The sequence below is a fragment of the Salvelinus namaycush genome, chromosome 9 (assembly GCF_016432855.1).
Source record: "Salvelinus namaycush isolate Seneca chromosome 9, SaNama_1.0, whole genome shotgun sequence".
NCBI lineage: Eukaryota > Metazoa > Chordata > Actinopteri > Salmoniformes > Salmonidae > Salvelinus > Salvelinus namaycush.
This window is the reverse complement of record NC_052315.1, coordinates 49331197-49475375: the sequence shown is the minus strand read 5'-3', so window position 1 is coordinate 49475375 and position 144179 is coordinate 49331197. Positions and strand designations below refer to the sequence as shown.

The window sequence follows — 144179 nt, the reverse complement described above, 5'->3', positions numbered from 1 at the left end:
TTTTCACTGTCTTTTTACTGTTGTTTTTATTTCTTTACTTACCTATTGTTCCATAATACCTTTTTTTGCACTATTGGTTACAGCCTGTAAGTAAACCTGTTCTATTCGGCGCATTTGACAAATAAACTTTGATTTGACTTGATCACAAGGGCCAAGCTTCCTGCCATCCAGGACCTCTATACCAGGCAGTGTCAGAGGAAGGCCCTAAAAATTGTCAAAGACTCCAGTCACCCTAGTCATAGACTGTACTCTCTGCTATCACAGGGCAAGCGGCACCGCAGCGCGAAGTCTCGGTCCAAGAGGCTTCTAAACAGCTTCTACCCCCTTAGCCATAAGACTACTGAACAGCTAATCATACTGCTACTCAGACTATTTGTATTGCCCCCCCCCCCCCTCTTCTACGCTGCTGCTACTCTCTGTTATTATCTATGCATAGTCACTTTTAACAACTCTACCTACAGTTGAGTCGTAAGTTTACATATACCACAGCCAAATACATTTAAACTCAGTTTTCCACAATTCCTGACATTTAATCCTAGTAAAAATTCCCTGTTTTAGGTCAGTTAGGATCACCACTTTATTTTAAGAATGTGAAATGTCAGAATAATAGTTGAGAGGGATTTATTTCAGCTTTAATTTCTTTCATCACAATCTCAGTGGGTCAAAAGTTTACTCAATTAATATTTGGTAGCATTGCCTTTATGTTTTGGTAGCCTTCCACAAGCTTCCACCAATAAGTTGGGTGAATTTTGTCCCATTCCTCCTGACAGAGCTAGTGTAACTGAGTCAGGTTTGTAGGCCTCCTTGCTCGCACACACTTTTTCAGTTCTGCCCACACATTTTCCATAGGATTGCGGTCAGGGCTTTGTGATGGCCACTCCAATACTTTGACTTTGTTGTCTTTAAGCCATTGTGCCACAACTTTGGAAGTGTGCTTGGGGTCATTGTCCATTTGGAAGACCCATTTGCGACCAAGCTTTAACTTCCTGACGGATGTCTTGAGATGTTGCTTCAATCTATCCACATCATTTCCCTTCCTCAGGGTGCCATCTATTTTGTGAAGTGCCCCAGTCCCTCCTGCAGCAAAGCACCCCAACAACATGATGCTGCCACCCACGTGCTTCACGGTTGGGATGATGTTCTTCGGCTTGTAAGCGTCCGCCTTTTTCCTCCAAACATAACGATGGTCATTATGGCAAAACAGTTCTGTTTTTGTTTCACCAGACCAGAGGACATTTCTCCAAAAAGTACGATCTTTGTCCCCATGTGCAGTTGCAAACCGTAGTCTGGCTTTTTTATGGCGGTTTTGGAGCAGTGGTTTCTTCCTTGCTGAGCGGCCTTTCAGCTTATCTCGATATAGGACTCGTTTTACTGTGGATGAAGATACTTTTGTATCTGTTTCCTCCAGCATCTTCACAAGGTCCTTTGCTGCTGTTCTGGGATTGATTTGCACTTTTCGCACCAAAGTACATTCATCTCTAGGAGACAGAACACGTCTCCTTCCTGAGCGGTATGACGGCTGCGTGATCTCATGGTGTTTATACTTGCGTACTATTGTTTGTACAGATGAACGTGGTACCTTCAGGCATTTGGAAATTGCTCCCAAAGATGAACCAGACTTGTGGAGGTCTACAAATATCTTTCTGAGGTCTTGGCTGATTTCTTTGGATTTTCTCATGATATCAATCAAGCAAAGAGGCAGGCCTTGAAATACATCCACAAAATATATTTTCCCATGATGTCAAGAGTTTGAAGGTAGGCCTTGAAATACATCCACAGGTACACCTCCAATTGACTCAAATTATGTAAATTAGCCTATCAGAAGCTTCTAAAGCCAATACATAATTTTCTGGAATTTGTCAAGCTGTTGAAAGGCACAGTCAACTTACTGTATGTAAACTTTTGACCCACTGAAATTGTGATACAGTGAATTATAAGTGAAACAATCTGTCTGTAAACAATTGTGGGAAATATTACTTGTGTCATGCACAAAGTAGATGTCCTAACCGACTTTCCAAAACTATAGTTTGTTAACAAGAAATTGGTGGAGTGGTTGAAAAACGAGTTTTAATGACTCCAACCTAAGTGTATGTAAACTTCCGACTTCAACTGTACATGTACATTTTACCTCAACACCGGTGCCCCCGCACATTGACTCTGTACCGCTTCCCCCTGTATATAGCCCCGCTGTTGATATTTACTGCTGCTCTTTTTAATTATTTGTTATTCTTATTCCTTACTTTTTATGGTGGGAGGGTATTTTCTTAACTTCATTGTTTGTTAAGGGGTTGTAAGTAAGCATTTCACTAATGTCTACACCTGTTGTATTCAGCGCATGTGACATAAAATTTGATGTGATTTACTACGCCAGGCACAATTACACTGCTCATTACTTCAGAGTGAGGATATGCAGTGTTTTACCTGGCCTCCATATTTTTTTATTTAACTAGGCAAGTCAGTTAAGAACAAATTCTTATTTACAATGAAGGCCTACCAAAAGGCCTCCTGTGGGGATGGGGGCTGGGATGAATTTAAAAAATAATATAAATATAGGACAAAACACGCATCACGACAAGAGTGATCTACCCCTTTAAATAAAGGACGAACCGTGGCTGCTTACCAAGCAATGGGAACCTCCCCAGAAAGTAGAGACAGGTTAAAAGGTCAGAGATAGGCTTGGCGATGATAGGGGCAGCAACCTTAAAGAAGAAAGGGTCTAAACCATCTGACCCAGATGTTTTTTCGGGGTCAAGTTTAAGGAGTTCCTTTAGCACTTCGGACTCAGTGACTGCCTGCAGGAGGAACCTTTGTAGCAGGGCAGGGGAAAAAGAGGGCGAAGCATCGGGGATAGTCGCATTATAAGGGGTGGGAGATGAGGAAATGTTGGATGGGCAAGGAGGCATGATTGAGTCAAATAGGAATCCTGACTTAATGAAGTGGTGATTAAAGAGCTCAGCCATGTGTTTCTTGTCAGTAACAACCACATCATCAACATTAAGGGACATGGGCAGCTGTGAGGAGGAGGGTTTATTCTTCAGATCTTTAAACGTTTTCCAGAACTTCTTAGGGTTAGAGCCACAGAGAGAGAACTGCACCTTAAAGTAACTAACTTTGGCCTTCCCGGAAAGCCTGAGTGCATTTATTTCTCATTTGCCTGAACGAGAGCCAGTCAGCCTGAGTATGAGTGTACCGAGCCTTTCGCCAAATGCAATTCTTGAGCTGGAGTAACTCCGCAAGATCACGGTCGGACCAGGGGCTGAAACCTGTTTTTAATTCTCATTTTCTTTATTGTTAACAATAACACTGAAAATATAAAACAAGAATGTCCAGCGTCTTCGACGGAGGGGATCAAGCTGATTCTATACCATTTGACAGAGGCCAGTTTATAAAGGAAGGCTTGCTCATTAAAGTTTTTTGGCAAGCGTCTATGACAGATCAGGACAGGTCGTTTCACTGAGCAGCCATTATGAACACAGGCTGTAAAACAGTGATCACGAAGGTCATTACAGAAAACACCAGACTGACACCTAGCAGGATTATTTGTGAGGATAACATCGAGGAGAGTAGCCTTTTCTGGGTGTTTGGAGTCATACCTTGTGGGATTAGTAATAATCTGAGAAATATTTAGGGAGTCCCATTTCTTTAGGACTTGGTCAGGTGGTTTAAGCACGTCCCAGTTTAGGTCACCAAGCAGGACAAATTCAGACTTAGTGTAAGGGGCCAGGAGAGAGCTAAGGACAGGTAGGTGGTGATGGAGGACAATATCACCCAGAAACAGTCAACAAAGAGCTATTTGAAAGTGTAATGCCTAAAACCAGCAAATCAAATTGTTTGGGGACAGACTTGCTGGAGACAACTGAGCACTGAATGTGATCCTTGCTAAAGATTGCCACTCCCCCATCTTTGGAAGATCTGTCTTGTTAACATCAGTATTCAAAACACTCTTCCTTAACCACGTCTCAGTAATGACCAACACATCTGGATTGGAGCTGTGAACCCACCCTCTCCATTTTAGGCAATACGCTTCTAGTGTTAACATGTAGAAAACCCAGGCTTTTATGAGAGCAGAAATCAGTGAAGCAGATATCAGAGCACAAGTTAGAATTGGGGCTAGCAACTGTAGATGGGCCAGGGTGTACATGCATATTTCCAGATATCATCAACAGTAATACAATTAAGGCACAGCATAGGACAGGGAGAGCTCTGCAGTGCTGATTTATGACATCTGAATGTGCATCAGATGGCAACAAGATCATATTGTACAGCAATTTCATCAGGTAAGATGAATACAAAGCCAGCGAGAGGTGGTTAGAATAGGATGAGAGGCCAAAAGTCTTTGTAACCAACAGAGAGTCCGAGTCCCGAGTGTGGGAACAAATATTGTCTGTCCCAAGGTTGGGGAAAGGAACATTTGTTGTAAACAAAGCATGCATGAGTCATGAGACAAAATAGCAAAATGCACAAGAAAAAAAATAATATATATAACGACTTGGAGCTATCCATTGTAAGTTCAGAGTCACTTGCCCCAATAGTGTGTGTGTGCTGGAGGCGAGCGAAAGCTTGGGAGAGAGGGGGGAGTGTGGTGGGGGTACCTGTACCAGACAGGGGGAGACAGGCCAGGGCAGACGGTGAACAGATTGTCAGATAGAATTCAAGCAGTAGTGCAGCAGGCAACGGGAGCAGGAGTCACACCTACTTGGGAGAAGCTTTTATTTCTGGAGGCAGATTTATTGTAGAAAATGCCAGTGAGTGGTCTTTGAACAGCAGGAGGGGGCTTCAAAGACTCCTGCCACTTGTTGGGCCAAAAGGCCTCGACACCTTTTACAATTTCAATTAGCACTGAGGTATGATGTATCTGGTTTGCCCTTGCAAGCCTGACAACTCAGCATTCAGTCCCCATAAAGTAAAATATATCATTGTAATGTACTTATTTTTTTTTTTCATTTTCTTATTTGCTTTCAAAATAGCATCAGACCAAACACTACTCACTCAGTTCCAGGTTGGATGGTGTCCTCATGTCTCTGCTGTTTGTTTGCTAGAGCACCCTCCGTATAGCTTGGAAAAATATAAACTTGGTAGCAGTAATTGCTCCTGTTTATTTTGATCAAAATTAGGTTGTAGGTTTGGAGTTTTGATCTGGAGCTTAAGGCCATGCTGTGGAGGGTAGCATCCTGCATATGTCCCTACCAAAAAATCCAAGTTTATCTAACTCCAAATCTATCCTTTTGTAAAAAAAACATGTTGAAAAATGCAAACTAAACTACACTATAGTGCTTGCAAATATGGTGACATTGCTAAAGTAGTCAAATATGTAGTAGGAAACAACTTTCGCAGCATGATCATGTTGTAAAATTTACTTTAGACAGATGGCAACGTCATCATCTAGCAAAGTTCAGCAAAAAAAGCTAGCAAAGCTAACGTTAGCTAATTACAATCCGGTTGCCTCCCCTGAACTAGATAGCTGACGTTATACTGCATCTAAAGTCTATCTGGTGACATCAAAATGATGAAAGGTTTTCCCAATAATTATTTGCCTCTTTTTGAATGTCATTGTATTTCCAAGCCACTGTAGTGCACTTTTGATGAAATCTTCATCAGCGCTCATTGACGATGCATTGAGTAGAATGCTCAGTCGGGCATCAGTCCAAACAAACGTTTTGTCATAATATTGTGATGAAACATGTAACCCATGCATATAGCTCGATCTGTCTTCCCTGACAATGGCTGTATTATTAGCCATAGCATTACAGTGTGCACACTGCCCAGCTAGCATATTTGGTTCCTTGGGAGTTGTGGGAACTTGTGTTTTTAGTTGTAGGAGGGAAGCCATAAGTTTCCTGATCACTAAAAGGGATCGTTTTTTAAAATGTTCTGAGAACAGAAGTGACATTTTTGAATGTTTATTTTTAGGTTGCAAGAAGATTCGGAGACCATTTTACTTTTATGTTCCTTCAACGTTTTCCAGGGAGGTTCTATTACCTCTCTGAGAAGGGAAATTAAAGGTTATTTTGAGGATTTATAATAACCTCTTTGAGATTTTAACCTATGCGCTTCTGTTCTCTATCCATTAAACTATGCGACCTGAATGGAGCTAGTTTACCATGTTTTTTTACACATAAAATGCTGTTAATTTTGTCAATTCAAACAGACCCCATTGCAAAGGAAACAAGCACTCATTAAGATCAGGTGTGGCCAATTAGTGGGTGAGGCTAACACACAAACACACTTCTTGTCAATAGGGGGAGCTGTTAGCACTATGTAATCTTGACGTTCCCAAATTAAACTGCCTCGTACTCAATTCTTGCTCGTACAATATGCATATTATTATTACTATTGGATAGAAAACACTCTCTAGTTTCTAAAACCGTTTGAATTATGTCTGTGAGTGAAACAGAACTGGACTTAGAGCAATTTCCCTATGTGGAGTTGAGAATGCAGAATTTTCCAACCTGTTCTCAGACCTGTGTATAACTCTGCCTGTCTTCTATTCGTTGAGATGCACTGCATACGCCTTCCCCTGGGTGTCAGCGAATAGAGGGCCTTGAAATGGAGTCTCTAGGCAGATCCGAAAGTCTATAAATTGATTGGAATCAAAGTGTCCCTTCTTTTGATTCTTCGCTCTGACGCAGGGAGGATCTTGGCATGTCGTTTTAGAAGCTTCTGTTTTAGCTCCTAGATATATCCGGCTCTGTTTTTATTCGATATAGGCTTTAAAGACATCATAATCTTGTTATTTTAAACCGAGTTATATCAGTTTATGTCAGTATATTGCAATTTTCGGGTATTTCATTTTCTGGCGTTGTAGGAAGTTGGGTATCTCTCTCTCGCATGCTATTGTTTACTGCTAATTGCAACGTGGAAGATGACTTTCTCCAACCCAGCAACGATTCTTTTGGACAAAGGACACCTATCCCAAGATTCTGATGAGAGGTCATCAAAAAGTAAGAACTATTTATGCTGATAATTAATTGTTCTGTTGAAAAAAGTCAAAGGCATAAGACGCCATTACTTGCAGTGTAGCCTTGCTTTATCGCACGCTGTATTGCGCAGTAACGTTAATTTTAAAAATGTAACCCAGCGATTGCATTAAGAACTAATTTGTCTTTCAATTGCTGTCCAACCTGTATTTTTTTAGTCAAGTTTATGAATAGTTTTCGATAAAAATAGGTGCCTTTCCAAGATGGCGCCGGACAGATTGCTTGAGGTTTTGGACACTATTCTCATTGTATAAGCACGATTTGTGCCGCTAAATATGCACATTTTCGAACAAACTCTATATGCATTGTGTAATATGATGTTATAGGACTGTCATCTGAAGAATTCTGAGAAGGTTAGTGAAAAAATTAATATCTTTTGGTGGTTTATACGTAATCGCTACGTTTGGCCAGAATCAATGCTGTTGTGATGTTTGCTATTGTGGTATGCTAATATAACGCTATATTGGGTTTTCGCTGTAAAACACTTAGAAAATCTGAAATATTGTCTGGATTCACAAGATCTGTGTCTTTCAATTGCTGTACGCTGTGTATTTTTAAGAAATGTTTTATGATGAGTAATTAGGTAATACACGTTGCTCTCTGTAGTTATTTTAGTCGCTTTGCTGAGAGTTGTGATGGTGGCTGCAATGGTAAACTATGATTTATACCTGAAATATGCACATTTTTCTAACAAAACATATGCTATACAATAAATATGTTATCAGACTGTCATCTGATGAAGTTGTTTCTTGGTTAGTGGCTATTTATATATTTATTTGGTCGAATTTGTGATAGCTACTGATGGAGTAAAAAACTGGTGGAGTAAAAAAAGTGGTGTCTTTTGCTAACGTGGTTAGCTAATAGATTTACATATTGTGTCTTCCCTGTAAAACATTTAAAAAATCAGAAATGATGGCTGGATTCACAAGATGTGTATCTTTCATCTGGTGTCTTGGACTTGTGATTTAATGATATTTAGATGCTAGTATTTACTTGTGACGCTATGCTAGGCTATGCTAGTAGCTTTTCTACTGATGGGGGTGCTCCCGGATCCGGGTTTGGGAGGTGTTAGAGGTTAATAAGATAGAGAATAGAGAGAGTTTTGTTGATGCTGAGAACATTGCAAAAAGTTTTCTTGTAGTTTTTATGGAAAGTTGTCTTAATGTTCTGAGAACATTCCCACAGAAGAACGTTGCTTCCCTCTTAAGGATCCGCCTAAAATGACATACCCAAATCTAACTGCCTGTAGCTCAGGCCCTGAGGTAAGGATATGCATATTCTTGGTGCCATTTGAAAAGAAACACGTTGAAGTTTGTGGAAATGTGAAAGGAATGTAGGAGAGTATAACACAGTAGATCTGGTAGAAGATAATTCAAAGAAAAAAACTACCGTTGTTTTTTTTTTTTTTTTTGTACCATCATCTTTGAAATGCAAGAGAAAGGCCATAATGTATTATTTCAGCACAGGTGCAATTCATATTTTGGCTACTAGATGGCAGTAGTGTATGTGCAAAGTTTTAGACTGATCCAATGAGCCGTTGCATTTCTGTTCAAAATGTTGTATCAAGACTACCCAAATGTGCCTAATTTTCTTTTTTAAAATATCTTTTCATGTTCAAAATTGTGCACTCTCCTCAATGGTATGGCATTCTTTCACTGTAATAGCTACTGTAAATTGGACAGTGCAGTTAGATTAACAAGAATGTAAGCTTTCCGCCAATATCAGATATGTCTATGTTATAGGAAATATTCTTGTTACTTATAATCTCATGCTAATCGCATTAGCCTACGTTAGCTAAACTGTCCTGTGGATGGGACTGATCCTGAAAAAGTTAATTAACGTCCTCTGAACCATTTGAAAACATTCCCAATGTCAAACTAGCTGGAGAACGTTCCTAGAACATTACTAAAATTTGAATTAATTGTAACCATGTTTGAACTTTTAGGAAAAGTTCTGTTAATGTAATCAAATACCAAGAAAATAATGTTTTTCGTCAAGTTCCTTCAATGTGCTGAGAATGTTCAAAAGCCAAGCAACATTCCTGCACAATTCCCAAAAAGTTGTGGGTTGTATGCATATGGTTTCCAGAACTTTGTGCTAGCTGGGCGAGGGGCGCAGATGGACAGTGTGCATGGAGCTGGGATTGTTTTAGCCTCAGTTACCAGTGGGCCGGATGAGAAAAATAACAGCTCTGCATGGGGAGCAACCATGGAGGACCTGGTGGTGGTGTGAGACTGATCTAGTGGCTCCGGGGTGGGTTGCTTTTCCTTGCTGATGATACCCAGCTAAGAACAAACGTTCCCACAACTTTAGAGAACGTTCCCTTATGAGTCTCACTAGGGCATCAGAGTTCCAGAGTGGTGCAAGGCACTGCATCTCAGTGAAAGAGGCATCACTACAGTCCCTGGTTAGAATCCAGGCTGTATCACGTCCGGCCGTGATTGGGAGTCCCATTGCCCAGGTTTGGCCGGGGTAGGCCGTCATTGTAAATAAGAATTTGTTCTTAACTGACTTGCCTAGTTAAATAAAGGTTAAATAAAAATAAAAAACATTAAAAAGGTCATTACCTAACATTTTCATAGGAATGTTCCAGTGACGTGCAAGGACTGTTTCCAAGAGACCATTCCCTTAATGTCAAACAGAACTTTTTCAGAATATTCAATATTAATGTTCTAGACATGGGAATGTTGCAAGAATATTCTTGTGTCCAGAATTTCTGAGCGTTAGGAGAATATTCCATCAACATCCCACCAAACTTACACAGAACGTTTGCCATGTTCTCAGAATATAAGATACATCTCATGGGAATGTTGCAAGAACATATTCCTACTGCATACTCTGAACATTTTCATCTGGATCTTCGCAACTAGCTAACCGCAATCCCAGATGACCACTCCTGGCTAGCGTTTCCAAGCACCAATTAGCCTGAAGCTAGCCCGGCCAGGGCTCCTGTGCTACCACCGAAGCCCACTCCTGGGCTACAATATCCGGACCCCTTCTACTGCCGGTACGGGGCACGGAATCCCGCCGATCCTCTACGACTGGAATACCGACATAATCTGCCCGAGGACTCAAACAGGCCCCTCAGGCGCGACACCCGCTAAAGGCCCATTCTGCTAACCTGCTAGGCCTGCTAGCTACCTAGAGCTACCTGGAACCCTACTAATTCCACGACTGGTCTATCGACGTCACCGCACAAAGAGGCAAAAACAGACTTACCCCCATCGCGACGTCCCCCAAAGGCTAACTTACTAGCCCCGGTCTGCTAACTGCTAGCTTGCCTGCCACGGTCTGCTAACTGCTAGCTTGCTAGCCCCTGCTAACTGCTTGCTTGCTAACCCGGTCTGCTAACTGCTAGTTTGCTAACCCGGTCTGCTAACTGCTAGCTTGCCCGGCCTACTAACTGTTAGCTTGTTAGCATCGGCCTGCTAACTGTCTGAATTGCTGTGTCTCCAGTCAGCCCAACCACTCACTGGACCCATATGTTCACTTGGCTACGCATGCCTCTCTCTAATATCAATATGCCTCATCCATTACTGTCCTGGTTAGTGATTACTGTCTTATTTCACTGTAGAGCCTCTAGCCCTGCTCAATATGCCTTAACCAACCATGTTGTTCCACCTCCTACATATGCGATGACATCACCTGGTTTAAACGTCTCTAGAGACTATCTCTCTCATCATTACTCAATGCCTAGGTTTACCTCCAATGTACTCACATCCTACCTTACCTTTGTCTGTACACTATGCCTTGAATCTATGCTATCGAGCCCAGAAACCTGCTCCTTTTACTCTATGTTCCGAACGTGCTAGACGGCCAGTTCGTATAGCATTTAGCCGTACCCTTATCCTACTTCTCCTTTGTTCCTCTGGTGATGTAGAGGTTAATCCAGGTCTTGCAGTGCCTAGCCCCACTCCCACTCCCCAGGTGCTCTCATTTGTTGACTTCTGTAACTGTAAAAGCCTTGGTTTCATGCATGTTAACATTAGAAGCCTACTCCCTAAGTTTGTTTTACTCACTGCTTTAGCACACTCTGCCAACCCAGATGTCTTAGCCGTGTCTGAATCCTGGCTAAGGAAAACCACCAAAAACCCTGAGATCTCCATCGCTAACTATAACATTTTCCGCCAAGATAGAACTGCCAAAGGGGGCGGTGTTGCAATCTACTGCAAAAATAGCCTGCAGAATTCTGTACCCAAACAATTCGAGCTTCTACTTCACCTTTCCAGAAACAAGTCTTTCACCTTTCCAGAAACAAGTCTCTCACTGTTGCCGCTTGCTATAGACCTCCCTCTGACCCCAGCTGTGCCCTTGATACCATATGTGAATTGATTGCCCCCCATCTATCTTCTGAGCTCGTGCTACTAGGTGACCTAAACTGGGACATGCTAAATACCCCGGCCATCCTACAATCTAAGCTTGATGCCCTCAATCTCACACAAATTATCAATGAATGAATGAATTATCAATTATCAATGAACCAACTCCAAATCCGTAAACACGGGCACCCTCATAGATGTCATCCTAACTAACTCGCCCTCCAAATACACCTCTGCTGTTTTCAATCAAGATCTCAGCGATCACTGCCTCATTACCTGCATCCGTAATGGGTCTGCGACCAAATGACCACCCCTCATCACTGTCAAACGCTCCCTAAAACACTTCTGCGAGCAGGCCTTTCTAATCGACCTGGCCAGGGTATCCTGGAATGACATTGACCTCATCTCAACAGTAGATGATGCCTGGCTATTCTTTAAAAGTGCCTTCCTGCCCCATTCCAAAAATATGGAACTAGGAATAGATATAGTCCTTGGTTCACTCCAGACCTGTCTGCCCTTGACTGCATTCTGCATTAGCATCGAATATCCCCCGTGATATGCAACTTTTCAGGGAAGATAGGAACAAATATACACAGGCAGTTAGGAAAGCTAAGGCTAGCTTTTTCAAACTGTGTTAACTAACTGTGTTAACTAACTCCAGACGAGCTTCAATGCCATACAACTCTCATTCCGTGGCCTCCAACTGCTCTTAAACGCAAGTAAAACTAAATGCATGCTATTCAACCGATCACTGCCCGCACCTGCTCGACGGTCCGAGCATCACTACTCTGGACGGCTCTGACTTAGAATACGTGGACAACTATAAATACCTAGGTGTCTGGTTAGACTGTAAACTCTCCTTCCAGACTCACATTAAGCATCTCCAATCCAAAATTAAATCTAGAATCGGCTTCCTATATCGCAACAATGCATCCTTCACTCATGCTGCCAAACATACCCTCGTAAAACTGACCATCCTACCGATCCTCGACTTCGGTGATGTCATCTATAAAATAGCCTCCAACACTCTACTCAACAAACTGGATGCAGTCTATCACAGTGCCATCCGTTTTGTCACCAAAGCCCCATACACTACCCACCATTGCGACCTGTACGCTCTCGTTGGTTGGCCCTCACTTCATACTCGTCCCCAAACCCATTGGCTACAGGTTATCTACAAGTCTCTGCTAGGTAAAGCCCCGCCTTATCTCAGCTCACTGGTCACCATAGCAGCACCCACTCGTAGCACGTGCTCCAGCAGGTATATCTCACTGGTCACCCCCAAAGCCAATTCCTCCTTTGGTCGTCTTTCCTTCCAGTTCTCTGCTGCCAATGACTGGAACGAACTGCAAAAATCTCTGAAGCTGGAAACACTTATCTCCCTCACTAGCTTTAAGCACCAGCTGTCAGAGCAGCTCACAGATTACTGCACCTGTACATAGCCCATCTATAATTTAGCCCAAACAAATACCTCTTCCCCTACTGTATTTATTTATTTATTTTGCTCCTTTGCACACCATTATTTATATTTCTACTTTGCACATTCTTCCAATGCAAATCTACCATTCCAGTGTTTTACTTGCTTTATTGTATTTACTTCGCCACCATGGCCTTTTTTTGGTTGCCATTACCTCCCTTATCTCACCTCATTTGCTCACATTGTATATAGACTATTTTTCTACTGTATTATTGACTGTATGTTTTGTTTATTCCATGTGTAACTCTGTGTTGTATGTGTCGAATTGCTATGCTTTATCTTGGCCAAGTCACAGTTGCAAATGAGAACTTGTTCTCAACTAGCCTACCTGGTTAAATAAAGGTGAAATATATATATTTTTTAAACATTCCTGTGTAGCAGTCGTCAGGACATCGCCTGATGGTCCCAAAGACACATTCTCCAAAGTCATTACACATCACTCGTTGTTACTGTGGCCAAACCAATCAAGGTTCTGATTGGTGAACTACTGATCCATTCACAGCTCTTTGTTTGTTGGCAAGGTTAGGAACACACTAATAAAAAGCATGAGCTGGCGCACACCCCAAAAAAATTTGCTAGAGGCGCTGACTAACGGAGGGTAAACTGTATGCTATAAAAATATAAAGACAGTCGCATACTCTATGTACAGTAATTTATTTAGTAAACCACCAATGTTTTGGCATCACTGTAGGCACCCCTGACTGATCTAAATAAAATCAGTTTTTCATTGAAAGACCCCTTGAAGACAAATTATGACCACATTTCCACTACGTCTCATAAATTCTCAGTATTTTTTTATATCAGTTCGGTACTATTTCCACAAGTATGTGGTTAATTTTCAAAACTCTTTGTACAAAACGCCAACCTGGTAACACTTATTATGCAGCCAGTCTTATACTCAAAACCTTTCATCGTGCATACATTGTTCAGCTCACAGCCATTGATCCAAAAGTTTACTGTGAAATATGAGTACATTGATTTGATCACAAAACACAAAATAATGATATATTTTCAATGTAGTTATTGTAACAACCAGTTCATCCAATAGCAAAACATTTAAAATACATATTTCAAACTTGCCCTTTGAATGTAGTTATTACAGTACATTACACTGTTTTCACATTAGACAATACATTTGCACATCAAATGTCCATAATCTCTATCATATCTGTGATCAAAGCACTGGCGTAATGCAGTTTCTCTGGAATTTATTGATAGCCCGCCCCCCATCAAAAAGATCCCAGCAACTGCCTTTTGGATACATGTTTACTCTGTTGGGGATGCACTTCTTTCTTGTCTTGGACTTTCTGGATTATTTTCGTATTGATATTGTATTGAATTTTTATTTAACTAGGCAAGTCAGTTAAGAAAAAAATCGTATTTACCATGATGGCCTACCCTGGCCAAACCTGGACTGGACTGTAGCGGCTAGAAACACAAGCATTTCGCTGCACCTGCTGGAACATCTACTAATCTTAGTACGCAAGCAATTAACTTTGATTTAATTTATCAATATCATTTTTTTTTTTACTTACTGTGAAGTTAAATCATAATAGTCATCATCATAGAAGTACATTTGAGCATAACGTGCATTTGGAAAGTATTCAGACCCCATTACTTTTTCCACATTGTTACATTACAGCCTTATTCTAAAATGGATTTAAAAATGTATAATCCTTATCAATCTACAAACAATACCCCATGATGACGATCGAAAAACAGGTTTTTAGAAATGTTTGCTAATTTATTAAAAACAAAAAACAGATACCTTATTTACATTAGAGTCTCATAGCAAAGGGTCTGTCTTCTTAAGTGAGCTCAGGTCCATCCTGTTTCCATTGATCCTCCTTGACATGTTTCTACAACTTGGAGTCCACCTGTCGTAAATTCAATTGATTGGACATGATTTGGAAAGTCACACACCTGTCTCTATAAGCTCCCACAGTTGACAGTGCATGTCCAAGCAAAAACCAAGCCATGAGGTCAAAAGGAATTGTCCGTAGAGCTCCGAGACAGGATTGTGTCGATCTGGGGAAGGGTACCCAAAAATGTCTCCCGCATTGAAGGTCCCCAAGAACACAGTAGCCTCCATCATTCTTAAGAAACAACGTTCTTCTGTGGCAATTTCAGTACTTCAGCATAATGCTTCCTACAGGTTTCCTCATTGTTCTATTTAAAGTCATGTCAAATTGTTCCGAGAACAATTTAATGAAAACGAAAGAAGAAAAAAAATAAGTTTAATGTTCAGAGAACATTCTAAGAATGTTATTTAAAGACATTTTCATTCCGTTCTCAGCATCAACAAAACTCTATCTTGTTGGGTGCTCACACTAATTGGCCACACCTGATCTTATCGAGTGCTTGTTTCCTTTGAAATGAGGTCTGTTTGAATAGTCAAAAATAAACAGCTTTGTATGCATAAAAAAACATAATGTAGCATGCTATCTTGGTCCTGCTGGACTAATTCCATGGATAGAAAACAGAAGATTATAGGTTAGAATCTCACTGACGCTGTGTCACAATAAAAAATAAAAAAATTGTTGCATGATTAATGCCTAAGGAAACAAATTACCATGTCTTATCTGAGTTCCAAAAAGTTTACAAAAATAAGCTAGCAGTGTTATTACGTCTTTTAAAACATTCTGTACAAGTTTTAAGGAAGTTATTCAAAAAATCTCCAAATAACCTATAATTTCAGTGTCACGGCCGTCAAAAGGAGGAGACCAAGGCGTAGCGTGGAATGCACACATTCTTCTTCATTCTAAGAATGAACACTGAACAAAACGAACCGTGAAGCTATACAAATGAGTTCTGAACAGGCAACTACACATAGACAAGAACCCACCAATACCCAAGGGAAAATGGCTACCTAAATATGGTCCCCAATCAGAGACAACGATAAACAGCTGCCTCTGATTGGGAACCATATCAGGCCACCATAGACATATATATACCTAGACCTACAAAACCCTAGATATACAAAAACCCTAGACAAGACAAAACTAGCATACCCACCCTAGTCACACCCGGACCTAACCAAAATAATAAAGAAAACATAGATAACTAAGGTCAGGGCGTGACATTCAGTTCTCAGAGCGTTAATAAAACCTTGCAGAAAAATGTTTAAGGATACAAATGAAATATTCTCAGAATCTCCCTGCAACCTAAAAATAAACGTTCTGTTCTCAGGTTAAAAAATGCTCTGTCTTACCAATCAGGAAACGTGTGGCTTTGTTCCCACAACCAACCTGAAACCAAAAACATACGTTCCCACAACTTCCAAGGAACCAAATGTGCTAGCTGTGTGTGGTCCTCAAGGACAAATTCGAAGCGGGCGATTGAATCAGAAGTTCAAAGGGTTTCTCAACATTAGCCAGACAAAAATTTTCACCAACGAAGAGGCCTTATCAGTGAAAATATTTGTTATTTTCCCAATCAAAATATCAGGTGCCTGAGATGATTAAAAAGAGTGGTGAATTCCTATTGCAGCCACTCAGGGACATATTTTGTTTATTACCGTTCTCCAAGTATGTGGAGCGGCTATAGCAGCAAGAGAGAAGAGGAAACTATTATAAATGCAAATTCCCAATAAGTGCCTGAAAGGTATGTTGAAAAGTCCTCCGTAGGAGATAATTACAGCCTGGCTTACATTTAAAAGGAGTCTGAAATATAAAATGTATATATTATTCAAGCAAACAAAAATAGCTTTGAACCAGAGACATATGTGTCTGTGAGGAATAACGCAGTACTAGGCTGAGGTGATTCTGGTTCTGACTTCACCGACGAGATTGACATCACACAGGACTGGATGTACAACTGTGTTGTGAGTTTGTTCGGTTAGATTCCCTGTAACTTGTTTTTCCCTTCAAAAAACAAGTTATTTTCAACAGACTCATATTCAAAGTTTATGAGAGGGATAATTAACATGAGGCCTGTTGTCAACAGTACTCATTAAAGAAATGATATGCCTCTATGTCATTGTCATGTATCTTTCCAATTAGAATTTGCTGTAGTGGAGGCTGCTGAGGGGAGGACATAATGATGGCTGGAATGGAGTAAATGGAATGGCATAAAACACATGGTTTTAATGTGTTTAATACCATTCCATTCACTCCATTTCAGCCTTAACTGTCACACCAGCCTTCGTTTTGGCACCCCCTCCTGTCCAGCTCAGGCGTTCGGCATCGCCAGTCTTCTAGCTGCTGGCAAATGCCCTTCACTCATCAACTCCGGATATGTCTCGTCATCAGTACACACATCTGGTTCTAATCCCCACTCTTTTACTGTATGTATACTCCCTCTGGTATTTGTCTTTGTCGCTTGTTTTACTGAGAGGAATCTCGCCTACATTTTCCTGAGTACTTTATTATTTTGCACTTTGTGTTTCGTCCTGCTTTTATATAATTAGCGCTTTAACAAACTCAGTAGTTCTAAACCTGCGACTGCCTCCTGCCTACTCCTCTCTACACTTGTGACAATTACACTCCATTACAGACATTATTATGAGCTTATTATGAGCAGCCTCCACTGATAGCATATTTTTATGGTGCACTGCACTCGCACTTTATACTTTGTATACCGTAATACTTGTAGCCAAAATGCCATGAGCAAAGTTTATTTTTGTTACCTCAGGGTTATCAGAAAGTTGTGTGAAACAAGGATAAGCTAGCCTTGGGCTATATCTAACCCAAGGTGAAAAGATAGCTCCAGGCTAAAAACAGCCAGTGTGACATCCCTCCTGTCTTGGGTTTGAATACCAGTCTGCCTGTTTCTCAGATCAGCCACACTCTGGTCCTCTACATAACAAGGTTTTCGTTCCTCCTTAGGTTTATCATATTTATCATAGCAACGAGGAGCTAGATAATTACATAACACTGTCCGTTCTCTATTACCCATCTGCTCTTGACACTATCATTGTTGTTGACAAAGGAATTAAAGCCCTGGGTTGAATAGGTTCCATCGCCCCTGAGAAATGTAATTACATAGAAAAAATGAACCATCTTCAAGTGATATTTGGGTGAGATAGTGGCTTATAATTGTCACACTTCACTGGTGCTCAACAAAAGGAGCCTCATTCACTGAGGATGAAGTGGAAAGATTAATCTCCTATTTAGTGACCCGCTGGAGTAGCATGTGTGACTGTAGAAATATGTGTGACCTTTAGCATAACCGCGGGTATAAAGATAATGATTCTACACCTGGAGCCTGGAGTGTGTATTAGGAGTGTCTCTCACTTTGTAATGGAAGATAATCAGCCTTCTGCGCCGATGCCACAGGACTGAAATCATCTGGAATAACGCTGCGAACTGTAAAGGACTGAGGTAATTGACAGGAGCTCTCTCATACAGATAAACTCCAATAGACACAAACACACACACATACACACAAACTGACAACAGGAACAGCCCTTGGTTCCACCTTCTGTAATGACTGCTCACTCTAACAGTATGTTGAGATGAGTTGTCCCTGTGTAGTGCCCATATCAGACTATACCCAGCAAACAATTCTAGGGAGAGAGAAAGTTGTAAGTTTCCCCAGATGTTTGAGTGTCCAGTTTTCTGTTAGTTAGGGGAATATTATGCATACTGTATGTTAGCATGTTTTGGCGTTATAGTTAGGAGAACATTCCCTAAATGTCAAACAGAACGTGGATACCATATTCTCAGAATATCCAAAATAATGTTCTAGACACGTTTTATTGGAACGTTGCAAGAACATTCCTGTGTCCAGTGTTTTGAGGTAGGACAATATTCCATCAACGTCCCACCAAACATATACAGAATGGTTGCCATGTTCTCAGAATATAAGATATTAATGGTCTAGACATGTTTCATGGGAATGTTGCAAGGACATTCCTGTGTGTCAGTTCCAAGGATGTCACCTGATGGTTCCAAAGAAATGTCCCCCCCCCCCCCCCCCCATTCCAATGGTTCTGCTACGCCATCATGTCTGTGTTAGTTATCAGTTAATCAGACGACTTACTCATCATTGATTTGATTTACTTCCCTTACAAACATGAATTTGTTGATGCAAACTCAGTCGTGTGCCACAACGTGTTGCCAGAAGTTTGCAAAACATCACTTTTGCAGATGGATACCCTTTCCCTAGCCATGTTGTTGGAAGAGGCTGAATTGGGAGAAGGACGCATCAACACCCTTGAATATGTTTGTGGTGCACTCACTCATAAGACTTTTTTTGAGTGATAAATTCATGTATTTTCTTCACGGTTGGTAAGGTCAGTAAATGCATGTATCATTCTCATAAATGTAGCCCATACATTAATTATTTGTAACAATTAGATCTTTCATTGCTTTAAACTAGTGGCAAGATCATCTTGATCATGTGTTAATCCTTCTTTCTTTCTAGAAGCAATCAGTTACAAGGCAAAAATACAATCCAACTGAGGACAGAGAAATATATGTGCACCAGACAGGTCAAGGCTTCTGGCATGCATGGCTTTGAGATGTAAATTACACTCAAAAAATGTTGGGTTGTTTGGATGACCCAATTGCTGGGTTGTAGGCATTGGGTCAATAGTTGGGTTGCTTTCTATAAATACAGCAGGGTTGGGTAATTTGTGCTGGGTTATTAAAGTTGGGCGATGGATATTTGACCCAGCAAGTGGGTTTATTCTCCCGACCACCAGTGCGGAAAGTCCACCAGAATACTTGCAAGTATTCTAGTTCTAGTGCGACTGAGTGACTGATGAGTGGAAAACAGTAAACGTTATTTTGACAGTGTTTTGGCTAACTGAAATCTGTGAAAATGCTAAATAACAAATGTTACGAATTATTAATTTGATAGTCATTCTGTCATAATTAGGTAGCTAGAATGTTATGTAGCTTGCTAATCTTAGCTTGAGCATTTTCTGTGCTAATATCTCTGACTGTGATAACGTTAGCTAGCTAGCCTACGTTAGCCTCACAATTATGCTCAGGTCGTTAGCTTACTGAACTGTTGTCACATATAATGTACGTTTTCTGTCTACATTTGGTTGTTGCAGAATATAAATAAATGTATATTTTTTTGCCAACTAGCTAACTATGTCAGTGTCTGTAACATCGGTTAGCTAGCTAGCTTAGTCAAATAAAATAAAACTTTGTCACGTGCCGAATACAAGTGTAGACCTTACCATGAAATGCTTACTTACAAGCCCTTAACCAACAGTGCAGTTCAAGAAGAGTTAAGAAAATATTTGCCAAATAAATTCAAGTAAAAAATAAGAAAAATGAACACAATAACAATAACGAGGCTATATACAGGGGTCAATGTGCGGGGGTACAGGTTAGTTGAGGTAATTTGTACATGTAGAAAGGGGTGAAGTGACTATGTATAGATAATAAACAACGAGTAGCAGTGTACAAAACAAATGGGGGGGGGGGGTCAATGTAAATAGTCCGGTGGCCATTTGATAAATTGTTCAGCAGTCTTATGGCTTGGGGGTAGAAGCTGTTAAGGAACCTTTTGGTCCTAGACTTGGTGCTCCGGTACCGCTTGAATGGTGATCCTACCTGACCTAAAACCGAGAATTTTTTACAAGGATTAAATGTCAGGAATTGTGAAACTGAGTTTAAATGTATTTGGCTAAGGTATATGGAAACTTTCGACTGTACATACACATATCCACATGTATACATATATACACATACATATACATTTTTTTTGTTAAATATATTTTCCTTTCTTATTCCCCGCAAACCCTACCACCCCTCCCCTAATTGGAGTGAACTAATAATCAATAACATTTTGGCTTCTACTTCCAGCTTAAACACTATATACATTTTATGGACACAATATATTTTACAATAGTTATATTTTGTCCTGGCCTTGCTCTATTTCTGATGTCCATCCAGTTTGATTTCTATTATATTTTTAACTGTGCTATTTTACAGACCCGTATGTTTTACATTTGTTATCTTATTGTTATTAGTCCCACCCTTCAGCTCCATTCAACCACTCCCATGACCGGCAGACAAGTTCCTTACTTTTGCCCCTTTCCACTTGCCTCTTCCATTTTTGAGATAATGCTGCAATTAGTTGGTTGTAATTTTGGGTGGAGCAGACATTTCCATATATCTGTGTTAGCTGCATGTGTGACATAACTCATCCAGTCCTGTTTATGATCTCATTTACAAAGATTATACCTTTTTTACAGGTTTTTATCAATTAGTATATTTGAGTTTAACCACAATATTTGTTGTATTATTTGTTCTGTCTTTTCAGGTGGATTAAACTGAAATTGCGACCAACTTTCTATGGCTTGTTTTGGAGATGATTTTGTTTTCAAATATCCTAAAGTGAGCAGTTGTAATCTGAAAAAAGGTCATTCTTAAGCATGAGGTGAGACAGTCTTACAAATTTGCTAGAGAACCAGTTTGGATTTAAGTACAACTTCTGTATGATTGATGCCTTTAGAAACAGTTCGCTAGGTATAGGCAAAACTATAAGCAAATAGGCAAACTGTGATATGACTAAAAATGTAATCAGGGTGATCTATTTTTTATAACTTTCTATAAAAATGTATTGGAGTGAGAATTAATTTTTTCCGGCATATGTATGACGATTATGTCCACGTTCCCGTCAGACCATTTTATTGGTAAACTACACAGTAATTTAAAAGTAATATTTTTTTGTGATCCAATACTATATCATAATTTGGTTCTAATCCAGAGAGGTTAGAAAAAGTATCTAGATCCTCTATGAGGCTATGGAAGGATTCTATTTGTGGATTTAAAAGAAAACATGAATCATCAGCGTACAATGACAACTTTGTTTTTAAGCCCTGGATTTCTAATCCCTTAATATTATTGTTGGATCTGATTTTAACATTTTTGATGGCAATAATAAATAGATATGCTGATAGTGGACAACCTTGTTTTACTACTCTTGACAGTTTAAATCGTTCTGCGATGTAGCCATTATTTACTATTATAAACTGTGTGGTTCCAGCCCTGAATACAGCCGTGGTATATCAGACCGTATACCACGGGTATGACAAAACATTTAGTTATACTGCACTAATTGCATTGGTAACCAGTTTATAATAGCAATAAGGCACCTCAGGGGTTTGTGGTATATGGCTAATATACCATGGCTTAGGGCTGTGGCCAGGCACTGCACGATGCATTGTGTGTAAGAACAGCCCGAGCCATATATTGGCCATATACCACACCCCCTCATACCATATTGCTTTATTTTACACCTAGGGTTACTATACATATCTTTAACACATTTCATAAGAGATTTTCCAAAATTGAAATATTCCAGGCATTTATATATAAACTCTAGTCGTACTTTATCAAAGGCCTTTTAAAAGTCAGCTATGAATACCAGGCCTGGCTTCCCAGATATTTCAGTGTTATATTGTTTCCAGTACTTGTCTTATATTATCTCCAATGTATCCTCCATTTAAAAAACCTGTCTGATTAGAATGAATGATATGACAAAACCTTTTAATTCTATGCTTTAAGAATTTAGCTCGAATTTTTGCATCACAACACTGAAGTGTAAGTGGACTGGATCTTTATAAATACCACTTGGATCCTGTTTCATTAATAATAATGAATACAGACCTTCTTGTTGAGTGTCCGATAAACTTCCATTTATATAGGAGTAGTTAAAACATGCTAATAACGGTCCTCTGAGTATATCAAAAAAGGTTTGGTATACCTCCACTTGTATGCCATCCAGCCCTGGTGTTTTCCCGGACTTAAAGGCTTTAATTGCATCAAAACGTTAATCCTCTGTAATTTGGCCTTCACATGAGTCTTTCTGTACAGGTATTAGTTTTACATTATTAATAGGAAAAAATCCATACAATTAGCTTCGGTTAGTGGAGATGGAGGAGACTGAAACGAAAACATATGCTTATTAAAGTACTTTACTTCCTCCGTTTTGTGAATCATTTATTTTTGATAGCAAAATTATTTTTGATAGCATTTCTATGTTGAAGATAAAAAATATATTTATATCCAGTTCGCTTTATTTTTATAATATATTACACTAGATCTTTCTTGAATAAGTTCCTCAATTTTATTTGTTTTTCCTCTAACTTACTCTGAGCCTCTATGGTACCGGTTTTATTGCTACAGTGCCTTGAAAAACTATTCATCCCTCTTGGCATTTTTCCTATAATGTTGCATTACAACTTGTAATTTCAATGGATTTTTATTAGGATTTAATGTAATGGACATACACAAAATAGTCTAAATAATTTTTTCTAAAAATTCTAAAAAAATGTAAATGGAAAAGTGGTGCGTGCATATGTATTCACCCCCTTTGCTATGAAGCCCCTAAATAGGATCTGGTGCAAACAATTACCTTCAGAAGTCACATAATTAGTGAAATAAAGTCCACCTGTGTGCAATCTAAGTGTCACATGATCTCAGTATATATACACACACCTGTTCTGAAAGGCTCCAGAGTCTGCAACACCACTAAGCAAGGGGCACAACCAAGCAAGTGGCACCATGAAGACCAAGAAGCTCTCCAAACAGGTCAGGGACAAAGTTGTGGACGTGTACAGATTAGAGTTGGGTTATAAAAAAATATCAGAAACTATGAACATTCCACGGAGCACCATTAAATCCATTATTAAAAAATGTAAAAGAATATGGCACCACAACAAACCTGCCAAGAGCGGGCCGCCCACCAAAACTCACAGACCAGGCAAGGACGGCATTAATCAGAGAGGCAACAAAGAGACCAAAGATAACCCTGAAGGAACTGCAAAGCGGAGATTGTATTATCTGTCCATAGGACCACTTTAAGCCATACACTCCACAGAGCTGGGCTTTACGGAAGAATGGATCGAAAAAAGCCATTACTTCTAGAAAAAAATAAGCAAACATGTTTGGTATTCGCCAAAAGGAATGTGGGAGACTCCCCAAACATATGGAAGAAGGTACTCCGATCAGATGAGACAGAAATTGAGCTTTTTGGCCATCAAGGAAAATGCTATGTCTGGCACAAACCCAACACCTCTCATCACCCCGAGAACAACATCCCCACAGTGAAGCAATGGTTGTGGCAGCATCATGCTGTTGGGATGTTTTTCATCGGCAGGGACTGGGAAAGTAGTCAGAATTGAAGGAATGATAGATGGAGCTAAATACAGGGAAAATCTTGATGGAAACCTGTTTCAGTCTTCCAGAGATTTGAGACTAGGACGGAGGTTCACGGACAATGACCCGAAGCATTCTGCTAAAGCAACACTTGAGTGGTTTAAGGGGAAACATTTAAATGTCTTGGAATGACCTAGTCAAAGCCCATACATCAATGCAATTGAGAATCTTTGGTTTGACTTAAAGATTGTGGTATACCAGCGTAACCCATCCAACTTGAAGGAGCTGGAGCAGTTTTGCCTTAAAGGGCAAAAATCCCAGTGGCTAGATGTGCCAAGCTTATAGAAAAAATGCCAAGGGGGGTGAATACTTTCACAAGCCACTGTATCTGTACTATTCGTCCTTCCATTTCCTTTGTTAATATGGACTCTTTTGACCTAAATTGCTTTTGTTTTACAGATTTGAGTATTGAAATGCATGGCCTCAAGACATTTTTAAAAGTGTCCCATACAATATGCTGTACCTATTTTATGTCTGAAAAGGCAGTTATAAAGTCTTCTGTCCTAGTTAAAAACAAGTTAACATCCAGTAGGCTTTGATAAAATTTCCAATATCCTCGCCCATGTGGAAATTCAGTAAGAGCAATATTTATGCCAATTAAGTGATGGTCTGAACACATTCTGTTCCCTATCAACACTTTTTTTTTGGTGCCAGAGAGAATGACATAAGAAAGTAATCAAGACGACTAGCTTGATTAAGCCTCCGCCATGTATATCTCACTAGGTCAGGGTATTTAATTTAAGCCTCCATATATCCACTGTCACGAATCCCACCGAAGGCGGTTCCTCTTCCTGTTCGGGCGGTGCTCGGCAGTCGTCGTCACCGGTCTACTAGCTGCCACCGATCCCTTTTTCCCTGTTCGGTTGGCTGAGTCTTATTGTTTTCACCTGTTCGGTTGTAATTAGTGCTATTTAAGCTGGCAATGCCCGCTTGCTGTTGTGCGGGCTTTTTCCTTCTTTTAGGTTGTGGTGGATTGTATTTTGTTGTATTTACGCCGTACTGTCGTGGGTCCTGGTTTGGGCCGGTCTGGGTTTTATGCGCCTAGTGTGTTTGCTTGACCGTGTCAGTACCAGTATTAAATACGTTTGTCCTAACCTTCTGCTCTCTGCGCCTGATTCCTGCACCCACGCGTTACATCCACGTCATTCATGATTTCCTTAAGTGCATGAGGGTGATAAACTCAGAAAAAAAGGAACGTCCTCTCACTGTCAATTGTGTTTTTCAGAAAACTTAACATGTGTAAATAGTTGTATGAACATAACAAGATTCAACAACAGACGTAAACTGAACAAGTTCCACAGACATGTGATTAACAGAAATTGAAAAATGTGTCCCTGAACAAACAGGGTTCAAAATCAAAAGTAACAGTCAGTATCTGGTGTGGCCACCAGCTGCATTAATTACTGCAGTGCATCTCCCCCTCATGGACTGCACCAGATTTGCCAGGTCTTGCTGTGAGATGTTACCCCACTCTTCCACCAAGGCACCTGCAAGTTCCCGGACATTTCTGGGGAGAATGGCCCTAGCCCTCACCCTCCGATCCAACAGGTCCCAGACATACTCAATGAGATTGAGATCCGGGCTCTTCGCTGGCATTGGCAGAACACTGACATTCCTGTCTTGCAGGAAATCGCACCCAGAACGAGCAGTATGGCTGGTGGCATTGTCATGCTGGAGGGTCATGTCAGGATGAGCCTGCAGGAAGGGTACCACATGAGGGAGGAGGATGTCTTCCCTGTAACGCACAGCGTTGAGATTTCCTGCAGTGACAACAAGCTCAGTCCGATGATGCCGTGACACATCGCCCCAGACCATTACGGACCCTCCACCTCCAAATCGATCCCGCTCCAGAGTACAGGCCTCGGTGTAACGCTCAGTCCTTCGACTATAAACGCAAATCCAACCATCACCCCTGGTGAGTAAAAAACGCAACTCATCAGTGAAGAGCACTTTTTGCCAGTCCTGTCTGGTCCAGCGACAGTGGGTTTGTGCCCATAGGCGACGTTGTTACCGGTGATGTCTGGTGAGTACCTGCCTTACAACAGGCCTACAAGCCCTCAGTCCAGCCTCTCTCAGCCTATTGCGGACAGTCTGAGCACTGATGGAGGGATTGTGCTTTCCTGGTGTAACTCGGGCAGTTATTGTTGCCATCCTGTACCTGTCCCGCTCAAAAGCGGCGACGAGTGGTAGCGGGTAGCAGTTCTTAAATGTGATGTCATTGAGGACCAGGTAGTCGATGCATGGGTTTTGTCCTTCTCCACAAAGAAGAACCCTGAGCCGGGCGGGGGAGGCAGAAGGATGGATACTCTGTTATTATCTATGCATAGCCACTTTAATAACTCTACCTACATGTACATAATAACTTCAATTATCTCAACCCCGGTGCCCCCGCACAATTGACTCTGTACCGGTACCCCCTGTATATAGCCCCGCTATTGTTATTTACTGCTGCTCTTTAATTATTTGTTATTTTTATCACTTACTTTATTTGGGTATTTTCTTAAAACTGCATTGTTGGTTAAGGGCTTGTAAGTAAGCATTTAACTGTGAGGTCTACACCTGTTGTATTCGGCGGATGTGACAAATAAAATGTGATTTGAGATACAGATAGTTCGAAATTACAAATGTTTATTTACGAAACAGGGGGGCAGGCAAACGACAGAGGTCAGTAATCCAAGACAGTCCGTAAGGTACAGAACGGCAGGTAGGCTCAGGTCAGACAGTATGGTCAAAAACCGAAGAGAACTAGAAAACAGGAGCACGGGGAAAAACGATGGTAGGCTTGAAGAGACAAGACGAACTGAAAACACAGGTATAAATGCACAGGGGGATAATGAGGTAAATGGGCGACACCTGGAGCGGGTGGAGACAAGCACAAGACAGGTGAAACAGATCAGGGTGTGAAACACACACATAATAACATATGCACTGTACACACATGTACACATGCATTTTGGCAGCAGCTAATGGGGATCCATAAGAAATACAAATACACGGATGTGACATAAGAAAGAAAGGTAAACGGACGATGTAAATGAATGACGTAGGCTACAAATTGAAGGAAACTAACAGTCCCTTCACTAAAGTGACAGTTATTATGTGGGTATTACTGACTCTGGCTACCGATAGTGGCAACTAGGTTGGTTTGGTGCTACTGTCAGTGCACACAGGTGTCCAGCTACAGCAACCTTTTCTAGCATGAGAGCTACTTAAAGAAAATGAAACATGTCGCAGGCTACTTGGTTTTTTTCATAGCTTTTAAATAGGCACATTCTTCTCTTCTCCTCTACCCAGTTGTTTACTCTCAATATTACAATTAATCATAGTGAAACAACGAAAATTGATGTTTTGAGTCCATGTCAATGCTTAAAATCACAACAGATTACCATTTTTGATGTCTACAAAAAAAGAAATTGGCAGGCTAGTGATGTTTCTGTAAGCCTACTGCTGCATCACGTCATGGTAAAGTTTGTAAAACAATGGTCACCCTATTGATACAAATAATCATGAAATAGTTCTTTCAGGTAAGCCTACTTTGCAGTTAACATTTAATTAAGTATTTTTCTATCCTCATTAGCATAGCTAACTGGCTACATAAGGAGTGATAAACAAACATGAGCACCAAACAGACATGTACAGGCAATAGTGGCTAACCAGGGGTGGGATAAGGTCAATGTGGATTTGTTTGGAAAGTAGCCGGGAACTTTATGTTCATGAAAAAATATGTACTTTCAGAATTGCTTGGCGAGCTACTCATAGGTGGGCTGCGAACTATTGGTAGCTTGCGATCTACCTGTTTGAGACCCCCTGGGCTACAGCCCCCACAAATTATAAAGCCATAGGCCTGCAAAATTCGGGAATAATGACAGTTATTTATACTTCACTGTGGAAAAGAGACCAAAATATCTCTTCTGTTGATATGCTTTTCAGTTTGCTGAAATACGACTGGTTTCAAATTTGTCTCCAGTGATCATACGGTAAAATAGATTTAAAACAATTAAACTCGGGTCTGAATTCCTCTCTATTAGACTGTTAGAGCACTTAAAAATCGAGGGGAAAAATCTAATCAAGAGTGATTCAATCGCTTCCACATGAAAAGCTCTACATTAAAAATAAGAAATGGGTATGTTCACACTGCTCTCCACCTTCAATTTAGGCATGAGTTTACGTCCATTTCCTTTCAGTTAAGTATGTGCTTGGAGACCATTTTGTGCAACTTTTGTGCATTTGGCACAATTTAACAGGCATTTTAACTAGCTTTTTTTACACCAGAAGGGGAGAATCATCTTTAAGAGGCAGAGAGTTCTGCTGTTGTCATTTTGTCAAGGCCACTTTAAAGTTGAAGCTTCTATATAAAAAAAAAACATCTGATGTTCTTTTGTCCTCTGAGGCTTCCTTTCAATTATTGTGGCAACATTCAAAGACGTCAACACTGATACTTTCTTTCAACACTTTCTTCGCCTGAACTGTCGGGACGTATAGATTTTTCTTATAACATGCTGTCAGAGAGCCACAATGGTGGTTTTGTATCTCAAAGCTGTTATTTTTCATGGGGAAAGTTTTCTTAAGTGACTTTCAGTTAGAAATAGTAACTTTTTGGGAAAATCTTCAAATATTCAGTGCTGTGCCTCTTCAGGTATTGATTAGCGAAGCCATGCATTTATTTTAAATCATTGTATTCGTTTTTTGTGGTGCTTTAAATGAGAAAGAGTACATTTAAAATTCAAAAGACAACACTGAAAATGTTTTGAAATGATTATACTTTATAAAGTGTATAGCTAAAGTTTGAATGTGCCAGTTACAACACTAGTATGGAACAAACAGGTCATTGGACACATCCAGGGTAAGGCCTCTACTCTGACATGTATGTCAGTGCATCTGGAACATCAATGTCTTCACGGGGGTGTCAGTTAGGAGATGGATCCGCCAGAGGTGAGTAGTGCTATAATTGGGATGTAGGTAGAAAGTACTCCCTGCCTATTTCTGCAACAGGCTATGAATTGATTTTCCATTTACTTATTCCCGCTGCTCATGCTTCTCAGCATAAAGGCTGCTGAGGCAAAAGTATCTCAACCCGTCCGTGAGGAACACACTGTGTCCAGAGCGGGTAATGAACCCCTGCTGTAAACAGGAAGTGAGGTTTGAGTCTTCAGGGTAATTGATGCGCCTCTCAAGCCCGATGCCTCCCGGCTGGCTGGGGGGCTCTGACTGATTTCATCAGCTGCTGCTGCCTTTTATTAGCCTGGTGAATCACCCTTCGGGAGGGGGTGAGGGACAAACACAGCATCAGGGAGACCAGGACTGTCTGCCATATGCGTCTGAATACTCACAAATTTTCTTCATAAAGAGGTAAAACGATTAATTCTGTTGATCTACTCACAGAAAGGTTGAGTAATATATTTGTCTGCCAACCCTCACTTCCTTGCCAGGCCCTAGTTTCCCTAAAGTATCTTTAGGCTAAGTTCATCTTAGAACCATGAATTTAGCCTTAAGATGCTTTTGAGAAACCGGGCCCTGGTCCGTGTCCCTACGCACTGTTATTCAGAGTGATGTAGGTACTTTCACAGGCCTCTCCCTTAGAGACCATCACTGAAGCCTTCCATCGTCTTCAGGCTCCTGCCGACGCCTTATACTGTCACAGTTACTGTGCGCTGTCTGAGGAAAGAATTGGAGCCGATACTTCATGATTTCCAGGGGTTAGAGATGTGTAACTTTATCTTAGACATGCTGTTACTTTACCTGTAGGTTCCTCCTGAGGCTTCACAGATCCACCTTTCCCCGAAAACCCGAGACCTAAATAATGTCACAGGTCTGGGTTGGATGTGATATTATTGTCACAGGTCTTGGGTATGTGTAATTTAAACTGACTTGTTTGGAAGGACCTGTACAGATCCGAACGTGACTGCTGCAGTAGAGAGAGATAGGATCATTTTATAATTCATGCTGCTGCTCTTGTGGTGCGTGTAGCTTGTTGTTGTTGCTGGCCAATCATAAGTCCTGAAAGCGGCAATAGGCTACAGTCATAAAGCCTCCGTGTGTGGCAAAAGTTAGGAGATAACTTTGAATTCCGTCATTTTCATTCCATCTTCCACTGATTATCCTAGATATCTCCTAGCTTTTGCCACACACGGAGGCTTTATGACTGTAGCCTATTTCCGCTTTCAGGACTTATGATTGGCCAGCAACAACAACAAGCTACACGAACCACAAGAGCAGCAGCATGAATTATAAAATGTAGGCTACAACGACCAAGAGCCAACAGGTAGACTGCTACTTAATATTCTGTATGGAGGTGTTGTTGTTCGCATGCAGCCTCAATTAGCCTAGCTTGGCCATGAATAGAGCATCACCTCTCTCTATCTTATCTCCCTTGCGTTTTACCAGCTCCGGTTTATAAAGTAACATAAAAATGCACTTTTCTGCTGCTTCCCTAACCCTAACCCAGACCAGGTCTACATATGGAATGGGTCTAGTTGTCCTCGGGTCCATTTGGAATGAGTCTCTATATTTAAAAAAATGTATACATATCGGGTCCAAAAGCCCCAGGTCCATTTCAGAACGGGTCCAACTTTTTGGACCCGTGAAGGCCTCTACCTTCTGCCATCTGGCCTCATCTGCATATAGAATCCCTGGCAGGCAATGAGAAGCTCTGGAGGAGCTCTTCTTGAATATTTCCATCTCCAGCGGACCAGCTCCGTAATTTCTCAGTTACCGTGGCGAGGGGAACTAAAGCGCTAATTTGCTGTCTTGAGATGCTTAGCGGTTCTTAGGAAATGCCGAAGAGTGCCGGGGACCAATGAACTTAGTCCGGCCCTATAGATTTTGGGACTTTATAATGGAGCAGATTAATGTTCTCCAATTTGTCTGAGGAGGAAATTCACTCCCTATTCCTTTTGTTAATCGTATCAGAACTCATTTTTGGGCATCCATGTGAATCTGGTGATGCGAGGATGCCTGCGAGCTCCATTCTCTGCTCATCTAGGTGTGTAAGCCATCCGAGAGGTGTGCCCTTGAGCCCTACTCACTCACCTGCTCTACTCGCATTATTGAATTTTGTGGGAATATGTAATGATTTCTTGGCTTGGCATGGACGTACACTGGTGTCTGTGTAATGTCCTGCTGTGATAAGCTTCTATCATTATGTTGGCAATTCTTGCATTTTGAGAAGAGAATATTCTCTAATAGGGTGCTTTTCTGAAACATGCCATACTGGTAGTGTAATATTTTTTTCTCAATGATTTTCTTCTGCTCCCAGTGTCCTGGTGAATTCCTACTTGAAAGATGTTCCTTCTATTCCACAGGAATAGCAAATAGTATGCATGATCACGATGGATATCACATCCACATGTTTTCACCATTCATGCACACATCGGTTATGATTACACACACCAGTGGTTTCCTTTTTGTTTCAATTATTTTGGCTGGGAACCCAGAAAAAGATATGTTGAATGCTAAAAGGATGGAGGTATGGTAAAGGGTGGAGATGGTGAGAAATTCTCTCAATGACTGAGTTGTTTCTGGCCTCCAGTGTTTTCTGCAGTTTTTCCTATCAGGCAGTGGACATACAAGACTGTATGATGCTACAGTATGTAAACTCAATTCATCATTATTATGTATGTTTCACATTTAAGGGAAGACCCAGATGCAGACAGTGTCCAAGTAACAAAAGTTTACTACTAGAACGGGGCTGGCAAAACGGCAGGTCAAGGGCAGACGGACGTCAGTAATCCAGATCAGAGTCCAAAAGGTACAGTATGGCAGTCAGTCTCAGGGTTAGGCAGAGGTCAATAATCCAGGGTGGTGGGACAAGGTACAAGACGGCAGGCAGGCTCAGGGTCAGGGTAGGCAGAATGGTCAAAACCAGGAAAACTAGAAAAAAGGAACTAGAAACAGACAGGAACAAGGGGAAAACCGCTGGTATGCTTGACGAACAAAACAAACTGGCAACAGAGAACACAGGTATAAATACACAGGGGATAATGAGGGGAGATGGGAGACGAGCACAAAGACAGGTGACACAGATCAGGGTGTGACAGTATGACCCTCCAGCCTTCTAGCCCCCTGAAGTGAGTGCTGATCTATTTGCAGGTTTATTTTAAAGGGGCAGCACATTTAAAAGCATGTTTTTCCTTGTTTTCTGATGTGATTTCAATACTATGATGTCAAAATAACACTCTGTTACTGTGAAAATAATGATAATGCCCTTTTTGTGTAAGAGCCGTTTAAAAAAATTGCCTGAATTTTCAGCCTGTTCGGGTGGGACGTAATTTTTGACCGCTGCATAACGTCACCTTGCCATCTGATTATAATAGACCAATTAAAGTGAATCATTTATTTACATATTCCATCAAAGTTTTGGTGCTGGCTCAAAAGCTAGAGATTGTGCAGTATGGCTGCCTTTGACTGTTTACCATCTGAACAATCACCTGTCAGAGAAGTTCAGTCGAACCTCCTGCACAGCAAATTTTGCATCAGAATACATTGCAAAATCAGGCTAGGTATGTATGGATTTCCCAGCAGCTCCACCAAGCATCGCATGGATCATGAAATCAAGTATGTGTCTAGATACACTGAACAAAAATATAAATACAATATACAATTTTTTATATTTGACTTAGTTACAGTTAATATAAGGAAATCAGTCAATTCATTAGGCCCTAATCTATGGATTTCACATAACTGGGAATACAGATATGCTTCTGCTGCTCACAAAATACCTTAAAAAAAGGTAAGGATGTGGATCAGAAAAGCAGTCAGTATCTGGTATGACCACCATTTGCCTCATGCAGTGCGACACATCGCCTTCACATAGAGTAGATCAGGCATGTTGTCCCACTCCTCTTCAATGGCTGTGCGAAGTTGCTGGATATTACACGTCGATCCAGAGCATCCCAAACACAACCAAATTCTCTAAAATGACATTGGAGGCGGCTTATAACTAGCCCAATTATTTAGACCTCACAATCTCTTTCAATAATGACAGGAATGTAGGAGGTCTTTATTCCAGTGAGATTGTTAAGGCGAACACCGCCATGTTTAGTTTTGCCCAACCTAGATCAAGGCACAGACATGGTCTCAATGGGGATAGCTGAGCTGACTACACTGACTGTGCTAGTTGCAGACTCCACTAAGCTGGCAGGCTGGCTATCTCATTGTGGAGCTAGGGGAGTTAGAGCCCTGTCATACAACTATCATACATACGGAGTTAGCAAGACAGCATAAACAGATCTGGGACCAGACTATAGCATTTTTTTTCAACCTGCACCCTGAGTTTAATATGTATAGCAGCCACCACCAGCATCAACATATGACAGTTCAGCTTCTTCTCTGCCAGTTTAATGTAACCTGTCTCTCCTGTCTGTGTGTATCTCATATTCTTCGTCCTAGTCTTCACCAAGTAGCTCCTCATCAAAAGCATCTTCCTCCAGGAAGTCCATGACCTCATTGTCCTCCTCATCCTGCAGCCCTTCCTCAGCGATGACCCTTCAGCACTTAAGGAGATCATGAATGGAAGGGAAATGTGTAGCAACAAGTTAGCAACCTGTTGGCAAGGTGACAAGTTACATTTTATATTCTTAAGGTTTTCTCTCTCACATTTGAGAACACATAAAATAATATAATATTTGATAGTCCATAACCGAAATAATATGATCATGTATGCCTGTAGCAAAGTCAAACCAGCTAGACCTTAAGCTGAGCTTTCCTAAGTCATATGATATATAATAATCCAACCTAATTGTATTTGTCACATGTGCCGAATACAGGTGTAGACATTACAGTGAAATGCTTACTTACAAACCAACAATGCAGTTAAGAAAATTAAGATGGTGAGGAAGGCACTTTAGAAGAACAACCAGGCATCCTCTACTGACGGGATGAGGTTAATATCCTTCCAGGATACCTGGGACAGGTCAATTAGAAAGGCCTGCTTGCAGAAGTGTTTTAGGGAGCGTTTGACAGTGATGAGGGGTGGTCGTTTGACCGCGGACCCATAACGGACGCAGGAAATAAGTCAGTGATCGCTGAGATCCTGGTTGAAAACAGCAGATGTAAATTTAGAGGGCAAGTTGGTCAGGATGATATAGGTAAACCTAGGCATTGAGTGACGATGATAGAGGCTGCAAAAACGGTATTTCTGATCAATTTGAAGTCATTTTAAAATTTACAAAAAATGTGCTTCTCTTTTAAAAGCAAGGACATTTTCTAAGTGACCGAAAACTTTTGAACGGTAGTGTGTGTGTGTTGTGGTAATTACATTGTTTGCTCTATAACCTGTTAGTTCACATGCCTTGACACGGTAATATATAGGCCTAAGTCCTATACAATAAGAAGAGACATATTAAATTTAATAAACATTTACATGATCTACAGCATGGTCAAGCAAGTACATTTTTCCCGACATTTTGATTTATTGATTTAGAACAGAGTTACCGCAAGTCGCCAAGAAAACCGCCCTGCCGCCACTATTCCAGCACCATTTCAACATCATCTAATCACCTATGCTTAGTCTAATACAGTGACAACTAAAAGATGCCAAACACTCTTTAGTCCAAAAAACATTAGCTAAATATTGTAGTATCTGGGATCTACATCTGTTTATATTAGTTACTATGCTGTTACTAAGCAGTGATTATTACGACAGTGTTACGTTACTACACCTAATAGGAAATGCACATGCGCACTAGTGTGCCCGAGAACTGTAGAGCAGGAGAGGTTTTGACTAGACGAAAACTAACTGTACTCCGTCTCCTGCCTGGTCATTTCTCCACAACACAAATATTACAGTGGCGACGAGGTGATTCAACTTCTTTAACGGACATTGCTTGAAGGGAAGAATGTTGCGTGAGTAATGAAACTCAAAATAATTATGTAATTCGTCAGTTATTTTTTATTTTCTTTCGCCAGTAAAAAACGGCTAAGCACTGCTAGCAGATACAGTGTTCAGGAGCTGCCAAGTAGCAAGACTATTGGAGTCCAGAATAGCGACACTGCCCTCTGGTGGTTAAATAAAATAAAATAAACTGTCATTGAACCCATTGAAATTAGGCGATCTCGGTGGAGAAATATTGTCAAGAAGGAAAAAAAAAAAAGGAAGAAGGAACGTAACACGGTGTGTACATTATTACAATGAGTGCAGTGAACGAAGTAATTGCAGAAACTTCTGAAGTGAAGAATTAGATGAAAATTAAAGAATACAAGGAATAAGGAAACTGAACAATTAACTGTGAAAATGGCAACCATTGGTCGAGTACCAGAGTTTGAGGCTACAAAAGAGGATTTTGATTCCTATTTGGAGCGTTTTGAGCGTTGGCTGGCTGCAAATGAAATCAAAGATGAAAAGAAAGCAGACGTATTTCTCAGTGTTTTGGGTCCAACTGAGTATGGATTGCTGAAAGGTCTCATTGAACCAATAAAAGCAGTGGAGTTGACCGATGCAGAACTGACTGATACTCTTTCAAGGCATTTCAAGCCTAAGCCAATTCTCATTGCAGAACGTTTCAGATTTTACCAACGTCACCAGAGTCAAGGGGAAACCGTGGCAGACTACATCCTTGCTTTGAAAAGGCTGGCAAGTACATGTGAGTTTGCACTATTTCTTGATGATGCTCTTCGAGACAAGTTTGTATGTGGTCTCACAGGTGAAGCATATCACAGAAGGCTTCTGTCAGAGAAGGACCTGACCTTTCGGAAAGCCTGTGATATCGCACTTGGACTCGAGCTTGCCCACAGGGATACTATTGAGCTATCGGGATATGCAGAACGTCAGAAAGGTGTTCATAAGGTCAGTGATGCACGTGGTGAAAAAGGCTCACAAAAGTCACACTTTTCTCAGTCCTGTCCTCAAGGTTACACAAGAACAAAGCAGCCCACATCTCAAAGGTCTAAGCCAAGTTGCTACAGATGTGGGGGAGATAATCATCAGCACAGTGAATGTCGATTCCAAAATGTAAAGTGCCACAATTGTGGAAAGGTTGGACATTTACAGAAAGTGTGTAAAGCCTCAAAACGCACAGCAAGAGCGCACAAAGTGTCAGACGCAGCACAAGAAGAGGAAGGTACTACTGAAACAGTATTGGAACTGTCCACAGTGTACACAGCTCAACAACAAAAAGATGGAATCTATCTCAACATGGAGTTAGCGGGAAAACCGGTAAAAATGCAGCTGGACACCGGAGCGTCTGTATCTCTGGTTCCAGAGAGACTCTACAAAGAAAAACTGAAAGAGTGCCCTTTTCAGCCAGCGTCCATCCGCCTTTCTTCATACACTGGTGACACTATTCCTGTGTTAGGGCAGATCCAGGTACCAGTCCGGTATGAGGGGAAGGAGTGGACGCTACCGCTTGTCATTGTTAAAGGAGAAAAATCAGCCTTGCTAGGCAGAAACTGGCTACAAAAGATCAAGTTGAACTGGGGAGAAATCTTCAGTCTGAGAAAGGACAAACCAGTGAGTCAGGCTACACTCACTAACATGCTGGAGAAGCACAAAGAACTTTTCAATGATGGCTACGGCGAAATACAAGACTTCACAGCAAAAGTCAGAGTGCAAGAAGGAACCAAGCCTATCTTTCACAAACCACGTCCAGTTCCCTATGCTCTTAAGGAAGCAGTAGAGAAGGAACTGGACCGCCTACAGAAGAATAACATAATCACGAAAGTAGCGAGGAGCGACTGGGCCGCTCCGATTGTTGTAGTCCCAAAGAAAGACAAGACCGTCAGAATGTGCGGTGACTACAAGGTCACAGTAAATCGCTGCATACTACCAGAGGAATATCCACTACCAAACGCTGAAGATCTGTTTGCCACTCTAGCTGGTGGGAAGGTTTTCAGTAAGCTGGACCTGGCATTCGCTTATCAGCAACTGAAGCTGGATCCGGAGTCAGAACAGTATCTGACCATCAATACACACAAGGGGCTATTCAGATTCAATCGCTTGGCCTATGGAATCTCGACAGCTCCAGCGATATTCCAACACACAATGGATCAGATCTTGGACGGTATAGACAACGTTGTGTGCTTCATGGACGACATCCTCGTGTCAGCACCAACCATTGGAGAGCACCTTGTAGTGCTGGACAAAGTGATGTCAAGACTGGAGAAATACGGAGTGAGAATGAAACGCAGCAAGTGTGAGTTCCTCCAGGACTCAGTGGAGTATCTCGGATACAAGATTGATGCACAAGGCCTGCACCCAACCAACAGCAAGGTGGAAGCAATCGTACACGCACCAGCACCCACAAATATCTCAGAGCTGAGGTCATTTTTGGGGCTCCTGAACTATTACGGAAAGTTTGTGGCAAACTTGTCCACATTGTTGCATCCGCTTCACCAACTGCTGCAGGCCGATACAAAGTGGAATTGGTCCCCACAATGCGAAGAAGCATTCAAGACTTGCAAACAGCGTCTGCTAAAGAGCAAGTGGCTTGCCCACTACAACACAGAGATGAAGCTGAGACTCGCGTGTGATGCATCTCCATACGGAGTAGGAGCCGTCATCTCACATGTTCTATCGTCAGGTGAAGAACACCCTATTGCATTTGCATCACGGACTCTGTCACCAAGTGAGAGAAATTATGCTCAAATTGAGAAGGAAGCCCTGAGCATAATATTCGGAGTGAAGAAGTTTCACAAATACCTGTACGGAAGGAAGTTCCAACTGCTGACAGATCACAAGCCTCTGTTGGCCATCCTTGGACCAAAATCAGCTATACCAACCCTTGCTGCACTTCGAATGCAACGTTGGGCTCTGATATTGTTAGCCTACGACTACGAGATTGAGTACAGACGATCCAGTGATCACGCAAATGCAGATGCACTATCAAGACTACCATGCAATAGTGACTCCGACAGTGAAGATGATAGAGCAGTCTTCCAGATCTCTCTCATTGACGAACTGCCCATATCTGCTTCAGACATAGCAGAGGAAACAAGGAAAGATCCAGTGCTTTCCAAAGTCTTGGACTTAACATTAGGAGGTTGGCCAAACTTCGTAAATGACGATAACCTTCGTCCATTCATCGACAAGAAAGACCAGTTGTCAAGCACTGTGGCAAAGCACCAGCTACAGCAGAAGAAAGCTCATGACAGACACTCAAAGACTGTCAGAGGATTCAAAGAGGGAGAGAGGGTGATGGTACGTGATTTCAGACACCCCAAGAGCCTGTGGAACTCAGGTGTGATCTTGCAACGCAAAGGACCTTTGACTTACCAAGTCCAAATTGGTCATCGCCAGGTCAACGTTCATGTGGATCATCTGCTACGGTCCAACGCCCCAGCAGAGACACGCCGAGAGAACAATAACGACCCCCAGGACTATTCTCCTGACTGTGGACGTACGGGAGAGACAGAGCCTGACCTTCCACCCGAACCTGGCCCACTACCGGAAGCCCAGGAGGAGCGGAGATATCCTATTCGACAGCGAAAGGCACCTCAAAAGTTTGACCTGTGAGTTGAGCTGTTTAAGGTAACAGACAGTAAAACAAACAAACACTTTAATATGTCCTAGATAAAAGGAAAGAAAACGGACATTACCTGGGTTAGTTATTAGGACACAAACTCCATCTTCGGGGCAGAATAATCCCCTGGATTTGTGCTGGGCTCTGAAAAGTCTGCTTCAACCCAGTAGTTGAAAAATGTTAAGAATGCATTGTTCAAATATTGCATTAGTAGTTCCCTAACATATTTACCTTGTTCTCTGGGAGTTAAAAACTATGGGGGGAGGAGTGTAGTATCTGGGATCTACATCTGTTTATATTAGTTACTATGCTGTTACTAAGCAGTGATTATTACGACAGTGTTACGTTACTACACCTAATAGGAAATGCACATGCGCACTAGTGTGCCCGAGAACTGTAGAGCAGGAGAGGTTTTGACTAAACGAAAACTAACTGTACTCCGTCTCCTGCCTGGTCATTTCTCCACAACACAAATATTACAAATATGATGTGGCTGTCCATGGTAGCCTATGTATTTCTGTGTGTGTGTGCGTGCGTGCAAGTAGAATTATTTTTTTGACTCACCCTACTTGTAGAGAAGCGTCAATGCCATTCTCTTTCATGTTGCCTAAACGGTCTATGACTCTGTCATACAGTATACACGTTTAGTTGTTGTCCTAGGCTACCTGGCTAAAATGCTTGCTTGTTAGCCTAACTTTCTTTCTTGGGCAACGATTCGCCAGGCCAGCTAGTTAACATTAGCCTACTACATCTAGCTTCATGTTGAACTTCCATCCTCTCATACCAGGGGCAACATTTCTTAATTTATGGTTGGATCAGATTACAATTATTATAATAACCACAAGTCCAGATCCCTATCCATGGCTAATTTAGGAAAGGAACGATTTTAGCTCGTTAGTTACCAGAGGACAACATGTCAAGCCCTGACCATAGACAGCTTTTTATTCTCTATGTTGGTTAGGTCGGGGTGTGACTAGGGTGGGTCATCTAGGTGATTTATATTTCTATGTTGGCCTGGTATGGTTCCCAATCAGAGGCAGCTGTTTATCGTTGTCTCTGATTGGGGATCATATTTAGGCAGCCATTTTCCCCTTTGTGCTTTGGTAGGATCTTGTCTAGGTATAGTTGCCTGCGAGCACTACATGAGCTTCACGTTTTGTTTTGCAATTTGTTTTCTTTGAGTTTCACTTAATAATAAAGAGGATGGAACCATACCATGTTGCATCTTGGTCCACTCATTATAATAATCGCGACACAACAAGATGCAACAATTCATTTTTTTTTCTATTAATGATGTTTGGCTTCTGATGTAATGTGAATGGTGTGAAGCCAAATCCAAACTGGATTACCTTTACACTTTTTTTGGTGTGCCAGGACCATTCACAGCTGAGCTCACTCAGTTTAGCTTAATGCTATATTTTATAAAAAAATTCAAGAGGCCAAATGTTCGCTGGCTTCCCTTGCATTCAATGCTAAGGGGGACAACAATGTAATACTCTTTGACCAGACAGAATAAGATAGATGGGCTACAAATACTGAGACAGAGGGGCGCTGTTTGGAGGCTTTCTCTGGTGAGATACATTCAGCCTCTTGTGAATTGAAGGACATTTATGAAACACAGAGAGATGAAAAATACATTATTTTGTATGTTTTTTTCCCCCTGTTTTCCTGGTAAATGTTTTGGGGAAGCCTGGCTTCCCTTAGCATCCAAGAATACATGTCATTGCTGATTACATTTTTTTTTTAATTAAGTACCATCAGTCACTAAAACAGGTGTTCCTTATTTTGTAAGGATCAGAGAATAAATAGATTTTACTGTTAAAGACTTACTGTGACTTTAGAAAGTATTCACAACCCTTGACTTTTTCCACATTTTGTTGTGTTACACCCTGCATTTAAAATGGGTTAAATTGAGATTGAGTCACTGGCCTACACACAATACCCCATAATGTCATAGTGGAATTATGTTTATCAATTCATTTAAAATGAAAAGCTGAAATGTTTTGAGACAATACGTTTTCAACCCCTTTGTTATGGCAAGCCTAAATGGGTTCAGGAGTAAAAATGTGCTGAACAAGTCACAAAAGTTGCATGGACTCACTCTGTGTGCAATAGTAGTGTTTAACATGATTTTTGAATGACTACCTCATCTCTGTACCCCACACATACAATTATCTGTAAGGTCTATCAGTCGAGCAGGGAATTTCAAATACAACCACAGAGACCAGGGAGGTTTTCCAATGTCTCACAAAGAAGGGCACCTATTGGTAGATGGGTAAAAATAAATAATAAAGCAGACATTGAATATCCCTTTGAGCATGGTGAAGTGATTAATTACATTTGGGATGGTTTCTCAATAGACACCAACTAACTCAGTTGCCGGAGTGTAAGGAAACCGCTCAGAGATTTAACCATGAGGTCAATGGTGACTTTAAAACAGTTAGAGTTAAATGGCTGTGATAGGGGAAAACTGAGGATTGATGTCATGCCTACTACCGCTCCCCCGCTCAACATCGCTGATCTACTGACCACCAGCCCTGGCAACCATCATTACACACACCTGGACATAATTATTTCCTTGATTTCTCTCCCCTTATTTAGCCCTCAGTAGCCATCAGTCACTGGGTAGTATTGCTTTGATTCACGTTCTGTACACTCTTGTTTTGTTTATCTGCATTTTTCATTATTAAACTCACCTTCTGCACCTGCTTCCTGACTCCCGGCGTATACGTAACAATGGATCAATGTCACGTTCTGACCTTAGTTCCTTTTTTATGTCTTTATTTTAGTTTGGTCAGGGCGTGAGTTGGGGTGGGCATTCTATGTTTTGTAGTCTAGTTTTTGTATTTCTGTGTTTGGCCTGGTATGGTTTTCAATCAAAGGCAGCTGTCGATCGTTGTCTCTGATTGAGAATCATACTTAGGTAGCCTGTTTTCCCACTATGGGTTGTAGGTAGTTGTTTTCTGTGTCTGTTTTTTCCTGTTTCAGTCTCGTTCATTCTCTTTTGTTGTTTTGTCATTCAGTGTTCATGTTCAGTTGGATTTCATTAAAATGGACACTTACCACGCTGCACATTGGTCCGATCTTTCATACTCGTCATCAGACGAGGACGAGTACCGTTACAATCAACAACATTGTAGTTACTCCACAATACTAACCTAATTGACATAGGGAAAAGAAGGTTGCCTGAACAAAAACATGCATCCGGTTTGCAACAAGGCACTAAAGTAATACTGCAAAAAATGTGGCAAAGCAATTCACTTTCTGTCCTGAATACAAAGTGTGATGTTTGGGGTAAGTCCAAAACAACACATTACTGAGTATCACTCCATATTCGCAAGCATAGTGATGGCTGCTTCAAGTTATGAGTATGCTTGTAATCGTTAAGGAGTTTTTCAGGATGAAATGGAAAGGAGCTAAGCACAGGCAAACACCTAGAGGAAAACCTGGTTCAGTCTGCTTTCCACAATACACTGAGTGATGAATTCACCTTTCAGCAGAACAATAACCTAAAAGGCTAAATCTACACTGGAGTTACTTACCAAGAAGACCGTGAGAGGCCGAGTTACAGTTTTGTCCTAAATCTACTTGACAATCTATAGCAAGACCTGAAAATAGTTGTCTAGCAATGATGAACAACCAATTTGACAGAGCTTATCATTTTTTTTAAAGAGTAATAGGCAAATATTGCACAATCCAGGTGTGGAAAGCTCTTAGAGACTTACCCAGAAAGACTCACAGCTAAAGGTGCTTCTACAAAGTAGTGACTCGGGTGTGAATACTTATGCAAAACATGTCTAAAAACATGTTTTCATTTCAGCATTATGGGCTATTGTGTGTAGATGGGTGAGAAAAATATATATTTAATCTATTTTGATTTCAGGCTGTAACACAACAAAACGTGGAATAAGTCAAAGGGTATTAAGACTTTCTGAAGGCAGTATACAGATGAAGTCAGAAGTTTACATACACCTTAGCCAAATACATTAACTCAGTTTCACAATTCCTGACATTTAATCCTAGTAAAAATCACTGTCTTAGGTCAGTTAGGATCACCACTTTATTTTAAGAATGTGAAATGTCTGAATAATAGTAGAGTGATTTATTTCAGCTTTTATTTATTTCATCACATTCCCAGTGGGTCAGAAGTTTACATACTGAATTAGTATTTGGTAGCATTGCCTTTAAAGTGTTTAACCTGAGTCAAACGTTTCGGGTAGCCTTCCACAAGCTTCCCAGTTCTGAGTTAACAGTTGTTTTGGGCGTGGGAAAAATCATGCTGGATTGACAGCATGGCCAATGTTGAATGTTTATAATTTAAGATTGGAAAAGGGATCCTTAAACCTTGAATTGGGACCACACACCCACTCCACTGAATAGCATATGAGCACCGATACGTTTTATGTAAAATTTGTCTTCATTATTTCTCTTCATATGACTAGGATTAAAAAGGATTTGCCAGTAGATTGCTAACTTGATTCATGATGATGACTGATAGCCTTCCACAATAAGTTGGGTGAATTTTGGCCCATTCTTCCTGACAGAGCAGGTGTAACTAAGTCAGGTTTGTAGGCCTCCTTGCTCGTACACGCTTTTTCAGTTCTGCCCACAAATTTTCTATAGGATGGAGGGCAGGGCTTTGTGATGGCCACTCCAATACCTTGACTTTGTTGTCCTTAAGCCATTTTGCCACAACTTTGGAAGTATGCTTGGGGTCATTGTCCATTTGGAAGACCCATTTGCAACCAAGCTTTAACTTCCTGACTGATGTCTTGATGTTGCTTCAATATAACCAAAATCATTTTCCTCCCTCATGATGCCATCTATTTTGTGAAGTGCACCAGTCCCTCCTGCAGCAAAGCACCCCCACAACATGATGCTGCCACCCCGTGCTTCACAGTTGGGATGGTGCACTTCGGCTTGCAAGCCTCGCCCTTTTTCCTCCAAACATAACGAGGGTCATTATGGCCAAACAGTTCTATTTTTGTTTCATCAGACCAGAGGACATTTCTCCAGAAAGTATGATCTTTGTCCCCATGTGCAGTTGCAAACTGTAGTCTGGCTTTTTTAATGGTGGTTTTGGAGCAGTGGCTTCTTCCTTGCTGAGCGGCATTTCAGGTTATGTCGATATAGGACTTGTTTTACTGTGGATAAAGATACTTGTGTACCTTTTTCCTCCAGCATCTTCACAAGGTCCTTTGCTGTTGTTCTGGGATTGATTTGCTCTTTTCGCACCGATGTACCTTCATCTCTAAGAGACAGAACGCGTCTCCTTCCTGTGTGGTATGACGGCTGCGTGGTCCTGCAGTGATTATACTTGCGTACTATTGTTGTACAGATATGTGATTCTTTCAGGCATTTGGGAATTCCTCCCAAGGATGAACCAGACTTGTGGAGGTCTACAATTATTTTTCTGAGGTCTTGGGTGATTTATTTTCCCATGATGTCAAGCAAAGAAGCACTGAGTTTGAAGGTAGGCCTTGAAATACATCTACAGGTACACCTCCAATTGACTCAAATGATGTCAATTAGCCTATCTGAAGTTTCTAAAGCCATGACATAATTTTCTGACATTTTCCAAGCTGTTTAAAGGCAGTCAACTTACTGTATGTAAACTTCTGACCCACTGGAATTGTGATACAGTTAATTATAAGTGAAATAACCTGTGTCATGCACAAAGTAGATGTCCTAACCGACTTGCCAAAACTATAGTTTGTTAAAAAGAAATGTGTGGAGTGGTTGAAAAACAAGTTATCGACTCCAACCTAAGTGTATGTAAACTTCCCACTTCAACTGTACCTTCCAGAGCTTGACTTTTACACCATGATTTTGACTTTCATTATAACCTTGTTTTCGATTTGAGAGATTTTATTTAAACAAATGCATGTGTCACAATATATCAGTTGAATTGCAGTGCATCTGTTTATTATGTTATGCAAATAACTGACGAGAATATATGAAGAATGACAACAACCCTTTATTGCAGTCTGGTATCTTTATTTACTTTTGAACAAAATTATTCAAGAGTGTTTACGCATTAGAAAAATGTTAATAAGTGAAATCTCCAGTATCATCAAAGTATTTTTTGCAAAATGATGAAATAAGACTGTGATAACGAAGATTATACTATGGGCCATTGCATCTGATACCTAACACAGCAAGTAATACTAAGAGTACTTAGTATTGCTTACTGTGTTTGGCTTTAGATGCAGAGGCCTATAGTCTACCCTGTAGATAATCATGGCATTCTGCAATGAATAGACAGCAGACAGGATGGCCCACCATGCAAATAGGCTGTTCTCGTCCATCTTCTGCATATTCTGGTGACCTATCGAAAACAGTACAACAACGATATAGTGAATTAAGATGCATTATGTGGGCTCCCGAGTGGCGCAAGACACTGCGTGTCACTGCAGTACATGGTTTGAATCCAGGCTGCATCACATCTGGCCGTGATTGGGAGTGCCATAGGTTGACCAGCGTCATCCGGGACAGGCAGTCATTGTAAATAAGAATTTGTTCTTAACTGACTTGCCTAGTTAAATAAAAATGATGTATGCCTTTTGTTTTGATGACAAAACAATGTAGCCTACACACCTGTGGAACTCCAGCTCACAGATTGAATAACATGTGCCTTTGTTGTAAGGGATAAGTGCTGGGCCCTAGACCATCCTATTAGCCGACCAGGCTGCGTATGTTAATATAAAGGGTAATAATGAATTTTGTTTCGTAACGCTCACACAGTTTGAGCACCTACTCATTCAAGGTTTTTCTTAATTTTTTACTATTTTCTACATTGTAGAATAATAGTGAAGACATCAAAACTACGAAATAACACATATGGAATCATGTGGTAACCAAAATATATTTTATATTTCAAATTCTTCAAATAGCCACGCTTTGCCTTGAGGACAGCTTTGCACACTCTTGGCATTCTCTCAACCAGCTTCATGAGGTTGTCACCTGGAATACATTTCAATGTTAACAGGTGTGCCTTCTAAATAGTTAATTTGTGGAATTTCTTTCCTTCTTAATGCGTTTGAGCCAATCAGTTATGTTGTGACAAGGTAGGGGCGTATACAGAAGATAGCCCTATTTGGTAAATGACCAAGTCCATATTTCGGCAAGAGAAATGACAGTCTATCATTACTTTAAGCCATGAAGGTCAGTCAAAACGGAAAATTTCAAGAACTTTGAAAGTTTCTTCAAGTGCAGTCGCAAAAAAACATCAAGCGTTAAGATGAAACTGGCTCTCATGAGGACCGCCACAGGAATGGAAGACCCAGAGTTACCTCTGCTGCTGAGGATAAGTTTATTAGAGTTGCAGCCCAAATAAATGCTTCACAGAGTTCAAGTAACAGACACATCTCAACATCAGCTGTTCAGATGAGACTGTGTGAATCAGGCCTTCATGGTCAAATTGCTACAAAGAAACCACTACTAAAGGATACCAATAAGAAGATACTTGCTTAGGCCAAGAAACACGAGCAATGGACATTAGACCGGTGGAAATTAGTATTTTGGTTTGGAGTTCATATTAGAGATTTTTGGTTCTAACCGCTGTGTGCTTTTCTGTTGACACGGTCTGTGATTTACACTTAATCAGCACAGCTACTATCTGCAGCGATATGCCATCCCATCTGGTTTGGGCTTAGTGGGATATCATTTGTTTTTCATCAGGACAATGACCCAATACACCTCCAGGTTGTGTAAGGGCAATTTTACCAAGAAGAAGAGTGATGGAGTGCTGACCTGGCCTCCACAATCCCCCGACCTCTACCAAATTGAGATGGTTTGGGATGAGTCGGACAGCAAAGTGAAGAAAAGCAGCCAACAAGTGCTCAGCATATGTGGGAACTCCTTCAAGAGTTCAGTGAGTATTATTGTTTGGGTACGTTTTAGCCTGGTCGGGGCAGAGGAGAGTGAAAACAGGGTGGATCAAGTCATGTAAGCAAAAAGTGAAGGCGTTTGTGCTGGTAATCAGATTGAATGTTGTGTGTAATCAGCTATATGTATGCAGAGACCGTGGCATGAGTGAGCCGAGGTTGGAGATATCATGGGTTATCGTAAATTGTGGAGCAAGACAGGATTATCTAGGTTTATGCTTTGGCATCATCTATGGGCTGAATGTTACGTGGGTGGACCAGTTATCACTCTCCTTCCAAACATGGTTACATTTGTCAAGTCATGTGCCCCGGTTCTTGTATACACTGTAACAAGCACATTGAAGATTTGTAATATGCTGAAAAGTGGCCAAACTATTAGCTGATTTATGCTTGATCCAGTAATGCTGTCCGGAGGCTCCATACGGAGGGTGTGATGCAATTTCGGAACCTACGGAGGCTTGCGGAGGCCAAATCGAGGAGATGCGATACTGTGCACCTCCCAAATTTTGTAACAATGCGAAGGGCTCCGTATAGATCCACATTGACATGACTGGTTGACGGTAGGTGGGGTCGGGAGGTCCTGTATAAACACAAACTCACTTCCTTAACAGCTCTGCTGCTCAGAGAGCAATAATGATTAATTCCCTGACTTCTAAAAACTTTGACATTCACTATAAGATTTGAATAAACATTCTGCAATTAGGGAGTTTTTGCTTGTCAAACATAAACATAGCTGCCATCATAAATATTTTAGCCGCTGTTATCTTAGCAGACACGCATCTCTTTCAAAATAATATTACATTTCTCCCTTGTGCTCACCAGAGATGTGGTACATTGTAAAAAAAAAAAAAATAGCTGTTAAGTTAGCAAACTATGTTCATTTATTTGCAGGCACAACTTATTTCGACCCCTTAAATGTAATTGCAAAAATGTAGATTTCCGCCTTAATAGACATACTTTGGGTAACTGCTTTTAATGAGCAGTTATATAATAAGGACATGAAAAAACTTGGTAATATTGCAAAGGAAACACCTGGGAGATAAGGAAATGGTCCGAACATAAAATTAAAGACCCTGGAATGAGTAGGTGTGTCCAAACTTTTGCATGGTACTGTGTGTATATATATATATATATATATACATACATATATACACACACACAGTATGTATGCACTTATTAATGAAGCCGGTGACTGTCGTGGTAAACTCCTCAATTTTATCTGACGAATCCCGGAACATATTCCAGTCTGTGCTAGTGAAGCAGTCCTGTAGCTTAGCATCCTTTTCATTGAGCCACTTCTGTACTGAGCGCATCACTGGTCCTTTCTGGTAAGCAGGAATCAGGAGGATACAGTTATGGTCAGATTTTGTCAAAGGTAGTGCATTGTATGCGTTTCTGTGTGTGGAGTAAAGTTCATCTAGAGTTTTGTTGCCTCTAGTTGCACAGGTGACATGCTGGTAAAAATGAGGTAAAAATGATTTCAGTTTCAGTAAAATCACCGGCCACAAGAAACATTGCGTATGGATGTGCATTTTTTTTTTTGCTTATGGCCCTATAAAGCTGGTTGAGTGCAGTCTTAGTGCAAGCATCAGTTTGTAGTGGTAAATAGACAGCTACAAAAAATATAGATTAAAACTCTTGGTAAATAGTCTGCAGAATGTATTTTAAAATATAGTTCCTGTTCAGTTGAGTTTTCCATTTATATTAGTTCATATGAGTCACAATTCTTGACAGAGCTGATGGCCTGATCTTAGCAATGCTAATTAATCAACCTTTGGTGAAGAGGACTCATATCATAGAATTGTTCTGGGTTTCGTATCTCAGCCCAGTTCTGCAGCAAACATGTGGTTTTGACCCACTTTCTGCCCTCATCATCAGTCATGCAGAGGGTTGGTGCAGCTCAGATTAATTTCCCATGAATCACATTTATTCCTTGAATGGTTTCATGTCATTGTTACAGAATTACCTGTTCCATTCTACTGCTTGCCCTCACACATCTGAATATGTCATTATCAGTATGATAATACCTTAAATTAGGTATGAGGTATTCTATCTCAGGTGAGCAAAACCTTGAGACATCTTTAAGACTAGAGATCACCCACCAGCGACACACCCTTTCCTGAGGCTGCCGGATATATAGTTCTTCAGGTCCCATTGATAGGATAGTCTCGAACGGAGCTCTTCCAGTTCACTAGGTATGTACGTTCGCCAACAAAACAGAGAGAAATGGTGGTCTACATGCTCGCCAACATAGTTGAATCATGACACCGCCTCGCTTGGCTCTCATTCAGCACTTCCTCTTTTCGAGACCTGAGCATCAGGGTCTGGTCTGGGGTAAGCATAGCATCCAGACATCTTCATCCAAATCAAGGTTTGTGACCGCTGTTCTGATGTCCAGAAGCTGTTTTCGGTCCTAGGAAACGATGGTAGAAACAGTGCCTTCTTGACATGAGATGGGTGAAATAGGCAATCGTTTTCACTTAAAACAGTTTTTGAGTTTAAATTACACATTCTGTTCACATGTGACCTGTCTGGCAATTTGTAGTGTATGACTTTTCAGACGACAATTTTTCAGGAAGTAGTTTGGATGTACTGAATTACTTTCTTTTTTTTAAACTATATTTTTCTTTAGGGCAGCTTTAGTGTAGCTTATCTTCTTCCATTGTGAAGTAATTGTTAGCTTAGTAAACTATATTTTCAGAGTAGCTTCCTAAATATTTACACATCTTCTACAACCTATATAAATCAAATCCTATGGCATATTTAAGGTATTATCATTCAGATGTGTGAGGGCAAGCAGTAGAATGGAACAGGTAATTCTGTAACAATGACATGAAACCATTCAAGGAATAAATGTGATTCATGGGAAATTAATCTGAGCTGCACCAACCCTCTGCATGACTGATGATGAGGGCAGAAAGTGAGTCAAAACCACACGTTTGCTGCAGAACTGGGCTGAGATACGAAACCCAGAACAATCCTATGATATGAGTCCTCTTCACCAAAGGTTGATTAATTCATTAGCATTGCTGAGTCCAGGCCAACAGCTCTGTCAACAATTGTGACTCATATGAACTAATACAAATGGAAAATTCAACTAGACAGAAACTATCTTTTAAAATACATTGTCAGTTGGTCTGTGGAGACTCAAACTTCAGTCGTGATGACTTTGACCTCAGAGGTAACCGACCATGGAAATTTCAAAAGAAGTCCTACTTGCCAAACAGAGGCTGTCTACCCAAGCCAAAACAATAAGTGCAACATACATTAAACATTAGAGTGGTTCTCAAATTTGAGTAGCACACCTCTTACAAAAGTTCAGAATTTTAAAAGGAATTCATATTTTAATCACACCAGCGGTGCAATTAATCATAGCAGTGTTTAGGGTGAGAATGATGAATATTCAATTGCCCAACGTAGACACTGGAGGTCTGACCCTGCTTTCCCTCATTTTAAATATATTCTATTCAGTTATATTCCCTCTGCTTTGCTTTGGAACCCCTACTATTTGCTTCTCTGCACCCTAGCCTCCAACTCCAGTCATTAGACAAAATGACACAACGTCATTTGGCAAATCTACCATAACTCTATCCTCCTGATACCTGTTTACAGGCAAAAACTCAAACATGAAGTACCAGTTACTCGCTCAATACAGAAGTGGTCCGAAGAAGTGGATGCTAAGCTACAGCACTGTTTCTCTAGCACAGACTGGAATATGTTCCGTGATTCATCTGAATGGCATTGTGGAGTTTAGCACATCAGTCAACGGCTTTAAAGAAAACTGTAAGCTCGTCTCTCAGTTAAAAAAACATGTCAATACTTTGCCCCTTGATAACCAGCGCACTTCTGTATGTTGTAAAAGCGTTACATGGTCACTGCCCATATCACTGCATAATGCAAAAAATACACGAGAGTTCAAGGGCCTTGCTTTAACAAAGTTAACCATTTTCACTGTAGTGTCCAAAATGTCTTTCAAGCTGTCTGGCATTCCCTTGGCAGCAAGAGCCTCTTGGTGGATGCTGCAGTGTACCCAAGTGGCGCCGGGAGCAACTGCTTGCACGCACGTTACCACTCCACTATGTCTCCCTGTCATGGCTTTTGCGCCATCAGTACAGATACCAACACATCTTGACCACCAAAGTCCATTTGATGTCACAAAGCTGTCAAGTACTTAAATAAAGTAAATATCCTCTCATGTTGTCCTGGTTTCCAGTAGTTTGCAGAAGAGGATGTCTTCCTTAATTAATTGACCTCCCATAAACGTAACGGACATATACCAGGTGCCAGGCCTGCCACATCTGTTTGTCTCATCCAGCTGTAACGCATATAATTCACTGGCTTGTTTGTGAAGCAGTAATTGTTTCAAAACATCTCCTGCCATGTCACTGATGCGTCGTGACAGTGTTGTTCGATTAAGTAATTGTTTGTATAGTTTTTTGGGCCTTTTTCCTCTGCATTGTCCCAGCCATATCCATGGTAGCAGGAAGAATTAAGTCCTCCACAATAGCATGGGGCTTGCCTGTCCTAGCCACTCGGTAGCTCACCATATAAGACTGTCAGGAGGTCTATGTGTAGCTGGCGTATAGGAGTCAGGCGCAGGACAGCAGATATGAGTAAATAAACATATTTTACTTAACATATAATAATGCAATACAAAAACAGACCTTCCCACATAGAAACAATCACTCAAACAAACAAACATGGAAGAACAGAGGGTTAAATAATGAACAGGTAATTGGGGGATTGAAACCAGGTGTGTAAGACAAAACAAATGGAAAATTAAAAGTGGATCGGCGATGGCTAGACGGCCAGTGACGTCAACCGCCGAACGCCACCTGAACAAGGAGAGGGACTGACTTTGGTGGAAGTCGTGACATAACTCTTCTAGCTCCTTCTTATTAATGGTATCTGTTGCTTTTATACATGTCTTACTACACGAAAGTCGTCTTTATTGTTGCTCAAAAAACTCCCTTGGCTTATTTTTCAAATTGTCATGTTTCGTTTCTAAATGTCAAGGTTTCCCGCGAGAGAGTAATGGTTAATGTGATTGGATGTTAATTATTTTACTAGGCTACCTGTATTTGACATTGTGTTGTTATTTCGCTGAACACTAGATGGTTTAATTTTATTTTTGGCAGTAAAACGAGGCTACTCAGGCGAAGAAAACCTTACCCAAATGTATAGCTCCGTTGGAAAATATAGATGTACTGTTTGAAAATGTGAAGAAATGTAAAAAAAAAAAGATCTATTTTTTAAACGTATATACAAAATTTGCCGGATCCCCGACGGCATTGCGTGTACCCCAGTTCTGGATTACCTGGTCTATTGGTATAAGAAATGTCCAGCAAGCTATTCTAGTCTAGCTTTTCTCGCAATACACATGCACAGGTGCGTGCATGCATATTGCGCAAGAGACAGAGGCTATAAGTTAGAAGCTTATTATATAAGGGCTCAGGGCCAGACCCAGATGCAGACACGGGAGGCAGATGGTTTGAGTGTTTGATATTTATTAGTTCTAAAAGGGATAGGCAAGAGAATAGTCGTGGACAGCTAAAAGGTCAAAACCAGATCAGAGTCCAGGAGGTACAGAGTGGCAGGCAGGCTAGAGGTCAGGGCAGGCAGACTGTTCAGGCAGGCAGACTGTTCAGGCAGGCGAGTACAGAGTCCAGAAAACAGGCAAGGGTCAAAACCAGGAGGAATAGCAAAAGAGAGAATAGCAAAATCAGGATCATGGGAAAACACACGCTGGTTGACTTGAAACAGACAAGACGAACTGATACAGAGAGACAGGGAACACAGGGATAAATACACTGGGGAAAATATGCGACACCTGGAGGGGGTGGAGACAATCACAAGGACAGATGAAACAGATCAGGGCGTGACATATTATGCATAACCCATAATTACTTAGCTAAATATATAGATATTGAATTGAATGTATTACCTGAAAGAGGTAGGCTAGGACATCTACAGTATATACGAATAGAGCTATATATATCAACATAGAACAGGATCATCTATTTTGGATCCAATTTGAATGGAGTTAATGGAGAGTGCTCGTGTGTGCATTGATTTAAGCACTGATTTAAGCAATGCAATAAATCATTACAATTAAAAAATAAGGTGACCATTGAAAGACAGATGTAGATGGGTAAATTGGATGTGCATTCAGTCTTTATATTACTATAACACAGACTATGCTGCAGCAAATGCAGGCAGGCTGCCTGTCACAAGAAAAAAAGTTACCATGATGAGATGATAGGTCTACGTGCATTGTGACCTGCGCTCCATACTAAGATTGACTGTCTGTCCCCACCCTCAGCGTTGATGATTCATCATGCAGAGGCCGTAGAGAAGCCAGATTTAGACATTGCATATAAGAGTTAAGAGTTCCATTTCACGCCATGCTGTTTACCGGTTTCTTGCGGTTATTTATCCTGGGAAAAGGGAATGGTTTTGGGCGGTATATCCGGGTGACTCTTGTTAACCGGGTTCCGCCATTCAACCCTAGCTGGGTATCAGGCAAGCAAGACATGATGACAAGTTTGATGATTTGTGCTCTAGCCTACCACGCAAAGGCAAATACATGCTTAGGAAATTGATATGACAATTTAAGCCTTCTACCTGCATTCTGGATCCTATCCCCACCACCTTCTTCAAAACAGTTTTAATTGCATATCTGAAGTGCAAGCTATTGTTAATCACTCCCTGTTCACGGGCACTTTCTTCACTGCACTAAAGACTGCTATGATGAAATCCCATTCTGAAGAAAGGTCATCTAGATTCTTCAGTTCCTAGCAATTTTCAGCCAATCTCCAATTTTCCATTCTTAAGCAAAATTCTGGTTTAATTGGTTTTCAAACAGCAAAATAATGTAAGGGCCAACTGTATTTAAAATTTAAAAAAATCCAATGTGGTTTTTGTGCCCACAACAGCACAGAGACAGCCAGTGTTAAAGTGGTAAATGATCTTAGAGACAACACAGCACAAACAGCTCACTGTACTCTTGGATTCGACACTGTTGACCATGATGTCCTTCTGGACAGACTGGAGAGGTGGGTTGGCCTCTCCAGTCCAGTTCTAAATTGGTTTTTGGACCTACTTAACCCGGTCAAGAGTTTTGACACCATTGGTGAACATACCGTAACTCAGAGAAAATACAAAATCACATGTGGCATTCCACAAGGTTCGAAATGCAGTAAATCATTTTTTTTCCCCTCATCAAATCTACACAGAATACCCCATAATGGCAAAGCAAAATCAGGTTTAGAAATTTTGGCTAATTTCTTTTTTACAAAGCTGCAATATCACATTTACATAAGTATTCAGACCCTTTACTCAGTACTTTGTTGAAGCACCTTTGGCAGCGATTACAGCGTCAAGTCTTCTTGGGTATGACCCTACAAGCTTGGCAAACCTGTATTCAGGGAGTTTCTCCCATTCTTCCCTGCAGATCCTCTCAAGCTCTGTCAGGTTGGATGGGGAGCGTCACTGCACAGCTATCTGGAGCTCTGTCAGATTGACCAGATGGTTCTGACCAAGGCCCTTCTCTCCCGATTGCTCAGTTTGGCCAGGTGGCCAGCTCTAGGAAGAGTCTTAGTGGTTCCAAACTTCTTCCATTTAAGAATGATGGAAGGCACTGTGTTCTTTGGGACCTTCAATGCTGCAGACATTTTTTGGTACCCTTCCCCAGATCTGTGCCTCAACACAATCCTGTCTCTGAGGTCTACAGACAATTTCTTTGACCTCATGGCTTGGTTTTTGCACTGACATGCACTGTCAACTGTTTGACCTTATATAGCCAGGTGTGTGCCTTTCCAAATCATGTCCAATCAATTTAATATACCACAGGTGGACTCCAATCAGGTTGCAGAAACATCTAAACGATGATCAATGGAAACAGATTGCACTGTTCTTTTGCACATCTTAATCTTTTCTTTTTATTGGAGTGTCTGAGATGCCTTTTTCTTTGCAACTCTGGCTATAAGGCCAGCATCCCAGAGTCGCCTCTTCACTGTTTACGTTGAGACTGGTGTAAATTTTACCCCCTTTTCTCCCCAATTTTCGTGGTGTCCAATCGCTAGTAATTACTATCTTGTCTCATCGCTACAACTCCCTAACCTGGACGACGCTAGGCCAATTGTGCGTCGCCCCACGGACCTCCCAGTCGCGGCCGGCTGCAACAGAGCCTGGGCGCGAACCCAGAGACTCTGGTGGCGCAGCTAGCGCTGCGATGCGATGCAGTGCCCTAGACCACTGCGCCACCCGGGAGGCCCTGAGACTGGTGTTTTGCGGGTACTATTTAATGAAGCTGCCAGTTGAGGACTTGTGAGGCATCTGTTTCTCAAACTAGACTCGCTAATGTAATTGTCCTCTTGCTCAGTTGTGCACCAGGGCCTCCCACTCCTCTTTCTATTCTGGTTAGAGCCAGTTTGCGCTGTTCTGTGAAGGGAGTAGTACACAGCAATGTACGAGATCTTCAGTTTCTTGGCAATTTCTCGCATGGAATAGCCTTCACTTCTCAGAACAACAATAGACTGATGAGTTTCAGAAGAAAGTTCTTTGTTTCTGGCCATTTTGAGCCTGTTATCGAGGCCACAAATGCTATGCTCCAGATACTCAACTAGTCTAAAGAAGGACAGTTTTATTGCTTCTGTAATCAGAACAACAGTTTTCAGGTTTGCTAACATAAATTGCAAAAGGGTTTTCTAATGATCAATTAGCCTTTTAAAATGATAAACTTGGATTAGCTAACACAACGTGCCATTGGAAAACAGGAGTTATGGTTTCTGATAATGGGCCTAAGTACGCCTATGTAGACATTCCATTAGAAAATCTGCCTTTTTCAGCTACAATAGTCATTTGCAACATTACACTGTATTTCTGATCAATTTGATGTTATTTTAATGGACAAAAAATGTGCTTTTCTTTTTAAAACAAGGACCTCAAACTATTGAACGGTGGTGTACATATCCCAACCATCCGCACTTAGATAAAGGCTAGATCTGCCGCTTTCGAGAAGCGGAACACTAATCCGGACATTTATAAGAAATCCCATTAAGACCTCCGATGCACCATCAAACTGAAAAATGGTAAACACAGGGCTAAGATCGAATACTACTATGCCGGCTCTGATGCTCGTAAAACTTGGTATGGCTTGCAAACTATCATGGATTATAAAGGGAAACCCAGCCGTGATCTGCCCACTAACGTGGGTCGACCAAACAAGCTAAATGCTTTCTATACTTTCTAAACACTGAACCATGTATGAGAGCACCAGCCGATGTGAGTAAGATCTTCAAAACAGGTTAGCATTCACAAGTTCGCGGAGCAAGAATGATTACCAGGATGCATACTCAGAGTATGGTGCGTGTCTTCACTGATATTTTTGATCGCTCACTAACCCAGTCTATAATACCTACATGTTTCAAGTAGACCACCACAGTCCCTGTGCCCAAAAGCACCAAGGTAACCTGTCTAAATGACGATATCCCAGTAGCACTCACATCTGTATCCATGAAATGCTTTGAAAGTCTGGTCGTGGCTCACATCCACAACATCATCCTAGACTCCCTGAACCCACTCCAATTTGCATACCGCCCCAACAGATCCACAGATGATGCAATCTCTATTGCTCTCCACACGGCTCTCTCCCAGCTGGACAAGAGGAACACCTATGTGAGAATGCTGTTCATTGACTACAGTCGTGGCCAAAAGTTGAGAATGACACAAATATTAATTTTCACAAAGTCTGCTGCCTCAGTTTGTATGATGGCAATTTGTATATACTCCAGAATGTTATGAAGAGTGATCAGATGAATTGCAATTAATTGCAAAGTCCCTCTTTGCCATGCAAATGAACTGAATCCCCAAAAAACATTTCCACTGCATTTCAGCCCTGCCACAAAAGGACCAGCTGACATGTCAGTGATTCTCTCGTTAACGCAGGTGTGAGTGTTGACGAGAACAAGGCTGGAGATCACTCTGTCATGCTGATTGAGTTTGAATAATAGACTGGAAGCTTCAAAAGGAGGGTGGTGCTTGGAATCATTGTTCTTCCTCTGTCAATCATGGTGACCTGCAAGGAAACATGTGCCGTCATCATTGCTTTGCACAAAAAGGGCTTCACAGGCAAGGATATTGCTGCTAGTATGATTACACCTAAATCACCCATTTATCGGATCATCAAGAACTTCAAGGAGAGCGGTTCAATTGTTGTGAAGAAGGCTTCAGGGCACCCAAGAAAGTCCAGCAAGCGCCAGGACCGTCTCCTAAAGTTGATTCAGCTGTGGGATCGGGGCACCACCAGTACAGAGCTTGCTCAGAAATGGCAGCAGGCAGGTGTGAGTGCATCTGCATGCACAGTAAGGCAAAGACTTTGAGGATGCCTGGTGTCAAGAAGGGCAGCAAAGAAGCCATTTCTCTCCAGGAAAAACATCAGGGATAGACTGATATTCTGCAAAAGGTACAGGGATTGGACTGCTGAGGACTGGGATGAAGTCATTTTCTCTGATGAATCCCCTTTCCGATTGTTTGGGGCATCCGGAAAAAAGCTTGTTCGGAGAATACAAAGTGAGCTCTACCATCAGTCCTGTGTCATGCCAATAGTAAAGCATCCTGAGAATTTCATGTGTGGGGTTGCTTCTCATCCAAGGTGGGCTCACTCACAATTTTGGGCTCACTCACAATTTTGCCTAAGAACACAGCCATGAATAAAGAATGGTACCAACACATCCTCCGAGAGCAACTTCTCCCAACCATCCAGGAACAGTTTGGTGACGAACAATGCCTTTTCCAGCATAACGGAGCACCTTGCCACAAGGCAAAAGTGATAACTAACTGGCTCGGGGAACAAAATATAGATATTTTGGGTCCATGGTCAGGAAACTCCCCAGACCTTAATCCCATTGACAACTTGTGGTCAATTCTCAAGAGGCGGGTGGACAAACAAAAACCCACAAATTCTGACAAACTCCAAGCATTGATTATGCAAGAATGGGCTGCCATCAGTCAGGATGTGGCCCAGAAGTTAATTGACAGCAGGGCGCCAGGGCGGATTGCAGAGGTCTTGAAAAAGAAGGGACAACACTTTGCATCACAACTCTTTGCATCAACTTCATGTAATTGTCAATAAAAGCCTTTGACACTTATGAAATTCTTGTAATTATACTTCAGTATGTAACGATTGTCGTCTGGAGAAGGAGAGGAGGACCAAGGTGCAGCGTGGTAAGTGGTCATATTTTTTAATAAAATACGAAAACACCTGACAAACAACAAAAACGACAAACGAACAGTCCTGAAAGGTGAAACAAAACACTAAACAACCACCCACAAACAAAAGTGGGAAAACAGGCTACCTAAATATGGCTCCCAATCAGAGACAGCGATAGACAGCTGCCTCTGAATGGGAACCACACCAGGCCAAACACACAGAAACAGAAAACCTAGACCTACAACATAGAATACCCACCCACATCACACCCTGACTAAACTAAAAATAGAAACATACAAAGCAATCTACGGTCAGGGCGTGACACAGTATTCCATAGTAACATCTGACAAAAATATCTAAAGACACTGAAGCAGCAAACTTTGTGGAAATTAATATTTGTGTCATTCTCAAAACTTTTGGCCACGACTGTACAGCTCAGCATTCAAGAACAAAGTGCCCTCCAAGCTCATCACTAAGTTCAGGACCCTGGGACTGAACACCTCCGTCTGCAACTGGATCCTAGACTTCCTGTCGGGCCGCCCCAGGTGGTGAGGGTAGACTATACATCTGCCATGCTGAACCTCAACACGGGGGTCCCTCAGGAGTGCATACTTAGTCCCCTCCTGTACTCCCTGTTCACCCATGACTGTGTGGCCGCGCATGACTCCATCACCATCATTAAGTTTGCTGACAACACGACGGTAGTAGGCCTGATCCCCAAATGACAATGAGACTGCCTATAGAGAGGAGGTCAGTGACCTGGCAGTGTGGTGCCGGACAACAACCTTTCCCTCAATGTCAGCAAGACAAAGGAGCTGATTGTGGACTACAGGAAACGGAGGGTTGAGCACGCCCCCATCCACATCGACAAGGCTGTAGTGGAGCGGATTGTGAGATTCAAGTTCTTTTGTGTCCACATCACTAAGGAATTAACATAGTCCACACACGCCAACACAGTCGTGAAGAAGGCACGATTACGCTTCTTACCCCTCAGGAGGCTGAAAAGATTGAAAAAGTTATCCAGCTGAACCATTGAGACCATCTTGACTGGCTGCATCACCGCTTAGTATGGCAACTGCTTTGCATCCGACTGCAACACACTACAGAGGGTAGTGCGTACGGCCCAGTACATCATTGAGGCCGAGCTCCCTGTCATCCAGGACCTAACAACTGTTAAAGCCTCCAGCTACCCAAGTCATAGACTGTTCTCTCTGTTACCGCAGAGTAAGATGTACCGATGTACCTGGAAGTCTGGAACCAACAGGACCTGAACAGCTTCTACCCCCAAGCCATAAGACCACTAAATATTAAACAAATAGCTATCCGGACTAACTTCATCGACCCTCTTTCCACTAACTCTTTTGACTCATCACACATGCTGTTGCTACTGTTTTATCTATCCTGTTGCCTAGTCACTTTACTCTACCTATATTTACATATATACCTCAATTACCTCGTCCCCCTTCACATCGACTGGTACCCTGTGTATATAACCACATTATCGTTACTCATTGTGTATTTATTCCTCATGTTATTATTTTTCAATATTTTTCTCTCTGCATTGTTGGGAAGTAACCATGTCACTGTCAGTCTACACCTGTTGTTTACAAAGCATGTGACAAATACAATTTTATATTTTTTTTGCAAATGTGTAGTTGCAGTAGTAAGCTACACTGCTAAAGTGTAAAAAAGTAATTAACTACTGAAAAAACTGCCTAGATTTGAATTTAGTTCAAAGACAACCAAGCAACTGCAAAATGTAATTAAATGACTAGTTGAACTACATGTAGTTCACAACTCAACAACACTGATTGTGAATTATTAATTTCTTTGTCATATATTCAGATTTTCTGGCCTAGCTCTGTAACCAGTAATAGACCTGCCCGTATTAAAAGTATTACATTAAAAAAAAACATTTTTTACCAACTTCTTTTCCCTAGAAATTGAATTAAATGCAGCAAGAGTGATTAATTTGCTTGTCGGCTGAGAGCGAAAGAGTGGAACATCCACAGTTAATTTCTTCTCCCTCTCCAAATTGATTAGCAGATCAAAAGGCTAATTCAAACATTGAGGAGCTGTGCTTGGAACGAGATTCCCCCAAAAGCCCCTGAAGAACTCCATAAAACACACGTGTCACTCCTGTCACACACTAACTCCCCAGCAGCACCCACCAGCTAGCCTGGCTGTCCCACAATTCAGCACACATCGCACTAGTCTCTCCATTGATGGACGCACCAGTTTTCCGCTCAAAAAATGTATCAAAAAGACTAGTTGATGGGTTAAACCTCTTGAAATAAGTGAAAAAGTAATGATAATACTAATCCAATTAGATGTCCTCTCAAGTTAAATCAAGAAGGAAAAAGACTGCTAATTCTCTTTTAAGCCTTTGATCTGCCGTTTAACAACATGACGGGATGGTAAAAACGAAAGGGTGAAACAAAATTAAACAGCAGAGGTGTTAACGTTAAGGCATTACACTGGGAGTTTGACAGAAGAGACTTCCTCTTTTCATTACCCTCTGATTTACATCCGTCACAAAATATTAGTGGCGTATCACTCAGGCAGTCTCTAACCTACTACTCCCAAAGAGAGACGGCTTTAGGGAGTACGATGTTCGGATGACGGCATGTTATTAGGAGTGGTGTCACAACCCCTGGCCATTGATGAGATATTGAACGTGTCTGTAAGTCAGATGACGCAAGCTAGCTAGTGCTCAGGAAGAGGAGACTTAATGACCCAGAAGTTATATGATTTATGGAATGGTTTATACGTTATTTCTCCAACTTCCAGGTACAATGCATGTAAGGGCTGGGCATATCATATTTTAAAAGCCCTACTCAAGGTCAGCAGAGCTTGAAAGAGAGTCTGCAGAGGCGACAGGTAGGGCCCTATAAAGTCTGTTATATTTTTTCCAAGTTCCGTTTTCCCAGGTTTCCGTTTCCCCCGGGTTTTTCAAAATCACACTTTATTAATAGAAAAACAACTCGATTGGATGTTGTAAGTCCACAGCAATGCTTAATCTTGGCGCACCGATCCCTTTAGCGGGATCATTTGTCAACATTTTTTGCCAAATTCAAATTAAATTACTAAAAATATTTAATTTTCATGAAATCAGAAGTGCAATATACCAAAAAACAGCTTAGCTTGTTAATCCACCTGGCGTGTCAGATTTCAAAAAAGCTTTACAGCGAAAGCAAACCATGCGATTATGTGAGGACAGCTCTCAGTAGACAAAACATTAAACAGCTAGCAGCAAAGTAGTTTGGTCACGAAAGTCAGAAAAGCAATAAAATGAATCGCTTACCTTTGATGATCTTCGGATGTTTGCACTCACGAGACTCCCAGTTACACAATAAATGTTCGTTTTGTTCGATAAAGATTATTTTTATATCCAAAAACCTCCATTTGGTTGGCGCGTTTTGTTGAGTAATCCACAAGCTCGTGCAGGTCATGACGGGCAGACGAAAATTCCAAATAGTATCCGTAAAGTTCGTAGAAACATGTCAAACGTTTTTTATAACCAATCCTCAGGTTGTTTTTACAATAAATAATCGATAATATTTCAACACAAGAGAGAAAGCAAATGTCTCGCTACCAGTGGCGCGCGCATGAACAAATCTAAGGACATCTGGCTATCCACTGACGCGATGTGATCATTCTCGCTCATTTTTCAGAATAAAAGCTTGAAACTATGTCTAAAGACTTCACACCCTGTGGAAGCCATTGGGAAAGGAATCTGGTTGATATCCCTTTAAATGGAGGACAGGCTTGCAATGGAACAGAGTAGTTTCAGAAAAACAGAACTTCCTGGTTGGATTTTCCTCAGGTTTTCGCCTGCAATATCAGTTCTGTTATACTCACAGACAATATTTTGACAGTTTTGGAAACTTTAGAGTGTTTTCTATCCTAATCTGCCAATTATATGCATATTCGATCTTCTGGGCCTGAGAAATAGGCAGTTTACTTTGGGAACGTTTTTTATCCAACCATCAAAATACTGCCCCCTAGCTTCAAGAGGTTTTAAACCACATCAAGAGACCACTTTCGAGGTCATATTTTTTTGTTTTAGTCAATTTTGGGGTGTAATTACCCTTTAGTTCCAGTGTGCACCTACTGTAGCAAGAGGCTGTTGTTTTTTGGTGGTTTTGTAGCGCACCTGTGATGGTAGAAACAAATACCCACTGGATTGATGAAAATAATAATAATTCTGCCAGGTAAGCATAGGCTACTTTGTAGTTAACATTTTAATTGAGAAGACTTTATCAGCATCATCGCTAGTGGCTAAACAAAGTGGTAGACGCTTGCACCGCACATACACAGACGTGGAATTCTCAGCGCCTCTTCAGAAAGTTGCAGGAAATACAAGTCACTGATGCATTCTGTTGTCGTATGATGAACTTAAGAAAAATTATATATTTCAGTACATTTAATTTATTTCCTACTGAGTTCAATACATTTTTGTATATTGTTGAATTCCGTTTTAATGTATGGATTCCGTGATTCTGTCCACATTCTCCACATCGCAGATTTTATAGGGCCCAAGACAGGCTATTAGTGAAGTTTCTTTCCTATATCCAGGACCGCCTCACACACACACACACACACACTAACAAATCAAAATGTTTGTCACATGCTTCGTAAACAGCAGGTGTAGATGAACAGTGAAATGCTTACTTTCGGGTCCTTTTTCAACAATGCAGAGTTTAAGATAAAGATAAACTATCAAAATTGAAATAGTGGCACACAGACATACAATAAGCGCACACACAAGCACATGTACACACATGGACACAACCGGACACACGTCTCTTGTTGTTTAAGGAATTGAAAAGAAGGATGAGACAATCCAGGCATTGCACACAATTTTTTATCTAACTTCTACCTTAGGTCAAACCCATTATGTTGCCTCAGCTACCAGGTTGTTCTGAACTATAAATGATGTCAGACCACAGCTACATTAGAACAGATGAGACACAATAGATGTTTAGAGTGCAGGTGATGTGATGCCTTTGAGACGATCATGAGGCAATGCAACCCCTGCAGCACACTGATGAGAGGGGTCAGAGTTAGATTGTGTACCAAATGGCACCCTATTCCCTCTGGGGGGTGGGGGGTGTATTTGTGGGTCTGTATTCTCACTGATCATTATTCACGATTCATTCAGGATTATCCGTAATCATAGTAGCATCCACGTTAATGTAGAAGTGTTTACAAACATATTATATTCTTATTTACAATAAAAGTGACTCCAATGACAATACATTATTCACCTTTCATTTATATTGGGCACAAAATAATCTGAAACAAAACCAGCTGCAAATGCAGCCAACAAATTTGTAGTCACAACCTTGATGTGGTCATTGCGTGCTACGAATACAGGACCAAATACTTTACTGTTGACTACTTTAATAAACATAAGTGAATTTGTCCCAATACTTTTGGTCCGATATGGATGAAAGTACCCTCAAATTAAAACTGACAGTCTGCACTTTAACCTCATAGTCATTGTATAATTTCAAATCCAAAGTGCTGGAGTAGAGAGCCAAAACAACAACAAAAAATGGTCACTGTCCCGATACTTCTGTAGGTTACTTTATTTTGTTTATATCCGTTCTCCAAATCAGTGGAGCGGCTACAGCAGCCAGCAAGAAGGGGAAGCGATTATAAATGCAAATTTCCAATAAGTGCCTGGAAGGTATGTTGAAAGGTCCTCCGTGGGAGATAAGTACAGCCAGACTTGATTACATTTAAAAGGAGACTGACATACATTTGATCAAAATCATTAATTATTCAAGCAAACACCCGCAAAACCAACCAGTGTCTGTCCATGGAGACAGACACTGTTCACAGATAGTCACCACCAGGATTCTGTTTCTGACTCAGTGTACCCAGGAGATACTGTATCTTTCAACACACTGAGGGAGAACACTTGGTTCACAGGAGTTTAGTCATTCTGTTCATGTCACGTTCTGACCTTAGTTCCTTTTTTATGTCTTTATTTTAGTTTGGTCAGGGCGTGAGTTGGGGTGGGCATTCTGTTGTTTTTTCTATGTTTTGTTCTGTTGTTCTATTTCTATGTGTTTGGCCTAGTATGGTTCTCAATCAGAGGCAGGTGTTAGTCGTCTCTGATTGGGAGCCATATTTAGGTAGCCTGTTGTCTATTGTGTTTTGTGGGTGGTTGTTTCCTGTGTCTGTACCATACGGGACTGTTTCGATTTTCATTTGTTCATTCGCTTTGTTATTTTTGTAGTGTTAAGTTTTACATATTAAAATGGACACTTACCACGCTGCATATTGGTCCGATATCTCTTACTCCTCGTCAGAAGAAGAGGAAAGTCGTTACAGTTCAGCCGATGTTTCACCAATAGTCGATGTAATACAGCATATAAATACCTTTCATCAAGTCCTAATGAACTATTTAGGCTAGTTAAAAGGGTGATGTACAGATGAAGTTGGAAGGTTGGAGACATAAAAAGTCATTTTTCAACCACTATACTTTTAGCAAGTCGGTGAGGATTACTTTGTGCATGACACAAGTAATTTTTCCAAAAATTGTTTACAGACAGATTATTTCACTTATAATTCCCTGTATCACAATTTCAGTGGGTCAGATGTTTACATACACTAAGTTGACTGTGCCTTTAAACAGCTTGGAAAATTCCCCAAAATTATGTCATGGCTTTAGAAGTTTCTGATAGGCTAATTGACATCATTTGAGTCAATTGGAGGTGTACCTGTGGATGTATTTCAAGGCCTACCTTCAAACTCATTGCCTCTTTGCTTGACAGAAATCAGCCAAGACCTCAAAACAAATTGTAGACCGCCACAAGTTTGGTTCATCCTTGGGAGCAATTTCCAAACGCCTGAAGGTACCACGTTCATTTGTACAAACATTAGAACGCAGGTATAATCACCATGGGACCATGCAGCCGTCATACCATTCAGGAAGGAGACGCTTTCTGTCTCCTGGAGATGAACATACTTTGGTGCGAAAAGAGCAAATCAATCCCAGAACAACAGCAAAGGACCTTGTGAAGATGCTGTAGGAAACGGGTACAAAAGTATCTAAATCCACAGTAAAATGAGTCCTATATCGACATAAACTGAAAGGCTGCTCAACAAGGAAGAAGCCACTGCTAAAAAAACGCCATTAAAAGCCAGACTACGGTTTGCAACTCCACATGGGGACAAAGAATGTACTTTTTGTCCATTTGGGTGTTCCAAATGGACAATGACTCCAAGCATACTTCCAAAGTTGTGGCAAAATGGCTTAAGGACAACAAAGTCAAGGTATTGGAGTGGCCATCCCAAAGCCCTGACCTCAATCCCACAGAAAATGTGTGGTAAAAACTGGGAAAGCGTGTGCAAGCAAGGAGGCCTACAAACCTGACTCAGTAACACCAGCTCTGTCAAGAGGAATGGGCCAAAATTCACAACTTTTTGTGGGAAGCTTGTGCAAGGCTACCCGAAACGTTTGACCCAGGTTAAACAATTTAAAGGCAATACTACCAAATACTAATTGAGTGTATGTAAACTTCTGACCCACTGGGAATGTGATGAAAGAAATGAATTATTCTCTCTACTATTATTCTGACATTTCACATTCTTAAAAGGAAGTGGTGATCCTAACTGACCTAAGACGGGGAATTTTTATTAGAATTAAATGTCAGGAATTGTGAAAAAGTTTAAATGTATTTGGCTAGGTTTAAATGTATTTGCCTAAGGTGTATGTAAACTTCCGATTCCAACTGTGTTACGACCCCTACCGAAGGTGGCTCCCCTTCCTGTTCGGGTGGTGCTCGGCGGTCATCGTCACCGGCCTACTAGCTGCCACTGATCCCTTTTCCCCTTTCTGTTTATTGGTTTCACCTGTTTTGTGTGTAGGCTGATTAGTCGGGCTATATTAGCCAGTAGGCCCGCCTGCTCTTTGTGCGGGATTGTTTTGTGTTGCTCTGAGCACGTTCTATGTTGACGTGTTTCGTGCATGGGTTTTTCTCCGGACTGTTTGAGTCCCCCTGTTTGGGGCATTCATTTTTTGTGCGCCCTGTGTTTCGTGGGGTGGCTTATGTTTGCTTGTGTGCAATAAATAGCACTACCCTGTACTCTCTGCTTCCTGCGCCTGACTTCACACCCACTACGCCCAGAGCGTTACAAACTGTAAATGCAAGAAATGCAAGGTATTTATCTAAACATGTAGATTTGCTGGGTACATTGTCAGACTGTTTTGCTTTAAAGCTTGTTTCATACTCTGAAAACGAATCAAGCATGGAAAAGTTGACAATCATGTTTCATCTTTTGTAATCTGCAGTGTCGCAAATATTTTGATACCACTTGAAGGGAGGAACTCCAGGGTTGGGGTTAATTCCCCAAATTCAATTCTAATTAAATTCCCTCTCCCTGTAAATTCCATTCAATTGAATTAAAAATCCAGGTCAGTCTTTGAATTTGGAGATAATTCCAAGAATGAAATTCCCAATTCAATATTACCCCCAATTTACAATTCAAATTAAATTCTTTCAGGCTGATAATGTCACTGTTCAGACAGCCTAGCTATACTGGAAATATAGAAATACAAGTTGAAATTATATAAAACATTCTTCCATCTATTTTTGATACTAAGTGCATAAACTCTAAACTGAGAAATATTGAATTCCAATTGAATTAAATTCCAAATATTTTATTTTTTACAATTTCAATTCCTATTCAAACATTCCAAACAGTCCAATACCAATAAAATGTCATAACTTGAAGATTGTTGAAATTCAATCCAACTTAAGCTCTCCACTTCATGAGTGAATTCAAGAATTGGATTGTAATTTCTTTCCTTCTTAATGCATTTGAGCCAATCAGTTGTATTGTGACAAGGTAGGGTTGGTATACAGAAGATAGCCCTATTTGGTAAAAGACCAAGTCCAAATTAGACATGAAGGTCAGTCAAAGCAGAAAATTTCAAGAACTTTGAAAGTTTCTTCAAGTGCAGTCGCAAAAGCCATCAAGCGCTATGATGAAACTGGTTCATGAGGACCGCCACAGGAAAAGAAGAACCAGAGTTGCCTCTGCTGCAGAGGATAAATTCATTAGAGTTACCAACCTCAGAAATTGCAGGCCAAATAAATGTTTCACAGAGTTCAAGTAACAGACATATCTCAACATCAACTGTTCAGAGAAGACTGCATGAGTCCTGCCTTCATGGTCGAATTTCTGCAGAGAAACCACTACTAAATGGACACCAATAAGATGAAGAGACTTGCTTGGGCTAAAAAACACGAGAAATGGACATTAGACCGGTGGTAATCTGTCCTTTTGGTCTGATCAGTCCAAATTTGAGATTTTTGGTTCCAACCTCCGTGTCTTTGTGAGACGCAGGGTAGGTGAACAGATGATCTCTGCATGTGTGCTTCCCACCGTGAAGCATGTTGGAGAAGGTGTGATGTTGTGGGGGTGCTTTGCTGTTGACACGGTTGGTTATTTATTTAGAATTCAAGGCGCACAACCAGCATGGCTATCACAGCATTCTGCAGTGATATGCCATCCCATCTGGTTTGCACTTAGTCCCACTATCATTTGTTTTTCAACAGGACAATAACTCAACACACACCTCCAGGCTGTGTAAGGGCTATTTGACCAAGGAGCGCGATGGAGTGCTGCATCAGATGACCTGGCCTCCACAATCACCCGACCTCAACCCAATTGAGATGGTTTGGGATGAGTTGGACCGCAGATTGAAGGAAAAGCAGCCAACAAGTGCTCAGCATATGTGGGAATTCCTTCAAGACTGTTGGAAAAGCATTCCAGGTGACTACCTCATGAAGCTGGTTGAGAGAATGCCAAGAGTGCGTAAAGCTGTCAAAGGCAAAGTGTGGATACGTTGAAGAATCAAAAATTTAAACATCTATTTTGATTTGATTAACACTTTTTTGGTTACTAGACGATTCCATGTTTTATTTTATAGGTGTGATGTGTTCACGATTCTACAATGTAGAAAAGAGTACAAATAAAGAAAAACCCTTGAATGAGTAGGTGTCCAACCTTTTGACTGGTACTGTATTTAAAGTGTAGTATTGTGATGCAAACTCAAAATTGAATACATTTCATCTCTATATCTGATATGGTATATGTGTACTTTTGTTTCAAAGTTGATTTGTTTAAGATTACCCTGATTTAGCCCACTGCAGTAAAAGGTTTTAATAGACAACACTCCAAAATCTTCTCTTGGCCTCAAGAAATACAGTACCCTTTTTCTTCAGAAAAAAGTCTAATCTTTTGTCGCCTACACGTCGCTGGTGCTCAACAAAAGGAGCCTCAGTCATTGAGGATGAAGTGGAAAGATGAATCTGATTTAGGGACCCGCTGGAGTATCATGTGTGAATTTAGAAATCTGTGTGACCTTTAGCTTGAACACACACAAGCTGTTTGAACAACATACACACGCACACACAGTCAGATACAGTATTTTAGCAAGATGACACTTAAAATATGTTAGGTGTTACTTTAAGTACTTTACTTTTAAATAGGTGTTTTGTTAAGCCTTTATGGTTATTAAAAAATAATTGTGGAATGGATGTCAAACTATTGCTCTTTATAATGGGGGAAGCAAGTTTAGTAAACTCTATACTGTGTTACATACGGAGTCATGTTACGCCTATAATACTGAAGATATCACTGAGAAGGATAATTGCACCTTATTTATGTAATTCTATATTTTGTGTATGGCAGATTGTTATCATAAATTGGATTGTGCCATTCACATCTCTGATAGACATTCTTCATGTCCCTTTGCAGTTCCAATTATATCCATTCCAGACCTGATGAAATCATGGCAACACTGAAACTATGTGTCACACCATCCCTCAATAGCTGCTGTGCAGCTATCATATCTCTTACAAACACTAAGATACCCCCTCAGCTTTGATTTTGAGTACCCCAGTCACAGCAGAGCTATACACTCAAACTATACTTTATTTTTTTAGCTGAGGCAGAGAACAAGCCTGATTGAAGTGCTCGGTATTCTGAAAGGGGGCCTTGTGTTTTTCAGGGTCTGACTGGTACTCGCCGCCACTTCAAAGCTGACAGAATGAGAGAGACCATGAATAGAGAATTCAGGTGAAGTAGGGGCAGCACTCAGAGTGGTCCATTGACTCTCAAAACAGGGCCGTAGATGGTCAGAGAAATTTGTTTGAGGGAGCATGATGGACATTTCTGGCGTGTGGAAGATCCACTCTACTCCTTTTTGGAGTTGATCCAAATGTAGCTTCTGTACTGCATTCTTGAATTTAATAACCTTTTAAATGTGAGTGTAAACTACTAGTTCATCTAGAGTAAGGAGACTAGATATACAAGGAATCATGTTTTAGCATAGTAAAAATCTGTTATTTTAACACAGGATTTGTATAAATGTGTGGTTATACTAGTGAAAGACCGGCACCGCAATTTCAATTATAAACTGGGTGGTTCGAGTCCTGAATGCTGATTGGCTGACAGCCATAGTATATCATACCGTATACCACGGGTATGACAAAACATTTGTAACCAGTTCATAATAGCAATAAGGCACCTCGGGGGTTTGTGGTATATGGCCAAAATTCCACGGCTAAGGGCTGTATCCAGGCACTCTGCATTGCGTCATGCAAAGAACACCCCTTAGCCATGGTATATTGGAAATATACCACACCCCCTCGGGCCTCATTGCTTTGCTATACACTGCTGGATAGGCCAACATGTAATGTGTGTCTCTTCAACTAAACAAACCCCCATTTTGGTAGTCTATTGAGGCCCCCCCTTATCAACTAAACCACTGCGATGATAATGTGAAGGGGGTCTCCAAGGCCCAAATGACTCAGCAACAGCGAAGCTCCTAGCTCCGCGTGTTTGTTTTAATGCACACAGCCAGCCTGTGAAGAGGGGCTCAATCTACTGCAGAGAAAATTACAAAGACCAATCAATACAAATGTGTCCTACAAAGTTAAATACCAGGTTGTCTGATAAACATCCACCTCTCCCTGCAGTTAAATCCTGCCTCATGGAGGCAACCTGACTCAGAGTTTGGCTGCAGAGAGATAGGCTGGTGTATGGGAATTGGCAAGACAGCAAGACAGCACAACTAGATCTGTGCACAGGCTACAGATCGGTAGACTCACATCCAACTCTATTAATACAAGTAGTCAAAGATCAGATTCTCTCAACTTGTCAAGAGGAACAAGACAGCTGTCTCTCATCTATTTATTAGCTCTTGAAGAAAAAGAGGGCGTTTGTACCTCACAAGTAGAGTGATTGTTACTACCACCATTTCTCTGACTACAATTAAGCATAAATTACACCAGTGCTGTATAATATTCTGTCATCCTTCACTCTTCTTTCCCATCGAATGGGTCTTAAATGGTTGTTTTAATTAACCGGGAGACTTTTGAGAGGTTCCACAGGCACAGAGGTAAAATCCAAAATAAATAGCCTCGACTTTTTGTCCGACCCATGTTAAGCGTAGGTGTCATTCCCTTTTCTCTCCATGTGTATTCTGACCTTGAACTTAAGCATGAGAATATCATGCTACTCACCTGCTATTCGTTTTCGGTGGTGATCAAACAAATGAAGGTGTAGCAGAGGTGTGTCTTCATAAGGTTTTGCAAACCTACCGGTTCCAAGTGGAAAAAGCATTTACTTTATTTTTTCAGATATAAATAACACCATTCTCCATGCACTGTAATTTACAACTTGATAAGAACTACTGTATATAAGAACTAGGTCAATTAGTAATCCGTTTGGATAAGGGAATTGTAAGTATAATTCACACTTGTTTTAGATATACAGTACCAGTCAAAAGTTTGGAATGTGACGACCCTCCCACTGTCTGCAGTATTCTTTCTCTTTGCTCTTGTTTTCCTTAATAGGATGTCGGTGGGCGGAGCCGGGAGGGTCGTCAGTGAAATGGGACACACCTGGGCTCGGGTTTTTTATAATCAATCCTCAGGTTGTTTTTAACAAACATAATCGATAATATTTCAACCGGACCGTAACCTAAAAATAAAATGGAGAGCTACCCCTCTCGCACGCAGGAACTAATCAGAGGACACCTGACTAGTTTTGAAAAATCTCACTCATTTTTCAAAATAAAAGCCTGAAACTATGTCTAAAGCCTGGTCACAGCCTCAGGGAGCCATTGGAAAAGGAATCTGGTTGATACCCCTTTAAATGGAAGAAAGACGTGCCAGGAAACACAGATTTATTTATTTTAAATCACTTCCGGGTTAGATTTCCTCAGGTTTTCGCCTGCAGAATCAGTTTTGTTATACTCACAGACAATATTTTGACCGTTTTGGAAACTTTGGAGTATTTTCTATCCCAATCTGTAAATTATATGCATATTCTACGATCTGGACCTGAGAAATAGTCCGTTTACCTTGGGAACGTTATTTAAAAAAATAAATAAAAACTCTGACCCCTAGTGTCAAGAGGATATAAAGAAAAACCTTTGAATGAGTAGGTGTGTTCAAACTTTTGACTGGTACTGTATTTTATCTTATAATTGCTTTAGACAAACGTGAAACCAGTAATATGACAGCAAACTGAAGCATATCAACAAGAATGTTGTGCCATGCTGTGCCATTATGTAGAATTGTAATTGTACGGCCTTTTAACTTGTAGGGATGGGCACTCTCGAAAGTCTTAATTATAGGCTACGCGAACTTTCTCTGTTTCCTATTTCTATCATGTTAAATATTTGCCACTATTGGTATCGACCGTCAGTAGGCCTAAAAACACATTTTCAACTGCCAATTTACTGTTAGTTCCGCTTCAGTTGGTGTAGACTACATTCATATTCCATTTAAATACATTGTTTTGTTAACCTTCATTGCTTCCTCTGTAAATACCGTCCTGTGGTTGTTGCTGAGGATTATTAGTAACAGTTGATAATATAAAAAAACAAACACGTATGCTAATTACATCGTTAAGGGCTGTGTGCAGACTAAGTCGTAACAGTTGATCCCTAATATTCTGCACCCGATCTCTGAATTCTTTTGAGTCTGTTGACAAAATTAGAACTAAAAGGTGCACTGTATTTAAAGGGATCGCTTAAGATAAATGTACTGAAAGCGCTATTGAATGAAAAGTCCACGAGAAAATCTGTTGGCCAGAAAGTGGGAAGGTTGTCAGACGTTGAATTATATTTATTCAGCACACAAGGGAACCACGCCTGTTACAGTGCCTTTGGAAAGTATTCAGACCCCTTGATTTTTGCCACATTTTGTTACGTTACAGCGTTATTCTAAAATTGATTCAATCGTTTTCTTTCCTCATTAATCTACACACAATACCACATAATGACAAAGCGAAAACAAGTTTTAGATGTTTTAGCTAATTTATAAAAAAATTAAAATGGAAATATCACATTTACATAAATATTCAGACCGTTTACTCAGTACTTTGTTGAAGCACCTTTGGCAGCGATTACACAAACATCTCACGGATGATCAATGGAAACAGGATGCACCTGAACTAAATTTCGAGTCTCATAGCAAAGGGTCTGAATACCTATGTAAATAATATATTTATGTTAGAAATTTTCGCAAATGTATTAAAAATAACAAAAACATTTTCACTTTGTCATTATGGATTTTGTAAATTGCTGATTTTTTTATTTAATCCATTTTTTAATAAGAATGTAACGTAACAAAATGTGGAAAAAATCAAGGGGTCTGAATACTTTCTGAAGGAACTGTACCTTGATAAGGTGTCTGAGAATACCAACTACTTAGAAGTGCATAAGAAAGGCATCATTTCCTGAGTCGGAATCGGGCCCCAAGTGAACAGAAAGACAATTTCACATTTCATCTATCGCTAAACTCCAGGCTTCGATTGATGTAAAAACATGTTTTTAAAGGTTTGGTGGTTTCAAAGGAAAACAATATATATTTTGTTGAAATTCAAAGAAGACTACACGAAAATGATATACAGTCAATTATGTCTTGAGGGTTTTCTTCGATCTATAGCCGTGTGTGTGTGTTGTGGTGGGGGCAGAGAGGGAACCGAGGCGAGGCAGAGGGGTGGCGCCTCAAAATGCATCAATAAAGACTTGAGCTGGGTGTGAGATTGGCACTATTGATTTGTCTCTCAGAAGATAACATTTTCCGCTCTGGACTTGTTATCGTATCGACATCTTTTAAAATATCAGACATTTACATACCCTTATTCGTCTCTTTCAGTGTTGTTTTTGCTGAAAGAAAATGTATGCCTGCAGGAACATATTGACATGTTTGAAGTATTTTCCTCAAACCCTCAGAGAACAAAAACAAAATGCTTGTTTGTACATTATTAATGCAGTAGAAGACACATCATGAAGTATTAATTGTCCAATCATTAAATTAATGAGAAGATATCAGTAACTACACCCGTATAGGGAGTCTGCATTACAGACCACAAACATGGTGGATGGGTGTGCTAACTGAGGTGAAATACTCTGGCCAGTGTATTGATTGAGATCATGTGATTCTGCCTCCTTCCCAGAGGACCTTGCTTATTTACGGTCTGTATCCGTCCGTATCGATTGAGGAATGCTGGAGGTTGGTGGAATGGTAGCCAGACCAAGACAGCATGGCAACCAAAGACTTAGACTGCTGCCGTGGCCAAAGGCTCTAACCATTGGATCTCTGACCCTGTTTGACATTCAACTAGCTTTTACTGCTGGTCATAACTTTTCACTCAATATCGTAGAATGGCAACGCTGAGTGTACAAAATGTTAGGATGCTTGCTCATATTGACTCCATTGCTTCCCACAATTGTGCCAAGTTGGCTGGATGTCCTTTTGGTGGTGGACCATTCTTGATAGACGAGGGAAACTGTTGAGTGTGAAAAACCCAGCAGCGCTACAGTTCTTGACACAAACTGGTGCGCCTGGCACCCATACCTTGTTCAAAGGCATTTCAATATTTTGTCTTGCACATTTACCCTCTGAATGGCACACATAAACAATCCGTGTCTCAATTTTCTCAAGGCTTAAAAATCATTCTTTAACCTGTCTGCTCCTTTCATCTGCACTGCTTGAAGTGTATTTAACAAGTGACATCAATAAGGGATCATAGCTTTCCCCTGGATTCGCCGGGTCAGTCTATGTCATGGAAAGGTTTTTGTATACTCAGTGTTCCCCTCAATGCTGAGAGCTAAGATGTAATGTCCTGTTGAAAATAGTACTATTTCCTGTGTAGCCTACACTCGTTATGATAGAATATAAACAAATCTCATTTCAGGTCACTTCATGATTTTTTTTCCATTTAGTCCTGACTTGCCTAGTTAAGTAAAGGTCAACTTTTTTTTGAAGTAAATAAAAATGGGAACTTAGAGGAATTAAGATTTGAAGTTGAGTGTGGATATAAAATATGAACATAAAGAGATATGGATATTTCTCATGGATGATATATTTAGCTAATCTCAGGACACCTAACATGTAGTTCATGGAACCATATTTTCTCTGATGTAGCCTACACTTGTTGATGAAAAACATCTGCATAAATTAGCCCAAATTTTTTTTGTCATATAAAAGGTGAACTTTTAGGTGTAAGTTACCAACTTTTTGTCTGCATCTCATTAGTGTTGGAGTGCATTCAGGCAAGTGTGGTGTGATCTAACCTAAACTTTTTACAGTATCAATTCCAATAAACTGCAACCTAGGATATGATTGTTTCATTTTATTTATACATTTGTCTTTGCACCAGTGAATAGAGCTGATTCAAACCGATTTTCTCAGTGAGAGAGAACCCTAAAGGATGTTCCAGTTGGGTGAAACTGTCCACGACATTTACCACTCCCATTTATTAAGGCCTGACTCTTTACCTAGAGTATATGAAAGTCACGCACCATCATAGCAGAGAGAATGGCGCCGGAGGAGACGGCTGCCGTTTTTGGGCTCCTAACCAATTGTGCTTATGTGTGTGTTTTTTTCACAACTAATTATGTACATAATGTTTCGGCCACCATCTCTTATGACCGAAAATAGCTTCTGGATATAAGGACAGCAATTACTCACCTCGAACTGGACAAAGATTTTTTTTATTTAACGAGTGGGATGCAAAGGATTTATTTCAGACACCAGACAATGCCCAAATCCCCATCATTCACATGAGAAAGAGACAAAGATATTGGGGACGTATGTCTGGGTGCCTCTCTGTATACTGTTCCTTTTGTCCATGTGGGAAAGGGCAGTGTGGAGTGCAATAGAGATTGCATCATCTGTGGATCTGTTGGGGCGGTATGGAAATTGGAGTGGGTCTAGGGTTTCCGAGATAATGGTGTTGATGTGAGCCATGCCCAACTTTTCAAAGCACTTCATGACTACCGACCTGAGTGCTACGGATCGGTAGTCATTTAGGGAGGTTACCTTAGTGTTCTTGGACACAGGGACTATGGTGGTCTGCTTGAAACCTGTTGGTATTACAGACAGGGACAGGTTGAAAATGTCAGTGAAGACACTTGCCAGTCAGTGCATGCTTGGAGTACACGTTCTGGTGAATCGGTTTTACCAGAACGTGTAAACAGCGTAAACAGCTGGTGTAATCAGCGTTAACAGCTGATGCTCTCGTGCATCTTTCAGTGTTTTATGGCCAGGCAAGACTCCAACACCATCATTAAGTTTGTCGACGACACAACAGTGGTAGGCCTGATCACCGATAACGATGAGACATCCTATAGCAGGTCTGGGCAATTCCTGTCATCGGGGACCTGATTGGTGTCACACTTTTCCCCTGTCCCTAGCAAACAAAACATTGTATGCACTGCACTGCTAGCTAGCTGTAGTTTATGCTTTCAGTACTAGATTAATTCTCTGATCCTTTGATTTGGTGGACAACATGTCAGTTCATGCTGCAAACATCACTGGGGTCAAGCTTCCTGCCATCCAGGACCTCTATACCAGGCGTTGTCAGATGAAGGCCCTAAAAATTGTCAAAGACTCGTTCTCTCTGCTACCGCATGGCAAGCGGTACCGGATCACCAAGTCTAGGTCCAAAAGGCTTCTTAACAGCTTCTACCCCCCAAGCCATAAGACTCCTGAATAGCTAATCATATGGCTACCCAGACTATTTGCATAGTCGTCGTCCCCTCTTTTACGGTGCTGCTACTCTCTGTTAATTATCTATGCAAAGTCACTTTAACTCTACCTACATGTACATATTACCTCAACTACCCCCTGTATATAGCCCCGCCACTGTTATTTTACTGCTGCTCTTTAATTATTTGTTATTTACGTTTGTTACTTATCTATTTTTTACTTAACACTTATTTTTCTTAAAACTGCATTGTTGCTTAAATAAGCATTTCACTGTAAGGTCTACACCCATTGTATTCGACGCATGTGACAAATACTTTGATCTACATGGTGGAAATACTTCTGCAATACTTTGGAATGTGCTGGTGAATGCTTAGCAAACGTATGTCTGACAAGAAAGTTCAATTCAGTAGCCCCTCTGCTTAGGACTTTGCCCTCAGTTCATGAAGTTTTACAGCATGTCATTTGGAGCCCTCTACTGGTTTTTTCATGTTTAATTAGTTGTAGCTTGACATCACATCTACGGTGTTTGACTTGAAGTCAAAGCTATAGCCAATTAAAAGCTCTCTGAGCAGATATTATGTGTGAGGTAACCTTGCAATGAAAATATGGAACTGAGAAATTGTGCTAGTCTAGAGATGCTGCTACAAGGCAATTAAGACCTGTTTCATTAGAGGCAGTCAGGAGAGTTTAACATTTATGTATTTGAGGTTGTTAGCTGCAGAGCACGAAGTTAAGTCACTGCCTGTGAGGCTGCAGGCTCTCTCTCTCTCAGTAAATCATCAGCTGCCAGCGGCCTTTGTGGGCTGCCAGCGGCCTTTGTGGGCTCCCTCATCAGGGCTCCCTTCCTGCACACACACATTTACAATCCCTGCATACACACACACGCGTTCTCACTCACACACACCAGTGGAGGCTCCTCAGAGGAGGAAGGGGAGGACCATCTTCCTCAGCAAATCTCATTTAAAAAAAATGTAAAGTTATCCTTTTTAGATAAAACCATAATAAACATATTCAGGTCACTAAACAATGGATTAAACACACTGTTTTGCAATGAAGGTCTACAGTGTACTCTCTGAGGTACCATCATGGTGTAGCCGGAGGACAGCTAGTTTCCATCCTCCTCTGGGTACATTGACTTCAATAAATAACCTAGGACGCTCATTGTCCTCACCACATTCCATAGACTTACATAGTAATTATGACAACTTCCCGAGGACGTCCTCCAACCTATCAGAGTTCTTGCAGCATGAACTGACATGTTGTCCACCAAATCAAACGATCAGAGAATTAATCTAGTACTGAAAGCATAAGCTACAGCTAGCTAGCAGTGCAGTGCATAAAATGGGATGAGTAGTTGACTCAAAAAGAGAGTAAGACAATAAAAAAAAAATGAAGGAGAAGCGAGAGCTAGCTATATTTCGTTGTAACTGCTAAACTGCTTGCTGTACATTGTACTGCATGATTGTTGCAGGTTTATTAACGCATTAGTTCTAGTAGCTATGGTGACAACAATGTTGGACAGAGTTTCCCAAACTCGGTCCTCTAAGGGTTGCACATTTTGGTTTTGCCCTAGCACTACACAGCTGATTCAAATTATCAAAGCTTGATGATGGGTCAGAAGTTTACATACACTCAATTAGTATTTGGTAGCATTGCCTTTAAATTGCTTAACTTCGGTCAGACGTTTCGGGTAGCCTTCCACAAGCTTCCCACAATAAGTTGGTTGAATTTCGGCCCATTCCTCCTGACAGAGCTGGTGTATCTGAGTCAGGTTTGTAGGCCTCCTTGCTCGCACACAGTTTTTCAGTTCTGACCACAAATTTCTTATGGGATTGAGGTCAGGGCTTTGTGATGGTCACTCCAATACCTTGACTTTGTTGTCCTTAAGCCATTTTGCCACAACTTTGGAAGTATGTTTGGGTTCATTGTCCATTTGGAAGACCAATTTGCGACCAAGCTTTAATTTCCTGACTGAGATGTTGCTTCAATATATCCACACAATTGTCCTGCCTCATGATGCCATCTATTTTGTGAATTGCACCAGTCCCTCCTGCAGCAAAACACCCCCCACGCTTCAAAGTTGGGATGGTGTTCTTCGACTTGCAAGCCGCACCCTTTTTCCTCCAAACATAACAATGGTCATTATGGCCAAACAGTTATATTTTTGTTTCATCAGACCAGAGGACAATTCTCCAAAAAGTACGATCTTTGTCCTCATGTGCAGCTGCAAACCGTAGTCTAGCTTTTTTATGGCGGTTTTGGAGCTATGGTTTCTTCCTTGCTGAGCGGCCTTTCAGGTTATGTCGATATAGGACTTGCTTTACTGTGGATATAGATACCTTTGTACATGTTTCCTCCAGCATCTTCACAAGGTCCTTTGCTGTTGTTCTGGGATTGATTTGCACTTTTCACACCAAAGTATGTTCATCTCTAGGAGACAGAACACGTCTCCTTCCTGTGTGGTATGACGGCTGCGTGGTCCCATGGTGTTTATACTTGGGTACTTTTGTTAGTACAAATGAACGTGGTACCTTCAGGCGTTTGGAAATTGCTCCCAAGGATGAACCAGACTTGTGGATAATAATCATTTGTTTTCTGAGGTCTTGGCTGATTTCTTTTGATTTCCCCATGATGTCAAGCAAAGAGGCACTGAGTTTGAAGGTAGGCCTTGAAATACATCCACAGGTACACCTCCAATTGACTCAAATGATGTCAATTAGCCTATCAGAAGCTTCTAAAGCCATGACATAATTTTCTGGAATTTTCCAAGCTGTTTAAAGGCACAGTCAACTTGGTGTATGTAAACATCTGACCCACTGGAATTGTGATACAGGGAATTATAAGTGAAATAATCTGTCTGTAAACAATTGTTGGAAAAATTACTTGTGTCATGCACAAAGTAGATGTCCTAACCGACTTATCAAAACAATAGTTTGTTAACCTCTTGATGCTAGGGGTCAGATGTTTTTTTTTTTTTTTAATAACGTTCCCAAGGTAAACAGACTATTTCTCAGGTCCAGATCGTAGAATATGCATATAATTTACAGATTAGGATAGAAACCACTCCAAAGTTTCCAAAACTGTCAAAATATTGTCTGTGAGTATAACAAAACTGATTCTGCAGGCGAAAACCTGAGAAAATCTAACCCGGAAGTAATTTTTTAAATTTTAAATCTGTGTTTCCTGGCCCGTCTTTCTTCCATTTAAAGGGGTATCAACCAGATTCCTTTTCCATTGGCTTCCTCAGGCTATGACCAGGCTTTAGACATAGTTTCAGGCTTTTATTTTGAAAAATCAGCGAGATTTTTCAAAAGTAGTCAGGTGTCCTCTGAATAGTTCCTGCCCGCGAGAGGGTAGCTCTCCATTTTCTTTTTCTCTCTTATTGAATAGGTTACGGTCCGGTTGAAATATTATCGATTATGTTTGTTAAGAACAACCTGAGGATTGATTATAAAAAAACATTTGACATGTTTCTACGACCATTACGGATACTTTTTGGAATTTTCGTCGAACGGAACGAGGCTTTGGTTTTCTGAACATAACGCGCAACCCAAATGGCGTTTTTTTGTTATAAAAGTAATATTTATCGAACAAAAAAAACATTTGTTGTGTAACTGGGAGTCTCGTGAGTGCAAACATCCAAAGATTATCAAAGGTAAGTGATTAATTTTATTGCTTTTCTGTCTTTCGTGACCAAGCTAACCAAGCTAATATAAGGCTAACTGTTCTAGCATTGATTGATACACTCACAAAAGCTTAGATTGCTTTCGTTGCAAAGCATATTTTCAAAATCTGACACGATAGGTGGATTAACAACAAGCTAAACTGTGTTTTTGTATATTTCACTTGTGATTGCATGATTATAAATATTTTTTGTAATATTTTTGAATCTGATACGTTTGGGAATTTTCTTCTGCCTTTCAGCACCGGAACGAGGCTGTAGTTTTCTGGACATAACGCGCAACCCAACTGGCGTTTTTTTGTTATAAAAGTAATATTTATCAAACAAAAATAACATTTATTGTGTAACTGGGAGTCTCGTGAGTGCAACATCCGAAGATGATCAAAGGTAAGCGATTAATTTTATTGCTTTTCTGACTTTCGTGACCATGCTAATTTGGGGCTAGCTGTTCTATTGATTGATACACTCACAAAAGCTTGGATTTCTTTCTCTGTAAGCATATTTTCAAAATCTGACACGATAGGTGGATTAACAACAAGCTAAGCTGTGTTTTTGTATATTTCACTTGTGATTGCATGATTATAAATATTTTTAGTAATATTTTGCGCCCTGCAATTCAGCGGTTGTTTAGGAAAATGATCCCGTAAAACGGATCCGTAGCGCAGAGAATTTAACAAGAAATTTGCGGAGTGGTTGAAAAAACTGTTTTAATGACTCCAACCTAAGTGCATGTAAACTTCCGACTTCAACTGTAAATATCTATTAATGTTTATTTTCCCCATTAAAAACACTTACATATCTGTCTAGGTTGGAACTGTTGCTGTAAAAATACAATACATCATTTTCATTCTGTACTGATTGATCACATCACCCAGATGAATAACAGAACACACACACAGGCTTTTTGATAGTGCAACCCTAATTAACAATACAGATGAATAATGATCAGGCCTACTGCACATCTTACTGTAGAAATTATTGTTGAAAGAAAGTCTAAGTTGGAACTGTTGCTGTTAAAATACAATACCAGAAAACACACACACAGTCCAGTCCTAATGAGAGCATGTGTATTCTGGACTCTGTTTTTGACAATGCAACACTGAGGTCATGCTCAGCCTTGAAACTGTTTCTGTACTTGTTTTTTTAAGTATGTCAGAGTTGAGAACCCTGACTCGCATAGGTATGTGGTGCCAAACTGGACCAGAACATCTACTGCTTTCTCTGTCAGGCAGGAGACCGCTTCCTGCTGTAGATGAGCAACCCAGAACTGTGTGAGTGTGTTTGCCTCAAAAAGCATCTTGCTTCAATCAGTTTATTCCAGTTAAGAATAAAACATATTGTATTTTAACAGCAACAGTTCCAAGCTAGTTTTCAACAATAATTTCTACAGTAAGATGTACAGTAGGCCTGATCATTTATTTATAACTCTTTTTCTCCCCAATTTTGTGGTATCCAATTGGTATTTACAGTCTTGTCTCATCGCTGCAACTCCCAGACTCGGGAAAGGCAAAGGTCGAGAGCTGTGCATCCTCTGAAACACAACCCAACCAAGCCGCACTGCTTCTTGACACAATGCCCACTTAACCTGGAAGCCAGCCGCACCGATGTGTCGGAGGAAACACCGTACACCTGGCGACTGTGTCAGCGTGCGCTGCGCCCTGCCCGCCACAGGAGTCGCTAGTGCACGATGGAACAAGGACATCCCTGCTGGCTAAACCCTCCCCTAACCCGGACGGCAGTGGGCCAATTGTGCGCCGCCCCTTGGGACAGCCTGGACTTTAACCCACTGCAGCACTGCAATGCAGTGCCTTGGCACTCGGGAGGCAGGCCTGATCATTTTTCCTCTTCATCTGTACAGTTACTAGTGTTGCACTATCAGTAGCTAGCTTGCTTTGGCGAATGTTAGCTATTAGCTGTGTACAAGGCCAGGGGATTGTTTGAAAGAGAAACTCACATCTACTACGATGAGAGATAGTACTCCCTTATTTCTGCTTATCATCACTTGTTATAAAATGACAATGCCTTGCTAGCTGACTTACTTTTCCACTGTCGAAGCACTGTTTCCTGAAGTATTTTGCCCTGTTCTGAAAGAACTCCCTGGGTGTACAATCATGCTGTGGATGTTTGGTCAGGACGTGTTGCTTTATTCATTTGTTTGTTATGAGAGACTAAGCACACTTCCCCGCACAAAACACATTGTGGGCTCTCCTCGTTATAAGTTTGTATGAAAGAGAGAGAAACTCATCGCTGTATATGCGTTTCATGACAATTGAGCTCAGAACTTGTGATTAGCACGAGTCCACGTCACGACAGCGGTGAGTGATGGCGAGTGGGAATAACAAGTCAGCTGCTTGAACGACAGCGCTGCGTGATCATCAACAAAACTGACGAGGTAAACCGCGAAGCACACAGACATCTCCCATTCACACTCGCGCCGCTGCCAAACTGAGCAGAGTCCGCTGCTAAGCAGAGAGCACACTGAACAGAGAGCACAGATGCACTTGGCCAAACCAATTCCAGTAATTAATGAAATAATTATACTTTTACTCTGCCACGTCGACGACCCATCATTAACAGGTCCGCGACACAAACCCATCATTTAATAAACGCTGTACTAGACTAAACCTATTGATGTTACATTGAGCTGGGTGAATGGAATATGAATAACAGTCATCCAATATGCTGTGATAGAAATAAGGCCATGCTCATTAAAAACAATATCTTCCCTCAACTTAAATGGCAACAACCGCCACTGACACTCTCTTATTTATAATCCCATCATTCCCTGGGATGATGTCCTGGGAGCACGCCGTCAGATGCTTGGAAGGGGAGGAGAGATTACTGAATAATGATGCAGTATTTGCTCCAAGAAAAGAAAGAAGAGAGGAAGTGTAGCGACAAAAGGGCTGATGTAACGGAGGTTAGAACTCCAAGAAAATGACAATAAGCCCAAAGTGTGCAGTGTTGTAATGTTCCCAAAAAAAGGGCAGATGAGAAAAGATGAGTATATAATTGGTGCAAGGGATAAAACTGCTCCATTACATATAACATATACAGTATATGCAAAGCAGGTGAATCGGAAAAATTATATACACATTAGAGGTCGACCGATTATGATTTTTCACCGCCAATACCGATTATTGGCGGACCCCAAAAAAACAATACCGATTAATCGGTCGATTTTATTTATATATATATATATATTTGTAATAATGACAATTACAACAATACTCAATGAACACTTATTTTAACTTAATATAATACATAAATAAATATTGAAACATGCTCAATTTGGTTTAAATAATGCAAAAACACAGTGTTGGAGAAGAAAGTCAAAGTGCAATGTAAAAAAAGCTAACATTTAAGTTCCTTGCTCAGAACATGAGAACATATGAAAGCTGGTGGTTCAATATCCCCAGTTATTCAATATTCCAAGTTTAGAAGTTTAAGGTTGTAGTTATAGAAATGATGACGCGTCGACTATTTCTCTCTATACCATTTGTATTTCAAATACCTTGACTATTGGATGTTCTAATAGGCACTTTAGTATTGCCAGTCTAATCTCAGGAGTTGATAGGCTTGAAGTCATAAACAGCTCTGTGATCAAGCATTGCTAAGAGCTGCTGGCAAACTCAGAAAAGTGCTGTTTGAATTGTGACGACCCTCCCACTCGGTCTGCTGAATTCTTTCTCTTTGCTCTTGTTTTCCTTAATAGGATGTCGGTGGGCGGAGCCGGGAGGGTCGTCAGTGAAATGGGACACACCTGGGCTCGGGTGTGTCCCAGGATAAATGCACCTCTTCCCCATTCATTGAGGAGACTCTCTCCATGCAGACAGACAGATTGTGGTTGTGGCTATTTGGTTTGTTTGCATTGGCACCTTTCAACACCCCTCATCACATGTATACACGTGACCACTCACTTACACTACTGACTAAACACACCATTGTTAATTGTATTTACTTTACTTCAGTTAATAAATATATTTTGTTATTCTTTATCTCCACGTTGTCTCCCTTTTTGTTACGGGCTTTGAGCCGGTTCGTGACAGAATGAATGCTTACGAGCGTGCTGCCCACCTACTACCACTCAGTCAGACTGCTCTATCAAATCATAGACTTAATTATAATATAATAAACATAGAAATACGAGCCGTTGGTCATTAATATGATCAAATACGGAAACTATCATTTCAAAAACAAAACGTTTATTCTTTCAGTGAAATACGGAACCGTTCAGTATTTTATCAAACGGGCGTTAACCCTAAGTCTAAATATTGCTGTTACATTGCACAACCTTCTATGTTATGTCATAATTATGTAGAATTCTGGCAAATTAGTTCTTAACGAGCCAGGCGGCCCAAACCCTGACTGCGTGCAATGAACACGAGAAGTGACACAATTTCCCTAGTTAATATTGCCTGCGAACATGAATTTCTTTTAACTAAATACGCAGGTTAAAAAAAATAATAGACTTCTGTGTATTGATTTTAAGAAAGTTATTGATGTTTATGGTTAGGTACATTCGTGCAACGATTGTGCTTTTGTTAAATCATTCCCCGTTTGGCAAAGTAGGCTGTGATTAGATTAACAGACACGGCATTGATTATATGCAACGCAGGACAAGCTAGTTAACCTAGTAATATCATCAACCATGTGTAGTTAACTAGTGATGTGAAGATAGATTGTTTTTCATAAGATAAGTTTAATGCTAGCTAGCAACTTACCTTGGCTCCTTGCTGCACTCGTGTAACAGGTAGTCAGCCTGCTACGCAGTCTCCTCTTGGAGTGCAATATAATTGGCATAATCGCCGTCCAAAAATGCTGATTACCGATTGTTATGACAACTTGAAATCGGCCCTAATTAATCGGTCGACCTCTAATACACATACACTCAAAAACGTTATGCTTAGCTTGCTGTGGCCAAATAATACCAACTGCATATGCCCAAGCTGACTTTCAAGAGAGAGTCTCACATCTCCTCTCCTTCCATTTCCCCCACACTGCTCCCTACTTTGTGGCATTAGCGCAGTGGGAAACCAAATCAGTTTGTGATTTCTTATGTGTTTGGAAGCAGGTCCCTGCTCAGATCGCTGGAGGGCTGCTGCGTTGTGTCGGGACACAGCAAGGCGCAGAACGAACCAACAGAGACGGGGGAGCAGAAAACGGTGACATGAAAATCAGGTGTTGACAAAGGATGTCAAGGGCAATCATCACCGTTCTAAATAAAAACATGGCCCCCACTTGCAGGTATAAGAACAAAAATCTCACAAAGCTGACTTATGGTCCCTGTTATATTTGGTTTATATCAAGTGGCATTTTGGACATGGAAAATCCATCACCACATTTTGTCAAGGATTTTGTTTTTCAGACGTGTTAGCTGAGCGAGAGGGAGAGCAAGAGAGAGAGTTCTGCCCTGTATGTCAACTACAAAAGGGAGCTACTGTAGCTGCTGTACAGAGATAGATGGAGAGAGAAAGAGCAAGAGAGAGAGCGAGAACACCGACCTGAATGTCAACAACAGAAATCGGAACTATCCTACCTTTTCCCCGCTGACACATACACTTCAAATCTAATGATTAATCACAGGAGGAAAGAAGAATACCATTCAGTGTGATGTCAACCGAGGAAAACCCCATCATAGTGGCTAATTACCAACAAGAGCCATTTCTCTGATCGTCTATCATGCAATATTACAATGTTGGCCTATCACAACATTTCCCTGACTAATCTTGTTTTGTGTGCCATATCTTACAAATAAAACATTTCTGGTTGCTCCCAGTCTATTCCATATGTTTGCTTATACTAGATACTGTGGTGACATAACACAAGGAAATACATCATATGGATCTCTCCTTGATAAATTGGGTTGCATTGGATGAAATGTTACAATATTTAGTGCACTACATGGTATGTGCTATTGCTACTATGAACATCTATGTATCCATTAAATAACATTCTTAGAATCTTTGAAAGTGTATTCATGTTTTCTTGTGGTTTTTATGGAAAGTTTTAATGTTTAAGTCTGTCTTTAGAAGAAGAAAAAAGAAGTGCCTTTCATGTATAAGAAAGATATTTATTAAAAGGGCCATAGGTTATTGTGTTAGCTTGGCAATTCCTTCAAGGAGAGAATTAGATGAAGTTTTGATGATGAGGCAGATGTTCATTCTGGTGCATGATGTTCTTTTGCGGACGTATTGCACTGCAAAATGAGGAATCAACTCTTATCCACATAGATGAATAATAACATAGAAGGAACGACGCCTTTGGAAGATCAAATCAAATGTTCTTGGGTCCAGCTCATTTGAATATAAATCAAAGGATGGTGTTGATGTGTTTTCCTCGTCTCTTGTTCCTGTATTGCAAATGGACCCGTTCCTATATTGTATGAGTCTTGGTTGGAGATTCCTATCTCCATATGAGATGCTGCAATCACAAAGATTGGACCAGGTTTGACAGTCACATTTATAATCATGTCAGGCATGTTTAATGTGTCTGATTACATTGCAAACAGTACTCAGACATGATTTCTGATTGGCCTGTGTGTGGGTTGTGTCTGTCTGTACTAGGTTACATCTATATGGTTAGGCCACCAAATTAAGTTGCAGGCATAGACAACAAAGTTATTCTGTGGGAATTTCTGAAATCTTTAGTAACATTCAGAGAATGTCCTAAGAATGGTATATAAACATTGGATAGCTTGCTAGCTACTTCCAGACACAAATGAGAGAACACCCCACTCTGACCATTTTACTCTCGCTAGCAGAGCTGGTTATGCTGTTTTCATGTTTTCCAGAGCATTGGTGACTAACTGTGCTGCTGGAAAACAATGGAATTAAAAAAAATTGCCAACGTTTACTGACACCAGCCATATTCAACGAGTGTTGAGCATTCGTAAATTCATTAGTTATTCTGTTGTGGTAAACCGTGGGGTGTTGGGTTGAGCGTGCAGAGATTAACACAGTCAGGGAGGTATTAGTCCGCAAACACAACTTTACTAGGCCATAAAATAAACATAACAAAGAAAATCACTGAGGTTTGGCTCGGTCCTTCTTCTCAGCTTGGGATCGGTGTCGGTCTCTCCCGGTTCTCTCTTGCGGTGTGCCACAGTGCTCCTTTTATGTGGCCTCCACGGCTGGTTGACACTTTCCCCAAATTACCTCGACTTGCCCAGCTCGTGTACTCCCAGCAGAGGGAGCCAAGCAAATGGCTCTGAGATACGAATAATAAGATCACACACGTACAATTAGCTAGCGAGCTAGCTAGCAGTACACTTTAACTTGAAATGAAAACGACTTTGTCAAAATTAGAAACTAGTAATATCTGAAAATGTAGCTAGCTAGACTATCTTACCCATATACATCATGAATGGACACTTCTCCCTGTCACGGATGCCATGGTTGCCCTTAGTTTGAAGATGTAATCCAGAGACAGGTGTTGTCTCCATCTCCTTAGCTATAATTCTACTGATTTCAAAACTCAGTCCTCCAGAAAGTGGAGAGCACTTATGCAGTTCTACTAAGCATTAAAAAAATCCTACAATGTGATTTTCTGGCTTTTTTCCCCTCATTTTGTCTGTCATAGTTGAAGTGTACCTATGATGAAAATTACAGGCCTCTCTCATCATTTTAAGTGGGAGAACTTGCACAATTGGTGGCTGACTAAATACTTTTTTGCCCCACTGTATTTATTTAGCAAAGATGTTAACACAAGCAAAAACTCATGACATAAATGTTGCAGCAACCTAGGCTACACCTAAACATTAGAAATCTGACATGCTGTATGGGATGAAAACGAGACCATTTTTCAGTCTGATCAACTGTAGGCTACTAATAAGAGCAGCTTCATACTACCTATGCGCCCTGTCCATCTGGTCAGGGTAAACTAATTGGTAATGTTATGTATTTGTAGTACATTTGAGTGTCAGAAGAAAATGTGAATGTGATCAAATTTTGTTTGTATTCAAAATTGGGCTGGCTAGGCTGCCTAAACATTTTTCATCCAAAATTATTAACTGGAATTAATCAATCAACATAATAGTGACGACAGATGAGTACATTTTTTATAAGGCCTACAGTTGCATAGGCCTGCATGATGCAAACATGTGTAAAGCAAGCTCAGCCCTGTGAGTTCTATTGTTTCAGTTGTTGTCTCTGTGTCTGGGTAGAGGAAATCCCCCTCATAATCTAGTCTAAATATAATTCATATGAACAAATATAAGGTAGCTGCAGTTTGACAGGGTTTTCATCCCTTCAGGGCCAGGAGTTTTTTTAAACCATGTGACTTGATTAGGAAAAACTGATCCCATCATAGCCCATATAAAACCTTTTTACATCTGATTAATCACTGTCATACCTTATAAGGTCCAGAGTTTTTCTAGCTAGGTTAACATATAAGGAAAACTCCAGGGGGTAAAAATTGCCCAACCGCTCTGGGACCTATGGTGCCACCAGTCTGCTTGCAGTTGTCAGTTATCATCAGGTATGTGGATGATCAGGGCTTTATTCAGGAACCTTCGGCTGCTTTGATGTGTCAAGTGGGCGAGATGCGCAGTCTGTGTTTGACGTTATGAATTTTGAAATGTTTGAGTTTAACTTCATAGAGAAACTTGTTGTCCAAACCTACGATGGCGCAGCTGTAATGGAATGAATCTGCTATTTGTATTTACAACTAAGTCCCCTCCTGTTCCCTGATTTAAGAGGTGATGACTACTCTACTCCACTACCATTGTCAACTTTCTCCTGACATGAACTGAAGCCACATCTCATGTGCCCACTCATCCACTGGCACATTGAATGTTCCCCTCGATGCACTGAGTACCCCTATCAATTGTCTCCCATTACCTTATATAGAGTCAATGACATACACAATCACATTATTACACATCAATCAAATTATTACTCATTGCTTGGACTAACTCATTCTTAGCTCTTTTGTCTAATTGTGTAGTGTGTTGTTTTTGTCTTCCCAGTCAAATCCTGTCCTGCACTGGTCAAGCCTCTGAACACCTCAACTCATGCATCATACCCTCATTCAATTACTGCTGTGATCCCTTTCCAACACTAAGTAACCATCTCATTCCCATTCCCCATGATATTGTACTATAAATGTCTTTATTAAATGCTTTAGGTTAATATAATTACTATTTGACTATTTTTTTAAACACACTTTGTTGTCTCTGTACGTGCCGCCTCTATACCGTGGGTCTCCCATCCTCCTCAAGTCACCAGCCTTCACTGCCGTGGATAGATGGCAGCGTTTGCGAGCCACCGCATTTAACCACGGCAAGGTGACTGGGTATATGGTGACTGAGTACAAACAGTCCAGTCATGCCCTTTGTAAGGCAGTCAAAGAGGCAAAACGTCAGTACAGAGACAAAGTTGCAATTCAACTGCTCAGACACGAGACGTTATGTGGCAGGGACTCCAGAAAATCACGGATTATAAAGGGAAAACTAGCCACGTTGCAGACACCGACATCTTGATCCCGGACAAGCTAAGCGCCTTCTTTGCCCGCTTTAAGGTAAACACAGTGCAGCCGATGTGGGCCACCACTGCTCCCGTGGATTGTGAGCTCTCATTCCGTGGCTGACGTCAGTAAGACATTTAAACGTTTTAACCCTCGCAAGGCTGCCGGCCCAGACGGAATCTCTAACCGCGTCCTCAGAGCATGCGCAGACCAGCTGGCTGAGTATTTACGGATATATTCAATCCAAGTCTGATGTCCACCATTGTTTCTGTACACAAAAAAAGCGAAGGAAACTGAACTAAATGACTATCGCCCCATAGCACTCACTTCTCTTATCATGAAATCCTTTGAGAGGCTAGTTAAGGACCATATCACCTCCAGCTTACCTGACACCCTAGACCCACTGACATTTGCATACCACGAATGACGCAATCACCATCGCACTGCACACTTCCCTATCCCATCTGGACAAGAGGAATACCTATATAAGAATGCTGTTCATTGACTACAGCTCATCCCTCAACACACTAGTACCATCCAAGTTCCTTGGTGTCTCCATTACCAACAAACTGTCATGGTCCAAGCACACCAAGACACCAGTGAAGAGGGCACGACAAAACCTATTCCACCTCAGGAGACTGAAAATATTTGGTATGGGTCCTCAGATCCTCAAAAGGTTTTTACAGCTGCACTATCGAGAGCATCCTGACTGGTTGCATCACTGCCTGGTATGGCAACTGCTCAGCCTCCGACCGCAAGGAACTACAGAGGGTAGTGTGTATGGCCCAGTACATCACCGGAGCCAAGCTTCCTGCCATCCAGGATCCTCTATACCAGGCGGTGTCAGAGGAAGGCCCTAAAAATTGTCAAAGACTCCAGCCACCCTAGTCAGACTGTTCTCTCTGCTACCACATGGCAAGCGGTACCGGAGTGCCAAGTCTAGGTCCAAGAGGCTTCTTAACAGCCATAAGCCATAAGAACAGCTAATCAAATGGCTGCCCAGACTATTTGCACCCATCCCCCCACCCCACCCATCCCCCCACACTGCTGCTACTCTCTGTTATTATCTATGCAAAGCCACTTCAATAACCCTACCTGCATGAACATAATTATCTCAATTACCTCGACAACAGTGCCACCGCACATTGACACATTGACTCTGTACCGGTACCCCCTCTATATATTTACTGCTGCTCTTTAATTACTGCTGCTCTTTAATTACATTAATTATTATTATTATCTCTTAATTTTTTGTTATTTTCTGCATTGTTGGTTAAGGGCTTGTAAGTAAGCATTTCACTGTAAGGTCTACACCTGTTGTATTCGGCGCATGTGAGAAATCACGTTTGATTTGATTATCACCACATAATGGCTTTGCTTGAATTGCCCTGCCAATGAATTGTTGTTTGGGAAATTTAAAAAAATTATATTTCAAAATTTGAGGTAGGCTTTATGATCACACCGGTAACAGGTCCGTTGTTGTATTAATTGCGAGGTACAGCTGAGTGAGAATACATTTATATAATTTGCTTTTTATTTTTATTTTACTGGGCTGATGGTGCCTGCATCTGATGGTCAGTCTCAGTTTAGGGAGAAAGCAGCAGACTGAGGGTCCGCCTCTCAACATCCCCCCCGCTCTCCCTTTCCAACACTGATCAAAAAGGGACACTGTCTTCCAGCTGATGGGGAAACTCCACTTGCATCGCATAATAATAACACCGTCACAAGCCTACTCATTCGTTAGTGCTGCACTGCTTGTTGTTGGCTTATAAAAGTGTTGAATACAAAGTGTTGACAGGGCAGAGTACAAACTGAAACATGTTTTGTATTACTGCACTGTTGGAGCAAGGAAGATAAGCATTTCGCTACATCTGGAACATATGTATACGTGACCAATGAAATTGTATTTTATTTTATTTGAACATGTTCGTTGAAAAGAGGATTTGTGTTTCTTTGCGGTACTGACTAAATCAGTGTCAGCAAGTCATGTCCGGGACTAAACAAAATCATACTAGCAGGGAACAGCAGAGGTTGAGGACTAAACTAAATCATACTAGCAGGGAACAGCAGAGGTTGAGGACTAAACTAAATCATACTAGCAGGGAACAGCAGAGGTTGAGGACTAAACTAAATCATACTAGCAGGGAACAGCAGAGGTTGAGGACTAAACTAAATCATACTAGCAGGGAACAGCAGAGGTTGAGGACTAAACTAAATCATACTAGCAGGGAACAGCAGAGGTTGAGGACTAAACTAAATCATACTAGCAGGGAACAGCAGAGGTTGAGGACTAAACTAAATCATACTAGCAGGGAACAGCAGAGGTTGAGGACTAAACTAAATCATACTAGCAGGGAACAGCAGAGGTTGAGGACTAAACTAAATCATACTAGCAGGGAACAGCAGAGGTTGAGGACTAAACTAAATCATACTAGCAGGGAACAGCAGAGGTTGAGGACTAAACTAAATCATACTAGCAGGGAACAACAGAGGTTGAGAAACACTGTAGTGGAACCCAGTGTAAGTGGGCAAATACCAACCGAGACAACTTTGCGAACTACACTACAATGTTAGTTATCTTTAAAATACTTGTTTCAATGTCTCACAAATCACATGGGTGGCAGGTATCCTCAAGGTTAGAGCAGCTTATTTTTGGATGCAATGTTCCGACATTCACAGAAGTAGCAACAGCATAACACAATTCTCATCCAAACAGGAAAATGTAGGCTACATTAGTAGTCGCTAGGGCTGTGGTGGTCACAAAATTTTGTCAGGATTTTGAGGGAGTGCACACATGCGGCTATTCTGTGTTGAGCTGTTAACAAAGAAATAGGTAGTCCTGTATGCTTAATTTAGAGTTGTTAATGTAACTTTACTTGTTCTACAAACATTGGGCAATATGAATAGATGTTTTATACATTGTAAGGCTGCATGATGCGACTCTAATGATGATTTTGAAAAAGTCGCTTGAAAGTAATGAGCTCTGCTTTGTTTTTTGCGCAGGCTCTACACACTTAGTCACTTATTCACAATTTGAGAAGCAATTACCTGGCGGCATCCCCTTTGTGTGGCCATAATGCACCCTAGAAAAATCCATGCCTTCTGCAGCCCTTCTCCCTGAGTGCTGCCTGCTGCAAGCACTTCTCACTCACACGCATTAGCTGATCTGATCTTTCCCACAGGCTACAAGTGAAGCACTTCTCACTCACACGCATTAGCTGATCTGATCTTTCCCACAGGCTACAAGTGAAGCACTTCTCACTCACACGCATTAGCTGATCTGATCTTTCCCACAGGCTACAAGTGAAGCACTTCTCACTCACACGCATTAGCTGATCTGATCTTTCCCACAGGCTACAAGTGAAGCACTTCTCACTCACACCGCATTAGCTGATCTGATCTTTCCCACAGGCTACAAGTGAAGACAGAGACATCAGGGACGCAACTGCGTGCATTCTTATCCAATTCCGAGATGCATAAGATATTGGAAGAACTGTGAACATTTACTTTTTGTAGGCCAACAAGATGAGTAGGCCTAACGAACAGCAAAAGCACCAGTCTATGTCAATCTACTATCCCCCATAGCGCAAAAGTTGACCTATTATATTCTGTGCGAGAAATAAAATTCCAAACATAGTCTGGGACAGTTGTGGGATGCGATAGATCCCAAATTAATACAACCATTAATACAACCACTAGCATCAAAAGTGACCACAAATGCGATTATGCACGTAATGCGATTATTATAAAGGTGCATTTTTATGGTGAAAATGTTCTTCCCCAAACTTGAAACTCATGCGCTGCTTATGTATACCAGTTAGGCTCTACACCCCTTGTGAAGCGGATGAATGTGCTTAATTTTAAGAAGTTATTTGGACACTTTAGTTGTGATACAAACCTATCAAAACATATAGCCCTATGGGCTAGGCTAAATGGGGTGTGTGGCTATGATTAAAAAAAATGGCCTTGTTTCTTGCCTTAAACTGGGTATCATTCACAAGTGATAAACTAATATTGTCACTCATCAGACTATTATTGATTTAATCTTGTCTTTACGTATACTAACTAATATGTGTGAAATTCGTTTTGATTTAGAATGGACCAATATCATGCACCTGTCTCGAAACAGAGGCAGGGGAAAAAATGCATGTCATGTCTGCATTTAAACAGCGAATGGAGGACGCTTTTCATGTGATTCATTTTCATGCCAGCCAGGTAGGCTATACTCTGTTTAAAAGATAAGCAATTACTTAATATTTGCTTAATATTAGGAAAGTTGAGAAATAAATATAGAAGGCCTAGTTGATGGGATCCTCCTGTTTTTGTTATTTTTCTCACATAATTTCATAGCCTATAGAAATGTTGCGCAACATGAGGTCATGGGCTCTCAATTAGTGTTTGATTAGATTTTTGATTACATTTGCATTGATGTCAGAGTGATTAGAGGGGCAATAGGGTGCTGAATACCAGGCAGTTAGCAAGTCTGGTAGGCTACTAATGACCATGAGCAGCATCAGAGCTTGGAGAAGACTAATTACCGTGACTAAACAGTCACGTGGAATTTGACTGCCTTCATGACTCGTGACCGCAGGTGTGGCGGTCATAACGTCACCGCAACAGCCCTAGTCATAGTGCTAACTGAGGAAAGAGTAACTTAACACAAGCGGTCATATTTAGCGAACTCTCGGCTAACAGAAACCATAATATGAATTAGCTAATTGCAATTACCAGCGTTATGAGGAAGTCACCTGGAATGCATTTCAATTAACAGGTGTGCCTTGTTAAAATGTATTTCTTAATGTGTTTGAGCCAATCAGTTGTGTTGTGACAAGGTAGGGGTGGTATACAGAAGATAGTCCATATTAGGGCAAGAACAGCTCAAATTAGCAAAAAGAAACGACAGTCGTTCATTACTTCAAGACATGAAGGTCAGTCAATGCGTAAAATTTCAAAAACTTTGAAAGTTTCTTCAAATGCAGTCTCAAAAACCATCAAGCGCTATGATGAAACTGGCTCTCATGAGGACCGTCTTAGGAAAGGAAGACCCAGAGTTACCTCTGCTGCAGAGGATAAGTTCAGTAGAGTTACCAGCCTCAGAAATTGCAGCCCAAATAAATGCTTCACAGAGTTCAAGTAACAGACATATCTCAACATCAACTGTTCAGAGGAGACTGCATGAATCAGGCTTTCATGGTCGAATTGCTGCAAATAAGCCACTTTTAAAGGACACAAATGATAAGAAGAGACTTGGTTAGGCCAAGAAACACAAGCGATGGACATTAAACAGGTGGAAATTTGACTTTTCATCTGACGAGTTCAAATTTGAGAATTTTGGTTCCAACCGCCATGTCTTTGTGAGACGCAGAGTAGGTGAACGGATGATCTCCGCATGTGTGGCTCCCACCGTGAAGCATGAGGGAGGAGGTGTGATTGTGCTTTGCTGGTGACAATGTCGGTGATTTAGAATTCAAGGCATACTTAACCAGTATGGCTACCACAGCATTCTGCAGTCATACACTATCCCATCTGGTTTGCGCTAAGTGGAACTATCATTTGTCTTTCAAAAGAACAATGACCCAACACACCTTCAGGCTGTGTAAGGGCTATTTGACCAAGGAGGAGAGTGATGGAGAGCTGCATCAGATGACCTAGTCTCCACAATCATGGTTTGTGATAAGTTGGACCACAGAGTGAAGGAAAAGCAGCCAGCAAGTGCTCAGCATATGTGGGAACTCCTTCAAGACTGTTGGAAAAGCAGTCCAGGTGAAGCTGGTTGAGAGAATGCCCTTGGGACATATCTAGTGGGCTTAGCTGCTGAGAAGAATGCCCTTGGCATCCCTAAAGCGAGTGTATGGACTGTGCTCTACCAGCCACTGTTCGTGCCCGCAGACTGCCCCAGGGTTTTTCAGGTAGATGTTCTTAAACCCATCCCTTGACCCAGGTCAAATTGTCCCACCTTGGAACCTATGGCTTTTCGCCTGTCGCTTTCCCCAGAAAGGCATCCCCGTTGTTGCTTAGTATGCGTGTTGCGTATCTACTTGGATCAAATAATTGGGCAATCACCCATGAAAGATTTGATTTATCAGGATCCACATTAGCCGATGCCAATGGCGACAGCTAGTCTTACTAGGGTCCGACACATAACGAAAAATACATTACAGACAAAATACTTTACAATTCACAAACATTTAAAAACATTAACATGTAGTGTATGTATCTATCAGTTACACATACAGTACATACACACAACAAGTAGGTCACATGGGGGAGAGGTGTTGTGCCGTGAGGTGTTGCTATATTTGTCTTTTAAAAAAACAGGTTTGCTGTTCACTTGCGCTATATAAGATGGAAGGGTGGGTCCTTCTCTCTTCAACGGTATCCTGCCAAATCATAAGGGCTATTATAATGATTTATAATGGCAAGGGTGACAGCTAAACTATAATTAAGTATCAAAAATAAAAAATACATGCATTAATCATTTCAAATTCCTTATATTAGGCAAACCAGACTGCACGATTGTATTTTTTACTCCCAACACTCAGACATTATTGACAAATGAAGCAGATCAGAGGCAGTAGGAATGACCAGGGATGTTCTCTTGATAAGTGCATGAATTGGACCATTTTCCTGTCCTGCTAAGCATTCAAAATGTAATGAGTACTTTTGGGTGTCAGGGAAAATGTATGGAGTAAAACTTAAATTCTTGTTTTTAGAAATATAGTTGAGTAAAAGTTGTAAAAAAATATACATTTTAAAGTATCGTAAACTGTGGAACATTTTAAAGGACATTGGCTCAAAAATTCCCCATCAGGTAACATCCTGTAGTATTGGCCTGGATATTGATGATGTTTTATGCTTTGACCAGCAAAAGTTTGCAAATGATTTTAACAAATGTTTTACCACTATAGCTTCATCTCTGGTTAAGAAGTCACCCACCTGCTCTGGACACTATGGTCAGTCTTTCATTAGCAACTTTTACCAAAGCAAAGGTGAGCTGGGCATGGTGACAGAGTACAAAGTTTCCAATCTACTATGCTTAATGAGCACAAACAAAGCAACTGGGCTGGATAACCTTCCTGTAAGATTCATAAAGTATTGTGCTTGTGTCACTGTTAAAGTGATAACTTATATTGGAAACCTTTCTATTAGTAGTGGTACATTTCCCAAGGATCTCAAAACAGCCCGGGTGGTTCCACTCCACAAGAAGAGCAGTAAAACAAATGTAGGAAACTACAGGCCTGTGTCAATCTTCAGCACCTTATCCAAAATTGTTGAGATTCGTTTTTAATCAACTTGAGGGATACCTTATCGTAACACTAGATATTTTAACGTTAAAGTTAAGAAACTGCTTGTCTCAAACTTGATTCAGTGTCATTTTGATTATGCCTGCTCTGCTTGGAATAGTGGGCTATCAGAAAATCTGAAAAAGAGAATGCAGGTCATGCAAAATAATGTTTTCAAGGAATTCCGGGAGGTGGGATTGTTGCCTTTGGAGTCCAGAGTGGACCAACTTAATCATATGTTTGACATCTTAAATGATCGTGCCCCAGGCTACATGAAAAACCATATTGATATGGTCTATAACTAACACAGTCACAATACCAGAGCTAGTGTAATGTCTTGTAAAATCCCAAGAGTAAACAGTACTGCAAGGAGCATGTTTTTCCATACAGGCATTTGTCTATGGAATAGCCTTCCCTTGAAGATCAAGCAAATAAAAAGTAGGCAAAATTGTTCATTTGGACAAGGTTTTCTAAGTAAGAGAAACCACTCCACTGCCCCTTGTGCCCCCTACTGCTGGTCAGGTGTATTTATTTGAAGGATCGGTATGATGTGCAATTAATTGGTTGATTTTTAAGGTTAGGGAGAAATGCAGTGAATAGTGTCAATATAAATTAATGTATTTATGGTTGTTTGTAATTTTGTCCTGTCTTTTAATCATTATATGTGTTATTGTTTTTACCATCGAGGACCACTTTGGAAAAATACTTTTTAATTAATACTTTGAAGTGATATCCTCTGGGCCCACATTGTGCATTTTGTTGTATATGTCTGTTGCCCCCCAAAAAATCAATAAATTCAAGCAACATCTCAAGACATCAGTCAGGAAGTTAAAGCTTGGTCACAAATGGTTCTTCCAAATGGACAATGACCCCAAGCATACTTCCAAAGTTGTGGCAAAATGGCTTAAGGACAACAAAGTCAAGGTATTGGAGTGGCCATCACAAAGCTCTGACCTAAATCCTATAGAAAATTTGTGGGCAAAACTGAAAAAGCGTGTGCGAGCAAGGTGGCCTACAAACCTGACTCAGTTACACCAGCTCTGTCAGGAGGGATGGGCCAAAATTCACCCAACTTATTGTGGGAAGGCTACCAGAAATGTTTTACCCAAGTTAAACAATTTAAAGGCAATATGCTACCAAATACTAATTGAGTGTATGTAAACTTCGGACCCACAGGGAATGTGATCAATGAAATAAAAGCTGAAATAAAGCATTCTCTCTAGTATTATTCTGACATTTCACATTCTTAAAATAAAGTTGTCATCCTAACTGACCTAAAACAGGGAATTTTTACTAGGATTAAATGTCAGGAATTGTGAAAAACTGAGCTTAAATATATCAGCCATGTTTTTTAAAAGGCAGTAAATGAGGCTGAATGACCTGTTTCGCTGCCAGACAAGTCTCCGCTGATAGCCAGGTGTAGCAGTGGTAAGGTGTTGGGACTGCTGTTGGGACAGCTTTATGTAGGCCCAGCAGTTTGTGGGCACCGTTTGTCACCGTTATAGTGCAATTAATGTATTGTTTAGTGTTATGTAGTGGCTTTGTTGTTGGCATGCATCATATTTTTTGTTTTGTTTGCCCTACCAAGGTTTACATGCTAAAATTGCCACTGGTGCCATGGCTGTGTCAGGGTCGATTGTAAGTTAAACTTAGGCATCACACTACTCATACAGCAATACTTAAGACACATTTTTACTGGCAGTCATTAGCGACCGTATCCAATGAATCCGGCCGCTAACAATTGGATCCAATGAACTGAGCAGGCTGGGCTGGCATGCTTATAGCCTTGCTAGGACTATCTACATATGAGCATGAATTTATAATATTGTGCTGTTATTATTTTTTATTTTTTATGACTGTTTTCCATGTTATTTGGTTAGTTCTCTTAAAAATCACCCTCATAGATATGCAATAGACCTACGGGGCTTTGCATTTATTAGTGAAGTGTGGTAGTATTGAATTATGTTATCATGGGACTGCCCATATTTCTCTCTGGCCTACGCCAATTGGCAGCCAAGGGTTTGCCTTAGGACGCAAAGCTGCGTCATGAGTCAGGGAGATGGTCTGATGGTCTTAGTGACAACAGACCTAGATATGGGGGGAGGTTTTAGTGGGTGGAATATTAGTAAAATTGGAGGTTTACAAAGTTGCAGCTACAGTCTGCTTCACAGTGCAAATATTATTGTATAGCTATATGGGCACTTAATCATCGTGGTGCTTTTTAATGGTACGTTTACAAACATTGGTTGTGTTAACTTCTTATGGCTGCAAGGGGCAGTATTGAGTAGCCAGTTAAATGGTGCCCATTATTATTACTATTGGATAGAAAACACTCTCTAGTTTCTAAAACCGTTTGAATTATTTCTCTGAGTGAAACAGAACTCATTCTGCAGCACATTTCCTGACCAGGAAGTGGAATGTCAGAAATCGATGCTCTGTTCAACTTCCTGCCTATACATGGGCATGATACGTAAGAGTCTACGTACACTTCATACACCTTCCCCTGGTTGTCAAGAGGCGGTGAGAGAAGAAATTTCGTGTTTATCTTGGTCTGAGGTGGAATTAAAGCTCTTTGTATGACGTGACCGTCCATTTCCTGTTTCTGGAGCGCGCGAAAGGGGACATGGATTTGCCTTCTGTTTAGCTGTCGTTATGGACGACTAACATCTCCGGTTTAGATTTTATTTGATACATGTGACCATATCATCGTAATGTATGTTTTTTCAATATAGTTTAATCAGATTATTGAAATTTTTTCGGGAGTTTTGCCGTGTTCCGTTCTCTGACTTTGTTGACGTTGGAGAGATCCGTGCCACTTGGCAAGTGCCCATGCTAAATGATGAGGGAAATTTGCCGTTCCAGATCCAAACAACGACTGTTCTGGACAAAGGACACCTTGTCCAACATTCTGACGGAAGATCACCAAAAGTAAGAAACATTTTATGATGCTATTTCTAATATCTGTCGTGCATGTGAACTGGTCGTAGGCGCCCAAGTGTTTCTGGCTATTGTGGCTACGCTAATATAACGCTACATTTTGTTTTCACTGTAAAACATTTAATAAATCGGAAATATTGTCTGGAATCACAAGATGCCTGTCTTTCAATTGCTGTACACTATGTATTTTTCAGAAATGTTTTATGATGAGTAATTAGGTATTTGACGTTGGTGTCTGTAAATATTATGGCTGCTTTCGGTGCAATTTCTGATTGTAGCTGAAATGTAAACTATGATTTATACCTGAAATATGCACATTTTTCGAACAAAACATATGCTATACAATAAATATGTTATCAGACTGTCATCTGATGAAGTTGTTTCTTGGTTAGTGGCTATTTATATCTTTATTTGGTCGAATTTGTGATAGCTACTGATGGAGTAAAAAACTGATGGAGTAAGAAAAGTGGTGTCTTTTGCTAACGTGGTTAGCTAATAGATTTACATATTGTGTCTTCCCTGTAAAACATTTAAAAAATCGGACATGTTGGCTTGATTCACAAGATGTGTACCTTTCATATGCTGTATTGGACTTGTTAATGTGTGAAAGTTAAATATTTAAAAAAATATATCTTTTGAATTTCGCGCCCTGCACTTGAGCTGGATGTTGTCATAAGTGTACCGGTGTCGGGCTGCAGCCCAAACAGGTTAAGTAGAATTGAAACTTGCGTATCTTTATGGTAAGTGGGGAAATAAGTGTAGCCAGTTACAATTGTAATGGCTTAGCAGATCATAAAAAAGAAGATACATTTGTACCTGGCTAAAAGAGAAATAAAATAATATCTATTGTTTTCAGGAACAAATATAGATGAGGTTGGGTGGAAAAGGACTGGGGGGAGAAATATGTTTTTGTAATGGGCAAAGAAACTCAAAAGGGGTGATTATACTAATTAATAAAACATTTGATTTGATTGTGCTAACAGATCCTCAAGGAAGATGGCTTCTTTTAAATATGCTATTGAACCAAAAACAGATCTTGCTAATTAATCTATATGGGCCAAATAATGATGATCCACACTTCTTTGAAAATATATATAATAATCTATTGAGCTCACCAGCAACAAATGAATCTATTATTATGGTGGGAGGTTATAATATGGGTTTGAGTACTGCAATGCATCGTAAAATGAATCACACTACAAACTATCCCCCTCAAGCACTTAAGGAGATCATGAATATCATGGATACATTAGAACTAGTGGATACATGGAGGCTGAAAAACCCTGAACTAGTGAGATATATGTGAAGGAGACTTAATCAAGCTGGCAGTCTTGATTACTTTTCGGTCTCATTCTTGCTGGCATCAAAAGTTTTTAAAAGTATTAATAGGAGACCGAATGCGATCAGACCATCTTATTGTCCTCCATATAACTCATACAGAATTTCCACGTTGTAGGAGATATTGAAAAATTAATCAAAGCCTATTGGATAACAATTTGTTCTTCACTAAGACAAAATAATGAATAATTGACTTTTTTCTGCACATAGGTACAGCAGATTCCTTTATTGGATGGGACACATTTAAATGTACTTTTAGAGGTCATTCAATACAATACTCATCATTAAAACTAAAGCAGTTTAGGTCAAAAGAGATTAGACTAATAAAGAAAATAACTCTACTATAGAGACACAAAATAGTTTAGAGGAAAAACAAAACGAATTGTAGTTACTTATTCAAGAACGATCAAGTGTAATGTATTACAAAAATAAATTTCATTGGATGGAAAATGTTGAAAAATTCCCCACATTTTTCATGAATCTTCAACATAGAAATGCTACCAGAAAGAATTGACAGAAACTCGTTACAAATGATGGAGTCATCCATGATTCACCAAATTTTATTTTGAAAAAGGAAGCTAAATCTTTTAAGAATGTTTTCTTTGCAGTCTCCTCCATTTCCAATGAATGATGTAAACTCTAAGGATTTCTTTCCTAATAATAATAATAATAATGTAAAATTAACAATTTACAGAAACTACCTGTGTGAAGGCCAACATACAGAAGAGGAACTTTTTGGAAAAACACAAGGGCTTGATGGTATACTAGTAGAGATATATCAGACCTTTTTTGATGCACTCAAAGATCCATTATTAGCATGTTTTAATTACTCCTATAAAAATGGTACACTTTCAGATTCTCAACAAGAAGGTCTGATTTCATTACTGCTAAAACAGGACCCAGGTGGTAAGTATAAAGATCCAGTCCATTTAAAAAACTGGAGGCTTCTTACACTTCAATGTTGTGATGCAAAAATCCTTGAGAAATGCATAACATAGAAAAAAAAAGTTTGGGCAGATATTGTTCATCCTGATGAGACTGTTTTTTTTACATGGACGATAAATTGGAGATAATATACGACAATTACTTGAAACAACTGAACATTATGAAACATCAAAGATACCAAGCATGGTCTTCATAGCAGATTTGGAAAAGGTGTTTGATAAAGTATGACCAGAATTTATATATAAATGCTTGCATGAACTTTAATTTCAGTGAAACTCTTAAACAATGGGTTAAAGTTATGTACAGCAACCCCAAATGTAAAAGAGTAAATAAAGGTTACTTCTCAGAAAGTATTGAGCTTTTAAGAGGAGTAAAACAAAGCTGTCTGTTGTCTCCATATCTATTTATTATGGCCATTGAAATGTTAGCTATTAAAATTAGATCCAACAAGAACATCAAGGGGTTAGAAATCCTGTGGATAAAAACAAAAGTGTCAATGTATGCCGATGACTCAAGTTGTTTCTTAAATCTGCAATCTGGATCCCTGCACAGTCTCATTGAAGATCACTTTTCTAGCCTCTCTGTACTAACTCCTAAATATGACAAGTGTACCATATTACGCCACCATTCAAAACTTTGGGGTAACTTAGAAATGTTCTTGTTTTTGAAAGAAAAGCAAATGTTGTGTTCATTAAAATAACATAAAATTGATTAGAAATGCAGTGTAGACATTGTTCATGTGGTAAATTACTATTGTAGCTGGAAACGGCAGATTTGTTTAAAGGAATATCTACATAGGTGTACAGACGCCCATTATCAGCAACCATCATTCCTGTGTTCCAATGGTACGTTGTGTTAGCTTATCCAAGTTTATCATTTTAAAAGGCTAATTGATCATTAGAAAACCCTTTTGCAATTATGATAGCATAGCTGAAAACTGTTGTTCTGATTAAAGAAGCAATAAAACTGACTTTCTTTAGACTAGTTTAGTATCTGGAGCATCAGCATTTGTGCGTTCGATTACAGACTCAAAATGTCCAGAAACAAAGAACTTTCTTCTGAAACTCGTCAGTCTATTCTTGTTCTATTCCACGCGATAAATTGCCAAGAAACTGAAGATCTCGTACAACGCTGTGTACTACTCCCTTCACAGAACACTAACCAGAATAGAAATAGGAGTGGGAGATCCCGGTGCACAACTGAGCAAGAGGACAAGTACATTAGTGTCTAATTTGAGAAACAGATGCCTCACAAGTCCTTAACTGGCAGCTTCATTAAATAGTACCCGCAAAACACCAGTCTCATAGTCAACAGTGAAGAGGTGACTCCGGGATGCTGGCCTTCTAGGCAGAGTTCCTCTGTCCAGTGTCTGTGTTCTTTTGCCCATCTTCTTTTTATTAGTCAGTCTGAGATATGGCTTTTTCTTTGCAACTCTGGCTAGAAGGCCAACATCCCGGAGTCGCCTCTTCACTGTTGATGTTGAGACTGCTGTTTTGCAGGTACTATTTAATGAGATACACATTTTTAAATTGGCTGATAGGATTTGGGATAAATAGAAAAATACAGGTTGCAAAATAAATGGGAAGAGGTTTTCAATGTACCGATTCCATGGCACATGGTTTATGAACTGGTACAAAAAACAGCACTGGACTCAACACTTCAAGTTTTGACATTTTAATTATTGTACCATTGCCACCAACAGAATGCTATATATATGGGGCATACAGCAATCTCAGTTCCTTAGATTTTGCTGCAAAGAGACAGAATCCCTAGACCATTTCTTCTGGTAATTCCCCTATGTAACTTGTTTCTGGTCACAGGTTCAGGAATGGTTAAAAAAATCACAACACTTACTTAAAATGAACCTTACAAATAGCAGTGTTAAGCGATTTGGAAAGCCATAGTCAGTCAATAAATAAAATAATAATACTTGTAGGAAAGGTTTTCATCTTTAGCTCACAATCTGTGGATACTATACGGTTAGAAAGGTTGTATGTATGTAAAACATCAAAGCACAATTGAAAAATACATGGCACATGGACACCAAACGAGGGTGTGATGGGCTGAGAGTGGCTGATGGGTGAGATATGTGTTATTGTTATGTGATTGCTTTATATAAAGTACCATGTTTGTAAAATGTGTATGCATAATGTGTATATAAATTGTATATGTAAAATGTATGTATATGCAGCAGAAAAGCTATAAAAAAATAAAAAGATGTGTCCACTGAAGTGAGGGGTGGTGGATGGGTTAATAAAAAAATATTTTAAAAAACATACTCACTGTCTTGAATTGAATTTGATTGAATGATCCCCATTTTGAATTACACAGTAGTTTGAAATAAGCACTTCTTTCAGTCTCTCTTTTGGGCAGGTGCAGTGATGTACACAAGTGACGTAACCTTGAGTCCAAGTCGAGTCCCAAGTCCCTGGTGTTCGAGTCCAAGTCAGAGTCCAGTCACGAGTCCCTTGGTAGTACTAAAAGCGTCTGTCCAATAATTTTTTAAGATAAATGTTATTACAGTGTTGTATATTTGTAAGGCTAAATAGATAATACAGCTACCTAACATTTGCTGCTGTCGCTGTGAAGTTTTGAAGAGGGCACAAAAACGCATTTTTGGCAATGGCTCTCAGATCCTCAAAAAGTTCTACAGCTGCACCATTGAGAGCATCTTGACTGGCTGCATCACCGCTTGGTGTGGCAACTGCTTGGCATCCGACCACAAGGCGTAGTGCATACGACCCAGTAAATCTCTGGGGCCGAGCTCCCTGCCATCCAGGACTTCTATACCAGGCGGTGTCAGACGAAGGCCCTAAAACTCCAGCCACCCAAGTCATAAACTGTTCTCTTTGCTACCTCTCTGTAAACGATGCCGATGCTCCAAGTGTGGAACCAACAGATCCCTGAACAGCTTCTAACCCGAAGCTAGTTTGTTAAGTAGTTAACCAAATAGCTACTTGGACTATTTGCATCTACTGTTTTTGCACTAACTTTTTTGACTTATCACATATGCTGCTCCTACTGTTTATTATCTACCCTGTTGCCTAGTCACTTTATTCCTAGTTATACACTGCTCAAAAAAATAAAGGGAACACTTAAACAACACAATGTAACTCCAAGTCAATCACACTTCTGTGAAATCAAACTGTCCAATTAGGAAGCAACACTGATTGACAATAAATTTCACATGCTGTTGTGCAAATGGAATAGACAAAAGGTGGAAATTATAGGCAATTAGCAAGACACCCCCAATAAAGGAGTGGTTCTGCAGGTGGTGACCACAGACCACTTCTCAGTTCCTATGCTTCCTGGCTGATGTTTTGGTCACTTTTGAATGCTGGCGGTGCTTTCACTCTAGTGGTAGCATGAGACGGAGTCTACAACCCACACAAGTGGCTCAGGTAGTGCAGCTCATCCAGGATGGCACATCAATGCGAGCTGTGGCAAGAAGGTTTGCTGTGTCTGTCAGCGTAGTGTCCAGAGCATGGAGGCGCTACCAGGAGACAGGCCAGTACATCAGGAGACGTGGAGGAGGCCGTAGGAGGGCAAGAACCCAGCAGCAGGACCGCTACCTCCGCCTTTGTGCAAGGAGGAGCACTGCCAGAGCCCTGCAAAATGACCTCCAGCAGACCACAAATGTGCTCTCACTCTACCACTAGAGTGAGAGCACCGCCAGCATTCAAAAGTGACCAAAACATCAGCCAGGAAGCATAGGAACTGAGAAGTGGTCTGTGGTCACCACCTGCAGAATCACTCCTTTTTTGGGGGTGTCTTGCTAATTGCCTATAATTTCCACCTTTTGTCTATTCCATTTGCACAACAGCATGTGAAATGTATTGTCAATCAGTGTTGCTTCCTAAGTGGACAGTTTGATTTCATAGAAGTGGGATTGACTTGGAGTTACATTGTGTTGTTTAAGTGTTCCCTTTATTTTTTTGAGCAGTGTATGTACATATCTACCTCAATTACCTCTTACCCCTGTACATCGACTAGGTACTGGTACCCAGTGTATATAGTATTTTTCGATTTTATTTCTCTCTGCATTGTTTTGAGTAAGCAAGCATTTCACTGTTAGTCTACACCTGTTGTTTATGAATCATGTGACAAATACATTCTGATTTGATTGAATATCACTTTTCTTAATAATATATCAAGACTCTAAACTTGTCCAACATGAAATCAATAACTCTGTGATTACTGATTACCATCATTACGAGAAATGCAGCTATCCTGGCAGCAGGCCTCTTTATTAAATCCAAACTACTCGTACTGAAACAACATCGATTGCTGCCACGCTCTGCATAATTCAGCCTCATAAAGCAATAAAAAGATTAGCCGCTGGGGAAAAAGTCAACAGGAGAGAGTAAAAGTTGCAAATCATCACTTCGTACCCTCCTTTCTGCAGTAGCGTCTCTGTAGCTCGTCATGAGGACGATTCCCTGTTTCCACATACGGCAGAAATATCAATATGGATTTATGAGTCTCCCTGAAGAAAGGTCCTCAGCTAATTAAACCTATAATCCCTTCATACTTTAAAAACAGGGGTTTGCCCAGCTAACAATTCTGGAGAGAAAGAATGTTTTTATAATGTTACCTGCAATGTTCCTCTAATGTTTGAGTGTCCAGTTTTCTGTTAGTTAGGGAAACATTCTATGCAGGGAGGAGCGGGGTAAGTTGAGACATTTTTTACATTCAGCATCACTCAGTCAAGGGAAATATAGTATTCTTTCTAACAAAGATATCTACATATATTTGAGGATGTTGTGTATCTCTGGAAATAATCCGAATTCAATTCAAATTGTATTTGTCACGTGCTTCGTAAACAACAGGTGTAGACTAAGAATGAAATGCTTACTCACAGGCCCTTCCCAACAATGCAGCGAGAAAGAAAATAGATAAATAATAGAAGAGTAAAATACATAATAATAAAAGTAATAAGATATACACAGTGAGTAACGATAATTTGGCTAGTTACACTAGATACCAGTACCAGGTTGATGTGCAGGGGTACTAGGTAATTGAGGTAGATATTTACATATAACTAGGAATAAAGTGACAGATGATAAACAGTACCAGCAGCGTATGTGATGAGTCAAAAAACGGTAAACTATTTGGTTAACTATTTTACTAACTGTTTAGCAGTCTTATGGCTTGGGGGTAGAAGTTGTTCAGGGTCCTGTTGGTTCCAGACTTGGTGCATTGGTACCGCTTGCTGGTTGGTAGCGGAGAGAGAAAGCAGTCTATGATTTGGCTGGCTGGACTATTTCAACATTTTTAGGGCCTTCCTCTGACACCTCCTGGTATAGAGGTCCTGGATGGCAGGGCCGTATGCACTACCCTCTGTAGCGTTTTGCGGTCGGATGCCAAGCATTTGCCATACCAAGCGGTGATGCAGCCAGTCAAGATGCTCACAATGGTGCAGCTGTAGAACTTTTTAGGATCTGAGGGCCCATGCCAAATCTTTTCACTTCACTCGCGCTAAAGAGGGAGGCTTGCACTCCCGGTGCTGGCACATGCGCAGATCAAATACACCATTGTAATGCCGATTAAGGTGTTTACATGTCCTGATAATTTGAAAGATTGCTCAGAAAACCAGGTGTTTTTAAACGGCATATGCTCACTTTGATTTTGACCTGACGCCGATTAAGATAAGCAGAGTAAGGTTTTTACATGACTACTGCTTAATAATATTAATAAATCCCAGAGAGTCTGTTGTTGCAATCTAACTAACATTAAAAAAAACAAATTCTAACAACTTATTCGTAATAAAAACACTATCATCAACTGTCATCTTACATATGAGGAACCACATAACTCATTTGTACAGGTTTGGATAGATTTTAGCCATTTTTTCTATTTAAATTTAAACCTACAATAATCAGTGCAGTTTCTCAATTCCATGGGAATTGCATTCCAGTATATTGTAGCTCTAACAGAGAAGGCCGATTGACTGAATTTACTGTGTTGAAAAGGGACAACGCAATCCCCTCTAGTTACTGCCCTTGTTATCCTGGAGGTGCTTTCCTTGAGCATGATATGCCGGCATAGGGGTGGAGGGGCAAGACCATGCAGGATCTTAGAGACAAGGCTTGCATCTACATACTGCTTAAAGCTATTAATTCTGACTAAATTATGTTTGTGAATGATGTGACAATGATGGTAACTGTTTGGTTTGTTATCAAAAATCTGAAGTGTTTGTAGAGTGATTCAATTGGTTTCAGAATAGTAGCTCCTGCTTGTGACAAGCTTGTGAGGCATTATCTCAGATGTGAGAAGATCATAGCATACATACTACGTATATAGTTTGGCGGCCTCCAGAGGAAGGTAAGTTCTTATAAACCTAAGTTTGGATAATCCAAACTTCTTCACGTGTCACGACTTCCGCCGAAGTCGGCCCTTCTCCTTGTTCGGGTGGTGTTCGGAACAACTGAATGTAAGTAGTTATCAAAAATATTAACACAACATGTAAAGTGTTGGTCCTGAGCTGAGCATTTCTCCTTTGCCAAAATAATCCATCCACCTGACAGTTATGGCATATCAAGAAGCTGATTAAACAGCATGGTCATTACACAGGTGCACCTTGTGCTGGGGACAATAAAAGGCCACTCTAAAATATACCGTTTTGTCATACAACACAATGCCACTGATGTTTCAAGTTGAGGGAATGTCCACCAGAGCTGTTGCCAGAAAATTGAATGTCCATTTCTCTACTATAAGCCACCTCCAACGTAGACCATGTGTAACCAAGCCAGCCCAAGACCTCCACATCCGGCTTCTTCACCTGCAGGATCGTCTGAGACAGCCACCCGGACAGCTGAAGAAACTGTGGGTTTGCACAAGCAAAGACTTTCTTCACAAACTGTCAGAAACCATCTCAGGGAAGCTCATCTGCGTGCTCGTCGTCTTCACCAGGGTCTTGACCTTACTGCAGTTCGGCAGTTCGGCGTCGTAACCGACTTCAGTGGGCAAATGCTCACACATGGAGGCCAATGTGTTCTTGGGAACCTTCAATGCTACAGAAATGTTTTGGTACCATTCCCTAGATCTGTGTCTCAACACAATCCTGTCTCAGAGCTCTACGGACAATTCCTTCGACCTCATAGCTTAGTTTTTGCTCTGACATGCACTGTCATCTGTGGGACCTTATATAGACATTTCAAATCATGTCCAATCAATTGAATTTACCGCAGGTGGACTCCAGTCAAGTTGTAATAACATCTGAAGGATGATCAATGGAAACAGGATGCACCTGAGCTCAATTTGAGTCTCATAGCAAAGGGTCTAAATATTTATGTAAATAAGGTATTTCGTTTTTTTATTAATTTAATCTATTTTAGAATAAGGCTGTATCATAACAAAATGTGGAAAAAGTGAAGGGGTCTGAATGCACAATACATGAATTATAAATTTCATCAAAACTGTTACCCCTACAAATGTATTCAGTCCCAAAGGTGGCAAGTCTAATGATCACTTTATGGACACTGTGGTATTGTTCTTATCCAACACATAGACATTGAGCTAGGTCAGGACAAGACATTTTATTTTTTCCTCACGCTAATGACCCTTTAAAAAAAATCCAGTATGTGGTTCTCCGCAACAGACGCATGATGATTTGTGAATTTTAATCAACATTGGTGTCATATTGGCTTAGATATGATGGTATGGAGATTTTAATAGCTTAGCTTCAACCAAAGCCTGCTACTGTAACGCCAATAATATTCTGAGAACATGGTAACCACGTTCTAGGTAAGTTCTGTTTGACATTAAGGGAATGGTCTATTGGAAACAGTCCTTGCACGTCACTGGAACATACATTCCTATGAAAACGTTAGGTATTACTACTGAAACCTTTAAGGGAATGTGCTTTAAAGTTGTGGGAACGTTTGTTGTTAGCTGGGTTCTACCCATTAGGGTACAACTCCATCACTTTTAACATTTGGGTTGTTATTATGAAGTATTTAGTGATATCCTACATAGTTCTTGTGTACTTTTATGATTTCATGTCTATTGACTCTTTGACGTTTTCGAGAAGGATCCCTGAAATGACTAATACAATAAATTAGAGTTCTCATTCTCAGCCTGAACCCAATGGAGCCCAATTCTGTGAATTGATTCGGGCTGGGCGGGTTTCGGGCTTGCTGTTCTGTGTTAAGAAACAAAAACTGTGCGTGTCTGCGCAACTTTTACTACGGATCTCTCTCAGCAACAGCTGAGGATTCCAATATTGACTGGGCCAGAGAAATTTGAAGCCAAGATGCGATACGAATACGCTGGAGTGCACTCGGGAGAATGTTAATCTACAAGACCACGACAGGCAGCTTTGCCAAATTTAAAGGCATGAATGATTTATATGCTGTGTAATGACATGAATCAATTATATTGAAGTATGTTACGTTAGATAAAACAGGATACGCTCTCACAGCTCAATGGTGGATAGATTATTCACTGCCTTGCAAAAGCCCAGAAATGTAAACATCTTGGAATGACCTAGTCAAAGCCCAGACCTCAGGTTGTAAGGCAACAAAATAGGAAAAATGCCAAGAGGGTGAATACTTGCGCAAGCCACTGTATGAAGCTACTATAACCTGAACATGAGTCAAGAGCAAAATAATACACTTGATTTAGGCAACATTTTATTTAAAGAACAAATTTATGATAAGAACAAATTCTTATTTACATTGACAGCCTACCAAAAGACAAAACGCCTCCTGCGGGGACAGGGGCTGGGATAAAAATTACAAATAAACATTATTGGGCACAGACAACAGCATAAAGAGCAAGAAGGTAGAAACAACAATACATCACACAACGCAGCTACAACTGTCAATGAATGAGTCTTTGAATGAAGACATAAAACTGTCCAGTTTGAGTGTTTGTTGCAGCTCATTCCAGTCGATAGCTGCAGCAAACTGAAAAGACGAGCGAATCAGGGATGTGTGTGCTTTGGGGACCTTTAACAGAATGTGGCTGGCAGAATGGGTGTTGTATGTGGAAGATGAGGGCTGCAGTAGATATCTCAGATAGGGGGGAGTGAGGCCTAAGAGGGGTTGAGTCTTGGATCGAGCCTTGGGGTACACCCTTGGTGACAGGCAGTGGTTGAGACAGCAGATGTTCTGATTTTATACACTGCACTCTTTGAGAGAGGTAGTTAGCAAACCAGGACAACGACCCCTCAGAGACACCAATACTCCTTAGTCGACCCACAAGAATGGAATAATCTACCGTATCCAAAGCTTTGGCCAAGTCAATAAAAACAGCAGCACAGCATTGCTTAGAATCAAGGGCAATGGTGTCATCATTGAGGACCTTTAAGGTTGCAGTGACACATCCATAACTTCTTATGGCTGCAGGGGCAGTATTGAGTAGCTTGGATGAAAGGTGCACAGAGGAGCCCAGAGTAAACGGCCTGCTCCTCAGTCATAGTTGCTAATATATGCATATTAGTATTAGTATTGGATAGAAAACACTCTGAAGTTTCTAAAACTGTTTGAATTATGTCTGTGAGTATAACAGAACTCATATGGCAGGCAAAAACCTGAGAAGTTCCACTTCCTGTTTGGATTTTTTCTGAGGCTGCTAGATTTTCAACCAAGCTCCCAATGAAATTACAGCGAGATATGGATGAGTTTTCACTTCCTACGGCTTCCACTAGATGTCAACAGTCAATAGAACTTTGTCTGATGACTCTAATGTGAAGGGGGGCCGAAGGAGACAGGAATGAGTAATCACTGCCATGAGGTGACCACGCATTGAACACGCATGTTCACGTGAGAGGGAGCTCCATTCCATCGCTCAACAGAAGTCAATGTAATTATCCGGTTGGAACGTTATTCAAGATGTATGTTAACAACATTCTTAAGATTGATTCAATACAAGTTTTAGAAACTTCAGAGTGTTTTCTATCCAAATCTACTAATAATATGCATATCTTATATTCTGGGGATGAGTAGAAGGAAGTTGAAATTGGGCACGCTATTTATCCAAAAGTGAAAATGCTGCCCCCTACCCCGAAGAAGTTAACAGCAGAGCTGCTGGCAAAACGCACGAAAGTGCTGTTTGAATGAATGCTTACGAGCCTGCTGGTGCCCACCATTGCTTAGTCAGACTGCTCTATCAAATCATAGACTTAATTATAACATAATAACACACAGAAATACGAGCCTTAGGTCATTAATATGGTCGAATCCGGAAACTATCATCTCGAAAACAAAACATTTATTCTTTCAGTGAAATACGGAACCGTTTCGTATTTTATCTAACGGGTGGCATCCATCAGTCTAAATATTCCTGTTACATTGCACAACCTTCAATGTTATGTCATAATTACGTAACATTCTGGCAAATTAGTTCGCAATGAGCCAGGCGGCCCAAACCGTTGCATATACCCTGACTCTGCGTGCAATGAACGCAAGAGAAGTGACACAATTTCCCCTGGTTAATATTGCCTGCTAACCTGGATATCTTTTAGAACACGGCTTTTGTTTTTTCATCATAACGCGCAACCCAAATGGCGTTTTTTTGTGATAAAAGTAATATTTATCGAACAAAAATAACATTTGTTGTGTAACTGGGAGTCTCGTGAGTGGGAACCCCCTGAAGATTATCAAAGGTAAGCGATTAATTTGATTGCTTTTCTTACTTTCGTGACCAAGCTAGCCAAGCTAATATAAGGCTAAGCTGTTATAGCATTGAAAGCTACACTCACAAAAGCTTGGATTTCTTTCGCTGTAAAATATATTTTCAAAATCTGACACGATAGGTGGATTAACAACAAGCTAAGCTGTGTTTTGGTATATTTCACCTGTGATTGCATGATTATTAATATTTTTTGTAATATTTTTTAATCTGATACGTTTGGAAATTTTCATCCTCCTTACAGGACCGGAACGAGGCTGTAGTTTTTCTCATCATAACTCGCAACCCAAATGGCGCTTTTTTGTGATAAAAGTAATATTTATCGAACAAAAGAAGATTTGTTGTGTAACTGGGAGTCTCGTGAGTGGAAACGTCCGAAGAGTATCTAAGGTAAGCGATTCATTTTATTGCTTTTCACACTTTCGTGACCATGCTAATTTGGGGCTAGCTGATGTAGCATTGAAAGCTACACTCACAAAAGCTTGGATTTCTTTCGCTGTAAAATATATTTTCAAAATCTGACACCATAGGTGGATTAACAACAAGCTAAGCTGTGTTTTGGTATATTTCACTTGTGATTGCATGATTATAAATATTTTTAGGAATATTTTTTGAATTTGGCGCCCTGCAATTCAGCGGTTGTTTAGGAAAGTGAACCCGTATTCGGTATCCGTAGCACAGAAAAGTTAAATAACCCCAAACAAGGAACAGGTGAAACCAATTAGACCAAACAAAACGAAAAGGGGAAAAGGGATCGGTGGCAGCTAGTAGACCGGTGACGACGATCGCCGAGCGCCACCCAAACAGGAATGGGCCACCTTCGGTGATAGTCGTGACAGCTAGATAAACTAGTAATATCATCAACTATGTGTAGTTATAACTAGTGATTATGATTGATTGTTTTTTATAAGATAAGTTTAATGCTAGCTAGCAACTTACCTTGGCTTCTTACTGCATTCGCGTAACAGGTGGGCTCCTCGTGAGGCAGGTGGTTAGAGCGTTGGACTAGTTAACCGTAAGGTTGCAAGATTGAATCCCTGAGCTGACAAGGTAAAAATCTGTCATTCTGCCCTGAACAAGGCAGTTAACCCACCGTTCCGTTGAAAAAAAGAATGTGTTCTTAACTGACTTGCCTAGTTAAATAAAGGCGTAAAAAATAAATAAAAAAACGGCAAAATCGGCATCCAAAATTACCGATTTCCAATTGTTATGAAAACTTGAAATCGGCCCAATTTAATCGGCCATTCCGATTAATCGGTCGACCTCTAATGTAGATGCATGGAAGGGATAATTTGACCAAATGTTGTGGACCTCAAAACCCCCTCTAACCTGCTGAAGAAATGGTGTTTGATACAGCCCTGTCCTGTACCACTTCTATCGAGAGACCCAGCCAGCAACTTGTATCACGTGGAGTGAGAATGAAGAGAGATCCAGTCCAAAACGTCTCTCATATTGCTGGTATACTGGTTGGCAAATAGACAAGACATAATAGGCATTGTGGTGGGGCTCAAGTGAGACAGTCTGTTTGACAAAATCAGATTATTCCTGAGACATTGAAATTGGGACATTATCATGGGTCATCCACTTTCAACTGTGAAGCTATCTGAGTGCACAAAGTGCTCAGAGAGGGGTCTATGTCACTGGTGTAGGAAGGGTTCTAAACGGTGTGGACATTTTTATCAGGCTGACCCCTACCTTTGTGTGTGGTGCCAGCGTGATGACTGTCCTTTCAGTTGTAATGAAGCTCGTGTGTGATGTTAATTTTATGGGTTTTATTATGTTGAACATTTTGATAAAGAATGTATTAAGCTCAGCAACCCAGAGGAAGATTGTTTACTATGGATGAAATGTCAGGCATCAGAATTATGTATTTTGTTAGTTTTAAATGTATACTTAACAATCTTGAATTTTTATAGAAGAATCTGAGTTTCTTGAGAGGGGAATGTGAGAGAAAAATTACGTATTTATTTGATATTAATGGTTCACAAATAATATTTAACTAATGATAATATATTTCTGTCCTAGTGTCTGTGTTTTTATGGTCTACACTCTAGTTCCCTGCAGCTAATCTGGGCATATGGTCACCAGAGATGGTTTGACAAGACAAAATAGTTAGACTGCATTACAAAAACAAGAATGTGTTTTACTAGGGATAGCTTAGGAGTAGAACAATCCCTCATTGTCTCAAAATCAACCTTGCATCTGGGAGACTGAGTCAGGGTGGGGTGAAGACAACAACCCGTGCAGGTAATGACCGGATATACCCAGAGTGGTTTATGATGCCCCAATCTGCATGGGATGCGTGGAACCAACCATGGCTAAGCATTTTTAGTGCCAGCTATATACAGTTGAAGTCAGAAGTTTACATACACTTAGGTTGGAGACATTAAAACTCATTTTTCAACCACTCCACAAATGTCTTGTTAACAAACTATAGTTTTGGCAAGTCGGTTAGGACATCTACTTTGTGCATGACACAAGTAGTTTTTCCAACAATTGTTTACAGACAGATTATTTCACTTATAATTCACTGTATCACAATTCCAGTGGTTTAGAAGTTTACATACACTAAGTTGACTGTGCCTTTAAACAGCTTGGAACATTCCAGAAAATGATGTCATGGCTTTAGAAGCTTCTGATAGGCTAATTGACATAATTTGAGTCAATTGGAGGTGTACCTGTGGATGTATTTCAAGGCCTACCTTCAAACTCAGTGCCTCTTTGCTTGACATCATGGGGAAATCAAAAGAAATCAGCCAAGACCTCAGAAAACAAATGATTATTATCCACAAGTCTGGTTCATCCTTGGGAGCAATTTCCAAACGCCTGAAGGTACCACGTTCATCTGTACAAACAATAGTGCACAAGTATTGGGACCACGCAGCTGTCATAGCGCTCAGGAAGGAGATGCATTCTGTCTCCTAGAGATGAACATACTTTGGTGCGAAAAGTGCAAATCAATCCCAGAACAACAGCAAAGGACCTTGTGAAGATGCTGGAGGAAACAGGTACTAAAGTATCTATATCCACAGTAAAATGAGTGCTATATCGACATAACCTGAAAGGCCACTCAGCAAGGAAGAAGCCCATGCTCCAAAACCGCCATAAAAAAGGCTGACTACGGTTTGCAACTGCACATGGGGACAAAGATCGTACTTTTTGGAGAATTGTCCTCTGGTCTGATGAAACAAAAATATAACTATTTGGCCATAATGACCATCGTCGTGTTTGGAGGAAAAAGGGGGATGCTTGCAAGTCGAAGAACACCATCCCAACCGTGAAGCACGGGGGTGGCAGCATCATGATGTGGGGGTGCTTTGCTGCAGGAGGAACTGGTGCACTTCACAAAGTAGATGGCATCATGAGGCAGTAAAATTATGTGGATATATTGAAGCAACATCTCAAGACATCAGTCAGGAAGTTAAAGCTTGGTCACAAATGGGTCTTCCAAATGGACAATGAACCCATGCATACTTCCAAAGTTGTGGCAAAATAGCTTAAGGACAACAAAGTCAGTGGCCATCACAAAGCCCTGACCTCAATCCTATAGAAAATGTGTGGGCAGAACTGAAAAAGCGTGTGCGAGCAAGGAGGCCTACAAACCTGATTCAGTTACACCAGCTCTGTCAGGAGGAAGGGGCCAAAATTCACCCAACTTATTGTGGGAAGCTTGTGGAAGGCTACCCCAAACGTTTGACCCAAGTTAAACACTTTAAAGGCAATGCTACCAAATACAAATTGAATGTATGTAAACTTCTGACCCACTGGGAATGTGATGAAAGAAATAAAAGCTGAAATCATTCTCTACTATTATCCTGACATTTCACATTCTTAAAATAAAGTGGTGACTCTAACTGACCTAAGACAGGGAATTTTTAAATGTCAAGAATTGTGAAAAAATGAGTTTAAATGTATTTGGCTAAGGTGTATGTAAACTTCCGACTTCAACTGTATATAGAATCATGTATTGGGAAGTTATGTTTCTAAAAATGTTCTATAAGAGCGTATATTCCCTTTATCAAATAAATACATTTCAAATATATTTCTCTAACAATTTAGGGAAGAATAAAGACTTGGTTTTAACAAAAATATTTTTTTGTGTGGGGAGAAGCTGTGGACATAAAAGTTTCCAGGCTAAAAGGGCTTGTTCGTGAAATTTAGACTGTTTGATGGGTCATTTTACTGGAGAATAGTTGCACACTCTACAACATTTGAATAACACCCAATTTCTTAAAAATGACAATGCATATTGTGACATTTCAAGAATGACGTAGATAGGCTACTTTTTAGTCTAATGTCACATTCAAAACAACTGGGATCTCAGAAATTCCGACTTCTGACTTCAATCGGTTCACGACAACTGGGAACTCGAAAAAATAAAGGTCGAACCACCTTAATGGTCGGCAAATCTGAGCTCTAGAAAGAAGCCACAGTTCCCGAGTTTGTGCTGGTTTTTTTCTCTCCGAGTTCTGTTGTTTTGGACGCACTGACGTCGGAAATTTCCGAGATCCCAGTTGTCTTGAACGCACCATTATTCTCCAGCACGAAGCAGTAGACAGTGTACGTCTAGCTAGCTAGCTACTTTTCGTACCTGATATCGCTGGCTGCCTCACGCTTCCAAATTTGCTTTTATTTTTAAGATTTTACATTTCTTCTTTGGTGGCCACCCAACCAATAAATCTGAAGTTCTTTTAGTGAAGGTAAGTTTGCAATTTCTTACAAATTCGCATAATTTTCTCCAAAATGGCTGCCCGATGCAAGCTAGCTAGTCTCGCCAGCTGATTAACGTTACTGCATAAAATGGCGTCGTGATGGAATAACATGGTCATGTTTTAATGCTGCCATGCGGTTACCGGCGTTTTGTCGACAAATATTCTAACATTACGAACATCTTTGTTATAAACAAATTAATGATATGACCAGCAGTTGAACACAATATACAGAACATGACACTTCCTACTAGCTAACTAACTCGCGGCTACGTTCAATGTATGCTGGGTAGTTAACGTTTGAGGTAGCATGAGCTATTGTTAGTTAGCTAGCTAATATCACAAATTTCTGATATCACGTTACCAAAGCGAGTACATACCTATTTTATAATTTTTCAACATAATATAGCCACCTGGCAGATGTGGCATATCAAGAAGCTGATTAAACACCATAATCATTACACAAGTACACCTTGTGCTGGGGACAAAAGGCCACTCTAAAATGTGCAGTTTAGTCACACAACACAATGCCACAGATGTCTCAATTTTTTGAAGGAGTGTGCAATTGGCATGCTGACTGTAGGAATGTCAACCATATCTGCTGCCATAGAATTGAACATAGATGTCTCTACCATAAGCCGCCTCCAATGTCGTTTTAGAAAATGAGGCACTATGTCCAACCGACCTCACAACCGCAGACCGCTTGTATGGCATGTGGGCGAGCGAGCGGTTTGCAGATGTCAACGTTGTTTACAGAATGCCCCATGGTGGCGGTGGGGTTATGGTATGGGCAGGTATAAGCTTCAGACAACGAACACAATTGCATTTTATCGATGGCAATTTGAATGTATAGAAATACCGTGACGAATCATGAGGCCCATTTTAATTTTCTATTTGTGACCAACAGATGCATCTCTTTTCCCAGTAATTTTTAATCCATAGATTAGGGCCAAATTAATTTATTTCAGTTGACAGATTTCGTCATATGAACTGTAACTCAGTAAAATCAAGGAAATTGTTGCTTGTTGCGTTATATATATTATTTTGTTCCGTATAATTGAAGTTAGCTACCTAGTCGTTGCACTTGACAAAGTCAGCATTCGAATCCATCTTAGAATAGATCGTAGATTGGTAACTAATGAAACTCATGATACTAATGTATGATCCATATCTTTCTCTCCTACAGCACTGTTTTCCCCCACCCCTCCCTGTTATTATTATTCTTTTAAAGATTCATCTTTGTCAAGCCGCCAAAGTGGAGAGTGTGATTGCAGTAGGGGGTGCTTCTCGTTTCAGGTATGTTCTTCCCTCAATAGGAATCCTTTTAGATATTGAGGGGACAGTTCCAAACACACACACTGGGGTTTCATCAAGCAGCATCCTCTTTGCTGTGTCACTTGTACCTCATACCCCACCCGTCATGGATCAGTATGCTGCTTTTCTGAAAATCAGTTCCCTGACTTCTTATAATGTCTGATATTGTTGCTATTACAACACAGTACAGCAATCCAACAGCATAGTCTCTGTCCCACAGATGACCAACCAGGTAATCTAGCAGCCTTGACTATCAAACTACACTACATGACCAAAAGTATGTGGACACTTGCTTGTCGAACATCTCATTTCAAAATCACAGGCATTAATATGGAGTTGGTCCCCCACTTTGCTGCTGTAACAGCCTCCACTCTGCTGGGTAGGCTTTCCATTAGATGTTGGAACATTGCTGCAGGGATTTACTTCCATTCATCCACAAGAGCATCAGTGAGATTGGGCACTGATGTTGGTCCATTCATCCCAAAAATGTTTTAGGGGTTGAGGTCAGGGCTCTGTGCATGCCAGTCAAGGTCTTCTTCACCGATCTTGACAAACCGTTTATGTATGGACCTTGATTTGTGCACTGGCGCATTGTCATGCTGAAATAGCAAAGGGCCTTCCCCAAACTGTTGCCAAAATTGGAAGCACAGAATCGTATAGAATGTCATTGTATGCTGAACCATTAAGATTTCCGTTCACAGGAGCTAAGGGGCATAGCCCAAACCATGGAATCCAGCCCCATACCATTATTTCTCCTCCACCAAACTTTACAGTTGGCACTATGCCTTGGGGAAGGTAGCGTTCTCCTGGCATCCACCAAACCCAGGTCTGTCCATCGGGCTGCCAGATGGTGAAGCGTGATTCGTCACTCGAGTCCAATGGCGGCAAGCTTTACACCACTCTAGCTGATGCTTGGCGTTGTGCATGGTGTTCTTAGGCTTGTGTGCGCCTGGTCGGCCATGGAAACCCATTTCATGACGCTCCTGAGGAACAGTTCTTGTGCTGACGTTGCTTCCAGAGGCAGTTTGGAACTCGGTGGTGAGTGTTGCATCCGAGGATAGACGCACACGGCGGTCCCTTTCTGTGAGCTTGTGTGGCCTACCATTTTGCGGCTGAGCCGTTCATGCTCCTAGACGTTTCCACTTCACAATAACAACACTTACACGGAACCCAAACCGGCTGCGCCCGTGCGACATCGTGCAAAAATGTATTTTGTCCCCCTACACCAAACGCGATCACGACACGCAGGTTAAAATATCAAAACAAACTCTGAACCAATGACATTCGTTTGGGGACAGGTCGAAAAGCATTAAACATTTATGGCAATTTAGCTAGTTTGCTTGCACTTGCTAGCTAATTTGTACTATTTAGCTAGCTTGCTGTTGCTAGCTAATTTGTCCTGGGATATAAACATTAGGTTGTTATTTTACCTGAAATGCACAAGGTCCTCTACTCCGACAATTAATCTACACATAAAACTGTCAACCGAATTGTTTCTAGTCATCTCTCCTCCTTCCAGGCTTTTTCATCTTTGAATTTATATGGTGATTGGCATCTACGCTTTCATAGTATTACCACGACAACCGGCAACACAGTTCGTCTTTCAATCACCCACGTGGGTATAACCAATGAGGAGATGGCACGTGGGTACCTGCTTCTGTAAGCCAATGAGGAGATGGGAGAGGCAGGACTTGCAGCGCGATCTGCGTCAGAAATAGGAATGACTTCTATTTTAGCCCTTGGCAACGCAGACGCTCGCGAGCAGTGTGGGTGCAATAATTGAATAGCATAGATTCCTACATTTATTTTGCAATGCTCACGCACGCGATGCGATCATTGTAGTCAGGGTATTAGAGTTGACCGGGGCAGCTCTAGCAGGGCAGAAATTGGACGAACAGACTTGTTGGAAAGGTGGCTTCCTGTGACGGTGCCACATTAAGCCGTTGAGCTCTTCAGTAAGGTCATTATACTGCCAATGTTTATCTATGGAGATTGCAAATCAAACTTTATTCGTCACATGTGCCGAATACAACAAGTGTAGGCCTTGCCGTGAAATGCTTACTTAGAAGCCCTTAACCAATAGTGCAGTTCAAGAAGCGTTTAGTCTATTTGGCAAATCTTTTCTTAAGTAAAAAATAACAATAAAAAGTAACACAATAACAGGGCTATATACAGGGGGTACCGGTACCGAGTCAGTGTGCGGGGGTACAGGTTAGTTGAGGTAATTTGTGCATGTAGGTAGGGGTGAAGTGACTATGCATAGATAATATGTAAATAGTCAATGTAAATAGTCCTGTCGCGATTTTATTAATTGTTCAGCAGTCTTATGGCTTGGGGGTAGATGCTGTTGAGGAGCCTTTTGGTCCTAGCTTTGGCACTCCGGTACCGTGAGAAAACAGCTGAAAATGTTTAGGGCCTTCCTCTGACACCGCCTATTAAATAGGTCCTTGATGGCAGGAAGCTTGGCCCCAGTGATGTACTGGGCTGTACGCACTACCCTCTGTAGTGCCTTGCGGGCAGATGCTGTCAGTTGCCATACCAGGCGACGATGCAACCGGTCAGGATGCTCTCGATGGTGCAGCTGTAGAACCTTTTGAGGATCTGTGGAAAATGCCAAATATTTTCAGTCTCCTGAGGGGGAAAAGGTTTTGTCGTCCCCTCTTCATGGCCGTCTTGGTATGTTTTGACCATGATAGTTAATTGGTGATGTGAACACCAAGGAACTTGAAACTTTCGACCCGCTCCACTACAGCCCCGTCGATGTCAATGGGGGCCTGTTCGGCCCGCCTTTTCCAGTAGTCCACGATCAGCACCTTTGTCTTGCTCACATTGAGGGAGAGGTTGTTGCCCTGGCACCACACTGCCAGTTCTCTGACCTCCTCCCTATAGGCCGTCTCGTCGTTGTCAGCAAACTTAATGATGGTGTTGGAGTCGTGTTTGGCCACACAGTCATTGGTGAACAGGGAGTACAGGAGGGGACTAAGTACACACCCCTGAGGGGCTCCAGTGTTAAGGATCAGCGTGGCAGACATGTTGTTGCCTACTCTTACCACCTGGGGCGGCCCGACAGGAAGTCCAGGATCCAATTGCAGAGGGAGGTGTTTTGTCCCAGAGTGCTTAGCTTAGTGATGAGCTTCGTGGGTGCTATGGTGTTGAACGCTGAGCTGTAGTCAATGAACAGCATTCTCACATAGGTGTTCCTCTTGTCCAGGTGGGAAAGGGCAGTGTGGATTGAGATTGGGTCATCTGTGGATCTGTTGGGGATGTATGCGAATTGGAGTGGGTCTAGGGTGTCCGGGAGAATGCTGTTGATGTGAGCCATGACCAGCCTTTCAAAGCACTTCATGGCTACCAATGTGAGTGCTACGGGGCGGTAATCATTTAGGCAGGTTACCTTCGCTTCCTTAGGCACAGGGACTATGGTGGTCTGCTTGAAATATGTAGATATTACAGACTCAGTCAGGGAGAGGTTTAAATTGTCAGTGAAGACACTTGCCAGTTGGTCCGCGCATGCTTTGAGTACACGTCCTGGTAATCCATCTGGCCCAGCGGCTTTGTGAATGTTGACCTGTTTTAAAGGTTTTGTTCAAATTGGCTACCGAGATCGTTATCACACAGTCATCCAGAACAGCTGGTGTTCTTGTGCATGCTTCAGTGTGGCTTGTCTTGAAGTGAGCATAAAAGGCATTTAGCTCGTCTGGTAGGCTTGTGTCACTGGGCAGCTCGCGTCTGGGTTTCCCTTTTTAATCCGTAATAGTTTTCAAGCCCTGCCACATCCGATGAGCGTCATAGCCGGTGTAGTAGGATTCAATCCTAATCCTGTATTGACACTTTGCTTGTTTGATGGTTTGTCTGAGGGCATAGTGGTATTTCTTATAAGCATCCGGATTAGTCTCCCGCTCTAGCCTTTAGCTCGATGCGGATGTTGCCTGTAATGCATGGCTTCTGGTTGGGATATGTATGTACGGTCACTGTGGGGACGACGTCGTCGATGCACTTATTGATGAAGCCGATGACTGAGGTGGTATACTCCTCAATGCCATTGGATGAATCCCGGAACATATTCCAGTCTGTGCTAGCAAAGCAGTCCTTTAGTGTAGCATCTGTCATCTGACCACTTCCATATTGAGCGAGTCACTGGTACTTCCTGATTTTAGTTTTTGCTTGTAAGCAGGAATCGGGAGGATATAATTGTGGTTAGATTTGCCAAATGGAGGGCGGGGGAGAGCTTTGTATGCATCTCTGTGTGTGGAGTAAAGGTGGTGTAGGATTTTTTTTTCTTCTCTGGTTGCACATGTGACATGCTAGTAAAAATGTGTTAAAACTGATTTAAGTTTGCCTGCATTACAGTCCCCGGCCACTGGGTGAGCATTTTCTTCTTTGCATATGGCCTTACAGAGTTGGTTGAGAGCGGTCTTAGTGCCAGCTTCGTTCTGTTGTGGTAAATAGACGGCTACGAATAATATAGATGAGAACTCTCTTGGTAGATAGTGTGGTATACAGCTTATCATAAGGTACTCTACCTCAGGCGAGCAATATCTCGAGACTTCTTTAATATTAGACATCGCGCGCCAGCTGTTATTTACAAATAGACGCACACCCCCACCCCTCGTCTTACCAGACATAGCTTCTCTGTTCTACCGGTGCATGGAAAATCGCGCCTACTCTATATTATCCGTAATGTCTCGGTGAAACATAAGATGTTACAGTTTTTAATATCCCGGTGTTAGGATGATCTTAATCGTAGATCATCAATTTCTATTTTTCAATAAGTGAACGTTAGCAAGAAGAACGAATGGTAGTGGGAGTTTACTCAAAGGCAGCCCCATCTGCGGCCTCTTTTCCTGCGTCTTTTCTTCAAGCAAATTACGGGTTCTGTTCTGGGCCTTTTCCAGTGAAAGCAGTATATCCTTCTCGTCCAGAAGTTATTTTTGGTCATGAGTGACAGTAGCAGCAACATTATGTACAAAATAAGTTATGCAAAAAAAACTTTACAAAATAGCACAATTGGTTGGGAGAATGTAAAACGTCAGCCATGTTCTTCGGCGCCATCTTTTGCAGTGTGCTCGATTTTTATACACCTGTCCGCAACAATAGCCAAATCCACTAATTTGACGGGGTGTCCATGTACTTCTGTGTGTGTATATAGTGTATCTACGAAACTAGGACATGTCACTTGACATTGATGTTATCCAGAGGCTTTAGGGTCAGGTCAGGATGCAGTCAAACCACATTCACGTTGAAAGCCGTGGCTCAAAAAATTGCTAAAGCTGACACTGTATAACATAAAATAGAATCAACTGTGATTTGGCCAAATATGGAGAATATTTGTGTTCAATGGGCCCTTTGTTAAGAATGGTGCAATGGTATGTGGGTGGGTGCCACTTTAATGTCCTGAGCACCAACAATGTACCAGGCACCATTGATTTAGTAAGGGGTTTTAGCTACAGTATTAGGTTTGGTAAATGTACTGCTGCAATGAGTAGGCCTACTCCTACTCTGAATGTGCAATGTTTTTCTTCCTCTATATTTTGGAGATGGTAATCAGCAATGTTTATCAATAAAGATTTCAGCGGTCACTTTTTCACCTGCCACTACCATTTCGGGTGTACTGATTTCTAATTCTGCACCAGAGCCTGACTTTTTTGGATAACGGTGAAACCAGGGATGGCAAGACTTAATTTCTCCCAATTTCCACCGTTGTTTCACAGTCAATATTGCAATGAATTGTTATGACATGGGAACATTTATTTGGACTCACTTCCTTACCCACCCAGGAGTAGATTGACATCCAAAGAATATGATCTGCCTAATTTAATAATTAGTAATAACGTATGTACTTGCTTTCCATGAAGATTAAGACCGTGGATATTATGCAACACGAATGGCTTCAGCAAAGCAAAAACAAGGAAAAGTGGGTTACTCTTTATGCTCCAGATGTTGAATGTGAATAACTGCCATTGTTCTGGTCCACAGTGGCGATATCACTATGGTGATGGTAACACGGTCCGATGTCAGTCCATTGTGATTTGTCATGTCTTTATGGCTGATAGGCCTTTTTTATACTGAACAAAAATATAAATGCAACATATAAGGTGTTGGTTTCATGAGCTGAAATAAAAGATCCCCGAAATTGTCCATACGCTCAAAGCGTATTTCTCTCAAATGTTGTGCACTGCCAAGATAATCCATCCACCTGATAGGTGTGTCATATCAAGAAGCGGATTAAAGAGCATGATCATTACACAAGTGCGCCTTGTACTGGGGACAAAAGGCCAGTCAATGTGCCGTTTTGTCAAACACAATGCCACAGATGCCTCATGTTTTGAGGGAGTGTGCAATTGGCATGTTGATTGCAGGAATGTCCACCAAAGCTGTTGCCAGAGACTTGAATGTTAATATCTCTAGCATAAGCTGCCTCCAACGTTTTAAAACTGTCCGCACAACCGCAGGCCACGTGTAACCACGCCAGCCCAGGACCTCCACATCCGGCTTCTTCACCTGCGGGATCATCTGAGACCAGCCACCAGGACAGCTGATACTGTGGGTTTGCACAACCAAAGAATTTCAGAAACCGTATCAGGGAAGCTCATCTGTGTGCTCGTTGTCCTCACCAGGATTTTACCTGACTGCAGTTCAGCATCGTAACCAACTTCAGTAGGCAAAAGCTAACCTTCAATGGCCACTGGCACGCTGGGGAAGTGTGGTCTCCATGGATGAATCCCGGTTTCAACTGTTCCGGGCAGACATGGTGCCGTGTGGGCCAACGTTTTGATGATGTCAACGTTGTGAACAGAGTGCCCCATGGTGGGGTTATGGTATGGGCAGGCATAAGCTACGGACAAGGAACCCATTGCATTTTATTGATGGCAATTTGAATGCACAGAGATACCGTGACGGGATCCTGAGGCACATTTGCCACCATCGCCACTTTTTTCAGCATGATAATGCACAGCCCCAATGTCACAAGAATCTGGACACAATTCCTGGAAGCTGAAAATGTCCCAGTTCTACCATGGCCTGCATACTCACTAGACATGTCACTCATTGAGCATGTTTGGGATGCTCTGGATCAACGTGGACGACAGTTCCCGCCAATATCCAGCATCTTCGCACAGCCATTGAAGAGGAGTGGGACAACATTCCACGGGCCACAATCAACAGCCTGATCAACTCTGCGAAGTAGATGTCGCGCTGCATGAGGCAAATGGTAGTCACTAGATACTGACAGGTTTTCTGATCCACGCCCTTAACTTTTTTTTTATATATATATCTGTGACCACAGATGCATATCTATTATATTCACAATCATGTGAAATCCATAGATTAGTGCCTAATTTATTTCAATTAACTGATGTCCTTATATGAACTGTAAATCTTGTTTATTTTTGTTCAGTGTATATCCAGATTTGTCTTGACAGTAACTTTAGCTTGAAGTAGGCTATAGTCCTAGATGAATAGATGCCAACAGAGCCTTGTATGCAAATTATAAGGCTCTGGGTAACAATGTGTTGACTAATCTTGTGGAACCAACCATATGTTGCTTAAATCAATCAACACTTTTTAGCTCTCACTTACAGGACATGAATGACCTATGGAGGGGAGTGTAAAACTGTGATCAACTCTTTCAATTAGTTAAACATGTACAATTCCTATGCAATGCTCTTGCATATTCAAAGTTGTTCTCCGTTTACCCTAACAGTGCTTCTTCGGGGGGAGGTGTTGGTAGGGGTGCACCTCAGCACTATCCCAAGACTGTCGGCAACAGGTAGGCCTTCCACACAGGCATGATTCCCAGAAATCGTCCTAAGGGATCCACAAATAATAAATACTGTGAACCGGAGCCATCTGCCCTGTTTCAGCTAAAAGGCATTTTTTGTATGTGAACTGTATTTGAGTGGAATTGATGCTCTAGAATGATAAACGTCATCTTCAGTGTATTTGTTCTCCAGCATTGCAGATGTGATTTGCTGTCACCTGTATGTAGTACTGGTGGTGTATGATCACTTAGTGCCGTAGCTAAACAAAGTCTCCTTTCTGTTACTCCAGCGAGTTCCTGGGGAAAACCCCCGGGCACAGCGCTCCGAAATGGGTTCCTTCACGAAGCACTAGACGAGATGCCAACTCCAGCAACGAAAAAGAGCGACACGATGCAATCTTCAGGAAAGTGAGAGGGTAAGTGTCAAGAAACACAATTTGGCCATAAATTGGTTTAAGCTTTATTTCCTCAAATGTTCTCAATGTGTTTGGTTTTATGCTCTGTGCCCTTGCCGCCTGCATGAGCACATGCTCCTCTGTCAGATGTTTACAAGAGCAGACCACTGTAACTTTATATGGCTAACAAGCAAAGCTTGTTGATTTCCCAACCCCTCTTGATTATGCATGTACCCCTGACTTGACATTTCCCTGTTCTCTGTCCTCTCTCCCCGCACTTCCTTTTCCTCTTTAGCATACTCAACAAGCTCACGCCTGAGAAGTTTGACAAGCTATGCCTTGAGCTCCTGAATGTGGGCGTAGATACAAAACTCGTCCTTAAAGCGATCATCTTGCTGGTAAGTAATCCTCTTATTTTTTCCCCTGTTAACCGTGTCTGCTCTTTGCAAATGTAATCTATAATTTCCTGGCATCCTCCATGTATAACTGATGCTTTAATGGATTAAAAAATATATATATTTTCCTCTCTCCTCCCTCCCATCTAGATCGTAGACAAAGCCCTAGAAGAGCCGAAGTATAGCTCACTCTATGCGCAGCTATGTCTGCGTTTGGCAGAGGACGCACCAAACTTTGATGGCCCTTCGCCCGAGATCCAAACATCCCAAAAGCAGAGCACTGTAAGCATCAAGTTTAGATAGTTTTCATTTTCTGCACGGTTATGTCTTTTAATCTGGTTGTATGGTAATCTGTATGTGCTGTACGATAGTGTAGAACCAACTCTGGTCTTCTCTTTATGTCCCAAGTGCCTGTATAGAATGTCACTGGTTCTGATGTTCAATCTCAAATGTTTTCCTGATTTTGCAGACCTTCAGGAGACTTCTAATTTCTAAGCTTCAAGATGAATTTGAAAACCGCAGCAGAAATGTTGAAAGTGAGTACTACTACTCCCCTACACAGCTCTTTTGGGACAAGGCCCACCACAAGTCCGCTCCTTGACTCCCTATTGTACTTGTACTAACTTGATGTTCTCCTTCTACCAGTCTATGACAAACATGACAACCCTCTTACTTCTGAGGAGGAGGAGCAGCGTGCCATTGCCAAGATCAAGATGCTTGGCAACATTAAATTCATCTCGGAACTTGGCAAACTCGACCTCATCCATGAATCTATCCTTCATAAGTGCATCAAAACAGTATGTTCAACCATTTCAGTGTAGTTCTTTTGGATTTAGTTTTGTATAACTTTTTATCGTTGTTTGCAACTTAAGATACAACTTTGTCTAGTTGAGTTCTGCTTTGCAATCTTCATAGTTTTCACTTTTCTACTGGCACAGGTCCCTAATATGCCACTTGTATAACGCCATCATCCCCCTCTCCCTAGCTTTTGGAAAAGAAGAAGAGAGTCCAACTCAAGGATATGGGGGAGGATCTGGAGTGCCTCTGTCAGATAATGAGAACAGTGGGGCCTAGACTCGACCATGAAAAAGCTAAGGTACATTCTCTTGTTCCTAGCAGTCTGTCTGCTGTCATCCCTACGGCCTGTATTTCTTTCTCCGTCAAGATACCACTTTTCATCTCTCCCCCAGTTTGAAATGTATCAGTACTTTGGCCAAATACGCCGGCTGTTTGAGAATGTGTCCATCTCCTAACACCACTGTCCATCTCTGCCCTACAGTCTTTAATGGACCAGTACTTTGGCCGTATGTTATCCTTAATGAACAACAAGGAATTGCCCGCCAGGATCCGCTTCCTGCTGCAGGACACGGTAGAGCTGCGAGACAACAACTGGGTCCCCCGCAAAGCTTTCATCGACAACGGACCAAAGACCATCAACCAGATCCGTCAGGAGGCAGTGAAAGTGAGTCAGTGGAGAGAACTGGAATTATGGCCTGTTTATCTCATCCTTTCTCTTTGCCGCATCCTCAAAAGGAGGAGAGACCTTGGACCTTCTCATCCAATACAGTTGAGAAGGAGGCGAGGAAAGAGGACATGAGGAATTGAGGAAAGACCAATTGAGAACGAGCCTGTGTATATCACCATCTAAGTCAAAGTAGCATCTTTGAACCTGTGATGCCCTACCTGTGGCTTCTTAGGCCAAGCTTATTGGTACAGCAACCCTATGCTTGTTTATAACTGGAGCTTCCTGACAACCCCTCCAGGTCTCTCTTTTTTTTTCTTCTCCAAAGCAACTCTCACTTATTACACAACAGAGAAAATGCCTTCACACATCTACTAATGGAAGCATGTGATTATTCAGGAGTTGCTCAGTGTATCTAAGAGTGATGAGTGGCAGAGAATGCACATGGCTATATAACTACAACATCAAGAACCAACAAATAGGATGTATTTTTAGGGCCCATTTGAGCACTATTCACTGGAGTGTGTTTTTGTCTCCCCAGGATTTGGGTGTTTTCATCCCAGCGACCATGGCTCAGGGAATGAGGATGGACTTCTTCCTGGAAGGCCCTTTTATGCCAAACCGGATGAAAATGGAGACTCTCGGGGGATTGGCTGACATGTTTGGACAAATGCCAGGTAGGCATGGGCGTAGGTTTGTCCATCTGCCTGTCTAGGTCTTGTCCATTAACCACTTGTCTGCCAGCATGTTTGAGGGGTTCATTTATCACAAAATGAGTAGTTATTTGGGAAGTAACATGATTTTGGTGGCCAGTGTTTCTACCCAGTCTGACTAATACAGTCTACTTCAAACACGCTCTGTGACTTAGAAAATGTGACAGCCAGATGTAAATTTTCACTCCTCTCTAACCTGTCTCCTCAGGTGGTGGGATAGGGACGGGCCCGGGGGTCATTCAGGACAGGTTCTCTCCCACTCTGGGACGTCATCGCTCCAACCCGCTCTTCAACGTCAACGGACATAACGGCCACAACACTGCCCCCCAACCACCGTCTCCGTTTGAAATTGGAGCCAACAAATCTTTTATCAAGTCCAACCAGGTAAATAACTGGATTTGATTTGATTCAATGCAATTTTACATTTTTAATAACGAGAGCATTTTGGCCATTAATGATTTAGTAAACTTGCAGCATGTGTGCGCAACAGAGATGAGCTGTCCTTTCTTCCTGCTTGTGGAAAGGAAACGTGTCTCTTCCCGCCAGCGCCACCAATTTATGTTTCTTGTCTGGTCTGTTTTAAAGGTTCAGAATCAGCATTTCCAGAACCAGAACCACCAGAGCCAGCAACAGCAGGTCCAGTCCAACAAGGACATGCCTCCACGTTTTAGCAAGAAGGGACAACTGAACCTAGAAGAGGTACATTAACCCACTCCCCACCAGTCTGGACACTAGTGCTGAGCGATTAGTGCTTTTTGAGATTTGTTTGACTGAACAAAAAATAATCACAATTTCGGGTTTCAATAATAAAAAATAAAAAAACATTAACTGCATTGAATGAGATGAATGCTGTAACACAGAATAAAACAATTAATACAAGTCCCATGATGGTAGTGACTGCCCATGGCTGTTTATCACTTACTAACCATTAGTTATTCACATTAATGTAATAAAATATTTCGGTCATTGTGTATAATCTCTATAGAGCTGCTACCTATGTTGTCTGACAAAATCACAATTTTAGTAGGTCTTCAAAGTAAAAAAAAAAAGAATACTTTTATGAATGCTGAATACCAATACCTCACGAAGCAACTGCTTTATATTTATCCCCTTTTGATTGCGCGTTCTTCTCTTACATAGCAGGCGTAAAAGAAACACAGACCGGACAAATCAAATGTATTTATATAGCCCTTCTTACATCAGCTGATATCTCAAAGTGCTGTACAGAAACCCAGCCTAAAACCCCAAACAGCAAGCAATGCAGGTGTAGAAGCACGGTGGCTAGGAAAAACTCCCTAGAAAGGCCAAAACCTAGGAAGAAACCAGGCTATGAGGGGTTGCCAGTCCTCTTCTGGCTGTGCCGGGTGGAGATTATAACAGAACATGGCCAAGATGTTCAAATGTTCATAAATGACCAGCATGGTCAAATAATAATAATCACAGTAGTTGCCGAGGGTGCAACAAGTCAGCACCTCAGGAGTAAATGTCAGTTGGCTTTTCATAGCCGATCATTGAGAGTATCTCTACCGCTCCTGCTGTCTCTAGAGAGTTGAAAACAGCAGGTCTGGGACAGGTAGCATGTCCGGTGAACAGGTCAGGGTTCCATAGCCGCAGGCAGAACAGTTGAAACTGGAGCAGCAGCATGGCCAGGTGGACTGGGGACAGCAAGGAGTCATCATGCCAGGTAGTCCTGAGGAATGGTCCTAGGGCTCAGGTCCTCCGAGAGAAAGAAAGAAAGAATTAGAGAGAGCATACTTAAATTCACACAGGACACCGGATAAGACAGGAGAAATACTCCAGATATAACAGACTGACTCTAGCCCCCCGACACATAAACTACTGCAGCATAAATACTGGAGGCTGAGACAGGAGGGGTCAGGAGACACTGTGGCCCCATCCGATGAAGTACTACATTCGACAGTTCGGGCATGATCTGATTTATCTATAGAGATACTGCAGTGCACCTTGCATTGAGCTCACAAAACAAACAAAAAACTGAACGAAATGGAATTCAAATAATTGAACCGACCTCTGTCAATTAGTTGTTTTAAACACCGAAAAATAACTGACTAAGTCTGCAGTGTATCACCCATTGGGCTATAAAAGAGAAGCGAGAGGATCTTCTTGTATGGTCGTTATATAGTCTTGTATGTTTCTCATATTAAAATTGATGACTGAGCACAGAATGCATCCCTACACACAGAATATCAGAGTTCAGAGCGTGATGTCAGATATGTCACATCAGAATGAGTGCTTCATCCAATATCATGTCTGACAACTGTGAGCGGCCAGCCACATCCTCTAACCAGCCATTAGCATACTCTGCTGCTTCTCTCTGTTTGTTCTTTCTGTGCATCTCCCATCAGTTTTAAAATGTTATTTAGCCGTGATGGTGAGCTGGGGTTTGCAGACCGTGATGTGGTTTCTTACATTTGTTTAATTATTGGAGCGGCACTCAGCGCATACGTATTTTTTCATTTCGCCGGTAAGAACAGGCAAGCCAGTCTGACTTGGCTGAGTGCCACTGCCATAGAGGAAAAACGGAGCACAGTGACAGTCATGCTTGCACCTTTACATTACTGAAAAGCTCAAGTTTCTAGCCCAAACCACCAACTATCTTTTCCCCCAAACATTCTGATTGGTTTCATCCTTCCAACTAAAAGTCCCGATTTGACATATCTCTTTACATTAGTATTTTGGGCAAAACATTTTTTAAATCCAAATTTGAGTAAAGTCATGTCGGAAAAGCGACATCGAGAAGAACGAGTGAATGCACAGCAGGAGTGAAGCCACTGTCCACAAAAGATGGTGAAGATCCAAGTCATACAAAGTCCTCATTGTTGAAAAATATATTTTGTCACTGAATAAAGACAACTTATCATCAGACCATATCCTGTATCAGCTAAAAATCTAGTATAGCCCATTTTACACCCCTGCTGGCTTACCCCTGGCTTACCCCTAGACAGTTTGTTTTGCATATCCTGGTACACTTATTAGCCTGCTATCTTTTTTTCTTTTTTATCTGCTAGCAACATGGCATTACAACTCTTTGGACACTTTAGTACCTACTTACCTGATTCGCCTTCATCACTGAGGTATAATAAGAACGCACCGAAACCACCAGCATGCTGTTCCTTTCTTGACATCAAAGCTGCAATGTGTTTAGTAGTTTACACTTTTCCACAAAGACAGTTTTATATGGAAAATAATCAGTCTACGTTGTCAGATTTGTGGAAATTATATTGTGCAACCTTCACTTTAACCATTCATTTTATGAAGCATGTCTTACCTTCAAAGTAGCCTAGCCAAAATACAACCATAGAAATGTTGAGGGAATTATTTTATTAACACTTAATATGCCATTGAAACCAGAATTTCTCATGTTCTACTGGTTTTCGAATCAATGTTCCTTTTCTTGTCCAGCAGCCAAAGGCATAATCTTAGTCATATTGCAGTAGTAACCCATGCTAGTTGACGCATCTTTAGATCTCCACTTTATTTCTAGCAAATATTTTCATCTGTCACATAACCGCTCGGCGTGCTGTGCACTTTTGAGAAGTGTTTTCCTGCTAATTGCAATTTGGGATATTCTCACACAGCCTACGCGCATTGTTGAGTTTATACTATTTAGAAATATACATTTATAAACGGTTTAAGCTAAAGGGTTTGATTTGTTGCATCAGCCTCATTTGCTTTTTAAAATGTTTTTATGTGTAGTGGTCCCAGAACTGTTACAGATTCTGGATTGAACCGTGGACATATTTGTTTTTTATGGTCACGGACGACCGGACGCCCTTAATTTCAAGCCCTGGAGGGAATTCATTGTATTAAGCCATAAAAAGTATTTGGTTGTAATTGTAATGTTGCACTATTTTATATGCTACATTTTTGTCTGATTCTCTATGGTAAAAAATATAGTAATGCATTTAATTTTGTAAAGTGGTTCCTTGCATCATACAATGACGTTAAAATGGTGTTACAAGTCACTTGATCTTTTGGACAACTAAAAAAATCTGTCCTACTTGTCCAAAGGACAAGTGGTAAAAAAAAAAGTTTGTCAAGTCTTGCCTTTTCTATTATACAGTAAAAAGTATGAAGTTACATTTAATGTCTTGTATTGAGTAGAGGTGTGAATATCAGGGACACTGTTTTTGTGCAGCACATGTGCAGAACGTATAGAAAAGGGGAACAGGCATCCTGGGGAGGGGTGGCCGGGGCAAATCCTGTGGTGTGACGATACTTCTCGGTATCGTGATACTTGACATGGTATCACATCGTTATTAAAATGTTCACGTGTTTCCATTCTAACAATTCTTTTTGTCACCTTTTTTTGGGCCCTCACCAGTTTGCATCCCTGTATGATCATGCCCTGTGACGATAAAAATTCTGAGGGGAAAAAACCTACTGCCAGTCTTATCTCCTACTTCCTGCTCTCCTATGCTACACCTCTTCTCTCTACAACTGGTATCTGGTCTGTTGACTGATTATGAGATATGAGGGCATGATATTCTGCTGATCTCAGAATATCTTTCTTTCCAAGACACCATGCTAACCATTCTGCTACTGTCCCCCCCCCCCCCCCCCCCCCCCCCTGTGTTGTAGATCAGCCTGAGACCAGCTCAGTCGTTCCTCCTGAATAAGAACCAGGTTCCCAAGCTGCAGCCCCAAATCCCCACCATGATCCCCCCCAGTGCCCAGCCCCCCCGCACCAACACCCCTCCATTGGGACAGGTAAGGGATCAGCAGAGCACACCCCACTTCACCTTTTTAACCCCCCAACCAGGGTTGGGGTTGATTCCATTTCAATTCTGGAAGAAAACTGACATTAAAATTATTCCCATTGCTGTTCAATGAAGAAAATTTGAATGTCAGTTAACTTCTTAAAATGGAATTGACCCCAACTCTGATTCCAACTGGGCTTTTGAGGGCTTGCCATGTTTGTTGTTCCAGTGTAGTTCACCTAGTCTTCCCCCTTCTCCCCCAGTCTCCACAGCTCGGCCTCAAAAGCAACCCTCCTCCCATTCATGAGAAACCTCATAAGACCAGCAAGAAACCACCGCCGGCTAGGGAGGAGCTGCTGAAAATGACGGTAGGCAACCATTTAGTACCGATGTGACTGAATTCTGGTATCACTACTCTTTGTTATCAAAATATATATTATTGGCACCGATACACCATGCAACACTAAACAAGGCTCACTTTTCACTCTCCCCCCTTTAGGAGACTGTTGTAACGGAATACCTGAACAGCAAAAACATTGATGATGCTGTGAACGGTGTCAGAGAGATGAAGGCTCCCAAGCACTTCCTGCCGGAGATGCTGAGTAAGATCATTGTGGTGTCGCTGGACCGGTCAGATGAGGATAAGGAGCATGCCAGCACCCTCATACACACGCTACGCACAGAAGGCCTCGTTACAGGGGATAACTTCATGCAGGTATGTGTTTCTTCCACGCAATGTTTTTGACATTCATGTCAAATACTTTTGATGCGCTTGGTAAAGCTTTGTTTTCATCTCACTAATGTCTTTGTCCTAACTTTATTTGTCTCTCTCCCTCCATCCTCGCTTCCAAGGCTTTCCTCAACGTGCTTGACCAGTGCCCTAAGATCGAGGTAGACGTGCCGCTTGTGAAGTCCTACCTGGCCCAGTTTGCAGCCCTGGCCCTCATATCTGAGCTGGTGAGCGTGTCTGAGCTGGCCCACCCTCTGGAGAATGGAACCCACTTCCCCCTCTTCCTGCTCTGTCTGCAGCAGACTGCCAAGCTCACGGACAAGGAGTGGCTCACTGACCTCTTCCAACAGAGCAAGGTCAACATGCAGAAGATGCTACCTGGTAGGTTGACAACCCTCTCTCTCCAGACTCCCTCTAAAGGCGCTTTAGTGACTGAAATGGAAGGATTTCACTGTGATGTTAAATTTGTCATGTGATGACATCTCATAATCATTAGACTAAAGGCACTTGATATCACGGATGACCAACGAAAGAGACTAATGATTACAATATCTGAACAGTATCAGCAGAGACTGCAGCACATTCATCTTCCATGTCAGTGATGCTATGGCTAATCTGACCTGTCTGTCCGTTCTGGTCCTCCAGAGATTGACCAGAACAAGGACCGCATGTTGGAGATCCTGGAGGGTAAGGGCCTGAGCTTCCTGTTCCCCCTGTTGAAGCTTGAGAAGGACCTGCTGCTGCAGATCAAGGCAGACCCCTCACCGCAGGCTATCTACAAGTGGATCAAAGACAACATCTCCCCCAAGCTCCACACCGATAAGGGTTTTGTCAACATCCTCATGACCAGGTAGGTACTGAACCTCCAGGATGGAGACCACTTTTTGTAAAAAAAAATGTCACTCCTTTTTCTCCAATTTCGTGATATCCCGTTGGTAGTTAGTCTTGTCCCATTGCTGCAACTCCCGTACGGATTCGGGAGAGGCGACGGTCGAGAGCAATGCTTCTTGACACTCTGCTTGCTTAAACTGTAAGCCAGCCGTACCAATGTGTCGGAGGAAACACTGTACAGCTGGCGAGCCGAAGTCAGCGTGCATGCGCCCGGCCGCCAGAGCGCGATGGGACAAGAACATTACTGCTGGCCAAACCCTCCCCTAACCCAGACGATGCTGGGCCAATTGTGCACCGCCTCATGGGTCTCCCGGTCTCGGTCGGCTGCTTCACAGCCCGGGTTCGGACCTAGATCTGTAGCGATGCGGTGCCTTAGACCGTTGTGCCACTCAGGAGGCCCGGAGATTACTTTTGAAATCTTATTTAGACTGCTTATGGTTGTATAAAGGTATTCATTCAAGGCTTGAGACCAATATGACAGTCTAGACTGTACTTGTCACAATATAGAATCACCCTTTCAGTCTATTTTTGCACAATATTTCATGCACACCGGGGTGGGTGGAGACACAAACTAATGGAATGTGTAAAATACACTTTTGGGAGCATTCATTAGTATATCTATTTTACAATGCTCTTACTGTTGCTACCCACACTTCCCCTCTCCTCCCAGTTTCTTGCAGTACATCTCAGGGGAGCTGTGTTGTGTGGAGGAGGAGGAGGGCAGTGGTGGAGAGGAGCAGGCGGCGGGGCCCTCCAAAGAGCAGCTGGACCAAGAGAAGCAGCTGCTGCTGGCCTTCAAACCCGTCATGCAGAAGTTCCTACACGACCAGCCCCAGCTGCAGGTCTCAGCCCTGTACGCCCTGCAGGTGCACTGCCACGCCAGCCACTTTCCCAAAGGTTGGTTTACTGCCCCATGCCACTTGCCAGGCTGTCATTGAAACTAATAATTTGGTGGAAACCTATTAACTTTTGCTTCAGTTGTCAAGATTTGTATCTATTTGATAGTTTTTGGACATGCGAGTAGGATATTCTTCTATGTCGACTTCATTGCTACTGTGTGTAGTTGTTTTAGTGTTGTGTGTGTTTATTTCAGGTATGCTGCTGCGCTACTATGTCCACTTCTACGACATGGAGATCATTGAAGAAGAAGCCTTCCTTGCATGGAAAGAAGATATTACCCAAGAATTCCCTGGAAAGGGAAAAGCTTTATTCCAGGTATTTTTTGTTGAGAAATCTGTCACAGTTGACCAAATGGTAGCTTATACACTTAAACATGTGTACCCAGTCCTTTATTCTTTTGTGAGTAAATCATGACAATTGTGCTTGCAACCACAACAGGGTTGCGCTCAGTATGTGTAAAGCATTTGGAAACTGAGTGGTAGCCTCCTACCTGACTTGTTCAATAACAACACATATTTTTGCTTAACATTCTGCCCTATTTAACATGACCCTGTATAACACTCTCCCCTGTTAGGTCAACCAGTTGCTAACCCTCTACCTCTCTCCCCTGTTAGGTCAACCAGTGGCTAACCTGGCTGGAAACAGCTGAGGAAGAGGAGTCAGAAGAAGAGGCTGACTGAGAAACCAACCAGAACTGTCAGGCACCATAGAGAGTAGAGAAACATACCTTGACATACAGTACAGCTATCTATCTATTACCACCCTAATCTCCCCTTTAACTAACCACTGCCAGAGACTGCTTATGTCCTGCAATAATTAGCCAAGAATGTTATCATGGCATAGTAGATAACCATCGAGCTCTGTATAGGCACTGAAGCCCCCCCCTGTATTATAGACTGAGAAATGCGTTCCCTTTCACCTTTATTTTAACGGTTGATTTGTTTTGGGTCCCTGTCCTGTTTCTGCAATATGAATTTAATGTAGCCTATGGACTGTCTCAAACCACATCTGTACTTTCTTTATTTTGCTCCTACTGTAACCACGTAGTTAGTTTTGCCACATTAACTGACTGACAAGTATTGCATTAACACTATTTGATATGATTTGTTATCCCCTTTGAAGAAAATGTTTATTTGACACCTGTTTTAGCCTTAGGGTATGCAAAAAAATATGTCTAATCTAGAGAGTAAGTCAACAGAACCATGGTCTTTGTGTGCTTGGTCAACTGAAGCTTGTCTGAAATCTTTGTTTTAAACCAAAGATCTCTTCGAATGCCCTGTTGCTGATAAGGAGCATGTTGCATTTTGTTTATGGGAATTCTATTCTTCCCACGCAAGGCTGTAGTGGTTGCAATACTCATTCTTCAATTGTTACATAAAATCATAAACTGTAAGTTAATCATTGGTGTGCTGCCGTAACGTTTCAAATGTTGCCTTTGTTTTTACCTCTTAGATGGGCTTTGTGTTTCATGTTGGGATACAGAATATCCTTTTTTTAGAGAAATGCCTATACAAGAAAGCCCAGCCCAATGCAGAAATGTTGATATAAATATCCTGGTCTACTAACACAATACAACCCCTGGATTGGACTTCCAATGAAGCTCGATCTGGTTTACTAGTGTGAAGGTCACCTTTTTAAAAATTAATTGGATAACTTCTTACCTCCGCATCCCTTTTGCCTGTAACGTTTGTCAAAGGTGGGGGTACAGGAATATATTTTCCCTAGCATATTGAGTTTGTACCGATATGTTTAAGTGAATTTTATACCTTCTTTTAATTGGCGAATAAAAGCAATCTAATTTTGATCGTCCCCTTGTATAGCGCATAAAGGCTTAACTGAACTTAAATCCCAACAAGATTAGCCAATGTGCTCACAAACCATGTGTATGAAGAAAGCAATGGATTTTGATCATGTTGTATTCAAGTGATGAGTATTGTGCACTGATATTGCATAACCGTCAATAAAGTCCAATACTTGAGCACTGACACATTTTTGTTGTCCTTTGAAGTATTTTAATTCAAACTATTACACATTTCTTTACGGTATTGGGAAATATGTGTGTTTTTGGTAATGACGTAAGGGTATGAGTTTTTGTGCTACAGGAACCAGTTTTTCTGTTTAAGCAATTGAGAAAAACTGTAGTACAGCCAGTCTTGGCAGAATTTTCAGGCGTAATATGGAGATAGAGTACTGCCAATATTATTGGAAATAGATTACAAGTCACAAATGTGTAACAATCCATACACAAACCTCTTGACACGTATATTTTTGTTAAAAATGCAAAAGGATTTGTAAATATGGATAAAGATTTGAGTAAATGTTCTCACATTTGCAAAGAAACATCGCAATGTGTAGACAAAAGCGCTGACAAACATCTTTCCAAAGTTTTAAATAAAATCATTGCATTGTGTAGGTATCCAATCATTTCAACACAACACTTTAGTGTTAAACTGTCGAATCAGCATTTGTGTATCAATCTGTATGATCTGTGTATCATATCGCCATCAAATATTGACGATTATCAACAGTGTCAGGGGTTCAACCACATTTGTCATCATCATTCCAGTTGTCATAACTCATGAAGCGGCCGTAGTCCACACACACCCATATCACTGGTTCAGTCATATTTGTTATGTACTAGATAGGTAAGTGAATTCACACAGATGTTTTATGTATTGGTGTCTATTAATAGGTGAGAGAACTATGTCAGTGTTAGTCTTCCCTGGTTAACCTAAGCTCTGAGTGATGGCTGAATTTAGACTGCTTCTACTTTAGCCTACAGCCCAGTCCCAAATCAACCACTAGCATCTAAACCCTGTGCTCTAATCTGAGAGGATTACATAGGTGTTGTCGTGACGATTATTTTATCAAATCAATTAACTATGTTTAATTAATCATGTAACAATTAACTCATTAGCAATCTTGGGGAACCATGGAAAAAGTTTTAGTGAGTTACCGTTTCCCGAATTAACTCTACAGATATAAATATATCGTTATACCAGTCAACCATTATTTATCATTATTACCTCAGTCTCATTCTGAACGTCGTTGACTTCAAATCTGCACCAACCCTAGTCTCCATGATGAATCAGCGATACAAAAATTGCCTTAATTATTTATTTACTGATTAACTAAATAATCACACAAACACACACAGGATAGATTATACATTGGTTACTAACATGATGCAATGAAAAATCCCTAGTGGACTAACCCGATATGACGGCTTGGTTACACAATGAAAGGGGGTGGGGAACGAAAGAGCGGTAGGAGGAGAGACAAAGGAATTCAACTATCATACATACAGTTGAATAATACGCTCATCGTAAATGTGGATATTTAGCACCCTAACAACCGCTCATTCGGATTTAGAAATGCAAAGTACATATTTACGCTTGTATGTCTTTGTCATCGCTCTCTGGTGAAATCGCCCGATCAGTCTGTGGAGTAAAAGTTTCTGGTTGTCCACCAGAGATCACCATATCCTTTGTAGTTGTAGTAGGTTGGTCTCGGAGTATCTGTTACAACGGCTCTTCCAGAGGTGTACCACGTGGTGTTCAGCAGTCCTTGTCCTTCGCTCTGTTTGTTTAGAATAGATACCCTAGAGATACCTATAGAGGTGAGAGGATATTGTTATTTGTCTCTTGTCTTCGGTTGAGTTTCCTAGGCTAACAGTGCATAAACAGCTGCAGGCTGAAGGTGCCTGTGCAGTCTTCTTCGAGAGAGAGTTTGAGGGTCTCCACATTTTCTGGTCTGGTAGAGATTTTCTTCTTCTCTGTTGAAAGTTTGAGAGTTTCTAACCATTTCGTACATTTCATCTCACGCTGTCAGTCACGCTGGTCTGATGTACATTTAGTTACGAGTCCTTTTATAAACAATTGGGGAAAAAGGGCATTCTCTCCTTTTGTCATAAAGGAGTGTGCTCACGTGCGCGTGGTTAATGACTGGGTGAAACTTTACATTAAAGACAATTCTAATTTAGAAGGCTAAAATCACCTTCCATTTTCTCACAAATAGTGTAATGATAATTTCACCTGTAAATCATTAAAGTACAATATTTACATATATAATAAAGAGGGCATTTTCTCATCTGAAACAATACTAAAATAAATGTTTGAAACATAGATACAAAAGGTTCAAAATATATTTATATTTTTAACAACCTTGTCGGGAGAGTCCTTCTCCACTCCAACATTGTAAAGCCATTCTCTTCATACAAACTATTAATTGCTAAGAAATTCTCTTTTTTCTTCTTAAAAAATCCTATGCTTGCAGTATTCAGACAGAGAGAGATGACTTGCAGCAACCCAAGTACATCCAGTCTTCAAACATCTTGTTTTTGTCCCATCATAATTATGAATAAAATATGAACAGACAAATAAAACATTTAATCAGTGCAAATACTGATTTTCTGATTTAAATTAAAATAGCTTTTTTTATAGTAGTTAAAGGAAGCAGACTGCTCCGGTCTCCCTTTGCTGTGAACACGAGATCAAACTGCACCAGGTTTAGGAGTCAGGGACGAGAGACTAGCAAGAATACAAATATGACCTGTCCCAAAACATTACCTAGCCTCTAATCCCTATATCTGAGAGGACTGGATAGTTGACGAATTGTGGCTACTACTATATTGATTAAACTTATCCAAGTCTTTCAGATTTACATAATAATTATAATAAAAATAATAATACATGAGACTTATATAGCACAAACCCAAAGTCTTTACTTTACAATTGTAGAAATGAAACCCCCAAAGAACAGGAATCAAAACAAAACAACATCAGACAAAACAAGAGAAGGATGGGCTCAAGGATGGGATGTATTAGTGTATGGGCAGGGTAGGGTTTGGATATGAACCCGGTTTAAGGTAAGGGGTGCGACGAGTTAGGATTTAAACCTGGTTTAGGGTAAGGGGTAGGGTAATGGTTTGGGTTAGGTGGTGCTCAGTATGGCGTAGCGAGGAGTGTCTTTGAAGTGTATTGCTTTGCGTGTGTGTGTGGGGGGGGGGGGGGGCTTCAAACGTCTTCGGGATCGGTGTCCCTTCCACGGGATGGTTGAGCTAATGTAGGCTAATGCGATTAGCATGAGGTTGTAAGTAAGTTTAAAAAAAATCCAGGACATAGACATATCTGATATTGGCATAAAGCTTAAATTCTTGTTAATTTAACTGCACTGTCCAATTTACAGTAGCTATTACAGTGAAATAATACCATGCTATTGTTTGAGGAGAGTACACAATTATGAACATGAAAAGTTATTAATCCTAGTAAAAATTCCCTGTCTTAGGTCAGTTAGGATCACCACTTTATTTTAAGAATGTGAAATGTCAGAATAATAGTAGAGAGAATTATTTATTTCAGCTTTTATTTCTTTCATCACATTCCGAGTGGGTCAGAAGTTTACATACAGTGGTGCAAAAAAGTATTTAGTCAGCCACCAATTGTGCAAGTTCTCCCACTTAAAAAGATGAGAGCGGCCTGTAATTTTCATCCACAGGAAATACATCCACAGGAACACCTCTAATTGACTCAAATTATGTCAATTAGCCTATCAGAAGCTTCTAAAGCCATGATATCATGGAGCACCTGAGAAACCTGAACGCTACACTACAGAGATTGGAGGAGTACGATCTGAGGGTCATTTACGTCCCTCTGTTGAGTACCTGGGCCACTTAAAAAATAAAGGGGAGCCGCACACTCTAGGAGCTCAGATGCAAAAATATTTACCTCCAACGTTTCGACAGACAAGCTGTCTTCATCGGGGTATAATGGCAAACACTGCGAGATGACTCGTTTATATAGTGTCAAAAGACACACACAGGTGTCTGTAATCATGGGCAGTTGTGGCCTGATATCATTGGTTACTTCTCATATTAAAAATAGCATACAAAAAACATAAATGGATAGTGTACGATCATAGATACAATTTGGCTATATAAGCCTACGAACATTTACAATAGCAAAATCACAATAATCACAAGAATGGCTTCAGATCAAAGTCTACGTTGAGACCGAAGGGAGCAAGGGTCTTTAAATTAAAGATCCAGGCAGCCTCTCGTTTTAACAATAAATTGTCGATGTCACCCCCTCTCCTAGGGAGGGTGACATGTTCGATGCCAATATAACGTAGAGACGAAATCTGTAGAAAATGTTCCACTGGGTAGCTCCCCTTTAAAGGGAGAGCAAATAGTGTGTATGGTAATCTGCTTGTTTAATGCAAAATAGTAACATATTCATATACATTCTAAGGAGTAACAGCTCCTGTAGTGGTACAGTTGGAGATGGTAGGCTATATCTCAGAGACACTTAATAGACACTATGTTTGTAAAAACCACAGCACAAATGACCTTTCTTAGATTAGGGTTAAATAACCACAGCCAAATGATAACTCATGTGGGGTCTTTCAAACAGATAAGGCTAGATAGATGAACAGATTGGAGTTGAACATCGCATTGTGCACAGCATGAAATGTGGCAAGAACAAAATTGGGGTATTGTTATGGAGAGCAGCTCCAACACAAACTATTTCATGTGTTTTGTTTCTATTCAACAGGTAAATATCACTTTTATCCTTGACATATGTTAAATGACCTACAACTACAGCAGAATATTGATTATAATTGTTACATTTTTAATCATGATTGACAAGTGTATGTCAAATATACTCGTTGATGCCTTCTGTCACCCCCTACAGATTTAGAGAGAAGGTCCAGACTAGAGATTCATATTTTCCCGGAAATACTGCAAAAATCAGAAGTCCTCATTTAAAGCGTTTAAAACCAAGATGGTCACTATGCCAGGGTTCTCCCAAAATTGCTGGCTTGGCTGTGCCACTATGTAAAGATTTCACAGCAAGTGAAACTGATATTTAGTAGGCCCTGATGATAGAGTAACTTTGATTGCCAATGACATTGTGACTTGCGAAACAGGCTGTTCATAAATTCAGAGCGTGTTCCTCAATTAATTCAGCACATTTCAGCAGGCCACACTCCGAGTAGGCCATAGCTTTGTCAGTCATACACACTTTGTAACAGCAGTCAAACAAAGGTCAAATGACCAAAGTAGCTAAGCTGGCTAAACCTCTAACGAATAACAAAATATCTTCTATTTGGTAAAATTGAATTGATGATTATACCGATAGCTGATCAGCTCATGAATAACGGGGAGATGAAGAGAGGAAATTGTTTAAATATCAAGGTATCTTAAAAAAAGATCCATATCTACTCTCATACTGTTTGTTGATCATGTGCAGCAATATGAGACAGCACAGAGAAGCGGGAGAAATGTTAGGCCTATAGCAGTATTTTGACATGCATAGGTGAGACGTGCTTTGATAATGCAACCGATGGATTACAGAATAAAGTTAGGAAATTCCATGCGAGATAGGAGTCAGGATTTTGGGTTTCAGTGGGATTGGCTATGTGAGTCAATAGATAAATAATACACTTGATTTAGGCTGTGTTATTGCATGCATGCTAAATGCATGCTACTTTATTCCAATATTTTTTATCATTCAGTTGATCATTCCTAATGTGACTTTTCCTCTCTGCGCTTTTTTTTTAGGCTCAATGGCTGTTTCCTCATCTCCTCACTCCGCTGCCACCCGCCTCCGTCACGTTGTTCTCAACACCAGTTTAAATCAATATAGCCTACTTTCGTCGAGAAATCTGTTTTTTTTTCAGGATCGGGTTCATTTAATTTCTGAGATGTTGGACGAAGCCTAGACTTGGGCTTCAACTCACCGGGCTTGGGTCGGACCGGGATCGAATTTTCACTGCTGATGAGAACTCTAAACTGCATTTGGGTCTTGTGTGCAGTCTGGCAGTGTGAATTATGAGTGTGCTTTGAATTGATGCCGACTTTGTATCAAGTAAATACGCTAGGCTAAAGGCTTCCATGCAACAACCTGCTTGTATAATGTGCTATTTTATTTTTTGACAACCTGCTGCTGCACATGTTGTGTATTTTTGTGGAATTGCATTAGCACGACATTGGGGGAAAATTTTATTTCCCAGGTCTTGTCATTTTATGTTTTCTGGAAATGTGAAGCATGGTGGGACAGTCCCGGGATCACGGTTACCCGTGTTAATCCCTAGTCCAGACTACAACAAAAACTAGAACCATTACAACAGTCTCAACATCAGCACATATACCTACTATTACCAAAACTGTGAAAAACAGGGTCAAGTCAACACCTAAAGTTCCAGCACCTAAATCAACGAGACAAGTCTCAAGACTGGCCCCCACGATCACAACGACCACCCACCTGATCCAGTCAACAACCGGCTTAAACTCCACCTCTACTCCTCCATTCCCATCTTCATCATCACTCTTCTCCCTACCTTCTCCCACTTCCCTCCCACATCCTCTCGCTCTCTCCCCAGCTCTGCCTCCCCCTTGTCGCCACCTCTCCCCTCGTTTTTGT

The 144179-nt window shown here is 41.0% G+C and overlaps 1 protein-coding gene across 1 annotated transcript; it reads left to right on the top strand.

The window, feature by feature from the left end:
• The first annotated feature begins 36872 nt into the window (after positions 1-36872).
• On the top strand, positions 36873-137743 carry LOC120053305 (eukaryotic translation initiation factor 4 gamma 2-like). The gene is made up of 21 exons (XM_039000437.1): positions 36873-37112; positions 117663-117772; positions 125493-125558; positions 125840-125965; positions 126240-126342; positions 126490-126621; positions 126809-126875; positions 126985-127136; positions 127325-127435; positions 127619-127801; positions 128343-128478; positions 128723-128898; positions 129100-129213; positions 133117-133245; positions 133499-133603; positions 133735-133950; positions 134088-134346; positions 134611-134815; positions 135527-135753; positions 135950-136071; positions 136371-137743. The coding sequence occupies exons 1-21, from the start codon at positions 36873-36875 to the stop codon at positions 136434-136436; spliced, it is 3045 nt and encodes a 1014-aa protein (XP_038856365.1). The 3' UTR covers positions 136437-137743.
• The last annotated feature ends 6436 nt before the right edge of the window (positions 137744-144179 follow it).

Coding starts and splice junctions, on each gene's coding strand:
- LOC120053305 (XM_039000437.1), top strand. CDS start 36,873: ATGGATCAGATCTTGGACGGTATAGACAACGTTGTGTGCTTCATGGAC. Junction 37,113..117,662: donor ACAGCAAGGTGGAAGCAATC/GTACACGCACCA, acceptor TCTCTCCTACAG/CACTGTTTTCCCCCACCCCT. Junction 127,436..127,618: donor TCGACCATGAAAAAGCTAAG/GTACATTCTCTT, acceptor TCTGCCCTACAG/TCTTTAATGGACCAGTACTT.